Source organism: Falco rusticolus, chromosome 2, assembly GCF_015220075.1.
Source record: "Falco rusticolus isolate bFalRus1 chromosome 2, bFalRus1.pri, whole genome shotgun sequence".
Lineage (NCBI taxonomy): Eukaryota > Metazoa > Chordata > Aves > Falconiformes > Falconidae > Falco > Falco rusticolus.
In genome coordinates, this window is record NC_051188.1 from 83703213 (window position 1) to 83811017 (window position 107805).

Consider the following 107805-nt stretch of genomic DNA (forward strand, 5'->3'; position numbering starts at 1 on the left):
GTGATCATTGCTTTCTGAAACCTGTTTCACCATCAAAGAGGAACAGCTGAACAACAGGGCCAAAAGCACTGCATGTATTTAAAAACGCTCCAGAAAATACCCATTAAATCATTTAGGAACAAGTTTTTTTAAGCCTTGAAAATCAGAAATGGGAGTCTTGAAAACACAAAATCTCTTCTTTTTTGCATCACTGCACCATGAATTTGAAGATATGAAACAGCATGTTCAAAGCAGCTGAGCAATGTCTCACATGCCAGGTGCGGAACTTGGTTTGAAACCGTGCTTGTCATCCCCCTGCAGCTGGGGTGGGGGTGCCACTTGGAAATCCAGGTGGTTCCTTTGCAGTTCTCCACTTTCCTAGAGAGGAACAGCTGCTTTTCAGCTGCCTGTGTTATCTCTTGGACAAGATGTTTAGGCTTGTATTCGGAAACCTGAAAGATGCTGGTGCTCAAAGGAGATTCTCTCTTGTAAGGAACAACCTTTCCAAGTCACCCTTCCCCAACCCTGTCTTGTTCCAGGGACTCGCTGCAGCCAGGTTAAGCTGTCTCCTAATAGCAAGCATTACGCTAGAACGCTTTATTGTTTAATAGCATTAAGCTTTATCAGTGTGCATTGGTTCCCAAATGCATATGGCTGCCTAGACCTTTCAGCAGTCATTACAAATAACAGGAGGATAAAGGCAGTTAATTGAGGGGAAATCCCCTCACACAGACAAAGTAGATTTCTACTAAATTGCCAGCATACAGAGGGCAGTGCAAACTTCCCTAAGGTAAAACTTGACTCTTTTACTCTGCCACAGTGCCAAAATAATTCCCAAGAAGCAAAGGGATTTGCGTTAGTGTAGCTGAGATTAGAAGCTGGGCTGTCCTCAGATTCCAAATAGAAAAAGAGATCCAGTCTTTAGAAATTATATTGAATGAGTAACACATGCTTGGGAGTTAGAAATTTTCCTTGTTAAAAATGAAATGTACTCCTCGTGGGTCAGCTTCTGAGCTGCTGATGCTCTGCTTGTTGAGTGTGTCAGCTAGGCCCTCAGGTCCACAGAGGAAAACACCTATTCTGGAGCTGTGAAGAAAATGAAAATATGGTTAGGAACTAGGTATGGAGCAGTTGGATGTTCTTCATGTAAATCAATCTTATGTTCTGTAGGTGCAAGGTTTTTTTCTCAATTACAGGAACTGAAGTAGAACTTGATGTCTAGTCCTTAAAACTTATAACCCCTTAAAACTTGCAAGGCACTTACTACTGCCTTTAAAACAAACGGTGGGCTAAATCTAAGCTCAGCAGAAGTCAGTGAAGACAGGTTTATTGACCTCAGTGGAATCAAGGAAATAGAGCTTCGAAGAGCTTACGGCACTGATTCTTGAAAGGAACTCTTCTGGGTTTTTTCCTATTGATTTTGGGTGCTCAGCTAAAGGTCATCCATAGGCAGGTTTGGGGTTTTGAGGTACATAGTATTTTAGGAGGTATTCAGACATCACCTGATACTCCTGTCTAGCTGGAATGATGGGGTATGTTGTTTCTAAAACTATGGCTAATAATCAGACACTGCATGAGGTACCTCACCAAAAAGGAATGATTTTTTAAAAAAATATTGGTTAGAACAATTTGGTCAAGATCACATCCATGGCTGAAACAAGAATATAAAATACCTGGACAATGTTAGAAAAAAATTGTTCCTCAGACTTTATCAGCCAAAGGAACAAGAATATGCTATTATGGCATTTAGATAGAGGAAGTCCACGGACACTATCAATTTGTACAAGTTTACCCAGGATGCTGCCCTGCAATAGTTTTGAACTCATTTTCCCAGTTAGGTCTTCCATACAAGGTTTTCTGTTTAAGGCCTGTAATCACATCTTTCTCTTCTTCATGATGCACTACAAAGTGAGTGGCCTGTGGGAAATGAAACAAAGGACAGCGTAAAGACAGAGTTAGATATGGCAGTATTATGTCCTGTTAAAGAAGTAATGTCAATACACACTGAATTATTTCCAAACCAAGAATATGGAGTTTATGGTGTTTAGCAAGGATAGCTAACATTTGTGAAGTCCTGACTATCGGTGTCTGCCTCCTCCTTTTCCCCAGACTGGGCAATCTCAAGAGTTAAAGCTATGAAGCACTGAACACAGCAATTAATTACATTTCTTTTGCAATGAAGTGGTTTGGTCTACAAACTGTAAAATAAAGCTGTAAATTAAAACAGAACTTTCCCTTCAGGTACAATAATACAACTCCTTTGACCTTAATGAAGTCTTGCCAGTTTGATCTCGGGAAGCCTTGACCCATATGAGGAGGTCTTGTCCACTCTCCCTGTGTAACTTTCATCTAAAGCAGCTAAGCTAAGTAAAGCCAGGAAGAGAAGGTGGGGTTAAGAGCACAAGTTCAGGCCTTGCAGAGTTCTGCAGCACTTTTATATGAGGAAAAAGTTACAGGTAATGTTCTCCCCAAGCAAAAATTGTGGGACTTTTCCTTCTCCGCCCCTACCCCTCCCATGTGTGAGAACTTCCTATCTTGCTCCTGCCCCTCCCTGTCCATCTAGCTAGCTACAGGACTTTAGGCACATGGTGAATTTTGCAATGGTGAGACATAAGTTTTCACTAAAAGTAACAAAGAGAGCACCTTTCCTGACTCCATCACACACTCTGAAGTGGCTCAATGACGAGATGCTCCTTTCTATCCCCACAGCGACCTGCCTGCATGGGGCCAGACAGAGAACTCATGAGAGTCCTCAAACAAATGAGCTGCTGTTGCTCAGACTTTGTGCATTACCTTCCCTAGTCCCAAATGCTATTAATTATATTTTAAGCAATATTAGCTATCTTAGAGATACTTGCATGGTCAGCTGGGGTTGCTGCTGTGAGGACAGACTGCTTCCCAGAGTGCACAGCCGGAGCAGACCACAAAGTAAGTCAGAGTGCACATTAGCAGCTGATCCCGTGTAACTTCTGATGCGTAATACCTGTCTGCATGTAAAACCTCTGAGAGCCAGACAGAGGCCCATTTGGACATTCATCAAAACATAACAGACTTGCGAACATCGATCTCTGTGCATATGGAAGCAATATTTTCTACCATCTTGTTACCTGAGATTCATCCCAGCCTGTAAGGTAGATGTTATAGCTGAGAAACTCTGCGTTATTCCTCTCCTGCATTTGAGCCTCCAGAGATTGCAAGAGGTCAGCAAACCACTCAAAGGCATGAGTGTCCCTGCAAAGCCAGTAAAAATAAATCTGGAAGAGACAAGAGGAAGCTGTCAGGGGACATAGGAACTTACGGTTCCTAGTTTTATGTCTGCTAACAGAATGGGGATTGTAGAGTTCTTGTAGAAATTGCCCCAACTACTTCAGTAGATGGGTAGGCTCTTATGGAAGCTATTCAGGAGTTTTGATGCTGGGAGGGTTGTGAAGCAGAATGAGTGACAGCAAGAACAAGGAAATATCTTTCTATTTCTCTTCCACCAGTGGGTGACATTTTTAGTTCATGATATTTCCCCACATACATTATTGTAAAACAGTTTGTTAGGACATAAATAAATGATTTAGAGGTAGACTCTACCTCCCTTGGCAGGCAAGGTAAATTAAAATAGGTAACAAAACCAGTTCTGTTCTCTGAATATGACCATAAGAGCAAAGTGTGACCCCCACACCTCTGCACAGGGAGTTTCCAGAGGCAGGAGGGGAGAGGAGGATGCTAGCAGTGCTCTTCCACTGATGTATTGCTTTCTCTGTGCTTAGGGAAGGAATGCAATATTTGCATGGGCTGTGTCAGTGCCTTGGACTTCTTGTTTCTCATGCAGATTGAAAAGCATCTCCACTGGAAATCCCCAGGGCCACAGTGAGGATTTGTATGTGAGATTATGCTTGTAGGACATTTCTCCTTTAATTATGACCCTCCTACTTCTCTGCCTGCTAGTTTTGTGAGGTAGCTGGACTCTTCTCGTAGGACTCATGAGTGTCTGGAGCCACATCAGCTTTGCTGGGCCTGTTTTGATTTGGGCTGCCATCCCTTGAGCAATTCCATGGGTTCTGGGAAAGAGGACATGTACCTTCTTGAGTTTTAGGTTGGTCGCATCGTGGCAGTATTTGTACCAGACAGACTTGAGTACAGATGCAAAGGGGGTGACCCCTATTCCAGCTCCAACAAGCATAACAGTTTCGTAACTGAATACGTCCTCACTAGCTGTTCCAAAGGGGCCGTCCACAGCTATCCTGAAATTGAAAGTACTCTTAATAAATCAATAGTGAATATTTATCAGCACCATTTAAAATAACAGTAAAAAGGTAGGTATTTGTCTGCTACAACACACATTTGGGCTGAATACCAGTCAGCAAAAGAAGAGGTGGTGTTAATGGGAAGAAACTGTAAAGAGCCATCTAAGGCCCACATCTGTGTTGGAAGTAGTTAAAGATTGTATCACAGGTGCCACCAAACTGGTTGAGCAAAATTTAAACTGTCATAGGTGTTGGTTGACTTCACTGTGGAGACTTTTTGTACATACTTGGGCAACTTCCATGCCTCTTGGAATTCTTGTTTATCACATCCGCAGGCATTGAACAAACCCTCTGTCCAGTCTCCTACAATACGGACATGAATGCTGAAGTAATCCTCTTCTGGAGCAGAGGTTAATGTAAACGGATGCCATTCCAGTTTGGACACTGCTGGGCATTTGACAAAAATGTATTGCCCAACCTCCATCTTGAAGCCCTTCTTCATCATCTGGAGCTCAATTGTCTTGAAGGGATGAATGACCACCTACAGCGGGAGGGACAAGGGTAAAAAAGGGAAAAGGAAAAGGCTGTCTTCACTGTTCACTGGATGTATCTACATCCTCCATCACTAACAACATCCTCTGCTATGACAGCAAGGCAAGCAGGTGAAATTTTGTTCCCAGCAGAACTGGGAGTGAGGAACAGCACCTGACAGCCAGATGAAAGACTGCAGAAGATGCTGAATTTTTTTGGTTGAAGTATTTTTTCACACCATGTTTGCGGTCACTCCAAAAGGGACAGGTCAAACTGGCACGTCTTGTAACATATCACCAGATCTATGTATGCGCACTGTGAATTCCAGATGCACCTTACACAGTGGCACAGCGCACAGTATTAATAGATTTGACAGTGTATGTAGGGGCAAAAACACAGGGCTGTCATACAGATAGGGAATTGGGTAGATAGTGCCTCTGGAAACTTATGTTTTTGTGTGTGGGACCTATGGACATTTGGATTCTGCCTATCTTTAGCCAAGAATAAACAGAACAGTATTCTAGAAGCAAGGCTAGTATTTCCGTCACTACGATTTTTTAATCCTAAAGTTGTCTGCCAAGGTTATTTTCATTTTTCAGAAGAGATTTGCAAACGGGAGAATCAAGTCTATCTATTAATGTAGGTATTAATTATAGAGTTTAGCATCGTGGAAGAAATTTTCTGCCAACAAGACACTAAGCAGACACCATAGACATATGGTGTAGAAATGGCTCAGAGATATTTTAGTAAAATTATCAAAAAGCACACTAGGATCCTTCCAACATGTCAGCATTGTGCTAGGGCACAGTAGAGACACCGAATGTCATCCTTTAAAGCTTGCTATGATTTGAACAGGATACATCCACAAGATGTGTGGAATGTGAGGAAATTACACTGGGAAAGACCAGGGTAGTTCTTACATGTTTGAGCTTAGTGCTGTGCTAATTTGACTGTCAGACTTTCAGAACCAGTGTTTATATGTCTGCAATGCACAATGGGGAACAGAAGTTCATCATTTGCGTTGGCTGCACAAAATAGGCACCCCCTCACTCTCCTTTTCAGGAGTCATTTGTTCTGCTGAAAAATCAGAATTCTTAAATATCCATGTAGTTTTGAAAACAAAGATCTTAAATTATTCTTAAGGCTGTGGAATTTCTATATTATGATTTTTTCCACTCAATAAAAAGGAAACTAATTTCTCTTTCCTAAGATTCAGTTCTGCAGCATAGCTAACTTCCTCCTCTTGCTCTCTTTTAGAGGCAGGCTACATTTAGATGTTAGAGGTTAGCATCATGATAGCAGCCAGAACGTTCCTTTCACTGATGACATTGTAGGAGTTGCTGGCTTTGCTGCACCGTTTGGAAAAACTGATAAAGTTTTGCTGGGTGTTAAGCATAGCGTCACCACATACCTTTGTAATAACAACCTTCTGCTGTGACCTCCAAAACCGCACCAGCCTCTCACACAGGTACAAAACCATGGGACCTACTACCCACTTCCATGTCTGTAAGCAGAATAAAATGAGAAGTCAGGTAATGAAGATGGCAATTCAGATTGAGTCCTGGAAATGCTATGAGCAGACAAGTAATCTAGGTTCTGTATCAACCAGCGTAGGGACCCCTTAAGAGAGATGACACCTTCAAAATTACTTCTGGTCAGAGAGGGGGTTTCTTTGTTGAGAGTTGCAGCTGGCTTTTTAGTTGCCACTAGAGTTACAGCAAGGTATTTTCCTATGAGTGATATTGTCTTTGTCTAAAAATGAAGGTAACTAAGTCAAAGTTGTGGAGTAAAGCTCTGAATGTGTTGTTGACTCAGGTCTGTATTACTGTAGGAGATGTGGTTTCTGTTAACAGATCAGTCTGAAATGTGAACAAACAACCAGTCTGGTTAGTCAATAAAAGTTGAAGCTTCAATGTCACATTTCCAGACGCATTAATTTTCTGGTAATTATCATCAGTCCATTAATAATGTGAAACTATTTATTGCGTAGATTATAGCACTTTCTAGAAGTCCCCACGAGCCACAAAATACATTTTGGGTAAACAGATATGATTTGCGCTTTTGTTTTGCCTATTAATTTTGCTCATTTTATGGCACACTGGAAGGGGGTTGTCTGTCTGTCTGTCTGTCCATTTCTGCTTATAATCCATTTTGTCAAAATCTATTGCTTTATGTAAAGAAAGCAGCCACTGAAGAGTGCTGGGGGTTACACAGCAGCTTTTCCACAGCAAATGCATATGCTATTTAACAAAAAAAGAGTAAACTGTAAACATTTTTAATTGGATTTACACTCAAGACAACTGTTCTTACCATAGGAGGATTCCCTGAAAACTGGGGGATTGGGCAAGCCCCCTTCTTCCCCCATTGAGTGAAGTTCTTGTAGCAAACCTCTGGATTATGTTCAGCCAGGCTCTCATCTGTCTGCCCCCGTACAATACGCCTGGAAAAAAAACCCCAAGAATCATTAAGGCGATGAAATGAAAATGAAGGTATATGTCCCTTATTATTATTCTACAGCTTTGATATAGCTTGACTGCTCAAATCAAACCACAAAAATGTTATTGAAGTGATAAAAATGGAGAAGAAAGTTTGTGGGGAAAAATACTGACTACAAGATTAGGAAATGTAGAGGTATGTCCATTACCATTTTCAGGATGCAGTCACAATAGGAAAGCTTCATTCTTTCCAGAGTTAGCCTACTTTTTTCTTCAATAAAAACAAAACCTGGAGTGGGCAAGGTAGCCAGTTTCCTAGTGACTGGACAGAAATAATTTCTGTTGTTTATCTTAGAAATTTGGAGAGCTCTTTCCAACATACATTCTTCCTTTGACCCTTGCTCTCCCTCTAAAGCTGTGGAGTAGCTGTTCAGTCAGTGTGGATGAACACAGATGAACTTCTGATGCAAAGCAGCTATGCAAACTATATCAGCTTGTGTTAGCCTCCGGCCTCTATATTCTTGCTTGGTTAGGGTTTGTTGTTGTTGTTTGTTTTATTATAGAGAAGTCTGACTGCTCCAGTTCAGCTGTATTTCCAGTGGCAGAGCTAAAGCTGAAAGGCAGTTTCAGTTTTGAGGGGGAAAAGTATGTTCTGATCTTGTTAACTATTTCCTGCCTTTGTCTGGAGTTGTGCCAGCCTCAGGGGCATGTAAGAGTCCCCAGAATGATTGTAATTAGGATGAGGGTCATAGTAGAGAAATTTAGATTAAGATCTACTGATTTTCCTTAGAAACAGTCTGGTTCTGATCAGGCTGTTCAGTTTTATGCCAATATGATTCTGTTGTTATCTTCTTCCCATGACTTCTCTTTCTGCTTTTCTAGCTCGGTTTCCATGAAGTAGACTATGTTTCTCATGTTTCAAATAACATGTGGTATGTAAGTCATATATATGCCCAGCTTTAAGATTTATCAGAAGATTGTTAGAAAGCCTGTGCACCCTCTTAAAAGTTGCACTGCTCACAAATATTACTAACGAACCTCTTCCTCATTAAAGGTTTGATTAACATCCTGTCTGAAAAATAAAGGGAAGGAATGACACTGTCCTGGGAGTGTCATGAGTTGCAGTTTGCAGGAACATCACCAGCTGCAGTTTACTTCCCTACTAATGACAACGGGTTCATCTGAGCTGCCTGCCCTCTGGGATGAGTTGGGGGGCAGGAGGAGCCCATTTCCTGCCACTCCTCACCCTGTTGCTTAAGGGAAAGTGAACCTGAGGTTCTTGGCCTTGTCCTATGCTCCATTCAAGGTCTGACAATGCCAGTACCCTGTACAGGAGAAAAAAAAGACTTATTTTCCCTCATTACTCAGTGCAGATGCTCTTCCAGTACTGTAACTAAGCTTTCAGTAGTATAGCCTTATAGCTACTTCTTTTTCAGCTGAAAGTTTTACTTTAGCTTCCAAAGCAGGGTGATCTGCATCTCTGTGCTCTCTCCTCTTTACATTTACTGTGATGGGAAGTTTAGGATGTTTGTCCGTGACACATAGGTCATGCACAGAAAACATCAGTGCTACTAAAGTGCTGTAATGGCTTGTAACGGACAGGGATATGCCCCTTTGATTCTGTTAATTATCTTTCGTTCAGTTTTCTGTATATACATATCTGTATGTATGTATATATGCTTAAGTATGACACACAGCCTTCTGTCTCCTGAAATAAACTTGACATCTATGCCTCTCTCTAGCATGTTACTTTGAGACTGTCAGATCATACTTATTCCATAACATCCATCTTTGCACACGTAAGATGCCTTCCTTCAGTGTAAAAACCTGTCCAACTAGTGTATTAGTATTTTATCTAAACTCAAAATGTCCCTCTTGCCTCTAAGGCCAAATAAGTGAGGCCACTGAGTTCACAGCCAGAAAGCATCCTTCCCTCTACAGACAATAATATTCCTATGTTTATCTCCTTTGAAAGGACAGCTGAAGTTCTCTGACAACCACATTCAACCCCACTGCTGCCCAAACTCTTGTCTTTTCAGCATAGTGCAATTAAAACGGTGGAAGTATACTGAACATCCAAGTAAGCAAAAAGTCAACTTTTATGAAACACATACTCCTCACCAACCTCTAGGAAGAATTGCTTTCTGATAGCATTGTGTAGTTACTACTAGCAAGATTGTACATTTCGTCAGTAACTATACAGTCTTTGCTGCAGGAAACATGAACCACTTCTCCTTTTCTTTCAACAGGTTTTGCTCACACCTTCTCCTTCTTGTTTTGGAAGTTGGAATGGCCAAGTATGCTGGTGGTGATCCTCATCTGCCTTCTATTTTTGTTCTTCCTGTTGTGCTCTCATTTCTGTCTTTTTTCTAGCATTACTGGACTGAGAGGAAGTGTTTTTGAATAGTCATTTTTGCTGAGCATTTTTAAAGCATACTTTCTAGTGCACCTAAAATTTCCTTTAAAATGAACAACATTGTATAATTATGAACTATGAGATGTGGCTTGGATACTTTAGCCTTTTTTGTCTTTCTTTATGCGTCAGTTCTGTGGTTTTGAAAAATGTAACTAAAGTTCATTTTTCTAAGTGCTAAAATAGAGTTTGCATAGCACTAAAATTGTTTTGCTAGGCTTCTCAGCTATTTCAGAAGAAGCTACAGAATGAGCCAACAGTGGAAAAAGATGTTTGGCATTTGGAAGTTACAAAACCTTACAGTTGCCTATGGTTGAGCTGCAACAGCTAAAAATCTGTTCTGAAATGCTGCTGATATTAAAAAGTTCATCCAAGTCTGAAAGATAAATCTGTGTTACTAGAGTTTTCATTTACCCAACAAAATCCTAGGGTCTACATAATTTTTATGCTGAGATGTTCTTACATGCATGTATGTGATGGAATTCCTTTTAGAAGAGAAAGATAAATTAACAATTAGAAAAAAACTTGGGAAACAGCTTTCCCATTAGAATATCAGAAGAAATTGAGTATCAGTGAGCTTAAGTATGCCAGGTTCTCATGAAGCTTCATGCATGTGAATAGCTTGTTGTACATGTCAGTGAGAGCCACTGGCTCTCAAAGCCTGCATTGGCCCAGCATTGCTATCAAAAAATAACTGTTGCTTGGTAGCTTAAGTCCCTATACTTATGTGTGTAGAAGGCTTTACAATAAGATACAGTAGTTATTATGTACTGTGTGATAAATGTGAATACTCACCCAGCACCGTGGATGACAAGGCCAATGAAGAAGATGACAAAGAGATGGTGGGTGTACCAAAATACTTCGAAATACGACCTTCGGATGGTTTTGGTGGATGATGTGATGATTAGTATGAGGGCCAGTGTGATGATAACTCCGCTGAGACCAGCCAAGTACGTGAAAGCAACATATAGGCCTCCCACAGGATTCTGTGAAATAATTGCACACGTTGGTCTAAGGAAGGGGTCACACCAAAGCAGAGCCAGCTGAACCATCAGTATGTTTCGCTTGGCAAATCCTTTGCTTTGTTGTAAATCTTTAAGTCATCCTCTATCAATTTTGTATGCCGACAACGCCAAAATCCCACTCCATTTTTGTTGCACTGCAGATTTGCCTTTACTAAAGTAAGTGGAAGTAGAGGAAAAAGATTTCCCACCAATTCACACACCGAACATTGTTTCTTACTCTGCTGTTGCTCAGCAGTATGGGCTTGGGGAAGGTGAATATGTTTGCATAGCTCTGTTGTTGAAAGCTGGAGTTCTACATCCATTTTCAGGGAGCTAAATGACAGCTCTCCTTTCCAGTGGTGGCATGCAGCTGTGGGTCTCTTAACTCGTACAGACACTGGACACTTGGTGCTTCTGAGGAATGGGGAAGTTCCTTACTTTTGGTTTTTGTTAACCAGGGCTTAAGCAGCCCAAGTTCAAAACTTTTCCCCTGATTTCTGTGTACCTTTCTGTGTGCCATGTCTTCCTTAGTCACAAGACTGCTTTACAGAGTATTTGTTTTTACATAATATTTTAAAAAAACTACTTTGAAATCCTCAGGTGAAAAAGTTTAAATGCCAAAATTCAGCAACAATATTACTGATAAATATATGAGTGAATTATAAAAGGATTTGCTGCAAGATGGCCCAAACCCAGATTGTGCACACTAGAAATAGGTACTTTGCTCAAATAGTCTTATATGATCATCTAAATAAATGTAATAATGACTTTACACAGTCTGTTGTCACTTACTCCAATAGTTTTTCTAAAAAAGTTGACGTAGCTTTCATTTGGGTTATCACCAAGGCTAGAAAGCACAGCTGCCAGAGTGTGTTTCTCTTCAACACGGGCGTGCACACTCCACTCTACGTTGAATAAGTGTGCAATGGTGTGAATTGCTAGGAGTGACAGGAAAGAAATAATCACTGTTAAGCACAAGACAAGTACTGAGTGGTTTTGGCTACCATATGAAACTTTGGAACATTTGTCAACTGAAGCTTAAGACCTTTGCCACTTTCACCCTCTTCATCAAAATTTGAGATCACTGACATGTTCTACCTTACCAACTGAAGTTTACATCTTTTTGGGTGGGAGAAAGAAGTAAAGGTAAGTTTCCAGCACATCTTTGTTCAACAGAGGCTTTCAACAACTTGAGTAGTAGTATCCTAATACACGGGAAATGGAAGTATGGGATGGCTTAAATTATTTGTCAGGATTATCCAGGATTTATGTAGAAAAGCCAGAAAATGAATCTGGATCTCTTTGGTGTCACATTTGCTAGTGCTGCTTTGTTCTGCTGTATTGCTAATAATCACTAATAATGTTCATGATGAGCTGGATGTGTTCATAAACCTAGTACAGCTGAGGTGTTTCACACTACCTCCACTACACATCATTGTGGGGGCAAGCCGTATAATGCTTTTCAAAATTTCCTCCTTTTTGTACCACCAGATACCTATTCACCTTCAAAACAGGGCCTGATGGGTACAGATCTAACACCCCAGGCAATCCTCTGCTGCAGCCCTCCTCTGTGGCCTTACGTTAACTGCATCGCCCTGCTCCTTTTCTGTGAAGAGGTGGTGAGTTTTCAGCCACAGCTCAGAAAGGGAACTTGCTTAACTCAAGTAATCTACTGATATGAAGACTGTTCTAGGATATATCTTTGTAATTTACTTGCACTGAGAAGTGACAAATGTGATGGGGAAAAAAAAAAAAAAGAAACCCCTTAGTTTAGGAAATGAGATATAAAATATGAAAATATTCCCGTGGCCTGTCCAGGTTTTTATATACCCTTTTATCATTTTTATTATTTGTTTCAGACATGCCAGCAAAGAAAAAAGTCTAAACAAGAATTAAAGCCAGAGTACGTGGTTCTCAGGGCATTGCTAAACATCCTTTATTAACCAGTGTCATAAATGCTGCTGGTGGATCAAGGGAAAAGTATTATTTCTTATTTTTCTTTTGCTCTCTGCCAGTTGCAGAATAGTGTTTGAAAACTGATTTAAGCCTTGGCACATGCTGACTCCTTTAGGTTAATGAAATCACGTCTCTACACATATCCTTAAGAACTTGAATCCCAGCTGGGTTCTGTGTAAAACACATGACAAAGCAATAAACCAAGAAACATTTGAGTACCAACCAGTATGAAGAGCGATCATCCATGCCACCATTTTGTGAAAGGTGAGGTTCCTGTCCAGCTGTCGTCTGACGCGGGTAGAGCAGCACTTTGGGTTTGAAGAAAGAAAGTATTTGAAGACTCTTTGTGATTTCTATGCACACTTACTTAATTGTAGGAACAAAAACAGAGGGCCTGAGCACAACAATTGATGGCATTGCTAGTAAAAATCTAGAATTCCTAAATATAGACAAAAATATTTTCTCCCATACTTCAGACTACAGGAATAACAGATGATGTTTTAATGTGTTCCATTGAAACAAATCACTTGATAATGAGAAAAAACTTAACGTCCAGTATGACAAAGTATATATATTATCTGTGTTAAAGTACATGCTATAAACAGAAGGAGGGGTCACAGTCTGCCATGGCAGGGTGACTGCTTTGGTAGTGGCAAGTCGCCACCCAGCATCAGGATCCTGTTGTGGTTCATGCTGTAGAAATGGATTGCAAAGTCTGGGTATGACTGTCTCAGGGAGCTTCCACCCCAAATGTGTTAGTCACTTATGGTCAGTAATGCGAAGTGATTCCTTCCCCAAAATACTGGGTGTACTTGCCAGGCATTCACTTACAATTTGTTTCTGGAGTTACACAAAGAGAAACAGAAAGAGAAAATCTCTGCTGATACAAACTGAACAAGTTGGCTCTTAAGAAAAACAGAACGATACGTTCATGAAGAATGTTAAGTTCCTAAGAGGCCCCATCTAAATGGTGCTGCAGTCAGTGGGAGTTTTCCTATAACTTTAAGTTCCTGTAAGGCTAGATTTACTGTCTCCACACAGTAGAAAGCATGATTATCCTGTGTTGTATCTTTATATTGCTTTTGCTGATTGGCAAAGGGAAGAAAACACTGTGGAAACTAACACAAACATTTCCTCACAGGAGCCAGGTAAATGTTTCACACCATGAATAAAGAGAGACAAAAATATTCTCCCAGGTTTTGCTGGACATTAACTTTGTGGAGGCCAGGGTAAGGTAATGCATCTTCCCAGCTGAGAGGGTGGAGCTGATCGCCCCAGCTCCCATCCCGGAGTGAAACAGAAGGGGTGCTGAAACACCAGAACAATTTAATTTCTGATTTGTTCGTCACTTAGTGGAGATATAGCAGCAGTGGCCTTACTCTTCCATACCAGTCCATTTCTAAATGTCCCATGAGTGTTAACTGTACAGATAAACAGATGAGCAGGAAAGAGTTCTCTCCAGTTATTCCCCAGCTGTGCCATTGATTTAAAAAAACGCTCTGGGGCTACTGCAATGACTTCGGCAGACTATAACAACAGCCAGGAGAATTTTGTCCTTCCCTGTATCATGTATCTTGAGACACAATTAAGAAGACTGTAGAATAAACTGTAGCATAGTAAAGGAAGTGGAGCTCTGCTTGACTGCCTTGCAAAAAGCACTTGGTCTTTCTGTTCAAGAAGCAGAAGGCCAAGCAATGGCAAAAAAAGTATTGAGGCTCATTAACAACAGTGATGAATACGGCAATAAAGGGCATGCAAAGAAAACAAAGCTGTTCTTTCAATTAATCACAAATAAATTTGTAGTGTATGATTTCTGGATGGCAGGATGTAAAGGGCAAGAGTTTCCAGCACACTCCTATTGAACAGTGAGTTTCAACAATCCTCCCCTCTCCTTAACCCCAATGACATTGTTGTTGGAAAGGTCACTGCCCTTTCAGTAAGTTATTTGACATTTTAAAATCCTGATTTTTCTTAAGAGATCCTCACAGGTGTTACCTGCAGAGCACAGCTAATTACAGACAACAGAACAAGTATAAGCAGCTGTACTCCTGTGCCACCACAGTCCTGACACTACCACTGGCACACTGGGCTGTGCATGTTTGCCTAAGATATAAAATTACCTCCTTCCCGAGGTACAGACTAATTGCAAAAAGCAACTGAAGTTAAACAAGCACCATCTAACAGCCCTTATTTTATGGCCTTCCCTCCCCTCCTTGCTCATCCTCGGAGCCCTTTGCTTCATCACACAGCCCAGTGCCACCAGCAAGACAACGAGCTGCAGGCAGGAAGCAGAAAGGGAGCTGTAGCTCTCTGCATGGGTCTCACCTGCACACTGAGGTGTAGCCTGAGTGACTCTACCACAGTGCCCAAGGCAGAAGGCCTTACTCTGTAGCATGAACACGGAGATAAGAGGGACAGCTTCATCGAGATCCTGGTTAGAAAAGTTAAGCTATAGATGTTAGGAGATAAGTAATTCAGAACAAGTAGCATAAAGTCCTAGCTGGAGTACAATCCTCAACCCTTGGAATGAGTTTTTAGCCCTCCAGTAATGTTCCCAAAAGTGTCTTCAGCTCTTTTTTTGCTTTGACCTCAGAAGACCTCTGCCCAACCTGCTTTCAGCCTGACCTCCGTGAAATCTATTTTAGACCTCATGAAGGCCTTGTATGATCAAGAGCTCATCAATATTTTCCAGTTGTATTCATCCAACAGCAACATTAATTCTTAATAAATTTACGTTCATGATTGACTTCTGCAGCCTGGGGAGTCAGCTCTAAATCTTGACAGATACTAGTTGATCTTTCTTAGGGCAGGGAAGAACAGCTTTAACCCTACAGTTTTACTTATTGTTCTTTTTCCTTTTACATAGGTGGCAGGTATGGCTGTCTGCTTTTGTAGCATCTGAAGGGGTATAGCACAAGACTGAAAGCCTGGTCTGTGTAGTTACAACTCTCTATTCCTAAGTGTTATGCCTTAAAAAGGGCAGGGCACTGTCCTTACTCCTAAATGTAATTTAGGAGCTTAAGGAGGCAGACACATCTCATTTATTCAGCCTCACTGATTGTCAGGATATATCTACCAGATGGAGGTAAGCCGGGGTTGTCTCTGATTATTTTCTTATTACTTTGTATTCTGCTCTCTTCCCCTGTGAAGGACTCTTGAAATAGTGCATCTATTTTATTGCTTCCTCTTTTGCTCTGCTTTTTCAGCCCCCACAGGCTCTCTCATTTGTGTGTAAGAATTTATGCTAGATTTATAAATGAAAACCAACTTCTGTGAACTGGTTTTGTTGACTATGTGTATATTAAAGAGGCTAGAAAGAAAGGAGGAATCATTATATATTTGGAAGGACAGTTCATGAGCTTGAGGACACCACTGCTTCTTTCACTGCACCACGGCATGCATTTTCTGTGTTATTTCTGCTGTAATAGCCAGAAATCTAGATTTCAACAGTGTGATACAGTCAGTACTACCATAGGAAGATACTCCAGCTGTCACTGAGAATCAGTTGTCCTCTTCTTAGTGGTGGTTCCTCAGTGCTGTGTATAACATTTGCATTTGGGAGCTAGAAACGGTCAAAAGGTCTGAAAACTATTTCACCCTGAGATGGAAATGCACCTCGGACAAGAAAGACTACAATGAAACAGGTGGAAAAAGTCCCATTCTGAAAGTCTGTGAAAGCCTACATTTACTTTGAGAACTGAACATGCAAAGACAGAAGACATGGGCTAGTATCTCCCTCTGTAAATGGGTGTTGCATCAGTGACAAATGATGTGAACGTGTGCAAGCAGCACCAATGGCTCTGCCTGCCAGAAGAAGGGCTTTGCACCTGCAGCCAAGGCAGCACAATGCCCCGGAGGCAGGAAAAAATGCATTCGAGTTTAAAGACTTGAAGGAGGCTAATTCAAGGCTAAACCTCTCAACAGAGCTCTAGGTACACCACTGGCATACAGACCTCAGTCTTGCTCATCAGCCTTATCTGCTTCCTAAAAGAGGACATCCCCAAAGTACGGCATATTTGGGGAACTTGGATGGAGTTGCTTAGTATATTTGCAAGGCTGCTTAGGTTTTTATCTTTCATAAATTTTGAAATTCTTTCTTCATCTTACCGCACTTGATCCTCTGAGGAAGGAGAGCAAGTTTCGACATACTGGCAGCAGAATCAGCATGCAATTGAAATTCAAGCAAGCTGCCGGGGCCCTTGCCAGAGCCAAAGCACGCTGTAATTGGAAAGATAATGTTATTTAATGCATTAACCAAGGCATTATCCGGAACATGGGTAGACACAGATTTCATTTATGCATTATATCACAACTTTTCGTGAGTGTGAGATCTAGAGTTAATTAACAATGTCCACATTTCAGAGTAGTCATGCTCTGGCCAAGTCAGAGACACAGGTGGGGCAGAACACATTCCTCCAGATAGACAGCTTTTATTTCCAGTTTTGAAATAATAGGCTTGTACAAAAAGCTCCCTGTCATGTCTGACAATCAATGGCCAAGCACAGATGCAAGTTGAAGCCATTAGTAAATTTTCTATCCCAAGGCTGTAAAGAAAGTCTCACTGCTGGGGCTTCAGTTGGCTGGGGGGGTGTGGCAGACAGAAGGGCAGCTTATGAGGGAAGCGGTTTTATGTTCTCTGTTGTCAGTAAAGGGAGTCTAGGGAAATTTGTTGTCTCATCTTTTAGGATTATATTCCCTTAATGTTGCTCTTCACCCTGTACGATTTCAGATTTTTGAACAAAGGCTGTTTGAACAGAGGGAACAATGACCATATTAATCCAAACACAGTGAAGGGAAGCAAAAGATAATGTTTGCCCTCCTTGCGTTTGTTCGGACCCTTTCAGGTTTCAGATCACAGTTACTGACTTGGGGTTACACTGAGCTCTAGTTATCCAAGCACAGGTCTCTGTGACTTCAAAGGCAACTGCACCATGATTGCAAAGGACAGAATTTGATCCATAGATGTGAAGCCATATGCAGAATGGGATTTCATGCTTTGTTGAATTAAACCATAGCTTTGCAAGCCTTTTAAAAAGTGCTATGTTCTGTAATTTGAAGCTTAGCCTGCTTTTTTTGTTAGTGATCAGGCTTTTAAAATATGTGAACAAATTAGTTTTCTCTGTCAGTTGGTCATGACCCGTGGCAGCTTTGGAAGCAGTCAGACACACAATGCTGCATTAACCAGTGGGATTATACTGAGTAGCCCAGGGTCCAGGATCACTTCACTACCTGACTAGTATTCACAGGCTTGACGAATGTGTGAATGATGATTGCTTTTCAGAGCTAATAGCTTTGTAAACTATTCATGCTATGAAAAATAATTGCAAAGGGAAGTGATTGCACAATATTTCAATAGCAATATTTTATTCATCTTTTGCTTAATAAAGCAGCCAAAATTTAAGTTCACTTTAATTACCAGGAGCATAATAGTTACCTGAAAACATCTTCAGAGTGGGATCTGTCTATTTTATGTACCAACTTTCTATTCAGAAGCACTGGGCATCTGTCTGCATTCAGTTGTATGTCTGCATGTGACTTTTAACTCCTACAGGAACTTGCAGCTCCAGCCACTTGATCCTCCTTCAATCAAATAAAACTAGGGAAAAATGCTATGTGCTGTCTATGCCAATATAATACACGTTTTGTACTTACGCCAAGGAGTACTCTGGTGTAGAAGAATTTTGGTGGAATGTCATACACAAGATAGTACCACCAAAAGAGGAAGGCATTTAGCCCCAGCCACACAAGCTGAAATAGAAACAAACAGGAAGCTTTACAGTTTGTTGTTAGAGATCATACATCTGAATTTACACAGTTCAGATAATGGTCAGTTGGTTCATTGTGCTCCTGTTTGCAGAGAGGCGCACTGCAGGGTATAAAGGCTTCAGGACAGGCAACAGAAATCTTTCTGGTGGAAATAGGCTCTGATGTGTGCACACAGAAGTACGGGAGTGGCAAAAACCAAAATACAGCAATGGGTAGCTGAAACTTTTGCATAGCCCAAAGGGTTTAGGCATGATTATATAAGGACCATCATATTACAGGTGTTTAGCTAAGTCTGCAAGTCTAGTTGAATGTCCAAACATCATTAAGGTTTAGGGTCTCTTCCAAACGGCAGTTCTTCAGACATATTAACCTATGTAAGAGGAAGACTTAGGAACTGTGCCAAAGGACAAAGAAGCTTGAGATCTAAATATAGATGGCCTAAATTGCACGTAGGGCTCTGAAGGTCTGAAAGCAGTCAGCAGGAAATATTCAACACAGGCATTTTGGTAGTGTTTAGACTACCCAATACTGGGCTTCTTTGTAACTGTACTGCAGTATTCTCTCATTCTTGCATATCCTATGGTGCAGGTTTCTTCAGGGAAAGAGAAGTTATTAGCCCTTTCCAAAGCTATCTAAGGCAGCTACAAGCCCATCCATCCAAAGAGATGATAGTGAATCTGGGCATTTGCCCTCCTGATTTTACATCCCATAGTGAAACCAATCTGTATCAGGGTACCCTCAGTCTAAAGCAGATTTACTAGGTGGTGTGTGAAAACAAAGTCTAATAACTGATGAAAAACCCAGCCTCTGGTTATAAGTTAAGGATGCCAGAAACTTTGACATTACAGCCCCTCACCCCTCCTAACCCATACATTTTGCTAGTTCTTTGGCCCAACTGACACTGTAAAAAACTTGGGATTAGTTTAGATCTTGAAAATGTATTACCCTTGTGACATAAATACAGGGAACGAAGGGATTTCCATCAGGGTAAGGCAGTATATGGGAAATCCCCAAATCCTCATTAAAAAAACCAAACTCGTCTCAGGATTAAATGCTTAGGATACGTATTTAAAGTGAGAGTGTTTCTACTCCCACATGCCTGTCAGCATGCCCAGAAGACCAGGATGTTTGGCATGATCCTTGAAGGTCTCTCACAGTTCTTCCTGGTGTTAACCCATGTGGAACATGGACCTTCTGAAACACACTGTGACACCCTCTGGCAACTGGGGGTTGAGTTGAAGAGTTAGCAGCCATCTGTGCTCTTCAGCTAAGGGACAGTGGAGGCAGCACAGGCTGGGGTCAAGGCAGACATGTTTCTGTTTTGTTGAGGTACACCAACAGAAACTGTGGCTGTCCTGTTTCTTTCAAGCACTGGACAGCCCTGTACCCAGCCAGCATGCACTGAAGCTGTAGAGGACAAAGCCAAACACTTTGGTAAGGCTTCCAGTGAACTGTCCTTTTGGCTGGATTCTTTATCAGTGACTTCGTTAGTTTCCTTCCTTATTAGCTGACCTTGTTATAGCTTTGAGGCTCTAAATAGAAATTCCTTATTTGAATAAAATAAGGGCCTCCTAATTTTTTAATATTTCAGTTCTGGTGGGGGAAAAAAACCCACCCCAGAATTCACCTTTTGGCAGTTTCAACTTCCTCAAGTCACTGAAGGTGACAGCAAACACAGCTACTGCTTTGCAAAGCACTGAAGTTCCAAGGTTATCTTCCTAAATCAGAGCTACACATCTACAATGTAAGTATTGATTGTTCATAGCAGGAGGAATACCTTTTGGAGAAGAGATGTTCACATTTCAGTCACCACAAATGTATATGTTCTAGGTCTTCTTTTTCTTCCTTTCATTTTTTACGGCTAGTAACCACACTTGGCAACAATACCTTAACTGGTATTACATTTTGGTTTTGTATGTTTTACGTGTATCTATATGTGTGTATATATATATTGTATGCCTATAGCTTTTGTATCACACTGTGAAGTGAAAAAAATAAAACACAAATATTAAATTCTGTCTACATTTTCTCCAAGGAGGACTGTCCAGCTTTACTCTTCAGCACTTCTAAATGCAACTGGGATTTTCAATACTTTTAAACCTTGCTCAGAATTAACTTAACCTACTTTCACAGCCACTCTGTGCAAGCTGTATACAAACTCAACTCAAATACTTAGTTGTCTTAATGAAGAATTCATGAATCTCTGCTCTAAATTTTGGAATCTGACTACAACACAAATTTTATGCCATCAAGACGCTATGCTTCCAGTTACACTCACTTTTGTTTATAAAAGTGCAAGAAAGGGTGGTTGTAATTGCTTTCTCTGTTGAAGCACACATAGTTAAGTGACTAACCTCAGATACTTAAATATTTCTAACAAAGCAAACGAAAGTTAGCATATGATCATTGCTCAGCTGACAATGAAGCCTACAGCAACTGAGATACTGGACAGAGCTCCTTAAAATTTATTCTCTTGAAGTGTTTCACTGTGCTTGCTGCCCTGGTTTCAGCATAATCATTCACTGGCACAGTGAGAGCTGCTTAGTACAATTTTCTGCAGAACTTTTCACTAGACACAAATCACAATAAAACTTGTACTTACAACGACAAAGATGGACAGTCCTTCATTCTCCACCCAGTTACCCATGACTGCCTGAGACGAGTGTGCACAACGGCCCCGTTCTTTCTGGGAAAGCGCCTATGTCTTCTCTCACAAGGAAGTGAGAGCAGAAGCTTGCAGCAGCCTGTTTCCTTTCTCATTCATTTAGGAAATAAGTTAACCATTGAATCATGTCCATAGTTCGGTTTCAAACATGTTTCTACTATCTTTATGCATAACTTTTCATAACTGAACTACATATAAACTGTTGAAATAAGCTATTTTTTCCTTGTGATACAGAGGATAAAATAAATAACATAACTGGTCAGGTTTTCTGCTAAAAATGTATTGCTACTTTATATAACTTTCAATGCTGAAATGTAATACAGAATGCACAGAAGGGCTATCTCTTCCCAGTCTTGTCTTTTTCTAATCACCTCAGGTCTGAGTTGCTGTTCCTGCTGATCGTCTTTGATAAATAATCACTAGAATTATTTCTCTTCCAGTAATTCAATGTCCACAGAGGCTTCCAAATGTAATCTAATACTCCTGTTGTCTGGTACTTGGAAGCCTTGCTACTTCTTCTCTGCTCAGGACGAAACTGAAGATATGTCGCTAGATAAGCTATTTTTCATACTTTGCACTCTTGCAGAGACCTCAGCCCCAGGAACCATGTCACTATATGTAAGAAGGCTATTGAAATAAGCATTTTGCTTTTGTGATTAGAGAGAAAAATATGGGAAATTGCCCAAATGTATTTTAGAGCTTACAAGCCAGAGGATATTTATTCCAAGTGTATTTGCTTTAAAAAAATGTAAAGTTAAGGGAGTTGAATGATTTCTGATTTTTTTGCCTCTGTGGCATCACAATTCCTAAATCTGCAATAAAGAGTGCAAAATGGTAGTTTGGAGCTCAGGGATTAAGAGGTACCATCCTTTGGTGAGGTCCAGGCAGGTCCAGGAGGAGCAAGGCATCCAGACCTGTCTCCTGCTGGCTCATTCTCCAGTGTATTCCACCCACTGCACCGCAGAAATGCAGATCGCCTCCCAGAGCGACCGACACAAGGCTGCCTTCTTTCCACAGACGTGTGTATGTACCTATGGTGTTCTTCAAAGATCTCTTTAGGCTTTGGAAAGTAGCAGAATGGCAGTTTGAGCAGTGGTGTCTCTGCCAGACCTGTGACACCCTACTGGACCCTGCAGAATTTTCTGGCTCTGAAAGCCCGAGCGAGCCTGCAGCAGCCTGGTGTCGCACTAACGGCTCTAGATCACAGCGACATTTCCCCAGGCCTGATCCTGTGCCTACTGGAGCAAGCAGCAAGCCTCGCGCCGCATCTGTATGACTGACGTTTGCTCTCCAGAGTAAATGCTGATCTCATCTGCCACTGAGAGCATGACGAACCACTGAGCTGGCAAGAGTAAAACCTGCACGACTCACATCGATCAGAAAAGTGACTCGGCACAGCCTACCTTACTTTGGAGTCAGTTAGGAACTAGCCTCCTCAGGGCCTGATTCTGGCAGGGATGAGACATTTGGTTATGGTGTAAAAACGAGGATGAGGGGAGCCAGGGCAAATACCCGTGTTCTGGCTAGTGGCTCTCTTCTTGCCTCTACTTCCAACATACCACGATCTTTATTTAACTTTTCCTGGAATTTGGCCTCCATAAGGTGACATAACTGGGACTTGAAAAATCCATTATAGAAAAAAAATCTCATATGTTTCTACACTTTGCTAAAACAAATAGACAAATACAGCTGTCTGAATGATACAGGTCATCTGAATTATATTCTTCATTATTACTCACTCTTGAGACATATAGAAGTAACTGCTCAAATGTAGGCCAGGGACGAACAGCCGTCCTTCACCTCCCCATGTAGGCAGGACTGGCAGCATTTTAATCACCTTCCTCCACAGGAGCCTCCCAAGCTTCAGTAGCTGAAAACCAAAATGAAGTCTTCAAAACCTGTTAAATGGGGTTTGCAGCAACCTCATTTAACAGGCTCTCATGTGGTAACAGTCCCTTTAATGGCCATCCCAAATGGGTGTCAGCAGAGGGTCTGGTCCTCCGTAGTTTTGTTTATGGAGGTAGCCTTTGGGAGCTGAACAGCTAGAGAGGATGGGAAAGGAAAGGAAAGGAGGGGGGTAGTGCTGATTTGTGGATGCCCATTCTTGCTGTGAAGACTAGCGCGTTCTCCCTGCCCAGAAATGGCAATGTTCTCACTGCCTTTTTCTTCCCCTTAGTTCAGGCTAAGATACTTAAGGCTTCTCTGGGGTGAGCAAGTGCAGGCATCCAGGATGCTCTTAGCTTTGGCAGCCCTGCCTTGCCTGGAAGCTCCTCAGGCACCAGAGCCACTGAAACATGGATTTACTGGCTCAGGAGGTTTCTAGCAGGCCACAAACCCAGCAGGGGCTGATCTTAGATCAGTCACAGCAGTCGCAACGTATGATGTCCTCCTAACAGTCTGAATACAGAGCATGAAGCAGAATATATTTCAGCTGCTCCCAGCCTAGCACCTGTCAAACACACATAGCTGATCTCACTGCCTGAACTCCAAATAAAGGGTAGGGGTGCTGGGCCTTTCCATGGCTGGTGAGTTCTGGTGCTCCTTGATGTCTGTGCGTGTTCCCATTAATTTCAAAAGTGACGGGACAACACACAGAGAACTCTGACTAGTTGCTGCAGGTGACAGGTGTGAGCAGAACTGGTACCAAACCCACCCACGCATCACCCTTCACTTAATTCTGGTGCTTAAGCAAAACATCTTTGCTATAATATTACAAAGACTCGCATCCTTTGTACTTTGGTCTAATTTGAAAAATGCATCCTGTACAAGAAAAGGCAACATTGGCAGCTGTGTACTAATTACGTAGGAGTGTGTGAAACCAGAGTATGGAAAAAATTAAACACCACCTCATTCTGTTTTTAAAATTTCTTTCAACCTAGCTGATTACGCACAGCATTTTTCATTCTTTGCACTGAAGGTTCAGCGAACAGTGATCCTTTTGCAGTGGGATAATTTTGAAAAAGTATTCAGGTCTCAGGGTTCTTAATTTCCTTACAGTAATTTTAGCCCCTTGTTTAGAAATTAATTTAGTTCCTGTCCTGCTCTGTGCAATAGTATTCTGCATATTCCTGCACAAATTTAATGCCAGATAGTTGCAATAAGCCTAGGTGTTTCACACCTGCCTCCTAAAAGGGACAATGTAACATTCTGCACATACAAACCCTGAAAGAGAGTGATCGAAGAACAGAGTGAAAGAGACCCAGCTCCTGCATTGCTGAGGAAGTTGCTGAGCTGGGATCATGGAGCTCCTTCCCGTGCAGCAGGAGGAAAGCCAAGGAGAGACCTCAAATAGCTTCTTTTATTTTGTAGGCTGAAATTTTTATTTTGAATGCTGTGCAATCCTTGTTTACCAACCTTCCCTTGATTCCACACCAAAGAGGCAGAAATGGACAAGAGACTTGTCAAGCTGTCTTTCCTGAAGGGACTGCCTTCACACACAGCCTGAAGCTGTCACTCAAGGGAAGAACATAGTCTGAAACTTCTGCTCCTTCTGTTTTGTTTACAAAACAAATGATTCCATGCTGAGAGGAGGGCAGAAAAGCGGACAGATGTGAGCCGGGAAAAAAAGTGTCAGTGAGACTCCAGAAAGGACTGGCAGATCCTTCTATGTCTTTGCTTTACGCTGTAACCCTCAGTGCAGGTCCCTGCTCCAGTACTTCCTCACACTGCCTTTTGCAATGATCACGAGAGGCTCACGTGCTCCATGTATGATCCAGGCACTGTTTGCCGTATCAGTCTTGGCCTGAAGTCAAACAGCGCTATCACAGAACAGGTCAGAATGGCTGCGCACTGCTACGTTATTGGAAGGAAGGGCCACTACCAGCGACGTACCCTGAGTACAGATAGACGTTTTATTACATTAAGTTGGCAGTATTTTCCAGGTAGAACTGGAGTAAAGTTAGGACAGCATAACCACCCACGCCTAAAAGCAGAGGCCAAAATAACCTGGCTTTGCGTGGGACTGAGGGAGAGGGAGCCCAGCTTGCAGCTCTTTGGCAGAGTCCCAGGCTTTGTGATCTGCTAGTCTGGCTCTGGGACTGGAATACAACTATCATCTATTTGCTTCTCCCTGTGTATCTAGACCTCTCTTCCCATGGCTTCAGATCCACTACACGTCTGTGATAGGCCAGAGTAATGCTTCTCTGCCTGGAGAGGGACTTCACCAGCAATTTGCCATTCAGGAAAACATCTTGAAAGATGGGGGGCTGGGGGGGGGGGGCAGTTTTCCCCTATGCTATTATTGTGCATTGCCTAGAAGACTTTCAACCCAGACCTAACAAGCCAAGGTTTCAGCAGGAGAGCGGTGCCTCAGAGGCCAGTGTTCACCCGCCTGGCAGGATGTCTGCATGGCCGGGTGGCTGGGCAATGCCCCTGCTGGGCAGCACGCACCGGCCCGGGGCCAGCACCTTCATCCAGGACCCCACATCACTCATGGGGCAGAGCTCAGCTAGAGAAGATGTGCCCAATATGTCCCAGACCTTCCCACCATAAGCACCTGCCCTTCTGTCCCCTTTTCCATGGCATCCCTGTTCAAAATCTTTCCTACTTTTCCCTCTCTCCTCCAGGGCTGGGCTGTCAAAGCCCATTTCTAATCAGCAGCTCACAATCACAGTCTGGGAAAGGACCTCCAGAGATCCATTAGCCCACCTCTGTGCTTCCAAATAGGATCCACTGGAGCTGTGTCACTCCTGACACATTTGCATCACCACTTCCACAATGAGAAGCAAAGCAGCCTGCTAAAGCTCTGAATCAGTAGCTCATGACCAAGAGCGTGCTGTGCAAAGAGGAGTCCGTTTAAAGGCATGAGAGGAGAGGTCTGCTGGCGTTAGTGGGCTGGGCCAGGCACTGGGGAGTGAGATCTGTGGGGGTCTGCACCTATTGCCTTTTGCAGCAGTCCCTGGACTAATTCTGGCAGTGAATCTCCTGTCTGGGGAGAAACCTTGTTGTTTTGCTCCCCAAGGGATCCTGGCGTAGCGTGCAGGGCGGTGGGCAGTGGGAAGGGATGAGGCAGGTTTTCCTTAGGTGTCTGCTGGGGCACGTTCCCATTCGTTAGGCTACATGCAGTACTCCTACAGACACTGGGGAGTCTGTGATTTTTTTTCTAAAAAAATCTCTAAAAGCTGAGGAAGAAATCAAGCCCGCTGTCAGTAAATGCAAGTTTATATTTTGTATTAAATGTTAATTTGCCATTCAGGGATCAGCGCTTCCACAGGGAAACACCTGCACATGCCCTGATGTAGCTTCTTCTGTTGGCTGGCTGGGTGTCTTAGTGCCTATGTTACATCAGTGGCAGAAATGCCATCGATGTAACTACACAGCCACAGAAGTATTCCACTATCCTCCTTCACGCACAGGAACAGCTACCCAGGTGTCAACGCTGTAGCCGCACAGGTCCATATTACTTTACATTGCTGCAGTTTGTCTTATAAAATACAAAGGAGTGTTGTGATAGCTTTTGCTGATTTTTCTCTCTCCCAGTCCTCAGCATGCAGGTGACAGGTGACACAGTTCAGTTAGCAGATGCCTGTCCACAACCAGACACCTGACAGATAAAGCCTCCGACTCAGTCATGTTTTTACTGGGGGCTTTTAGTTTTGAGTAATAGCAACAGGGGAAACACTGGGGAATGTTGTCATGTTTAACGGACACATCTAAGCAAGATAACATAATATAATGAACTGAGGGACCAGGGAACAGGCTTCTGCTTAAAGCCTTTACTTAAAAACTATCCTTCAGATACGTTAAAACATAGCTCACCCCCACGCCAAGATTCAGCCTGAAGCCTATATGCTGCTAAATCATACTTAAAACTGCCTCTTAATATAGAATTACATCACTTCAGTCACACAATCACTAGATTTATGCGTTTCTCTTCACTCATTTGTCATGATAAAGCTTTTTTACTTCTAAATTTGCCCTGGTAACTCGGACACTTGTCTGTGAGTAGCCTGCAAAGCCCTAGCTGGCTTCAGTTACACTCAGGAGAAGCTTGAAGGCATCCATCCATCTCTTTGGAAAACTTAATGAAGATACAAATGACACATAACCTGGGCTTTGGACTGGGATGACTTTCTTCCAGGCTGAATTACCCTTGGATTAATAGCTACTGAAGCCTCCTGTTACAAGACTGGTTACAGCAGTTTATGCATACACACACACGCACCTCCCTCCTGTAATACATTTTGAGCACTTCTAGAGAAACCACTATTAAAAATGAAAGTAAAATGAATGGATTAGATTGGCGAATACAATTTCCACAATATTATTTATTCATTCTCTTTCCTGTTTTTATGACCTTTTAATATACGGTATGATGGCTTAATGATATTCTGCTATTTTCCTTGCTCAGGCTTTCATGGGAGTAGCAATAGGCTGGAGGTACCTTTCTCAGCTGGATTTAGGGATCTTTCTCACGTAGTTTCCTGCCAAAGCTAAGGGGGACTGCGTCCACCTTGATCAAAATCAGAACATTTGACTGCTAATTACAGTGACTGACAACACTTTCTTTTGTATTCAGAGACACAACCCCACCTCGCTGAGACTTTTGCTACCTGGCACGGAGGCTCTGCCACATCAGGCTCCAATCCTTTGTCAATTTTTTTCCGTACAAATATGCTCTTAAAAATGCTAAAATTGCATTTTGTTTTCTATCACACCAGAAGTTATTGTGAATGAGTGATATGCTTAAGACCACACACAGTTTGTATTTTTTAATTTTAGATCTCCCAGTAGTAAATTTTCCCTTTCCCTTGCCATTTTTTTCCCCCTTTTCTTCTCTTGCTTGGAGAGACAACTGCTCATTTGCTGTTGTACCCTGGGAAGAACAGTGATGTATGGTTTATTAAGATAGCTCAAACACATAAGCCCTTGACTGCTACAGGACAAGTGATTTATAGGTGTTTGCTAATGGACTCCTGCTCGGGGCCCTTGGGGGGCTTCCATTTAATTTTGTACCAAGGGCAAATTATGCTGAAGAGCCAGGTGTAATTGGCATATGAGTCATTTGATAAGTTAATGGTACAGCACTCTTTAGCCTTCCCTGAATTTGCCTTACCATCTATCTTCATGGCACAACATCAACATCATTACTGAGGTCTGTATTTCATGGCAAGGCAGAAGTAATTTTTCACTTATTACATTCCTTGCCTGCTCCCACCTGATAACCTGTCTCGCCTGCAATGCTTCCATTTCCCTCTTACTCTGAAGTAGTTTGGTTCATTTCTGATATACACAGCTGAATCGCCGTGACTAAAGCTTAGCATGTGCGATGTGTTGGGTTTCTCCAATCAATTATATTTTATCTGTCTGTAAAGAACAGATACTGCTTTTACAGGGCATCACATCTTGTCGGCTGATGAAAAAAAATATGATCCAAGCCGGAACTAGCCAGCTACCACATGGTGTTAAAAACACTGATATATTGCATGGGTCATTGCTTTACTTTACATGCATAAGGGAACTGGAATCAGCTAAGCAAACCTTACATATTATGTCAGTAGTAATATTTCTGTTCTGACCATTAGCATGGAAATTGCCTAGCTGTGCTGAGAAGCAGAGTCAAAACTAACGTGTGCACTGCAACACAAGGTATATAATTAAGACTATGCTGGTATTAAACCAGACAAACAACAAAGAATTTTTCTAAAAACGAGGCTATGTCTAGATCAGGGAGACCACCTCTGTTTCTGAGGCTGGAGTACACTGCCTGCACGGACCTGGACTCCTTGTGGGGGGTTGGACCATGCATCTCAGAGCACCAGTGGAAAGATCTAGGCACAGCCTCAATGCAACATGTTTCTGAGTTGTCCCACACATTTCTGAAGGCTTGCGGTGACATTTTTTTTTTTTTTCCATAAAATATTTTTTCTCATGTTTGGTCTTTTTTGTCCTTGTTGCTCAAAAAATAACTAGGGGGTGGGAAGGAAGCCTGCAATAATCCACAAGCACAATGGAAAAAAAATGTTTAATAAAGACCCAATTACTCTGCAGTTGTAAGGCTCCCTTGCTTTCCTTGTAGTTCCAAAGCTGATGCTACTCCTTTCTGAAATTTTCCTTTCCATTCTATTTTTTTTAAATGACACCTGCATGCTTTTGAGTTACTGTACTGCCCGTAATTACTAAATTTTTCAACGTGGCAATGAAGAACGGATGCACTCTATCAGTTCAGCCCTTTCCAACAGCCATGCAACTTTGGCTGTAAAGAGTAGCCCTACTGAAAAACACAGCAGAGTGTTTCAGTGTGCCTTGTTTCTTCATTTCTATTTAAAATGACCACAATGAAGCAGCAGAGAGGAAGGAGGAGTAGTGAGGACATGTATTCTAAAGAACATAACTGATGTTACGAGGGCCACCAACTGCAAGACTACAGCAATTGCAAGTACTTCTCGTTAGCTGCTGAGTTCAGTGCGTGTCTTACCACAACACAGATTTACAAGAACTGCAAATCCATGCATGAAAACAACAACATGCAACACTAGTACCTCGTCTGTAAGGTGTTGTGCTACTGTTTTGATATTTAGCTCCCACTCTAGAAGCCAGATATGAATTAATCTTCACCTTGACTACCTCTGGCATCACTCTCTATCTGAATCCATCCCTGATCATTTTCCTGAAAGTATCTGGCTGATTAAAGCTCTGTACTGACAGGGCACATTAATCAGATGGAAAGAATAGCTGATGAAAGAAACTTCTGAAGTTAAAATATGTAACATTTATTCCCTGTCACCCTGTTTGCTCTGTCAAAACAGGAACTTGAGCAATTATGAACATGAAGGCACACAAGGTGTTTAAGACAGGCTGTTTCTAGTTCATTAAATCAGGTCTCACCTTCAGAGCCAAAAAGTTACAACTGTGATGTTATTCCAGAAGGATCTCAGTAAGCAATATCCAACTAATTAGCAGCCATCCCTTGCTTAGATGCATTTAACCCATTAATGCTAGTCTGTGATTAGAAGCCTTTCACACAGCAGCATTCACAGCTGAATTTCACACCTGAAAGGCAGTATTTTCATACCTGACCGCAGACACTCCTCATTTCTGTAGAACTTAATTTCAGTGGCAAGAGATTTTCCTTATGACACTGAGAAATCCAAAAAAGGATAAAACTGGGGTTTTCTCCCAGGAGATGAAGTTGTTGTTCACTCAAGGGAGAAATTCAGTAAACTTTCATGTTGTCATTTCAAAGCACTTACCTTTCATTTTGGCCCCATTTGCTTTGGGGTAAACCCAAGACCTAACAGTTTTACTATACTTATTTTTCTTGGTCCATAAGAAATTATGCAACCTTTAACACCTCTTACTTTTCAAGTCTTCTGTCTCTGATGACTCAAACTCACCATCTCTGCCCAATTATCATGTATTCATGTTTCTGAGATGATTCCTGAGTGACTCGAGGCAGTCATCTCAACTGCATTTTAAAATACAGGATTATATATATCCACTATGGTGTTTGGCTTCTAAATCCCATTTTCTTTGGTACGTAAGTCCTTAATATAGGCAGGAAGTAATAGATGGTGTATGGTTTTAGACCAGATATTATCAGCTGCCCTGGGAAAAAATGTACTGGGGAATTAATAGAAGAAATCCCCACACCCCTTTTATTTTTTTGTTTTAAATTAGATTAAAGTTTACCTACCCCAGGTATTCACCAGTTCCTCTTTCCCTCTGTATCTCTTCATCCCCAGAACTTCTAGTCCTCTTTCATGCTAAGGGAAAGAGGTAGCAGTTATGTGGATTGCTGAGTGATATACAGTTTTATAACACCTACAGCATGCCAATTGCTTGGCTTGCTAAGTGGTCAGCAAGAAGTTCACGCTACAACCTTTCTCATCATCAGTAGGATTATTTTATCAGTTCACACCTTTTCCTCCTGGAAACTGACAGTCTTCACAAAGCTTGTATAAACCTGTTTTACTTCCTCAGATTTCTTCCCTCAGAAAAATTTAATTTTAATATGTCCAATGAGTTCGATATGTATTGGGGAGAACAGGACTGACAGAGAAACAGCGTAGTCACGTAACCTTTTCTTTAAGAAACCATGTTGGAAACAGAAGTTATCAACATTGTGCCTAAATCTGAAATTTCACATTGAAGTTTTAATATACATTTGATTAAAAAAAATATATGCTGGATACTAACTTACAAATCACACCTTGAGACTGAAAATAATGTCTAGAAGAAAGGATTAATCACTATGTGTTACGGAGCACAGCTCTTACTAGCAGATAGTAGTGCTCATCACCACCAGGACTTCTAAAATCCTCTCTCATTGCTCCTCATTTACACATATTACAATCTATCACAATGTATCTATATACTCCTGTATTTATAAAATACACATATTTTATGTCTACATATACATTTACAAACACTTAAATGTGTTACAAAGGTTTTATGCAGTCATGTTGCCTCCTCAGTCCTCCTCAGTGTGGATTTTGCTGGTTATTCCCAAGGTCAGAGACAAGCACCTGGTAAATCCAGATGAGCATGAAAAAAGTGTGCAGAAAAAAGTTAAAAGATCCTATATAAAGAAGTAATAATTTCTGATTCCCAATGCAAACCCACTGAATATTCTCATTATGCCAATAAGTAGCCTATACTGATCTTGTTCTGTCTCTTGAGCTGGTCTCAAACTGCCTGGCTCCTGCAAAATTTTTTGCTGAGACCCCAACCAGCTAAACAGCATTGGAAGCACTGCTGACTGGAGGTAAGGAACTCCCAAATCAATCACAGATTATCCTTCTGTCAGGTCTGCCTGAAAACATTTCTTCTGCTGCATGGTAACCGATGACAGCGTGCTCTATAACCTTTACCTTGGATTTCTGAAAGCAGCAGACTAAGAACTGATAGCAACACAAGAGAGTGTTTCAACATTTTAATTTGTGTTGTTTTACAAGTATAAAAGAAAACCTATGCATCAGATCTTGCATACTCTTAATACATGTGAATAATCCTCACTGAGCAATTCTTTGTGTGACTTGGGACTAATCAAATGAATACTTTTTTTAAGAGTAGTCCTATACCCTTCCGTTGAACACATATGCCTCTAACATTCATAGAGGAGAGCAAAACCACAGTAAACTTGCAGCAAGAGATCACTCATTCACACACATCCTCTAGCTAATACTGCCCTCTCAGTGCAGCCGCTGGGGTGTACTGGTAACAGCCTAGACTGTTGTCATCCTGAGAAAATCTCTTTCCTAGTATACAGTGCACTTTAGAAAAATAAGCTTGTCCATTAAAACACTGGTCTTAACAGAACATCACTGCCTCTGTGACTCCCTCTCATACCTTCTTTCTACCAGCACAGCTAGATCAGAGCATACGGAGCAACGACACTGTTAGTCAACCTGCACTCCATGATGTGGTGACATGAGGCACCACAAAAGCAACAGCCTTTACGTTGATGGAGTGTTTAAACTGTATTTGGTTAGTCTGCACAACTAAGGCAAAACCACATGACAATCATATAACCCATACAAATATTTCTTTTTTATTATTATTATTTTTCACTCTCATAACAGTGATTTAAATATTCAGTTCCCTATGCATGCACTTCAGGAGATTAGTATAAAAATAGGAAGTAATATGGGACACTCTCTAAAAATATGCATATACAGTAGTCTTCATCATTGGTACGTGAAGTTCAATGGTACCCACTATGCATACACACTGCACTCCTGGCTGTGGAACTCTCCTACTGTTGACTTCACTGTAGCACAAACGTTTTGCTGGCTGAGGTTTACGAAGCTTCCACTGTTTCCAAATGGCAAAATCACAACTGCACCATCACTTACAGTGTCCAATGTCTGCTTTGAGGACTTGAAAGCTCTCTCTTCAGATATGAAGTACTTCTATATATGACGCCACTTCCCCCCGCGCCCCCCAAAGACTAACATTTCAGACCTAGGTACACCTGCAGACAGGCAACAACCATAATTCCCTGATTACTGATGAGCATCCAGCTATGAAGTCTGATACTCAGTTTTAGCTAAGAAACCTGAAAATTTGGCCCTGTGCACTGAACTCTGCAGGTTTGGAAGCAAGGCTTACATTCTCAACTTGCTCCAAATAAGAAATCTGAAACATTCTCCTACATCTAGAAAATCACAGAGAAATACTATACTGTACTTCTACATACAGAAGTACAGAGAAATACAGTAGTGTCTTCAAGAAGTCACTTCGCTATTCTATGTTCCTCAGACAGAGAAATTAGAACGGAAGTGTTTAGTATCTTCGCAGATACACGAGGTACGTTCCCATGGCAAGCTCAGGCCAAAAATTCCAATTACCACCCATCAATAATTTAATAAGACCTACATACACATACCACACACAGACACATATTGAGCAAAATAAAAACTGTAACTCCATTATAAAACTGAAGTATGAAGACATTCATTTACAGTGCAGGAAAGAGCAAAATAAAACCAGCTTAGCTCTTTGCAGCACTGCATGCAACATATTTCATTATAAATGACCTCAGACCTGAGGTCATTTGTGTATTTCCAATAAACTTTTGCGTGTTAATCTGCTAAAGCTTTCCCAGCAACTTGCAAAATACAGAAACGCTTTTACTTGTGGTGATACAGTGCATAGAAGAAAAAGTCAATGACTTCCATTTCCTCTCTCAGATTTCAAGCCTGTGATATTTCTGAGGTAAAGCAGCCAGAGAGTTTTGAACTACTGATACTAAACAACCATAACATAGCACAGCCTCAAGAATAAGGACTCAGTGTCTTCTCTCCCCACATAAGTCACCGGGTTGCCTGCTTGGTGTATGGCCAACCCTCTGACAATCAGGATAGCGCTCGTCTCTAACTTCAGCCATTTAAAAGGGAGACAGACAGCCAAAACTAATTGCCAAGGCATCTGGTTAACACTGAGTAATTGGTCTCCAGAGAATGATTCATACCATCTGACTTGGAGGACATTTTTAAGATGGGTTGAATTACTCCTTGGAGATGAGCACCTACATGATTAGCTCACACTATCTGCCTAACCTCTAGATATTTAAAGTTCTATAAAGTTAACAGCACCCTAATACCAGAACAGCACAAAAAGTATTAGATAAACTATAATATCACAAAAAGGAGCTATTCCAGAACATCACAATGTGTTAAATTTAATTCCCTTACTAACAAGCAGGAAACACGAAGGGTAAGACAGTGCAAAGCCAATAACCCATCTGTCCATTCTCAGTAACAATCACATTTCAGTAGTAGTGCTGCCTAATTCACCGTTTCTTGGCAACCTAGACTACAGTGCATTGTAGGAGTCCAATTCTTATACCACAGAGAGAAGTATTATCTTATTACACTGATTAGAGTGTAAAAAAAGTGTGCAATTTGATCAAAGCAGACCACAACAGTCAATAAGATAGCCAAGGTCTATGCTGTGTTTCCATGCTAGGGTGACATGCCATAATGACATCCTGTCTGAAATAAAATGCCTTTCCTTCCATCCTCAGATTTCCTGAGTAAGATGAGCATCAGGCCAGTTTTTGAAGGATGCCTCCTCGAATGACTTCAAAATAAGAATGTGAAAATAAACCTATGTGCAGAACACTGAAATAGAAGTCTACAAACAGTGATTGCTCTCCATACACACGTGAGTTTTCCATAAAGGTAGGCTTGTCAGTCATCATGCAGTGCTACACTTGCAAGAAAGAGAACCCATCCACAAGACGCAATGTCCAAGATACACAATGTTCCCAGGAGGCGATCTACCACCTTCCAAAGGCACCTACTTGCTTCCAGTTGTACTAGGCATTGGAAGAAACACTTTGATGAGGATTCCCTTTTTGAGAATCTATTGACTTGCTGCTGCTCCGTGCTTCATCAGTAGTTTCAGGAGATTTCACCTCTGCCTTGTCTGTCAGTATGGTGGTTTTGGGAGGCTTGCAAATAAAGCAGAGGAACTTGAAACAGGACAGCAAACCTTCGGAAATGCTGGATGAGAAGAGCTTTTTGCAAGGGTGGCAGAACTGGTAGAACACCAACATGAAGAGGACAGCCATGCAGTAACCTATCAGAAGCTGCAAGACCAACAATGGGGCGCAGACATATAGGTAGATATCGGTTTTATAAATGTACCACATCAACAGGAGGAACGCATTCTCTATGAATCGCAGCATGTAATACACAGTCAGTCGGTACCAGTTTTGGGATTTGTTAATTAAGTCAGGATCGTTGAGCTTCACCTGCACTGCCGACCAGCAGAACATGTTAATGCCAGCATACAGGAAAGTAAGAAGGCACAAGACTATGGTAGTACCGACCCTGCTCAGTGCCTTCTCTATGTTCTCAGGAAATGGAGACTTGCTTTGCCAGAATAGAATCCATGGGTAGAAGAAAAAACCAAAGAAATTCACTAGTACAACGGGGAGAGTCCAGATTTGAAGGACTGAACTGAAAAGCACCAACACTGTAACCCGTGTAGCAATCTCAAAGCTTCTCCACATGAATATGCAGAGGTAGGCGGCTGGTTTCACGCTGACATCATAATCGTCATACTTAATCTTAATAGCCAGGATGTTGCAGCGTAGGGCACCGTATACAATTGACAGGAGAGAAAGGACCATAAAGATACCTACAAAGAGAAAAGACAAATCAGGACCTTGAGCTTAGCAGAAGTTGCAGACACAGAGTAGTGCAGATGCAGTTGTCTTCACAGCACTCCTGGGTAACGTAATGCCAAAGAAGTCATTCCTTGTATGCACTCCTGGGTTCTTACTCTAACTCTACTTCTTATTTTGGTCCCTATTTGTTACTTTTCCAAGTACTTTTCCAAGAAAAAAAGGCACTTAACAGTCACAAGTGTCTCCCTCCTCCCCTTGCCACAGGCTGTTCATACATGTATTTTCTCTGTCATTTTAGCTAACCTCTCTCCCACCCTGATCCTCAAACATCTGAATTATTTTGAAAAAGAATGAATTAAACCTTTATAACTAATTTTCCAAGAGCACTCAGTAAGCTGGAAAACATTTGCCATTTTAGGTAGTAATTTTGCACACGCCAGTTTGGTTGTGCATATATTCTCCGAAAATGGTTATTTATTTGCTTGTTTAACATAAGTCTTTAATAGCTGGTTTTGAACATCTTTCTTACAGCACTGTACTTGATCTGAGAACTTTTAAACATGTTTTAGAAAAACACTGGCTGAAAGCAGAAGAGCAAGCGAGTGCAGTCAAGAATACAGCTTGAGAATATCCTGTGGCTCTTCACAAAGGCTTTCCAGTAGTTTTGAGCCGGCTCTAGAACTGTGAAAGAACAAATAAATTCCTGCAGCTAGTGAAGCAGAAGAACATTCTCAAGAGTTAAATAAACAAGAAATCTACCCAGCTCGGACAGGGTGCTGCTGTCCTGGGACTCTGCTTGCTTTCTGCTTTCATAAGTCAAGACGTTAATCTTATTACCCATTTTTGGTTTAGGGATTCTATTTTAATCTCAAACTTGTCTTAAAAACTCAACCCTTCAAAAGAGGCGTTTCTCCATTGATAGAATCACGTCTTGCTAACTCTGGTTTAATGTAGCAGTCCAGTCCTGGTCCTTGCCCAAAGATCAGTACTGCCACCAAACCTTCAGCTCAAACATCACTTTTAAGTCTGTGAGAAAGATGGTTTGCATCAGCCACAAAGGGAAATGTGGGAGGGTGACATTATGGTTGCTTTTACTCATCCTGAGCAGGCAAAGAAGTGAAAATTTCATAAACAAAGTATCTTTCCCTGGAACAGTCCCAAATCCCCCATCAGTCCTTACAAAGGCAGTGTTTCGCTTCTTCCTTCCTACTGCCAGAAGGCTGTACTTTTCTTACAACTCAGAGGTGTACACTCACAAAGTCACTCAGGGAAGAACAGTTCTATTTTGTTGGGTTGTTTAATTAGGTGTTTTCAAGACTTGGTCCTTCCCACTTGAGAAATTGCTAAGAGTAAATTCTGCTTTAGATAAGCTACAACACAAATACCTATTACTGAAATCTTATATTCAGCTGAAGAATCTTGCTACTTATTATATATACTATAGTTTCTAAACTGATAATCAGAACCCTTGAAAAATAAGGGTATTTCTTTTGTTACTTATGGCAAGACACCTAAATACAGTATTTTTTTGGCTTTAAGACATAATTTCAACATAGAAAGAATTATTGACACTGAAAATATGTTGTTCAAACAATGAGAAAAGTATTCTGTGGTCAGAGCTTGATGAGTTGAGAAGAAGCAACTGTAGCAGCATCCTAAGGTATCTAGTAAGACCACCTACAAAGCCCAGTCATGAACATTAGGAAAATGACATTGCAAACATTAGTAAATTGAAAAAAAAAATCATAAACCCAAAAGTTCTGTTTTTGAAGATGGCAGTCACTGCTACAAATTTTCATTTTTAAAAAGTACCCTTTTCAGCAAATAATTTTATTTTTAAATGGTAGGAAATCTGCCTTTTGGGATTATTTTATCACAGTAAGTAACACGAGAAAGATAATTTGACTGTTGTTAATGGCACAAAAACTTTAAACTTACAAAAAGATTGCTCTTAACAGAAGCAGATCTTCCACATTCAATACTGCACACTGAGAACTGGACCTTTTCAAAAGAAAGAGGCCAAGTCACCACCCCCACCCCCAATCCCCAGCTAGCTGTTTTTGTAATTAATGCTAACTCAGGTCTTTTTGGCACCTTCTGCTTTTGCTCTTCTCCAGGTGGTACTACTTAAGAGGTCAGGATAGCTGCCCAACAGTGTGTAAGTGAACCTGAGCCTGATGTCTGCCACCTCTTTGAAGCAAGGTTACAGCAGGATGGAATAGATGACCTTTAAATGTCTCTTCCAACCCAAACTATTTTATGATTTAGTACAGGGTGAAGCCCAAATGCACAAGACACCTCAGCATCTCTTCTGGGAGTGGCCATTTCAAAGTCAGACTGGGCATTTCACACCCTAACAAGTTAGAAACCTCTTCCCAGTTACACTGTAACAAAAGAAAGAGCCAAGGGTCTAGAACTAGGACTCAGATTTGGCTATTGCACGTAGTTTCCAGTGTTGCATTTAATCAAACAACAGTTCCATAAATTTCACGCTCAACAGTCACTGAAGCTTTGTGTCTTTCATCACTAAACCTAGAGGCTTTGTGCTGCTTTTGCACCTCTCTTTAATTCTCTTCATTTTACATTCTTGGCAGACAGAATGCCAGACACTGGCAAGAACCTGATCATCCAGAAGAGGACCATAATGAATGCCATGAAATACGCAAGAGAGGAGCAGCACAGCTCCTGTTGACAAAGGGCTAGGAAGGATGCATGCTCTTTTCAGAACTGTTCAGTTCAACACTGAAAGCAATAATGAGCTTCACACAGATCTGAAAGAGACAAGCCATACTATACAGCATGATGGTAAACAGTTTTAGGTTCACAGGTGATACTGACCTCATTACCACTGACCAAGCAGAATTTACACAAGGTAATGGACAGGGTAGTGTAGGAATCCAGAAAAACAAGACACTGATGAGGAGGCAAGAAAAAAAATAATGTGGAAGTCAAGATACAAGACAACAGTGATAATTATAAACAGACAAATGGAAAAGTACATGCACTTCGGAGGATGAGAGTCAAAGAACATGGAAGGTGAAGGCATCTGAAGTGTGGAAGAGCTGGACTGGCTGTTAAACTACTTTGACGATGCTGCAAGGTCAGAAGGTTGAAGACATGTACCTATATATGAGAATCCCCATGTACACATAACAAACAACAGACTGAAACTGTGCTGCTATGCATCATTGCCCTTTACTCTGGAGACTGAATAATACTGCTGGACACAAGGTACTACAGCAGAAATAAGTTGGCTAAAGAGATTGCAGAGAGTTTCAATATTTCAGAAGGTAAAACACACACAAGAGGAATACAGTTAGGATTTTTCATTTTTCTGATGAATGAGCTTTAATAGACATTGCCATTGTTCCTAATTCACTGATTAAGAAAATTAAAAAGAAATTAAATTCTTTTGATTTCTGTATTTTAGAATTACATCTGCTATGGAGATGGCTCCTGGGAGACACAACGCGACTACTACATTTGCTATCGGATTCACCGAACTCCGTGGTGAACCAGCAATCTCTGGTTGTCTAACTTCACCCACAGAAGGTCACTTACCAGTCTAGGATTCAGAATTCATCTCAGCAGCAACTGATAAAAGTCAGAAGTAATAGGGTGTTACAAATCATTATTAAATATGCAATTCTCTAATCATCTGGAACACAGCATTTCTCCTTGCCAATCATGACCGGTAAGGTCAACATCGGTAATAGAAAAAATACAACAAAAAGGTATCTTTCAGAAACAAATGTCATCTGCAGCAAAGTGACTGGAAATCTTGCTAATTGCACTGCTCAGCAAAGGATTCAGTGTTTTGTTCTCATACCATGTCACAGATGCCACGGTTGTTCGAAAAGCTACCTTAGCTGTGAAGCACTTCAGAAACTGTCAGGAGCAATGTCTTTCAATTAATTACTGCTATGACCTTAAACAAGTACTTTTTTGATTAAGACCTTCACATGTTGTAATACCCTTATGTGCTGACTCGCCCTTTACTATACTCATGTTTTCTATTCCCCAAGTTGAGGGGAGAACCCTGATGTTATAAAGGCTTCTCCAAAAAATCTTAGTTCCTTACCTCGGTACACTGCCAACCAAGGCACCTGAACCGAAGAAAGCATTCGGGTTTGTAACGTGTCACCCTAGCTTCAGCCTCCCTAGCTGCAAAGCTAATAAAGATCCCCGGCCTCTTGGGGCCTCAGCGATGTAACAAGAGTGATTTTCTATTTCAGTGGAAACAACCTCCATAGTTCACATAGGTGCCACAGTCCTTTCTTACACCAAAAAGCTGGTTGTCCTACAACCAGCTAGAGTAGGTTCTTCATTTAGCAGCGAGTCAGCAAGTCAAGACTTTCCCCCCACCCCCCACCCCCACCCCCAAGGAACTGCAGCACATCATGGAACAAGATGCAGAGTCCCACAATAAGAAAGGTGTGTCCTGGTAAGTCCACGTGGTGCAGCACTGCTTGGTGAAGGCTTAACAGCTTGAGTCCAGAGACGAGATGGCCACATTTGCATACCAGCTTATTGAGTCCTGACTTCTGATTCCAAATTCAGAGTCTGGCACAAGTAAAGACAGTTCATGTCCTCAGTCCATATTTGAAACTGCACTCCTGAAAGTACAGCTTCCTTAATGCAGCATGGCAAAACATGCTCTGCACTGTACGCCAAGGAATTTTCCAGAGTTTTCCCAAAACCAAAATGGAACAGAGGTAATTTTTTTTTTCCTCTTCATGAAGACAGCTCAATTCCTCCAGCTGCCTCCCTCTCATGCCATAATGGCCACCTTATCAAATTAGTGTTTTTATAATAACCCAAGTATCCTACAGGGAGTGTCATAGTCTAAAATACAATGATATAAACTTGAGAGCAACATCACCATCAAAAGCTGTCAGGGAGATGAAACCCATTGCAATATGTTTGGTTCTTGTCCAGGGCAGCTACACTTGACTGCTGACCCTTTACCTCTCCCTCCCACCAAAATATGGAGGTGATAACAGCTCTACCTACTTCTGGCAGCCGTGATCTCCTGCTGCAGGACACAGATGTAGAGCTGGAGTGTGAGCTGGGGTGCTGAGCCGAGGAACGCCTGGATCACAGACGCCCTGCTGAATGCAGACCTGTGCGTACACAGCTTGCCTTCAGCCTGTCCCACTTCTTTTTCAATTTCTTCTGAGTACCCATCCTTGGGCATCTGCCTCTTCTTTGTGATGCTGACATAGGGCTCTTCAACTCTGCCAGCATGGAAGTAAATGTAAAAGACTTCCACACACCTACAAGAAAAGGAAAAAAGCATAAGCTTTCCCACTCCTCAGTATTTTAAGCCATGACATAACAAGTCCTAGGTCATTTGTTCATAGAGCAAAGCCTGTACATTGTCTCCTCCTGGTAAATTTGGAACATGACAAGATTTCACTCTTTTAAACATGAACTACTGTTGGAAGAAGGGTTCACCGGAGTCAAGAAGACGCTCAATATGAGTTATGCATCTTGCTCAGCTTTATTAGTTTCTAACACTACTTATATAGAACCGATACACATGCATATTCATAAAGCAGAAATATAATTGGTTAGTAGTCTCTAAACATGCACAGTTCTCACACCCCTAATTACCATGACTAAAATAAGCACTCTATCCATGTAGCTGATTGTGTTGCTGTGCTTCAGCCTTGTAGTTTGTTACTCCCTGTTTTCCCATACCAGTCCCTATCTTTCTTGGCCCTGCACCTGCTTTCCCAGCAGCTGTATCTCGTTACAGCCACGGCCTGTTGGCACAACATAATTACTTGGTCTCAGGATTCAAGAATAGCTGAAGGCTACCTTTCTCGTTATCTTCAGCACAGCAACTTCAGCACAATTCTGATTACAGGCCTATCCTAATACCAGGCCTGGATTGTGCAGATCTTCAGAGATTCTAAAGCCATGCTTCTGCAGCCGTTCTTCTACAAACTACATGCAACTAGTGGGCAAGAATCTGGCAGTGCCCTTTGGACTGCTTGTACTACTCAGACATGAGAGGAGGTTTAGTTGTTTCCTATGAGCTGTCCTTGATCTCTGCTGTCTTATTGAAGTCCTTGAACTACTCATCCACTACAATGTTCACAGGCTGCCAACCCAGGACCTATGTCTTCAGATTCTCTGCCTTTCTCTTCTTGTTATCCATACATCTGTGGCATGCTAATGGGACATGGAAATAAAATCACTTTTCATACCTTTGCCTTAAAATATCTCAAGACACTGGAGAGAAGCTGAGGGTATGAGCACGTGCACACACCTCACACAGCTGGACTCCAACACTTGCTTTACCAAGCAACGGTCCAAAACATGAGTAACAAGCCACAGCCGCAATAAAGAGAAGAAGGAGCTTAGAGCCTCACAACTCTGGAAATTAATTTTTTTTGAAGACACTGAAATAGGAGCTTTACTCCTTATGTTTGCTTACGTTTATTGCACTGTTTAAGGAATATTAAACACAATCTTGCAAAAATATTCTAAATAAGAAGACACAGTATTTCCAGTTGCTGCAGCTCTTCATACTTGAGACATGGGGGGAACCAAACCTTCTTGTTTATGTAGGTCTAACTTACCACAGACTAACTTCCAAGGAACAAAGTAGTGTCAGCGCATGCACTTCATAAATCACACCTGCTGACTCTACCTATACACAGACAATAATTCATACATTTGGGAGGGAATAGAAAAGAGCTGAAGGGCTTGGCAGCAGCAAATGCTGTAGCAAGGGCAATCTGGCTCCTCGAGTATTAAAGGAGATAACACAGCCTCAGATAGATTTCTGAAAGGACAGGAAAGTTTCTGCAACTTCCTTCCAATGACTAGTTTTAGATTGGCAAAAAAAAATTAGAAAAACTATTCTAAGAGAGTTGCTTGGATATGAAGGTATCAAGTGTGGCTTGGGCATCAAGCAGGTCCCAAAACAGACAGGGTAACAGTCAACTTTGGGAAGTAATAACAAGCAAGGATTTACTGAGATACAGGTGAAGTCACAAGCGGAAGGGGAAGGGAAAGGAAAGAAAACCCTCTATTTCTGTCACATTGCATAGGGTCCTAAAAATACAGGGCATGCTGTGGAGGAGTCCATGTACAGCAAGACTATAAAGGATAAATGGCATTGACCACTGAAAAATAAAAAACCCAAAAGCCCAAACCCCGTGCAAACATAACCTGTTTTCTGTTTTCTACCTAACACTGGTACAGGCTTCAAGAAGAAAAGCAACTGTAGTGTGAGCAGCAGAACTGATGAGGACTGGCTTCCAGCCCAGAGGGAAGCTTTGGGGAGAGAAACCCCCACCGCAAGGGCGACTTGTCGTGCCACCTCTGCTCTTTTCTCCTCCCAAGCCTGACATGCATAGCATCTTCTTGTGTAGGCATCAGCCTCTGATGATGACTGAGCTGCCTTCTTTCCTTCTGTTGTGTCTGCTGGGGTTTGTCTCCTCCGCCTGGCTGCCTCTGTAGGTAATACTTGCTGGAATGCAGCATCTCCAAGTCTCTGACAGGTCAGATTTGGCCAATTAGTTTTTGTAATGTAAAAATAAGGTTTATCATCTATTTAAAAGTATCTCATAATTAGAAATCATGGAGCTATGCTTGTCTGAGACTTTGAATTCCTGTTTCCTTCTCAGCCTGACTTTTTTTAACACTTGCAAAGTCAGAGTCTATCACAGTCTTTCAGGGGGAAGCTCACAGACTGAGCTGTAAAGCAGCACTGATAGCACTGATAAAAATTCAAATAAAAGCATACTGTTTTTTATTTTAATAAACTTGACTTCGTTTCCTCCCCCCCAAACTGGACCCCTAGCAAGTTTCAACTGCTCTAGATGGAGAGCAGTTTTAGGATTCTGTAGCAGTATCCTTGATTCACTAGACTTGAGCTACCATTATCACTAAAGCTATATGAAGTACCTGGTGTGCTGGAAGCTCCATTCACAGTGGTGACTTTCTATTTTTCCCCTGTTAATCTTTTCAGTCCCTGCCAGTCCTGTTCTGTGTGAAAGAATTCACACACCCAAAAATAAAGTGTGAAAAATTAATAAAGCACAACAGCTTATGAAGCCAACAGAGATTCTGAAACCAACAAACTGATTTTATTCCAAAAGAAGGATCCCAGAACATTTTTGTCTCGCTTAGTATTCACAGCTATCTATTCATCCTGAGCTGAGGGCAAGTCTGAGCTATTACGGAACATGAGATCTCAGCATCAGCCTCCTTCTAATCACATGGCCAGAGTTAAGTCAAAGGACCCACCTAACAAGTATGCATTAATCCCATAAAAGAGATAAGATTCATAAGACTACTGACTATAGCCAATGTTATAATCACAATGTTAGGTTTCAGAGCAAAGCATTCCATTTGTATTTATTAGCTAGGTATTAAGTATTAGTATATTGTTTGTAATGGGAAATTTGATGTCTGTATAGAAAAGCAAATGATGGCAAAATGATCTGATGAGCAAACCTGAGAGCTAAAGGGGACATTTACCAGTACAACAGAGTAATAAAAACTGTATGTGCAAGCACTCAGAATACAGCAGTAATGATGCCCATCTCCTCCCAAGCCCTCCCCATCCCACGCAAGAGAGTCTCTGGAGGTCATGCCTTCTGAGGCAAATAACAAACGCACTGAAGACTGTAGCTGGTGCCACTGCTCAAGCAGCTGCTGCAAACAGCAGACTGGCAGCCGATACACTAGAAAGAAACCACCGATCTAAATGTGTAAGTAACAGGGCGTAAGAGGGGCATAGGCACTTGAAGAACCATCCAGATGAGAAGTGACAAAGTAAGTACCAATTCAGATCATGAACCTGTGCCAGGTTACAACTTTGCCTATGAAGTACATTCTGAAGGGTTGGGCATCTTGTCTTTAAATGAACTGGCTTACTATTTTTTTAGTATGAAACACACTAAAGAGACAATGCAAGAAGGTGTTGCTTCATACCTGCCGCTTTTGAGAGATGGGACACAGCTCGATGCAAGCAAATGTCACTTTAATTAGCCTAATAGCATGATTATATACACATAAGCAATTGTTACATCTTATTCTGATTGGTCCAAAAACTTGTGATTTCTATAACTATGTGGCAACTCGCGTGAAGATCTCACGCTAGCTATTTAGCAATTCAACAACAGTTACAAGACAACAATGTCTGCAGTTCTTGCACCATGTCCTTCAGCAAGCTGACAAACAGACCGCCTTATTCCTTGTATAGTCTCAACTTGATACTTGGTCCCTGTTTCTATACCCTTCAGTAATTTCTCCTGTCCCTTTATCACCAGGGCTTGTGGCCCACAAGCTCGAGCGCATTCCTTTCAACTAACTGATTGTTACTTGTGGTCCTGCTTCCCAGGCCCCCTCCTGCACATACCAGTTTTCCTCCGTGGTTACAAACTGCTACAGAATGGAGAATTCCCCAGAAGCCCCAGCTGCTCACTGCTCATCGGTCCAGAGGAACAGGAGTGAGAGATCCCAACTTCTGCACAATCCATCTCCTGCAATGCAGTCATGTTTAGGGCCCTTTCAACAGGTCCACATGTGGCATCAACAGCAGAAGGCATGCAGCTGGCCATTTTCACTGCATGTAAAGCAATGACAGCTGCAGTAAAGTCTCTGAAGGAACTAAAATTACTCTGAAGAAAAAAAAAATGCCAGATCTACTCTCTACAGTGAAACCTAACAGGTAGGAAAAAGATGGTGCCACTTTCTCTCCTGCTGCCAAACCTTGGCAAGGAGAAGAGCTACACTTTTTCAAGGATCCTGATGGTGCCTACGAAGAGTGATTCAGCAGCAACACATTCGTCTTCTACACAGTCAGTAGGAGGAATAATCCTATCCTTATATGCCTGCTGAGAGCGAGCACCTCATTCTCTCTTTTAATCATGAATGTGTGGGATTTAAATACAGGCAAAATAACAGTGGTGGGAAGAGGGAGCAGGCAATGAAAACAGGGAATGATGGACAGCCAGCAAGCGTTCTAAGAACAAACGTCCATTTAAGACCTATCCAGAGGAACAGGAGTGAGAGATCCCAACTTCTGCACAATCCACCTCCTGCAATGCAGTCATGTTTAGGGCCCTTTCAACAGGTCCACACAAGGCATCAACAAGAGAAGGCATGCTCACGTGCCATGCTCACGGCAAACATACAGGCAGGTTTCTCTAATGACTCCGTTTTTAGTAATTCATCTTCTTTGGAGAAGTGTGCAAAAGACTTATCAGTCCTGTAGATTTACTTAGCTGTGTCAGGCAAAGATTTGTTCCTCACTCATCATTCTACCTTCCATCTGCGCTGACTTTCCGTTCATCGCATCATGGGTGCCTAACACATCTGCTCAAGAATAAAGATGAAAAGAAGAAAAAAAAAAAGAAAAAGAAAAAAAAAGCCTGAAGAGGATCTAGGCATATTCTTACATTCCTCCCATCTGGAAAAGAGGGAGATGCATCAACAGTTGTCAAGTTTAGAGCTAGCAGAATCTCCTACAGTAAAGTCTACCAATGGAAGTCCTCAAGAAGAGAGATTTTTAGACCTGTGCTATTCTGAACTATAAAGCAGGTCACTATCCACGAGAGACAATGCTTCTGTATAACGTGACTGAAGCATTATCTGCACCATTAGAGCTTACTGGATTTCAAACTGCAGATTTAGGTGCCTGAAACATTAATAACTCTGAAAGTTTCAGCCTATAGGTGTTTTGGTTTGGGTTTGGGTTTGAGTTTGTGGGTTTTTTTGGTGGGTTTTTTGTTTGGTTTGTTCTGTTTACTTCCTGCAGCTCACAGAATCTAACTTTGGCTGTAACACCAGCTCCTCTGGCAGTTTGATGCAAACTTCCTACTGCATCTGCTTTACTGCTGACTACACAGTACACAAACACATGTAATTGTTTCTCCTTATGCCTTGAGAAACAAAGCCTGATCCCATTTAAAAAAAGAAAAAAAAAAGCCTATTGTTTATATCCTTGTCCCATCAAAATTTGAGGAAAACAGTCATTACTGTTCTATATAGGGGCCTCTTACATTTGCTTTTGCTTTTTTTTTTTTTTTTTTTTTTTGCAAGAGTTCATCATTCTGCAGACAGAGCCATCTCCTAACTGCATATTCCTCGTAAAGGCAGAGCCTGCAGGCCCCCATTCAGCTAACAGAGCACTAGGGATGGTAATTTCAAAGACCAGCAGAGACTTAGCTTTCCTCTCCATGAAGTTAGTATCAGAAGGACGCACTGCCAAGTTTACACCAGTCCTTTCTGGATATGCCACTTAGTACTGTCTTCAGTAATCAGATGGTAGGGAACCATCACATCCAGCAGACTTATGGTACAATACCACCAACACCCCTGCTTGTGACTGTAAGCCCTCTCTGTTCAAGTCGGTTTGTTGGAAATTGTACTCCTCACTTCAGCTCCTGATCTATTAATTGTTTGCAGAATAGAAAAGGGGAAGCAAGTTAACAGAGGGTTCTCTGGCACCCTTCATGAAGAGTTATTTGCACTTTGAACAAATCCCTAAGTGTGGAGCAGTAAACAAAAATACATCCAGTTATTATATATTCAAATTGTCACAACACCTATAATCTCAAGATGATCTCAGCGCTACAGGTGCCATCCAAACGAACAGGGAACAAAGAGACAGTCCTTGGCTCACAAGTAGCCGATAATGAGCCAAAAAGCTCATCATGGTCTTCTCTAAAGCAAAATGTGTTTAAGCTCTCATTGACATTGGCTATCATTTTAAGTCATTTTTTGTGTTATAATTTACTTTATGTGGTAAAAGAATCTCCTTTTACAAAAAAAAAAAAGTATCCAAATATACTTTCTAAACATCCAGACAAATTAGTGCTCTTACAAGGAATGGCATTTATCTGAAATGTTGCAGGAATCCCCCACCGTGTCTAGAGACCTGCAGTCACTTTGTTCCAGCCAACTCTCTGCACAGTCTCCAGTGTGCCTCTATCCTGGGGACCGGAGCCAGGCGACTGAGGGAGGCAGAAATTTTACTCTACAAATTGCTCCGGATTTACAGAGACATTCTTGGGGAGTGGGAGAAGGAATTAAAAAAAGGGTGCGTTAACAGTCCTCTCCCAGTACAGCAAAAGTCCTCTCCAGGAAGAGGGATGCTTCCTAATTTTAGTGCTTCCAGTGGCAGCAGCAGGACAGCGAGTGCCTCCCGAACAGGTGGAGTGTGGGTGTTTTGGGAAGGTGGTGGTATGCAAGAAGGTTTTATATGGGAATGTACTTTTTCCCCCTGTCGCACAGGGGATTCAAAATAGGCTGGATCATTTGGCTTGCAAAGCTAAACACCCTCCTTCCCTGCCAGGATATTTCCAAACCGTTCCCCAAAATTTAAACTTAACTTTTTAAGGAAAAAAGGAAGGGGAGAAAAATGTCTAGCTTTTAAGATGATGAAAACTCACACAATGTACATGGGCTGTTTGTAAAGCAGTGCACTGATATTTGGGTATTTCAGTCTGAACAGAGCAATACTAACTATCCTGTATCATGTCACAAACCCCACAGAGGTGGCTAAAAAGTCAGCAATAGCTTTTTTAAAGCAGATGAAGCAGACTACCCTCTGTTGAAGCGTGCCATCTGAGGCAGCCTAAAGGCTCTTTAACATTTCATTCTGATGCTGCAAGCAGACAGGGCCTGGGATGGCTCTACTGTCTGTGTCCTGTTTGACCTGATTTGTCCCACTCTTCCCTAAAAAGCCCTGGGCCTGTGTGTCCTGGTTTCAGCTGGGACAGAGTTAATTTTCTTCTTAGTAGCTGGTGCAGTGCTGTGTTCTGGATTTGGTATAAGAACAATGTTGACAGGACGCTGATGTTTTTGGTTGTTGCTGGGTGATGTTTACACTAAGTCAGGGACTTCTGTTTCTCAGGCCCTGCCAGCCAGAGGGCTTGAGGGGCATGGGACATTGGGAGGGGGACACATGGACACAGCCAGGACAGGTGACCCAAACTAGCCAAAGAGGTATTCCATACCATGGGATGTCATGCTGAGTATATAAACTGAGGGAAGGAGGCATTACTTACAAACTTCAGCATTAAGGCATTTGTCTTCCCAAGTAACTGTTACGCATGATGGCTTTCCTGGGGATGGCTGAAAACCTGCTTGCTGATGGGAAGCAGCGAATAAATTCCTTGTTTTGCTTTGCTTGCATTCACAGCTTTTGCTTTACCTATTAAACTGCCTTTATCTCAACCCACAAGTTTTCTCACTTTTACTCTTCCAGTCCTCTCCCCATCCCACTACGGGGGGAGTGAGCGAGCAGCTGTGTGGGGCTTAGTCTCCCGCTGGGGTTAAACCCCAACACTGTGCCATTGAAACGTGAGAGAGACCGAACACAGGGGATGGAATAAGGCTTTGTACTGGAGAAGCAGGTGACAAACAAGAGCAGGACTCTCTGGTGCAAAGGAGCAAAGGTTTGCCTGAAAGGATGGGACAAAACTACTCCAGGGACAATGGTCCTTTTCAGCTTACAGTGGTTCAAGTCACAGTGAAGTGATGATACAGCCAAAAAGTATTTTGCCTTCTAGTAATCACCTCAGACTTGTGTGTATTCCAGTCCACACGGGACACAAAGCCTCCTGCACAAAGGAGGGAAAGGTAAGGCATTTCATGTGCTGAAATACTTCATCTTTTACAGTACAGACCTACACCTGATGGGAAGTGATTGGTCTCCTCTTCCGACAGATACAACAATAGGCTACGGATAGGAAGACAAAGAAGAGAAGAAAAAAAAAAAAAACCCAAAAAATTTTAATGTCTGTCTCTGACCAACCACTTCACCCTCCCACACTGCTGTACTGTATCCTACAGACCCATTTCCGTGAATCTAAAGAGAGGTTGTTTTCTATGAAACTTCTCCTCTTTGTTTGTAGAGTCTTTAGCAAGATCTAAGGTTTTCAGGTGGCACAAGCGTACTACCCTTTTTTTATTAGTAATTATAATTCCAGTTACCCTGGGTCTAGAGAGAGGTTAAAATGCATCACTTCGTACTGCCTAAACGATGCCACCGGGACTGTGGCACAGGCGTGCTGCAACACTTCCAGAACATCTCCAAACCTCCTGGAAACGTTAAGTTCATAAATCTTTGAGAAAGGCGGAGCTGTTGACACACTCATAGACTGCAGCACCACGGAGAGGAGAGGGCTTCTGTATGCCCACTAGTTTTATAGCAGTGACAGCAGCTGGGAGCTCACCAACACAGCAGACAGCACGTTCTGCTCAAGATGAGACTTGTGTTGCAAACAGATAAACTTGACTATCAGAAAGAAAGAGAAAGCGAAATCATGCCTGATAGTTAAGGTCAAGGAAAAAGTCTATATCTCTTTCAGATAATTAGAAAGAAAATCCTCTAATTTGTTCTCGTTGCTTACATCCTTTTTTTTTGCTTCTCCATGTCTCGCAGCTTGACGCGACATTCTCTCCTTGTCTGACCTCAAGAAATTGATTTAGAATGACAAAAGCCATGAACATAATTTTTGATAGTTGCTTTCTCTTTGGCCTCACTCTTCATTTCCAAAGAATGTGGCAGTATTTTGTTCTTAGCTTTTAGAAAATTGGAGCTCTTGAAGAACTTAACTGTTAATCAGTAACTCATATATCTTTAAAACATCGACAAAACAAACAAAAAAAATAATTCAGCCATAGTTATAGAGGAATTCACTGTTTTTGAAGTGTAAGATGTTTTGTAACATCCAAACTGTTCACCCTCATTAGCGTGAACAAATCTTTCTTTTCCACACTGTTCAGGAACTTCAGCAAGTTAGGGATACTTCTCCTAGCCTCTACTACAGAAACACTGTATTTCGTTCCTTTTCTTTTTGAAAAAGAGTCTTGAAGATACATTTAAAATGAAAGCCCCTGGCAAACAAGCCCTTTGCCATGGGGTTGCAGCACCTCTGTAACTTTTCACCTGTTTGTTTGTTGGGGTTTTTTCCCCCTAAGGACGCTTTCAGTGAGAATTTGAACCGAAGCTGAAAAATCTCCATAGCAATTTGGGGCAAGAAGCCCACTTTGGAAAGAAGAGCCGTAGTAAAACATTGCTAGCATTTCCAAGACGCACAGACGGGATGGGTACCGCCACGGCTTTGAACTAGCAACTGAGCGAGTCTCCTTTTCTCTCTTGGAAGAGTAACCTCAGAGTAAAGCGCTACGGATAAGCCAGCAGGCACAACCATTTGTAGAAAGCCACACGGACAGAAAACAAGCGCAGGACGCGGCAGCGGCGGGAGGGCGCGGGCTGCCCCCAGCCCCAGCGCAGCGCAGCCCCCGCCCGCGCCCGGCCCCTCCGGCGGGCTCAGCCCGCGGGCGCCCCGTGCCTACCGGGGGAGCGCCGCGCCCCTCCCGCCTGCGGCCGTTCGCGGGGAGAAGGTCCCCCCGCGGCTTCGGAAATAAGGCCGGCAAGGACCCGGCGGCGGCCGCCACCCGGCACAAAGGCCGGGGCGCCCCCGGGCCGGCCCGCTGAGGGCGAGGACGGGACTCACCGACCTGACGAGGGGCCCCAGCTGCAGGAGGTGCAGCAGCAGCACCAGCGGGCGGTCGCGGCTCACGTCGCGGTGGATGAAGACCAGGCTGAGCTGCACCAGCGCGCAGGGCAGGAGGGCGAACAGCAGCGTCAGCCACTGCCACATGCGGTCCCCCGCCGCGCGGTACGCCCCGCTCAGACACAGCGCGGCCGCCGTCTCGGCCACGAAGAGGACGAGGGAGACGAGGACGGAGCCCGGGAATTTCATCACCGCCGCCACCCGCCGGGCGCGTTTTCGCCGCGCCGCAGCCGCCCCACGCCCCGGCCCGCCCAGCCGCCGTTGCGGCGCCGCGCCCGCCAGGGGGCGCCCGCCAGGAGCCGCCGGCGCAGCCGCCGCCCTCTGCGCCCTCGGCGCCGGCCCGCGGCCCTCGCCCCGGGGGAGGCGCGGGGGTCCCCGGGGACCCCCCAGTGGCGGAGCCGGTGCGGGTGCGCTCGGCCCTATGGGGGCGTAAATGGAGGAACGCTCCCCAGTGGCGCGTTGGGGGGCACCCCCTCATCGCGTCCCCTCTGGCTGTGGGATGGGTAACCGCGCTCAGCGCCGGTGGGAGGGCGGGGCGGCCCTGGGCGGGCGCTCGGCAGGCTGGAGAGCACAGCCTGGCAGGAGGGGGCGAGGGCAGAGGCCTGCACCTGGCAGGAAATGACTATGTGTAACAGAAAAGGCTAAGGGACAGCTGATTAATAAAAAAAGCACCACCACCCCAACCACAAAACTGTGGAAAGGAGCAGTGAGCCCTAGCGAGCCCCCCGATACACCTGGTTCAGACCCCTGTCACCCCAGCGGGCGGGCTGGTGCAGTGCCCCTTCACCGCCTGCCAGGCCTCTTCCTTCACAGGTTCCTTGGGTCACAAACTCCTGTGACACCAGCTGCTGGCCAGCAGCATTTGCCTACTGTCTCCAGGCCTCTTGCCTTCGCCAGCAGACCACCCCATGCCCCTCTCCCTTGCCACCAGAACTCTGGAGACACTCTGAATATGCACAAGGCCACCCTGGCAGTATCACTTGATGCCCCCGTGGAAAAGCAGCAAAAGGTAATAGCCCAAGGGAAAGACAAGCCTTTGCAGTCTCTCCACAACATCCTGAATCTAAGCACCTGGCAAGAAACAAAGCTCCTGAGGTACCAAGGCAGGCTGGCAGATGGTGCTTGTATCCTGCACAGGAGTCTCCACTCATCACCGCTTCGCTCCTCTTGGTGCAGGTACTTGTTTCGTGCACAGCTGGCTCTGATGCCTGTCCCAATAGATCTCATTTCTCCTTGCCCAGTTCAGCAACTTGTTCTTGTTCCCAGTAACAGCAAATCAGCATGTGGAGGTTAGCTACCAACCTGAGACCTACGAGGAGCACAGCAAGAAGGCAAGGTACAGTTTGGGAAGCTATTAGACCATTCATGGGATAACACTAATGGCTACTTCTGTATGTGTCCTACTATTCTTTAATGCAACTTAGGCTGTCACCAGATTTATATACAAAAAATGCCAATAACGCCGTGGCCCATTTCTGGCAAGTGTACTGCTGCATTGGCAAGTTTGGAGTCCCATTGTTCAGCTCTAGTTGAGCTCAGCTCGTGGCAAAGATGAAAACCTTGTTATGGGCGGGCCTAGGTGAATTTAATGCTTTAGTGCCCTTCACTGGGAATGGAGGGGTCTTTCTGGAAAGAGAAGAGGCCACCTGTACTGAGATTTAAGCAGGCTGAAAATAAACACCTAAGTGGGAAACTTTAACCTACAGGCCAAAACCAACCTGTCTTCTCTTATGTTGTGGGCAACTACCATGAGTTAGTTTTACCTAATCGCTATGTGCAGCCTGGATGTTTTACCAAATTCCACGGTGAATGGTTTTACCTTTGATAACACACCACTGAAAAGCTTTTGGAGCCCTGAGCTGTGACTGCTCTGGAAGGGGAAGTTGCTAGCACTATGAAAGATTAGAAACAAGCAATCCAATGCAAAACCATACTGTTCAAGATTGGGCTTTTATTTAAGGCAAAATATACTCACAGCTTTAATATTCATAATATGGATATACACAGAGTTTCTTCTGCCACTATGAAGCTTAGTATTATCACTGCTTTTAAAAAGCTATAAAATCTAGTTTCTATCATAATCTACAATACAAAACTAATACAATAAACACATTCTGAAAGATCACAGTGTTTAAAACATTAGAAGAGCAGGGGTCCTGCTTTTAAACAATAAGGTGCATTTCTAAAGAATCAAATCTATCTTGATTCTAAGGGCCTGTACCATATTATGGCTGCAAATGGCTATTACACTGAGAAACCAATCTAGGGTGTAGCACGTAGTCAAGAGATGAACACTATATGTTGGAATATATTGAATAATCAAGTGTCACCAACACAAACTGGACATGAAATAATGCCATTTCAGTTCCCTGTACTTTTTGTTCATATTGGCATTCAGGTAAGTTGCAGACATGTTGAAGGAAAATGGGTATAAAACTGCTATTAAATTGAACCCTGCATATGCAGACACCTGTGCTTTCCTCTTACTGGACGAACAAGCCTTACTAATTTCATGGGACTTGTGTAAAGGAAAGTCTGTAAGCTTGGAGTCTGGAATTACGTAGTTTTTCCCCTATTTCACATGTGTGAAGGATCTAACCTTCCACAGGAAATCAAGTGGGAGATTCACCACTGACATCAGCAGGTGGCATATCAGGCCCTTAAAATGGGTGCAGGAGGCCAAATCAGTGACAAAATCAGACCGTTGTTAGAGAAATTCTTTCTTCTCTCACGCATGGTCATAGTAATGAAGACAGGAACAGAGTTCAGTTTCTGGTCGGACAGCCTTTCTCTTCTATATGAAGTAGAAGGAAATGAATAGGATTTGTTTTCTATTCACTATGGGATATAACTGACTTCAGGACTTCTACATAAAATTTTCAGGGGAGTATGCATGTATAGTCATGCAGCGCTGTTGCTGAGTATCACTGCATTATAAAGAATCTTTTATTCAAATATCATTATACCACTAGGCAAAATGAGTTTTTAATTAATTTTCTGCCATACTAGTTTGTATGGCTGTACTTGACCTAAATGCCTCCACCTTCTCCCTTGTAAGTATTAAAAATAAACATGGCCTTATGTATTTCGAAGCTGTTTGCTATTTAGAAATTGACTTTTTTCAGAGCATCATTTAAAATTTTAAATATACAGGGTACAGGACCAACAGTGACATCAGAGACAGTGCAGATTAGTTAGGAAGTTTAATAACTCAAAGGAGGTCAAAAAGTTGGTGCATGTTGGCTTCTCCAATCTATTTTTTTAAACTGCCTAAACATTGATAGTGTACATCGCTTCCATTCCGTTGAATGCTAGGAGTAGGCAGTAGGTTCAGCTACAGGCAACGCCTTCACAGGGAGGCTGTTTTCAGCATATGATGATTTTGCTGCAATGGCAATGAAGCTAAAACCTGTACGGTGCACACTGTACCGCTATCTGTGCAATGAAGCAAACTGTGCTATTCTCTTGGAAAATGCCTATTACATCCCTAAATTGCGGTATTGTTTTGTGGGCCCTGAGCATTTTTGGCTTATGGCTTTGAAGTATGTTGTTCCCTCAGTAGCGTAATTTTTGGTCATTTTCTTATTTCTTTTCAATTTAGCTTTCTGCTGCTTACTACTTAGTCCAGGACATATTGTTATAAACTGAAATGTCTTCTCAGAGCAATCCAGATTGTGCTGTAAGCCAGTAATTGGTATAGTTCTTCACAGGAAGATTACTTTTTTAAAATTCACAGGGCAATTCTTATTCCTGATATACACTAATCTTCCTACAGATTAGAATATGCACTCATGCCAGTGAAAATTCAAGGTATGTAGGAGAAATTACCACACCTGAGATTTACGTGGCAGACCTCAGAGATACACTCTGTCCATGGATCTTATAGGTCCAAGTAACAAGGACATATTCTCAAAATGCATGCATAGGCTAAAATAGGTCACTGTTTGCGTAAAACATGCAGTATGTTGGTAGATGCTATAACTGTATATGCAGATAACGATGTAGGTAGAAAAATCTGATTGCTTATGAAAGTTTCTATTTGCACATATTAAATATGTATGTTTCTGAATATATCCGATACCTACAATTTGTTTTTTTCCACAGTACTTTAAAAACTAATCAGTATTCTTATCATATTATGTACATGTCCATATAATTATTATTAGAACATCAAGAGGCATTACTTAATTTCACAGAGTAGCAAAAGGGGCGACCACTTTACTTGCATATGTTTGTGCATTTTTCCCAGAACTATTTAAATATGTATTTTGGAATGTTTAGCCATTTCACTTGGTTTTGATTATCTGCATAGACTGAGATACTAGAGAAGTTAACATGCTCCCTTGAAAGTCTCTCTTTGTTTTATTTAATGATGTAAAACATCAGTGACAGTTGTTACGCAGTATAATGATTTTTCCTTAGCAGGTGGGAAATGGCAGAGCCAGTGAGAAAACCTGGGAGAGTAAAATAATGTAATGCAAGTAAGTGGAACACCCCTCTTAAGTAAAATCTATCAATCGTATTTCAAAGAACAGAAGACCTGGGCTGCTTCTTCAGCCCTCTGAAGTTATTCATAGGTTGGGAAAGACAGGCAGGGAAACCGATGGAAACAACAATCCAAACAAAGCAGATATTAAAAGCAGTGGCACAAAATCAATACCTTATCATGCTGAGAAGTTGTGAGTAGCAGGAAAAAAATAGGGTGTATTTGTTAGAACGGTACTGCTGCTGAAACTTACTGCATCTGGCTCTACAAGTCCTGAAATCACAATATCTGGACATTAGAGATCTGGTTTCCCTCAAAATTATTCCATGACAATAATCTATGGATGACCTATCAAAACAAATGAATAGTATATAGCTCCTTAAACTGATTTGTAATCTACAGCTTTACTCACAAACAGCATCACACAAACACAGGTACATCACAATAAGCACCAATACCAATACAATGCATCCTCTTTGCTTTAACAGCATAACCAGAAATAACTATTATTTCACTTAAATTCCTATTGCCTACACTTTAGAAACTAAACGCGGTCAAGAAACTAATGTGCAAACATGATGTGGTAAGTTGTGTTTTACACTTTGAAAGAGGCTTCTCAAGTTTCCGGTAACACAGTCTTTTGTCACAGCACCATGGCAGAATCTGTTCAGGAACACGCTTTTTCAGTCTGTTAGGGCCTGAATCAGGAGCAGGAAGGAGACAGCATCTCACTCAGAATGTCTAGCAAAGGTTGCATGATCGATTCCTTGAAGCAGTAGGGAGGGAACACAAAGGACCTTATTTTTTTATTACACTGAAAAGTGCTGATGGCTCTGCTCAGGTTGCTTTCCTGTCAATGTCTTAAAAGCAACAAATAAAGGTTGCAACAGCATGTATGTAACAGCATATATAGTACAAAGGAAAAAATATTAGACAATTACGAGGAGGAAAAAGATGAAAAAAGACTGCTCATTTAATGACTGGCATTTTCAGAAGAGCCCTGGGGTATATTTACACTGTGCTCAGAAGCTGAGACTACAGCACATCTAGTAGCCACCTTGACCTAGCAAGGTCAGATGAGAAAAGCCACGAAGCTCTAAGAATGAGCTCAAACTGCCATGTGTAATAAAACAGATGAACGATTACATTCCAAGATTTTACAAGAGGTATCCCATGAGACTGGATGTTTATGTTACTGATCTTGTGTCGTAAACAAAGTCTGCATGCTGCCCTTGCTGATGCTAGTGCCGAATTTGCATAACTTGCAGAGAGATGTTTGGGATCTAGATTTTGAAAACTGGGCGGTTACATTGGTTTTTCTCCTTGTTGAATGGACTAAATCTTTCTAAAAATAACTATTCTTTCTCACAGGATGAGTATCAAATGAAGGCAAACACATGGCTTCGCACATGGAGAATGGCTGCGGAGACAAGATTTGTTTTGTGGGTACTGCTGAACACAACACAGAGCAGATCAGAGTCTCCTTTGAATGTAAGTCAGAAGGAATTAATTCTACAAAGAGACAGAGGGAAAACCCCTAGAAGCCTAACATGAGTTCTTAATGTGTATTTCCTGCCATTTATGAAGAATTACATTAAAAGATTAATGCAGACATGACAGTTGGAAGTTAAGCATGATAAAATGGAGTGATTTTATCTACCTCTATTATGGTAAATTTTAACATACATGTGGCATATGTTAGAATTCGTGACTTGGTCAGGTTACTGTACTGATCTATTGTGCTCTAGATTTATTGAGGTTTGGCAAACACGTTCTTCTTCAAGCATCTCCTGAGAAATAAATAACTGGAAACAATTAAACGTTGTGGTCCATTGGTAATGAAAAAGTAGGCTCTGGGGACAGAATCAAAAGGTCGTGATTACTATTCTGATACACATACTCTCATGAGGCTTAAGTTTGGAGCTGTTTGGGTTTTTGACAGTGTAGTTACCAAAACACTAGGTGGTTTTGTTCTGTGTTTGCATCTCTAAATAAAAGGATGGGAAATAACTGTAAGATGGCAACAGCTCGAGTCTACATGGCAGAACCTACTTCTCTGTCTTACAATAAGGTGGAATACAGTTACTGTAGCTACCTAAATGCTGTGGCACAAATGTTGTTACTTACGTGTTTTAGCTGAGTGACATCACCCTACAATAAAAATTGAGACTGAAAACTTACTGACCACAGGGGAAAAGTAGATAGGCCAAGTTCTACCTTCCTTAAGCATCTGTTTGAAAAGGTTCCAGTTATGAAAAATATGAGCCACTTTCATTACAGAAATGGACTTAGGATCTTCACTACTCACAGCTGGCTTTGCTCTGATCTAACAGGAACGTTTCAACATGTCTGGGCAGAGCACACACACATCTCCGTTATCTTTTTGATTTAGCCTCACATGTATACCTCCCGATGAAATACATCCTCGTACGTGTACACATCTCACTGCTCAGGGTAACAAAGTTACATTAATGGCTTTCTTAAAAGTCCTTTTATCCCACAAATAATAAACATGTAACAACTGTATATTGAATTTTAACATTTCCATTCACAAAAAAAATCCATAAATTCTTCACAAATTGATACAGAACTGCATTGCTTTATTCACTAATTAAAAATAGTTACTTCTGTGATTAAGTAATTAGAGCTGCACAGTGCAAGACAAAATAGCAGAAATCCTAATCTGCAGCTCATAATAATGCAAGCCATCTCATTAAAATAACAGTGGCAAGAGCACGAATGGGATTACTGTATTAATATGCAGAAGGACTGCAAGACCTGGCTCCAACTTATAGCCTGATCAAGGCCCACTGAAATTAAATGGGAACTTTAATCCATTAAAGGCATTAAAAATAAAGAAATTGTAATCTCCTCCAGCTGAGAATGCAGGAAGAGAGACTGCATTGTTTGGCAGTGCATGTATGTCAGCTTTTTCACACTTACTTCAATTTTTATGACATTCTGGTCTTCCCAATCTGTCTTTAAAGGTTATTGCACTACATTATTCCCATATAAATAAAAATAAATAAATAGTAAGTATTATTTTAAATACAGACATTGATTTTATATTTTTTTTAGTACAAATCTATGTTAGCATTTTCTTTAGCTTTCAAGTACCATGTCATATACATAATACATATAAACCAGCATATATTGCAACCTTAAGTGCTAGTGCAACTAATGTTCAGCAACTCATTTATTTCTATAGCTACAAATCATTTGGGCACATACATTATTTTGTTAACCAGGAAAAGAAGTAATTTGAGCTTTGTTATGAGGTTTTTCTTAAGATCAGTATGCCATCCAAGGTCCGCATTCAGTTTGCAGTGTTTGTAGTGAACAAATCATCAAGGAAAACAGATTTTCTGTTCTCTGAAATATGTACATTATTGTTCAGAAATGCTGCTATGAGCAATTAATTTTTAAAGGAAGCTTCTGTGTCAGCGAACAATACTTATCTAGTAATGCTGTATCGTGAAGAAAGCATCTGCCTGCTGTACCTTTGCTATAGAACTTTTTGATCCAAGTCTTTTCCATGGCTCCACTCATCTTCCCTGTGACAGGGAAAGTATTGACAGGAAGTGACAAAGTTACAGTAAATCAGTAAGGAGACCAGCTCCTTGCCACAGACTGAGTTCTGAAAGGAAGGGTCAAGTTCAGTTCTCAATTATGCACATGAAACCCCACTAGCTGAAATGAACTTGTGAAACTGCAGGCTGAATATAAAGCTATCTACCTAATTATCTTTATATGCATATGAAGATGAAAGAGCTCCAAGAGACAGGTACTACTAATACATGTTACTAAAAATAGTAGATGTGGGTTTAGGTAAAAAAATTCCAGATTTTGCCTTTGTGCGGTGTAGTGACACATCTACAACACCCTCCCCGATCAATGCATTGCTGCATGAAGAGTTGTTTTTGCAGGTCTCTTTAAAACCTAATGGATGTATCACTGTTTCCTCTTTTTGCATGCCCCTGTAATTCTAGCTTGCTTTTTTTCCCCCCCCCTGTGCAACCACCAAATTAAACATTTGATAATGCCCCTTTCTCTCTCATTTCAATAATTAGATTTTGCTTCTTATTACAGCTAAATAGCTATCATATCAGATTCAATCACTTCCCCCATTTTTTTTTCCACTGACACATTTTTTTTGACCACACACTTCCCTCCCAAAACCCCAGAGTATTTTCTTTTTCACCTGACTCCCAGCTACATTAAGGCTAGCATTAGTGGTACCAGTGGCTTGTTTCGTAAATAGCCTGTCTTGACAAATATGTGAAACCGCAGGTGCCCTTTCCCATAGCCACCAGGACGTGGCACTGGAGAATGATACTCTCTAGACGAAGACACTGAAGAGAGGAAACTCAGCTTGGTTGGGTTGCAGCAAGTCAGTCAGGAAACACACAGTTCCTGAGAAACCTTCATACAGACTATATACACTTTCTAATGCCCGGGAACCAGCCTTAAATTCTTCTGTAAATAAGAACTCTGCAAACCTAAGAGAGAGAAAAAAAATAAATGTTACTATTTGATGTCCCTCTATGTCTACTTGTTGTTTGAAAGCATTATTTCAATAACATTCAATGACTAAGAACAATAGAATGTTCATTATTATCTGCAAATTTTACACTAATTTCTACATGAAACTGAGGTCCATTGGGTCTCTAGAAGAGATCTAACAAATTTTTGCAATCTGTACGTGCATTATGCTTGTCTAAGAGCTATACATTTTTTCTGGTTTTTGTAGGATGCATCTTTAAACATACTTTTAAAAACCTTCTACCTTGGTTGTTCTTTCAGCAGGATGCAAGCAATGCTTGACATTGATGCAACAAATGCTGTAATGCTGAAGTAACTACACAAATAAAATATTCTCACTTCAAAGGAAACAGCTGAAAATGTCACCCTAATTACTATCCCACTTCCCCTCATTATTCTATGTAGTAAGGAAAACAGTAACAAACATTGAATACTGTATTTTTAAACATGTACACTAAATTACAGAAATATAATTAAAGATAATAGCAGCACCGGGACAGAATTTTCAGCAGACCATACTTGCCTGCATCAGGACAAATGGAATTAACCCCACTAGCTAAGCTGAACAGCACAATGCCAAACTGGCTAAAGCTGGGAATGATAAATTAAAAAAAACGTAAAATAACAGCAAAGCAGGTCCTATACTTATTTTCCACTTTTAATAGTAAGGTATAGTGTTAAATGCTGTGAAAAATCAGAACAAATCACATTTTAGTCTGCTCCTGGACTTGGGTACGCAACTTGGCTGGTTTCTGATCTCATGTCAGGATGAGACCTGGATGCACGCTGCTCCTCCCCACCCGCTCTGCTCCCTCCGAAGGAGCGCAGGCTTGCAGGCAGGGAGGGAGGGAGAGAGCCTGGGAGAACTCAGTGCTTCTCCCACCACAGGCAGCCTGGAAGCAGGACCGCAGGGCTCCCCACGCGACTGCGCCTGCCCCACAATTCACAGAACTGCACCTGAGGCTTAAACACTCAGTTTACATCCAAGGGCGGTGATCACAGACTGAGCAGCTTTACAAATGTTCCTGCAACTTTCCAATATGACCCTGAATCTAGAAAGGCAGGAATGCTAACCTTTGTGCCCTGTATATGTATTTTGAGTTTCCAGTGAGCCTATACAGCAGCAGGAACACATAAGCACTACCAGCCACTCCATGGCATATTCCAGGTCCCTTCTTCAACAGGCCCTTCTGCCAAGTTAGCTCTCCACAGCGGATACAAGTGTCCAGATATTGAGGCTTCTTGGAAACCAGGTAAGCTTTGGCAAACAAATATGCAATGCCTAGGAAAATAGCAGCGAGATTGTCTTTTGTAGTAAGCAGGGCAAGGGTTCTGTACAACACACACGAAAATTAAGATTAATACACTAAAAAAACTGCAGTCTCATGCACTACACATGTCAATGTTACATATCTATATATGCCACATGGAGGGGAGCGTATCCGATATGCTAAAAAGCATATGGTAAGATGTACTTATCCACTCCCTGTGACAACACCACTGTCAATCTTTTTCAACGCATTACTGAATTTCAGGGTTTACTCTAACATGCCCAGTCTTTTATCAATTTAAAACAGCAGTCACATTTTTGCCTTTAAAACAGTAAAGTCTTAGCAATGTCTTCTATTGTTTTCAAACCCCCCTTCACCTCACCCATTTACAGTGACAGAAACACAAGGATGGACAAGATCATTTCTTACACTGGCAACAGATACAATTTTTTACTGAATGAGAAAAAGAAACTTGCTCTTTTTTTTTTTTTCCTCAGTGGGGTCTAAGCTGCTTTATTCTATCTACAGATATGCATACTAACTTCTGTAAAAAAAACAAAAACAGCTGACATTTTTAGAGGGGATTCAGATAAAATAATCACAATCTTCAACAGAGCACTGCACAGCTCAGTTCACAGCAACCTTAAAAGAATGCATATGACAAAAAAGAAATCAAGTGCCTAAGGAAATGTTTAGAATAGCTCACTTGTGGTCTGAATATAACATACACTGAAATAACTGAAAAGTGTTCTTGTAAGCTACATGTGCGTTACTACCCAAGAACAGTGATGGAATACAGGACTTTCTGGGGAAGAACAATAGCAATTCATGAATTTGCATGTCTCTACATGTCCCCTAAAGTAACTTCTTTGGGATTTTGTCACTTTGGTTGAGTCTCACTGCATATGTCTTCACTAACAGTTAAAGCAAAGTCAAAGGCCACTCTGAAGATACTGAAACAAAGAGGGCATCTTCCCTGCGGGTTCCAGCCATACTGCAGAAGCAATCACAGAATCACGGAATGGCCAGGGTCAGAAGGGACCTCTGGAGATCATCTAGTCCAACCCCTGCTAAAGCAGGTTCATCTACAGCAGGTTGCACAGGATCACATCCAGGCGGGTTTTGAATATCTCCAGAGAAGGAGAATTTTTTCCCCTTAAATATAAAAAAGGTTGGTAAGCAAAAGCTGTTTTCCCCTCATTTCCCTAGTGTACAAGAGCAAGAAGGTTGTTCCTTAATCATACCAACAACAACAACAAAAAGAAAGTGCATTACCAGAAAGCACATTTAAAGGATGTTCATTATAATGTACTTTTTGTTACTTTAAATAGAACACCTTTAAAAGCAATGCATCAATGCTCATGGATGTTCTTTAATAAAAGGAAGTTTTTCTGCAAGCATCTAGGTTCATGTTACCAAGCCAATACTAGTCAGCAATAAAATTCTGTCTGGGGATAAAAACTCAATACACAGCACTACTTGCTGAAATTACTAAGGTATAGGATTAGATTTTGAACGGACAGACATCAGCCAGCTTTGCCTCATGAACCCAAACTAAGGATTAATTCTCTTTTTCTCTGAAAAGCAGTTTTGTATGGGTGACTTTCAGAAAAATGCCTCTTGCAAGTACATGAAAATACTTTGGTCAAATTTATGCATTATCCATGTAATAAGTGCAGCATAAACTTTGACTCTGATGTGCAGGGAAAAAAGGTATTCTGAAGGCCTTCCCAAAACTCACAGATACATCTATGCATACTATTTTTCTGTCCAGCCATATGCTGTCTTTTCACTCAGCTGTACCTTTCTTTGAGGTCTTGTCATGAAACAGAGCAAGACTGGCAAACATACAGTTCAGGATCACCAAAATTCTTTCAGCTATGATCACCCCTACTTTTAAGCAGAAAATAACCTATCATTCCAGCTGCTTCAGCAATAAGCCACTCTTTACTGAAACAAAAAGACTAAATAGTTTGCCTGCATCTCCTAAAATGCCAAAATTGGTCAAATTTAACTTGCGATCAATGGCAATCACATGGAGTCACCTAACATGGAAAAGCAATGTGATCAGCATCTGGCTAGTCATAGCATCAATGGGAAAAGAACCTGGAGCTCCATGACACCAGTGTACAAGCTCATTCTCCCGCTCGATTGTCTCTCCCAGCTCAGGAGGCCAGTTGCTGTTCTGTTCTTGGTCCATAAGAAAATCAACGCTCTGCCATACAAGCTCCTGATCTGCTGGCTGCAGGTACTCATAATAGGAAAGCAACATCTGAAGGATTGATGAAAGCCCATGTGCTGCACCTGTAAAGAACAGAAAGAGTCAAATCAGAGGGTGGGTTTAGGTCCTGCCTTCACCTCACAGCAGCTTTCCCTGGGAACCGATTTCCTTGTCAAGTGCATGGCTCTTCCATCTTCTTCATGCACACTACAGGTGCTTGGAATAAAAACTTCCTAGGTGCTTGACACTATGATTTGTTACTACTTCTGTCATTTCCAGTTCCCCTAATTATGCAAAAATATGTATGATTTTTTTCTACTTCCACTCTGATATGACTGAAAGTCAGTGTGTGGAGCTAAACTGAACCTAAACTGAATACTGTTTCAAGACATTACTCTTCACACACTACTGAATCTGGATTGGTATTCTGAAGTCTTTGTTAAACCCAAAATGTAACTGGACCATAAATAGTATTCCCAGTTACTGACTGACAGTATCAGTCATCTAAAACCTAAATTTCAGTGCAAGAACTGTCTGTACCTGCCAGGGTCTGTGGAGCAGCACCACTCAGAGATTTCTACCTCTGCTCCCCTGCCAGAGAACTCACTAACATCCACAAACCAATCTCACACTTTCTCCAGTGTGATATCGTGCCTTGAAGACCCCACTAGGGACCTACTCAGTGACCTTTCACCACTGCTTCAGAAGAGCTCCAGATAAGCCGCTCGTGATGGATAGGAGCTGACCATATGCTTGAGTTGTACTGCTACAGCAAAAAATGCTCTGCAAGTCCCTGTGTGGCAACAGCAGCTTACAAATAACATCCCCTGACTGTTCTCTCTGTGGACCTTCTCCACACAGTTGGATGGTCCCAACTCAGTCAGGAGAAATCCCACCCTGTGTTTTTTACATATTTTATTTCTGAAACATCTACAACACAGCATCACTTTCAACACAGCTGGTGTGTTTTACTCACCAAGATACTCTGTTCCATAGTAGGAATACATGAGTGGAAACGGTTTCCTCTTCTTCACTGCATACTGCTTTCCTGATTCTAGTATGGCCAGGCAAATTGATTTTATTTGTGCTGGGGTCAGCACCTAAACAGAAACATCAAACCAAACATCAAGTCTATTATAATAATTTTATTTTCTAGACATTTATCAGGACTCTGCATTTTTGCTGGTGCACAAGACAGAGTACTGCCTTTAATCTTATGAGCATGCCATAATAGACATCATTATTAAGAGCTCCTTACACAAAATAGTAAATGTACATAATGTTTCTCAAAACAAGAATTTCATCCTGTCTCAGGAAACTGTCAAATCTTTAGCTGCAAAAAAGAAGTGAAAAGAGGCCCACTAAGAACTCCTGCCTTTCCTTCCCAGGATGGCACCTGACAACAAGCAACCAGGCAAGCTGCAGAACATCAGCCTCCAGAGTAGCAGATAAGACAAAGAAAAACAGACCTAGAGAGGGAGTAAATGTTACAGGCTTTATCGGGGCATACCAAGCTAGGCAGATTTTTCTGCAAGCATGATAAAAAAAAAGAAGAAGAAAGGAAGAGGATCCTAAATTTTCTTGAAAAACCAATACTACATATGTAGGTCCGGAAGCGTTTTAGTAAAAGAATCAGACCTTCTTATTTCAAGACAATGCTAAGAAAAATGAAGCGCAAGACAGGTTTCTGTGAAGACAGGCTAGCTACGTTTACGGGACTTTATCATCATGAACAGGTCAACACTGCCTTTAATGCAGTCCAAAGAAATGACTAATGCCTTATTTACATCAAAACTAAGACTGAAAAAAACATACCTTTCACCAGATGTTCATTTTTCCAAGTCACTGACCTAAAGCACACAGTGAGGAGCTGGTTTTCCAGGTTTTAACTACAGCTCTAATTATATGCAATTCACTGCAATCATCAGCAATTTCCTCTGTGTCAGCCACACCTGTAGGTTATGGACCAGTACCTAGGTAATTTAAGTAACTTAGTTGAAGTAGTGTTTTGGCTTTAGGGGGAAACCTGTATGGCAGCTGTACTTTGCAAAAATATATTTCAACTTAGGAAAAGTGAACTGAGAAAGAAAACAGGCAAAATGAGGCAGAAAAAAGAAAAAGGCTGTAGAAATATCCCTGTCAAGATAAACAGCAATCCAAAACTAACTGGAATATCAAGGTAATGTTTTTAAAGTGTTTCTGAACACATTTGGTTTCGCCATAGTTTGTATTACCACAGGATTTACTCTTTAGATAATACTGTCAGTGTTAAGTATGGATGCAACATCTGTTATAAACTATATTCTCTCATTTGGCATGTATAAGATGGTATGGAAAATTAATGTCACTTAAAACTTCACTGAAAACTAATGGCTGAAATATCTTTTTTGTCTATCTTACCTTGCTCCCTGTTAACAAGGCATTTTATTACAGCTGCTCCAAATGACTATGCTATTTGTACAACCTGGAAAACAACCTACTTCTGATCGTGATTAGTGTTCTTTAATGTTACTGCAGTAGAAGTAAATAAGCCATTAACATCTGGAGACTTCACTCATTGCCAGTCATTTTTAAATTAATTGTTTTAATTTCACTGAATTTAAAGAAATAGTTTAAATCCTAAGCAAATGAGGACAGCGGAGACATGGTGAGACACACTGCATACTCTCCAGAGCTCTCATTTTACCATCTTGCAGTTTGGGACCTAATAATGGCTATTTTAAAATACTGATGGTGTATTTTGAATGGATTTAAATTTCTACCCAAATCCAGCCTTGCACAACACTGCACAAAGAAGTATCAGTTAGGAAGAAATGCATTGTTCACCTTTTTTTTATATAATGTAAGTATAAAAAGTCAAACACTTAAGCGCTATGATTACTTCAGTTATACATAGTATACTGTTTGGGCTGGCATAATGAAATATGCTAATGAATATCACCTCTTTTTCAGAATGCAAAAAAAGCTCACATGCAAAGCTAGATCAAAATGATTATTTAAAATCATAATTAGAATGGACGATAGAAATCAACTCTTCCTGACCCACTTCCACATTACTGAAGAAAATGTAAAAGAAAATAACCTGTATATCTTGAAAGCAACCTTCTGGCTACTCACTGACCTGTACGCTTTAAGACGGGTAGAAGATGTGTCCTAACTAATAGCTAGGTAAGAAAACTTCCATGCTGACTCCAAGTCTCTCTTACCAATTGCCTAAATCCACAGTAATTGCACTGTTACCTCTGTTTTCCAAAACACTTAAATATGAAGGTTTTGTATTTGCTCCTTATTCTAGGAAACGGTTTGCTGGAACAGAAACATTAATTTACCATCATTATTAATGGACTTCCACAGGTTGAATGATCAGAAATCACATTTAAGTTTTCCATTGGTTGCTACATTTTATTTCAACCAATTCTTTCACCTTACCAAGAAACAGATAATATGTGGCCAGTCTCTGTATGCTCCCTCACAACAGCTTTAATAAAACAGCTAAAAACTTTTGACCAAAACAACAATCATAAACCACATAAATCATAACCACAGACGTACGTGTAGCCATGGTTCTACAAAGTTAATTTTAATTTCAGTGTAGTCACAGTGCCTCCTTGACCCAGGAATTACTGAAAGAGTATGTTTCATTAGGGACGGCAAAGAAATAAACTGATCATCCCAAAGGCTTTGAAAGGATAAATTGCATGTTGATATCACATCCACTGTTGAAAGCTGTCAGATGCTTTGATGAAGAATAAAGCCAATATGAGAATATCCTATACTCAGAAAAAAATTTCATGCTTGAGATAGCTACATTTTTTGAGAAACTTCTTGAATGTCATTTAATATGAGCTGGCTACACAGCAGGTAAAATTATTCTTTATCATGTCAGTACTTACAAAGACTAGTGACATTAAGAGATATATTGCTGGTGGTTTAATATTTCAGCTAACACGTTTAGTATTTTTAAGGACACCACAACCTATCGTGTTACACTGGATGTGTCCATTTTAGTACCCTCACTAGATCAAAATTTAAAATACATGTGTTCCGCATTTTCCCTGGAATTTTTGTATCAATTGGTCAGTGGAGTTCCTTATTTTCTGTTTTAAATCATTGTTCAGTGATGTTGTATACTGTTAAACAACAGTTCCAATCACCTTGGTGACAGCTGTGTTCCCCTATAGCTCTTACTTTAAGTACGACACTTGAGCAGCACTGTAATATGTAGTATTTGTACTACTGCCTGTGCCTAGGAGCCCTACTTATAGTAAAAAGCCACTGTGATTGCCTCTGAAGTCTCTCCATTTTTCTGTTGTGCCACTGCAGACAATATGCCTTCTCCCATTAAGGCACTCCACAAATTTTTGAGTTATTTAAGGCAGGTACTTTATTCTGTAAATCCCTGTTAAAAGTCAGCAAAGGAGTGCTATGTCTACAGCAATTAGAGAACACTGTCCTTTTTTGTTGTTAGCAATCTTTCTCAACCTGAGATTGTTTAGTTGGAAGCAATTTCACAATCCTTTTAATCTGCTACGAGAGATTTTGTAATATATTGGTTATGGCAATGCTGGGTGCTAGATAATTGTTTCAAAAACTGCAGACAGATATCTTGACCTTGAGGATCAGGCAGAAAGAAGGACTAGCTCTTCTTTGCTTCTGATGACAGTACCAATTTCAGCGGTTCATTATTCTTCTGAATGTTTGCTACAAAGCCCCTTGGCTCATGATTTGCCTTTTGAAAACCACTGCTACCTGAAACTGCATACTGTATTGAGAATATTTGAGGACTGTAAGCTTTTAGTTCTTTTAACAGACCTGTGTTTATTTTCTTAGTGCTCTTTCCTGTATGTATCTTTGCTGAATGCCAAGTATCATTATCTTTTTTTAGATGCATCAGTACCTTTATGAAGTAACAGCGACATTTACATCACTGTGGAAAAAGCCACCTTCTATGCATGTAAAAAATATTAATATGCATCTAACACATCAGGCCTTTCTCTGTCATATTTCTAAAAATCCATTTACATGAATTTGATCATACCCTTTTTCTGATGCTGTAGAAAGTGTCAAAATAAGCTGAAAAAAAAATGGGTTGGTTTACAAATAACCTAACAGGAGCTTTGCCATTGGTCTCCTATCCTGGAAGCCCAGAAGAGGGAGCTTGTGAACTAGTTATAATACTCAAAAATGCTGCAAAAAGATACACATGCCCCTGTTCAGCAGGACAGCTGACTAAGCGGAAAGATGCTGTAGCCAACTTGGTAATACCTTACTGCACTGTGTGATGTTTAAGTTCGCTCCTTAAGTTTGACTTTTTTCTACCAAAGACGGGCTGGGATTTTTCAGGGACCTTGTGTGCAATGTCATGGCCAGCTGGGTTTTTTTCTTTCAGGTGATGCTAACACCCAAAGCCACAGAAATGTAACAGGCACAAAGTCAGAGGGGTCTGCCTCCCCTCAGTGTTATCCCAGTTTGCCTGAACTACCTCCTACAGCAGGGAACCCAGCTCCAAGTGCACAGCTGTCTGCTTTTCTTATAAGCAGTGTCGAGCACACCCTTCTTTTCAAAATCATAATATATTTTTTAAATGTCCTGAAAACTTTGTTCAAGGAATCAGATTAGTTCCTGAAGTACTACTGATACTGTTGCTACTGCAGTACGTTCACGCTGTAACAGCACCATGAATAGCAATTTCTAGAGAGCGTACTTTCCCAGTTTTCTCATATTAACACAACCACATGACAAGGTGTGTAGACTCAGCACAACTACTAGTACGATTGTTTCAGTTCATTGGAAAACCGTACTTGACTGCAATCTTGAGTAAAACAGACTTCCCTATAGATCCCGTTGGTATTGCTTGGTTTTAACATGTAAATTTTGGGGATTTTGAGGCTTGCTCTTTGCCTCACCAGCATGAAGGCAACAATGTCAGTCCTGTCCTGTTTTGTGGGTCACTAATCACAGGTCCAATCAGAAACTGAAGACTGCACTTATTCCTGATGAATCGGATTACTGGTAAAGATGACAATACAGCACTTTGGTTATTGCTAACGGAATACAAAATCTTCACAGGTCTCACCTGCCAAGACTGCGCAGCACTAAACCCGTCAAATTCTGCTGTTAAATCTTCAGAATGGGAAAATTTCAGACACAGCTGCAAGTGAAGTACTGCACAAAAGGATGGCGCACAACTGTGCCTGTAGCTAAGAGGCTGTCTGAGAGCAGCTGGTGCTGCTACACGGGTCAAATGCAATAAGCATCTCTATTCACTGTGTCTCAAACACTGGAGAGTTTCAAGGAAAAAATGGCAGCTGGCCTTTCTTCAAGCTTCCCTTGTCTGGGGTCAACGAAAAGAGAGGGAAAACATGAGATTCTCCAGTTACAGTCAGGCTCCAACACCTTTCATTCAACTGCACCAGGGTCTGGCTGGATACAGCCGTGTAGTTCTAATATAGTGGTTCTCCCAGGTCCTGGAAAGGAAACAAGAGGTTCCCATCACCCTCTTTACTTGAAGAAAGTATGGAAGCACAACCACCCCGCTCTCTGCTGCTGGAGAACTGAAGCAGGAAGGATATCAAGGAATGGATCTAAGAGCAGAGCTGTTCAGATAACCAACATCACTGAGGAGGTATTAGTCTGCCTGTTGAGAACTTGGGTGCTGTTCAGCTGAACGTGGCTGGTCAGCAGCACAGACAGCAGAGAATTTCTCAGGAGAACAAGTCCCATCACAGAAGAAGTGAGGTACCCTGGGATGTACTTCTGTGTTACAGCTTTGAAATGGAAGCTGTCTGCACCCCAGCTGCATGTTCTCTTCTGCCTAGTAAAGGGTTAGCGTTACCACACAGCACAGAGCACCAACAATTCAATTTCAAGCACCTCTCCCTAGAATTGCACCCAAATTCAAGACCATGAATTGAAAAGCATGTTTAAAAACAGTAAAAATATAAGACTTGCAAATTAACTGAGAAACAAACCTGATGCTGCTTGGAGAGGCTTTCTTCTATATTACAGATTTCTACCCCAAATTTTTCCAACAAAAAAGTAAAATTCTTCTTTTTTCCTTTATTATTATTATTATTATTATTATTATTCAACAACCCCATAATGCATGGTCAAGCCATTCTGTGGGCACAGACCCTGGGAACTGGCCAAAATGGATGTATCAGTGATCACCTTTCTGCAAACCAAATCCTTGTTGGGAGCTCCTGTGTGTCAACCACTCCTCCAACAGAAATCGGAGCTGCTTGTGACAGCTGCAAATAAGTCAGAGATCAGTGCTGCACAGATACTGCTTTCCTTCCGTCTATGCTCCCCGTATGGGCAGGAGGAAGATTATTCATGTAAAAACTTCTTCACCAGTGGGAAATCCTTTGACTCTGTTTAGTCTCAGTCAGAAAGTACATCAGTACACGAGCCCTGTAGTTACCTTATGCCAAAACTGCAGTGCGAAGCTGTCATTTCCTGAAGGGAGATCTATCCTTCTGCACTCTAGATACATGTCCCTGACAATTCTGCATTATGATGACAAACACCTTCCAAGCTGGGCACCTTGCACTCTTGTTTGGGTAACTGGCAGCTCAGTGTGTTGTAGCTGTGCTGTCCAAGGATCCCATCCCATTTTTTACACTAGTAAGCAAGGAACATCTGCCCTGCCTGTGTATTTTGGATCAGCTTACTTCCCCTTAACAGCGGGTCTGCCGGTTCACTGGGAGTGAATCCATGCCTTCATCTGTTTCACAGACATTTCTTGTTGTAGCAAAGCTGTCCCACTGCTTGAACTGGCTGATTGTATGCAAGCTATGCAAAGGCATAAGAAGTGCTATCCATTCTTCCAGCTCCAGCACAGCAGGAAACAGGGTTCATGAAACAGCCTTTGCAAAAAAAAAAAAAACAGCCTTTGGAAAAATGAATATATTAGTGTTTGTGCACTAATCTGCAGGTCAACATGAGATGGGCAGAACTTGATCTCGAGTCAACTGGTAAAGGCCAATGTTTTTCACAGGGAAGCTGACCTAGGCTTACAAGTTCTAGAAATGAAAATGGCAACTGTGTCTAAAACCCAAAGAAAGCTGATAGGCCATTATTTTAACATACCCTGAAGGTCTCCAGAAAGAACTGCACACTTCCATTCCTTCATTCCTTCAACTGGAAAGGCGAGCACTCAGCATCTGACAAGGCACTGATCTAACAAAATGTAATGATTTACTTCTGAGGAGTATAAATGTGCAAAGAGAAATAAATGTCCGTGCTAGGACCTTTTAAGATTATGAATTGTACTACTGCCAAGTTCATGAGGACATAGTTAATTTTAAGGTGCCACTAAATACTGAAGTGAAATCAGGCAGTGGAAAGCACTGCTGCAAGGGGTAAGAGAAAATGAGGACATCACTGCTTCATCTCCAAAATCTAAGCTCTGAGAAAATTAGTCAAGGTTTCTATGGGAAACTGCCAATACCTGTAAAATTCCTTTAAACTGATACTTGCTTAAAAAAGGCAAAAGGAGAAGAGCACTGTGTCTCACTTTATACACCTGACTTAACAAAATGTTACTGCAATAGTGATCTCTCCTGGTAGAGGCGGCTACGTGCTTGGTGGCTGCCCAGCTCTTGTACTCCTCGTCTGGGCTGGCAAGGGCCAGCTGGGTGCTGCATTGCAAAAGGTGCCACAAAACAGAGCTGGGGCTGGCGTACCTGGCCCTGGGAGAAAGGAAAAGGGGGTAAAGGGGTGGGGTGGCAGGGTGGGAGTGGTAAAAGAGTGAAATCGCTCCTGAGCCCCATAGGCTAAGTTAACTAGCTGTGTCTGAAGAGAAGAGTCTACATCCAAATTCAGTGTGGTACAGGCCTGGAGAAAAGTCAGCACACGGCATATTTGGATGATTAAATGTTTTTCTACCACATCCTTTGCTGAGGCGTGTCTCTGACCAAACTACTAAACAGAACCTATATGGTTGCACAACCTTTTACCAGCTTCCAGCTTATCATAAGTACTATTTTCATGCTGTAATTGTACATAACAAGAAAGCTTTACTTGTTTCAACAACGGTAATGATATAGTTCATGTGAGACCACCAAAAAAGATAAATAAAGCTAAAAGATTACACTGAAAGCAACTACGTAATGCAATAAATAAAAAGTATTGGATGGGGACTGAGGAAGATTGATTGCGAGTTCCTTGAGAATATTTCTAAAGATGTTCATAGTTCAATTTGTCTTAATAGTGTCAGCTTAATCACTTAGAGTGATGGAAAACAGCCTTTTCAGTTTCATGCAGTATTCATTTTTTTCAATTTGTCAAAGTTATTTCACCTGTCAGATCATTCATATAGCTTTTAATATCAAAGTCCTCACTGATCTGACTTGGGGGGTATTACTCCTGGCAAGTATTATATAAGAAACACGGAAAGTTTTACCATTTGGTGTAGCATCTAACACAGATATAAGAATACAGTAGTTTCATGACCGTCAGGAATGGAATCCGATAATTCATCTAGTAACCAGGCCGATACCCAGGGTTTCTATGCCATGCAATTATTCTTGTAAATTCCTGTTATTCCACATCTGGCTGATAACACTACAAGGCTGGCTCATAGTCTGTTGAGACTGATAATAATTCTATCTGAGGTAGCCTTTAAAGATCGAGACTACAGGAATATGGCTTACTTGACAGAGTAAAATGCTGACCTTGCTGGCAGAAGCCAAGTAGAAAAACCAAATGGATACAGCTGAGCAAACATCTAACTCTTCAAGGATTGACCCTACTCTCATTTTAGTCATTTTGGAGAGAAGTGACTAGCAGATGCCTTCTCATTCATTGCTCTACACCATTGTGGAGTGTGTGACTTACACACAATAAAAATATTTGGGTTTCTTCATCACTTTTTCTTTAGTTCAAGGCTGTGCACGCTCTCTGCCTCTATTGAATAAAGCTGCATTTATAGCAGTATCTCTCCCTGGAACTCCTGAGGAATTTTGCTTCATGTCAACAAATATTCTCAAGGAGATTGTTTCCTGTGACAAGCTGGGCAATATACCATCTTCCACATCTAAACTGAAAGAGGATTAAAAATTTCAGTTGAGGTTCGAGGCAGCACTCCCTTGAAGCTAGAATTCCAAATAATGGCTTATTTTTTGTGCTTAGGCAGAGCTTTACACTCCTGCTGTAAAGCTTCTTTGCTGCTGGAAATACCTTGTTTGAGGAACTAAAAACCTAGCAATAAAATGGAAGATCGCAGTTTATACACCCACCATCAAATAGTACTGGACAGAACTATCGTCACGATCTTGCTTGATACTCAGTTTAACAGGAATTCATTTGCCTTTCAAGCTGTTACACTGGGTCATGGTTCGCAGGTGCAGCTGTGATTGTCGGACACAGGTCCAATTTCCACTGCTTTCCAGGGGGTAGTTTTTTTCTGTCAGGACTACTGGATTGGGCCTGGAGTACACCTGTCAAAAACATTTTACCACTTTTCAACTAATCAAATATTGCAATGTAAACAATGGCACATCATTTACTTATACATATGAAGCAGGTTGCTGGGTATTGTAACTTATTTGTTCCTCCTTTTTTTGGCTGCTTCTGTGTTTTGTTTAGCTTTGTTCACCTGGCTGCAACTCACAAAATATGCCAGGTAGATGTGAAACACTGGAAGACAAAACACTTCATTCTATACATTATTAAGCAGCTTATGGCTTTTTTCCTCTTTATGTTAAAAAATACTTAATTCCTCATCTTCCATCACTAACCAGTCCTCTTATCTTCCCCATGCAACAATTCCCCATCTATCTGCAATGCCTTTAGGCTTGTGTTCTGTGTGTTCAGACCTCCTCCCTCTATACAAGTGAACATACTTCACTCACAGGCTTAGCAAACTAAAGAAAACAGATATGCCTCCTGAAAGCCTTATGGCAGAAGCGTCAGAACCAAAAAAAAAAATAATTATGGAGGAGGAGAGTGGCTAAGGCAGAGCACCCACTTCGCACTCTTCCACCCAACCCCACCAAATATTTCACTCCCAACTCAGAACCACTAGTACCAAATGCTAATGAATTCTGCTACAGAAAGCAGCATTTAGAAAACTAGCCATAAAAGATGTATAGCTTGTTACTGTGCTAAACTGGCAGAGATGAACTAGAGTTACACAGAAAAACAAAATACTATTATTTTCTTCATCTCTTTCAAATTAAGGTTCAAGAAAGAGAACATGGTTCCAGTGTTAGAGGCTCCCAACCACAATGCTTTCAGTGTTGTGGGGGTTTTCCCCACTTGAAAAAGTGGGGTTTTACATCTTAAGATAATACGTAGAGATGCATGGAATGCCTAGATAGTAGCTGTATAACACATGCATAGTTGTAACAGTTCACTACCTTAGAGGAGTCCTTGACCTTCTCAAAAACTTACACTCACGGAAAAGAAGGGCCTAAATTATTATGTGACAATTTGCATAGTGTTGTTGAACAGCTCAGTGAAAATCTCGGCTAAGTGTATTGCTGCACTGAAGAAAGCAAACAAAAAGTGTTAGGATGCACGACAGTAATACTGAAATGTTATTAAAAAGCTACTATAGCAGTCATTGCTTTGTTCTTCTGGTATTTCTCCAGGTCTGTTCTCCCATTATCAAAATAAAATAAAATTTAAGAAATCAAGCAGAGAGTGTGTGAAGTTAAACAGACTGCAACATTTATTTTCTGGACAGAAGATAATTGATGTGATAAAGCTCACAAGAAGTTATTTTATCTTGTAATGTAAGAACAAAATGATAGCTTATGAAAAGCAGCAAGTTTAAAGACAAAATATCTCTCTGCTCTCCCAAGACTCAAGTAAGCTAGGGAATTTATTTCTGCAAAATGCAGCTGAGCCCACTCACACTGTAGAATTTTAACAAACCAACCTCTCTATAATTAAATTGAGAATGATTTTAAAAAATTTTGGGTTAATCGCCAGAAGTGCCCCACAATTACAATTCTTCAGAGCCTGTGTAGTTTAAATAACTATTTTATCACCTTTAAACACATCAAATATTACAGTGTAAGAACATTTATTCCTGACAGATGTTGCAAGGCCAAGTCATACAATCAACACCAGGAACTCAGCCCACCAATTCTGGAAGAACGGTAAACCCTTGTGCTTCAGAGCATAAAGCCCATCCTTAAAAAGTGCATGTTAGGCACGTTACAGACAACACATTTCAAAATTACCTTCCACAGACATACATGCAGCTACTCTGAGTCATCTAGTGTACTGGTACAAGATATTAAACCAGATGGAATATTGAAAACAAATCCTGAAGAAGAAAGATTTGTTTGTATACACTACTGTGCTCCTCACTGCAAACAAGTGGAAGCGTTCAACACTTTGGACAGAGTCCATGTTGTGCTGTATGTAACAGAGCCTGCGAACAGTTACTCAAAGCTGTTCCGCAGTTAGTGCATTTCTGCCATGCTGGAACAGTTTCTTTCCATGCTTACACTTCAGGTGACAAAGAAACACAGCAACTTTGGAGCCTGGAGTTTGGGGCACCTCCTCCAGGCCCTGTTCTGAAGAACGTTTGAGTATTTTATGTAAGTAATTTCAATCACAGCTGCAATAAGGGAGACTTGCTTTATCCATCAGCACACAGCTTAGAGGCATCAGCTTAAATTCTTGCACTGTGTCAGAAAAAGAAGGGATGTGAATTTGAATTACCAGGTTAGCAATGAAGTCTCAAAGTTACTGCACATAAAAAGGAAGAAACTATGACCCCAGCTTGGACTGTAATTCGTTCAGAGACCAATTTAGTCTTAAAACCTGTAAGAGTGATGAGAGGTGAACACATTCTGCCCTGGCTAACAGGAATGCCTAGTTTACTTTTACTCCACGGCAGACAAGACCTTGCCTGGCGCTCTGCGAGAAGAGTACCTCCAGCAAACTGGGAGAGACTTGCAAAAGTGAGAGAGGGGCTACGTGGGACATGCTCCCCAACTTCAGCTTCACAGAGTCGCTGGGAAGAGGCAGAGATGAGTTACAGCAGGTGAGATGGAGTGCAAACGGCTACTACTGTGGGATGGCAACTGGAAGGAGTTGCATAAATACATGGCGAAAAGAGAGCACTGTAAATCTGTACCAGAGCTCCATGGATGGTGAGTGATGCAGCCACTGCCTTATGAATTTTGCTGTGGCTTTTGTGCCTCACAACACAGCACTCCCAGGATTTGCATGCCTATCAAAAGATGCCCAGAAGACTTCAAGGGCATAAACTAGATGCCTTGGACATTTAGGTATACCCAGCCTAAAGGCCTGAAGAATCATAGATGAATCCTTAATAGCTCTGTTGGGTGGTACAGCTGCATAGGCAGTCCAAAATTTCATTGACCTTCTGGATGCTGTGTTGTGTTAACCTCTATCAGCACTGGTTATGACTTTTCATTTATATTAACTGTTCATTTCCATGCAGAAAAAATGTAAAGAAACATAATGTTAATTTGCATTAAAGTAAGCGTAGAACTCGGATGTGCTATCATGTTACATCCAGATATAAAAGCAGTGAAGCAGCACACGTGCAGACAATATGCTAACACTCATGTGAGCTGAGTACACGAGTAACTTCGGCCCTGTCATGTTCAGCTTACTTGAGTCTCAGTTTCTTCCTAGCATACAAGGTCTTACAGATAATTGTCCCCAGCTATATGTGCTTGTACTGCTAAAAATAAACCTTGTTTTAGTTCATTTGTTAATCTCTTGAGCTTTTTTAATACTTCCCCTATGCCTGTGTATGGTATTTGGCATTTGCCTCGGTTTAAAAGCCAAAGCAATTCTTATCCAGTGAGCTGTCTTTACTGGATCATTAATAAAGACAATAAATAAGGCTGGTTCCTACATCAGTCCTTTATTAGTAGTTATGATTAGCTTTGCTTGTGGTCTTTCAGCCAATTCCAAATCCACAATGTCCCCATCCAAGCCAGCATGAATTAGGTTTTCAAGGAAGATTATCTTTGACACTGCATCAAAAGCCCTATTCAAATGTAGACAGGGTATTGGCTACTGCTCTTTCATCAGGCACTAATTTTATAATTCTGTTACTTACAACAAGTGATCTTGTTTGTTTCACAAGACTTCTTTATTCCTCCAAGTCATGCTGCTTTATATGCATAGTTCTATTATGCAGATATTTATGAGCCATGTGACATCTAGAAGTATGTCTAAATATTTGCTGCTGAGGAACAATGTGGCTACCTGCAAAATTAGTTAAACGATGTAAATGACACAGCAGCATAATTCACACAGGCTAACAGAAACATAATTAGTCACTTTAAAGTAGCACCAGCATTGCTTTCAAGCAAAGGTAATTCTAGAGAACTCCATGCTGGCATCATGCCACTTTTACTTTGTGTGATGATCTACAATTTGTGCCGTGCCAATAAACCACTGAATAGAAATATCAACTTAAGCTAGAAGAAGAATGCTGACAACGTAATGCAGGAAAACCAGATGAAGGTGATCGAGTCCTCTGAGTCATCTGAATTTTACCCTACCCTTAGACTGTGGTAGCAGTCTGATGTAGTAAAAATCCTGATGATCTGTATGTGGCTCCCAGATCCTCCTCCCAGACACACTGACAAAGACAGTCCTGAAGCAAAAGGACAGCAACAAGAGTTTCCAGTGGCATACACTGCCATTAGCCTTGCCTGGAAATATGCCCACAACTCCAAATACAATTCAAGTCATACTTCAGATAGTCAGTCACTTGTAATTCAATACTGCCCCATTTCAAGGGCAGAGTAAAGAGTCATGGGATTAATTTGAGGCAGTATGGGATACTGCACTCTTTAAAATGTAGCTTACTTGGTAAGCAATGGGATCACCATCTGTACTTTTCTCCTGATTAAAAGATTGCCATTTGGTACTATAATAAAAGTAGGAAAGTCATCAATCCTCCCTTTGTGCTACTTATTTTCAGTTGTGACTGTGTACAAACTAAGCATGCTTTGGGAAAAAGAGACTGCTGTGTCAGAAGGCACAGTACAGATTAAGAGTCAAAACCTCACACAGAAAAGAGGAAGAGGAATAAGAACTGTGAGAGAAATACCACCCCCACCACTAAAAAATGAACATCCACTGCACTTAGCCATTACCTTGCATTTGAAGATCTCAAAGTGCTGTATAATTATCTAACAGAAATTATCTCATGCTACAGATTACATTGTGTTGTCGCTGCCCTGGGTGCGCTCAATGCCACGCGTCTCTTTTGCTGGATTTGACTCGTTATATGACTGTTCTCTGCAGCCCTACAGGAGGGACTGTGCAAAGTGAGACAAGAGGGCCCAGCCAGCTATTTCTGGACCTACAGATGACAAAACATGTTTTCCAAATCAAGCTTGTTAAGTCAAAGTACATGTATTTAAAGTTCTTTGCCAGATGCCTTTCTGACCTATTCTGTATGCTTAATATTCTGATGCCCTTGGAGTAAAGCAGCTTCACTTTAAGGACCCAGATGGACACAGAAGTACTCTGATACGTGTCTTGCACAATTTGAGAAAGATTCTGTAAAAACAAAACAAAAGAACTTCCCTCATACCCCCTGTGCTTGAGGGGTGTCCTGGCTATCTGCAGACACAAGGAAGAATGTTTTATCACCCCTGGCCTGTAATTCAGCTTTCAGAAAAAGGTTTCATCTCCTTCCCCTGGTGCATCCTTGGCTCCTCACACATAATGTGGGACAGGTAACTCCCCTCCTCCAGTGGCAAATGAGGTGTTTGATTAATAGGGGCGCTTAGGAAATAATCTTCCTATAGCTCAGGGGGACAGGTACTTTTAGAGTGTATCTTGTCTTCCTTTAACTGTGGGGCATGGTCTGCCTCCTAGGATCATCCAGACATTTTCACTAACAGATGTTCAGTGCTGCAGGGGTACAAGGCACTAAGAAGCCCTTGGGCTGCAGCATGCTCTAAGACTGCTTTGTTTCTGTTAAAGAAAAAGAAGTATCTTGACACTACAGCTCTTCAGATCCAGAACTTCCCCAATCACCTGCAAGAGCCAGGTACAATTCTGTCAACCTTAATACTTAGCTACTGGGGGAAGATTTTGACCTTCCTTGATATGGCAAAGATTGACAAAGAGGGATGCAACTGGTGTTTAAGGCTTCATGGCAAAGCACAGTGCTGAATGGCTCCTTTCAATGCTTCTGGACTTCAGGCTCTTCCCTGCTTGCAGGTGCAGGGGAAAAAACTGCAATCCTTTGCCCATCCAAGGTACTAGGGGAAGTCAGAGGAGGTGGAATAGCATTGTTAGCCTGCTTTTGGAGAATGAGGCAAACTGAGCAGGAATGACTGAAATTTATGGGAGTCACATTTTTCTGGCCTTCCGTAAGTTCCTTCCACATATTAACTTCAGGGACTGTTCAGCCTGCAGAAGATAAGGCTCAGGGGAGATTTTATCAACATGGAAAAAACCTGATGGGAGAGAGTAGAGAAGATGTACCCAGGCTTTTCTCAGCAGTGCCCAGTGACAGAAAATTCTACTTAAATGTAGAGAGAAAGCTTTTTTACTGTGAGGGTGGCCAAACACAGGAACAGGTTGCCCAGGGAGGCTGTAGAGTGGAGATATTCAAAACCAAGCGGACACAGCCTTTCTCTTGTGGACCCTGCACTGAGCAGGGGGCTGGACCAGAAGACCTCCAGAGGTGCCTTCCAGCCTTGGCCATGCTTTGACTCTATGACTGATGCAAATCCAAATTTAAGTATGTTGATACACTGTGCAGACAGATGGTATGGATTTTAGTCTCCTGGAGATTTTTAGGCTCAACTCTGAGTTTGACTCAGCTTACCTGTGTGGTTTTTTGAAAAATTTACCTCACAATAATTGTTTTGCCAAAATAAGCTAGCAGTCCCACAGTGTTTAGAAAACAAAACCAAAATAGGACAAATGCATTCATACCACAACTCTGTCTACGTTTTGTCTTCTGGATGCGTTGCAGTTATATAAGCATTCTTCCCAGGTATTTTTGCTGGCATAATAAAAAATTGCGTATGTACGAAAACAGCAGCCTGGCATAAGAAAGCTCATGATTGATTCAACTCTGCAAGATCAAGAACAAACAAATCAATATTTATTTAAAGAGCCTAAAGAAGTTTGTTTCGCTGTTCTACTTAAGAATTTTCCCCAAGTTCATATTTGGCCAACTTACGTCTAATCAAATTTAAACAGCTACACATAGAATGTGTATCTTGGGATCCATTGATATTATAACTGTAATTTTCACTAATTAATCACTGGCTTAGCCTTAGAAAACTAAAACAATTAAGTATAACATTAGCCATTTCACATATGGCAAGTAGAAATATCTAGAGATCAGGAGTTTGCTTTACAAAGGGATGAAGAACCTTAGTGAAAATGGCATGTTCAGAGTCCTATGAACATCTACGACAAGGCTGATGCTTTCCAGCCTCTGCCTGTAGTATTACTTTACTGCAAGAAAATCTTTGCTTTTGTTAGGACAGTTCCAGTAAGCCAAAAACCCCCACATTTGGTGATGCTGGATGAAGCTGTAAGAAACTTTTATAAAAATACAAAGACAGATTTCCATTGACTCATGCTGCTGGTGAATCAAAGAATATATAAAATGGCCCTCACTGAAGATGACAGAACTAGGGAGAGAGACAACAATGAGCTTTATCTTCACATTAGCAGCAAAAGTAAATCACAAGAACAGATTAAATTTAACCTCCAGACACTTCTTCAGATTTTCTAATGTGTACAAAATAATTGACTTAATATGGTCCCCTCAGATATATTGTTCCAGCTATACTTCCACAAAGGAACTCTTACCACTTCACAGATGCCCTCTGAATAAATAATGGTGGCACATCAGGTGTTACAACAGAGAGTAACATATTCCCAGTTTTATTCAGGGAAAAGGGAAAGGAGATTCTCTAGCTGGAAATAATGAAACAAAGCTCCTTCAGCTGAAGAAGCTTCTCATTTTGTGTTATCACAGCACAGCTTCTATGGTTCAATGATTCCCTGTCTTTACATGACCCCTACCTACTTCACTTGTTCAGACGTTTTTCCTAATGAATACCTGTCCATGTAGCAGTGGCCCATTAAAAGACTGCTGGATAATAGCAGGTCATGAGCAGGATGTGAGTCAGTGTCACACTGGCGTGAGACGCAAACACCTTACTGAGCTGTATAAATAGAAACAAGACCTGGAAGAAACACAAAGTTACCTCTCTGCTCAATTGGAAAGGCCTGTGCCAGAGCCATGTGTCCAACTTCTGGCACTCTTCAGGAAAGGCTGGAAGGAGTCTGGCAGAATGCAATGGGAATGACTAGAGGTGTAGAAAATATGACACATGTGGGAAGATCAGAGGCATTAGGATTGCTTAGAGAAGAAAAGATTAAGTGTAGAAATTATAACAGTCTTGCTATATGAAGAGCTGGTGGAAAGAGGAACTGAATTTCTCGCTGTTTCTCAATGGACAGCACAGGGAACATCACGCTTAAACTACAGCAATATTCAGATTAGTCATTAGGCTACTTTCTAACAGGGAAGCTAACAAAACAGTGTCTCAGACAGGCAAGGCAGACTGCAGATCTTCCATCGCTGGTGGGTGTGAAGAGCAGGTTAAGAGAGAGGCTGCCAGGGATGACACAGGCACAGGCACCTGCCTGGGGGCTAGACGGCAGCCTGAATTACCTCTCAACGTGCCTATCAGTTCTTTGATTCTGGTAGGGATATCACTTGATTGTCAGGACTGAGTAGACAAACTGCAGGACACTGCCAGTATGGAATACGCAATGCCCACCATTTTCCAGCTCTGCACTGACCCACCAGCGAAGGGCTGCCTAGGCTTGTGCTGCTTCCAGCCCCAGGCCCACACACAGTTAACAGCAGCTTCCATTTCCTTCACAATGAAATCTAAACTTGACCAACTCACCCCAAACTTGCAATCCTCAATTACATTTACATTGTACCAATGAGGGAAAAGTAGTCTTCTGTGAGGAAAAAGATTAGCCACACAAAACAACTAAATGCCTTGGACAGCTAGAAGATTTATCTATCTGCCACATTTTTTCCCCCCAGGTCATTCAGTGCTATCTGACATCCATTCTGTCTCACTTATAATCCACTGTTATTCAGCAGGAGATATTAAGCCGTTAAAATGAGGAATTCAGGAATGCTGATCTGCTGCAAAAATAGATTTATGGCTCTACACTTAGACATCAAAATATACTGAGCTGAGAAACACCAAATGACTCAGCAACAGCTTGGACCGCTATTAAGATACTCCTTGATCATGTTTGCCTAAGATGAAATAGCTATTTCAATTACTTTGCCTTGCTATTCCTAGAAAAATTAATCAGCTCACTAACTATCACTTGAAAATAATCCTACAACATAGATAAGAAATAATTGTTTTTGACAGGGTATTTTCATTGAGCTCTATTGTAATGGAGTGGACAGAAGGTTACGCAACATCACTCGGTGCTTAATTTCATGCTTGTCAATGGTCAAGGAACCGCACGACAGACACAGACAATGAGCATTTAGACAGACTGTCATATCAAAAATGGTGACCTGATTGCATATATTGATTTCTCATTTTTTAAACAAGGGGTGTAATAGAGAAGTCGGCTGACAGACGAAACTCCCATTTATAGCAAATGCCTTACACCAGGCTGTGATGGGACGCTCCTGCAGCAGCAGAGCAGGACCACAGGACTTGCCCATTTTAGTTGCCTCCTTCATCCTCTCTACAGAACCCCTCTACTGGTTGGAGGCGAGGATGAAGACAACGGCTTACTGGCCGAGTAAACTGCTCTGCTATCTTTATACAATCTGTCAATAGGGTGGTAGGTTGATTAAAGACTGTCCAGCTAATTAACTGGAGAGAAGTAGAGTCTATTGATTTAGTGGAGGAGAGAGGAAAGAAGCGGATGGTTTCCGTATTTCAGCACTGCTAGTTGTGGCATAGCTGTGCTATGATTTATGTATAAGTCTAATGCTCTAATGATGTGTATTAAATGAGTACAAAGAAAACTTAAGGCTTAATTTTATCCTCCATTTCAGTGCTGTAAAGTGCTGAGGATGTTACGCTTTCATTGGCAATTGTTTGCCTCCTGCTCTTTTCTTCCTCTAAAGAGCAGCTCAGTCTTTCATATTTCTGCTTTTTTATCCTGGTACCCAAGTAAGATTTACTAATGGTGTTACCATTTAGGTTACATGCTAATTTACAGTATTATATGCAAGTAATAGGAAAACGTCAGAAGAAGTATGTATGGCAATGTTCATGAAAATGCCTGTATTTGTTTCCAGACATCAAGTAGTCATCTCAGTTATTCCTTAGAAAAAAAAAAATGAAATATAACACAATGTTGTGTTCTGAATTTGCAAGCACTGAATGTGACAACAGCTATTTTTGTTAAGTGTATGAGCCTATGCAGAGAATATGGTGACAGAAGAATGACAGACAAAAACCAAGCAGACAAAAATAGTAATTTTCCTCAATGAAATGTAGTTTACTCCTCTGCCTGTTCCCTGACCCATTTTATTTCTGTCTCTACTCTTCTGTTGAACTTTTATCTTCTTCCAAATCAAGCACATCAGCCATCAGATCCACACCAGTTTGCAAGTGAACTTGATTTTAGTTTTAAATCTCCCCTGCTCCTGGGACTACATTACTCCTTGCTTTTTTCCCTTAATCTTTGAATTCTGCTGCCTCTCTGCAGCTTTCAATTTTTATATTTTTGCCGGTAACTTATTCTTTTGCTTTTTTATCTTTTTTTTTATTGGCTCTTTCTTTCTCGTCTCTGTTCAGCCTCTCTCAAATGTCTTTTTCCCCCACGCCTTCCTGTTTCTCTGCCTTCACACACGCCACCATATACGCATGTTCTACACGTGCAGGCTTTCTTCTTCCCATGTCAACCAGTGTTAACTGCATGGCTTTTGGTCCTTTGTGAGAACCATGCCAAAAAATCACTATTAGCCTTTGTCATGGAGGAAATCGTAAATATCAAATATAGCTATCTGTAGAAACACAGCATCGTACTAAAATTATTTTGTAAAATACAACATACAAAAATCTAAAAACCTAAGGCAATAGATTTAAGAAACTTCCTGCACTGTGCCAGCAAACTGACCACAAGTAACTAATGCTGTGAAGAACAGTAGCTTCCACCCAATCCCTGTACCTCTGTTGGCAAGATCCCCTGCTTCTCTGCTTCAAACGCTCTGATGGTTCCAGATGTTTCTAAAGATTCAGTCACCAGATACACTCCACAGGTCCAAAGAACTGCTCAGCACCTCTTTCACAAAAATGCTCCTGTTCAGATTCCTGCATTTTATTCCACTGATCTCATCTTCAAGCCAGAGGCAGCACATTCTGCTCTGTGGAGGACAAAGGCACGGTGCTCAACACCCTTGCTTCTAGAACGCTAAGGACTAGTACCCACAAACTCCAAAGGGTGATGTAAAAGTTCTCCATGGTGATGACGAGGAAGATGACTGAACTGAAAAGGTTTAAGAGTTAAATTCCAGTACATGAAATTTAAAGGAGTTAGAAGGAGGATAGGAAAGTTGAGATTTGCTTTGGATACAAGAGATGCTCTGACTAAATATATTTATTTTTTTGTTAAAAACTGATATTATAACATCAGGATTACCACTTGGGCTGCTTTTTCAGCAAAAAGATGCTGCTGCATCGACAAACATTATTTCAACAGCACAAAGCAGTACAGAGATATGACACTGCTTTTGTGCAAAACTGTCTTTTTAGAAGACGATGACAGATTAATACCACTCTTCAGCTATAAGCGGTTGAAATGTGCAGCAGAATATATAATGTATGTAGCTAAACTTGTGTCAATCAAACATCCAATCCTGGAAGGATCCACAGTAAACCCTCTGTACTACAGTGCCTTTATACTGGCTGTTAAACAATACACTTGAAATTCAATATTTTCAACCCCAAATTTTCTGCTCTAACTACAACAGTGTCCACTGTGTTAAACTGCATCCAGGCGGCCATTATCAAGCTGTGCTCATCCCAGGATTTGAAGGCTGTTTAAAATAAAAATGATTTGTGATGCCCTCCTGAAGACAAACAGAGAAATTCTGAAAAGTAGACCCAAGCTATATCCAAATGCTTTAAAAAAAAATCCAGGTGTAAATAATTCCCTTTGTTTCACTTTTACTTTAGAAAACTCCTGTTTTCAACTCCCTGTTTAAATTCAACAATTTAAGCAAATTGATGCAAAATCTAGCCCGTGTGTGGTTTGGGAAACCATGGCTAGAAGAATGTACATTTAAAAGAGGCAGACTAGGATCAAAAGCTTTTTATCCTTACTGTTATCTCTTTTTAATCCTCTGTGGTAAAAAACAACATCCTGGCTGTGTAGTGGCCTGTGTAAAATGAAATAATGAAATCAGTACATCTCCAGCTAGCACCACAATATTTGACATTTCAAACACCACAATGTTTCAGATAAACTGGCAAATTCTTTCACAGAGAGAAAGGACTTAAATAGACACAGAAAGTGAATGAAATGAATGAATGTTCACCTCAAAGAACAACCCTTCCCTTTCAGGTGCAGGTGAGATTAAAAGGCTAATATGGACATTTGGCACTACAGCACTTGGAAATGCATCTCTTCTGTGGGTAGTCTGCAGGTCTCCCTTTCTATGATCAGTCCATTGAGTACCTTTCAAAAACACCATCTCCAGCATTAATACATTTACATTGTGCTTTAAAGAGTTGCAAATGAACATGTTCTAGGCAGGATTCAGCAATCCCCTTCCTCTCACACCTTCTGATTTTTTTTCTAAGAGACTAAAAAAACCACAACCAAAAATGTGGAGCAAACTAACCTACAATAGTCTTCTAACACTAGCTGGAGGGAAGACTCTAAGGAACAAGTGAAAAAAAAAAATAATGTTTATTAATTTGTATCTTCTTTCCCAGAACATTATGAAATACACTGGCTGCACCTGTCAGGACACATGCACTGCACATCAGTCTGTTCCACTGCTTTTTAAAGCCAGTCCTGCCTCCCACTTCCCTTGCTGTGGCATCCAGATCCCAGACACTGCACAGCAGCGCTACTTCTGTTTTTCATATACCAGGTGAAGGTGGTCAGCTTGATTTGCAATCTCATGAGATCCAAGAGAAAAGAGGCTCTGGTGACAGACAGCAGCCAGGCCCTACATTCAGTGGAGTCCTACTAGAAAGACCATTGCCCTTTCTGGACATCCCATAGCAGAGTAACATCAGGAGTAACACCAGAATTGTGCCCTTCCTGTAACAGGACAGCAACCTTGGAAACACACACCAAATCATAACATCGCACATACTGGAAAAGGAAATTGAGACGCCCCTCTGCCACAGAGACAAAAAGCTTAACCACATAGCGGCATGAAAGAGCTTAAGGTCTCTGCAGGCTCCCAAGACTCACTCCAGTGGCTCAGCCCCCGAGGGAACTGGTTTGGCTGCGTTGCTGGCATAGTGTGCTTGCTCAGCTTGTCACCACTGCAACCACAGGCAACGGTCTTTTACGGTGTCCCCAATGTCTTTCAAAACTACAGTCTCTAATGAAACCACAGCATCAGGCAGTCATGCAAAATGCTGCCTTGCCTCCTACGTGGTACGCTGCTGTCTGTAGCTGTCTCTTCTGCTGTAACCCAGAACCAGTGGAAGTCAGTCAAGCCCTTCGGTTCAGTTTCTAAATGAAAACCTGAGCTCTGCTAAAAGGCAGTAACATCTTAGCAGATGGTGATGTAGGAAGCCACTTGAACTCCTGTACCTTTTCCTTCCTCATCTGACAGTTACATTGCCCGAAGGAAATGCAACTACGGAGACACACACCATGCTCCATCAACCATGAAATGGGATAGAAACATGAGTGGGAAAAAATGCGGAGAGGATAAAATACCGTCCACATTGGGGGATGGGACCACCATTTTAACGGTGTCTTAGCACTGTTTGCACAAGCAAACAGAGGTGGAGTGGAGGCAATTAAAAACAGGACTGACAGATTTCCCTGAGAACACACAATGAACAAACACTACAAGCAGAAGAAAAAGAGCTACCCAAAGAAGACAGAACAGAAACAAAATTTCCCCTGGACAGTGAAAACACAGCAGTTAAGGTCAGCTAAAGAACATGCATCTTATTTATAAGTACCATATACAAATGACCCATTGTTTCTGCCAAAACAATATTTTACCCATCTCTCCCTCAGAAGCACCAACTACAATGTCAAGGAAATTAAAGAAAGGATGAAAACAAACATCCTTCCTAATGCATAGTGTCTCGTGAAAGTCAGATTCTGTTAAGCCTTGACTGCTGAAGTAATCCTTACTCATGCATAAACTCCCAATTAATTCATCAGGGAAAAATGCTGTATTAGCCTAAAACTCTGAAAACCAGCTGAACGCAAATGCCTTCTTCACATGCGGTCAATGTTATTCAACAGACTGGATCCTTCAGGACCGTCCATTAACTTTCTGAAGAACATGTGAAGCTTTAAAACACCGAGACTCTTCAGCAAGAAACTAAAGCATCAGGACACAGCAGCTGAGCTAAGTTGGTGTTCTCTAAAATAAAATAAACTCCTTCCTTCCCTGTCCAGAAAAGACCAAAAAGCAAACCCACAACATAAATTGTAAAATTTGCTCAAAAAGCCTTTCTTCAATGGCAAGCAATTTCTTGTATATAGGTCACCATTTGACTTCTTCAGAGGAAAAAACCAACCATACGGGCAGGAGCAGCTGTCTTTCAATGTAAGGAATGGATTTCACTTTGTGCTGAAATGTTTGCACAGCATTCTCAAAAAAAGCGTGTGGGAAACAAGACAACATGCTGCAATGAGCCATGTGAGACTGTGCACAATCAAATTACAGGAGGTAGCATTTTCCAGTGGTTCGAATCACAAGACATTGCTTCTATTCTGGGATGTACCTGGCTTACTGCTTGACCTTGGGTAATAAATGACATGCACTCTCTCTGGGCATCGTTTTCTTCATTTGTAAAGGGATGTAGGGTCTGGTCTAGCAATGTACTAATTAAAGTAATTCTGTATTAGGATGGGAACATTTATCAAAGGATGCAAATTTCGCTCAAGCATAGAGTACACACAGACCAGAAATCATGGTAATTTCTCTCATTAAGGAGCAAAATATTTTCATTAGAAGTTTTAATTTTTGTTAAAATTAAAAATTAAAGTTGGTTTTACTAACACTTAACAGTTTAGATTGTTTTATTTCTTGCACTACACATTTACAATGACAATGTGGTGACAGCATAAATAATACTATGGAAGGATGTTAGCTTACCAATTAAAACATCAGCAAGGGGCTACGTAGTATGTTTTTATTGGCAAAATAAACCCCTCTATGATTGTACTTAACCCACCTGCCAAATGGATTCCACAGTAAGTGCATACCTGTGCTCATCTGTGGGGGTGTTTAGCTCTTTACAGCTGCATAAAGTATGATTTTTCAACAAGCACGCAAGCAGAGAGGAGAGCTTTCCCCTTCCTTGCACTGCCTGTTGGAGGGGATTGTACCTCTCTCCAAACTGTTCAGCAATTGCTCTAAAGGACATAAGACAAAATGGATGAAGGAATTAAATGACGTAGTCGAGTCCAGGGTGCCACTTCATTCAGCTGGTATGTCATGACACTGTCATAAGCACTGACATGGGTACCAGACACACTCCCCCAGTGCAAACTGAACTAATAGGAACAGCTTATTCCTCTGTGAGGAACTATCCCCTCAGGATGGCAGTCACAGGACTGTGATGCTTCTACAAAACTTTCCTCTCATAGAAAATGCTGTCAGAATGAAAAGTTTGCTTATGTTATGGTTACATATGTTAACATAACCATTTTTATGGTTATAATTGTCAGACAATCCTATACAAAGAAAGAGCACGTATGTTTATGCTATTTTAAATGGTTAGTGCTGTGAGCATCTTTGTTCAAGGCAATCAAAATATTCAGCTGAACATTCTTCTTGCCCTCTCTGGATACCCTGGAGTCTCCCGAGTCCTCCATTAAATAAGCTTCCTTTGACTCTGACTGCAGTGACTGGTACTAGATGGGGCAGAGCCACTTGTTTTTACATCATTTATTTACTTGTAATAGCTGCTTCCCTTCCCAGGAGGAAAGCAAGCCAGAAGCATATGAACTTGCAAATCAGTGATTAACAGAGGAAACACAGATTGGACCTGACAAGAGGACAGGAACAAAAAACTAACAAATGCCTGCTCAGATACCAACTGACCACTTGGGAACAAACACCACAGCAAACAGAATCAGTTGCATTAATTATTATGCTGTCGGTGGAAGCTCTGAATTGTCAGCAACAACAATGACAATATCCTAGGGTAAAGTCCCAACTACTGAAACCAACAGCACGTTGTTGAGCCATACTCACATCTCACACTTCCGGAAAAAAACCAGCTCTCATTCACGAAAAGCACCTAAATACATGGTCAGACTTCCAAAAGACCACCAGCTTCTGTACGCTGGCGTTAATAAAACCAAGTGCCTCTGAATATCTGTTTTCTCGCTTGCAAATTACAGTACAGCACCGCTTATCATTACACGGTTCCTTACTCTGTTTAACCCAACGCTATTCCTCTCCTCACCTGCTTCATTTTACAGAAATATTCTTGGAAAGCCCGGGGTGGCTTTTGCCGAAGGATTCACCACCCGGCAACCAACCGCAGGTTCCCCGGGCGCGCCCGGCGAGCGACCGGCAGCGGGTGCGGAGCCGGGACCCCGCTCCCTCCCGCTTGCACAAGAGCCACCTCCCGCTTCAGGGGAGGCGCGCTGCGGAGAAACGGCTACTAGAGAAAGGCACCCCGGGGGGCCTCCCGAAGCGTGCCCCCACAGTGCGCTGGAAAAGCTGCTTTTTTTTTTTTTTTTCCTTTCCTCTCCTCCCGTTGCTGTCGAGGCCCCTGGCACCGGTGCGTCCCCCTGCACGGTAGCCCAGAGCCGAGCGGCAGCGCGGAGCGGGACGCCGCGGTGCCAGCCCGGGGCATCGCCGCCAGCGCCCAGAGGACACGGCAGCGGCCCCGACGGCTGGGCCGGTCCCGCCGGGGGTGACTCCGCCGTCCCCCGCCCTTACCTCCATGCCCAGCCGCTGCTTCAGCACCAGGGCGGCGCACAGGTAGCCGGCGCGGCCGACGAAGAGCTCGTCGGAGCCGCACTCGAGGAAGGAGAGCGGGGCGCAGACCTCGCTCAGCTCCCGGAACTTGCCCAGCGGCCGGGCGAAGTCGGGCAGCCCCAGGGCGCGGTAGACCAGCGCCGCTACCGCGTACACCCCGGCGCCGCCCAGCAGGAAGGCGGCGCGGGTGTCGGCGTCGGCCTCGCCGCCGCCCTCCTGGTAGCGGAGACAGGCGTCCACGACGCGGCGGGCAGCCCGCAGGTAGGCCTCCCGCGACGGCGCGAAGAGCGGACACTGCGCGACGTGGTAGAGCATGTAGGCCACGCCGGCCACGCCGCCGTACAGCCCCCCCTGGCAGCCGCGGGGGCCGCCCAGGGGCGGCAGCTCCCGCAGGATCCGCTCGATGGTAGCCGTCACCAGCGGCACCGCCACCTCGCTGTCCGGCGCCGCCGCCGGGCTGCCCGGGTAGTCATCGAAGCGGTTGGCGAAGCAGCGCTGGCTCTCCATGCCCCCGCCGGTGCGGCGCGGCGCTCTGCGCAGCGGGGAGCGGCGGGAGGGCGGGAGCGGGGAGCTGCCGGGGGAGGGGGCGGGGGAGCGGGGGGAGGGAGCGCAGGGAGGCGGGAGGAGCGGGAACGGGGCGCCCCCGCCGGCGCCCGCCGGCTCTCGGGGAGGATGCGAGGGGCGGCGGGCGAGGCGGCCGCTGCCGCACCGCCGAGAGCGGGACTGGCGGCCAGACCGGCCGGTCGCCCCGGCAGTGTCGGGGACGGGTCTGTCCCGGGGCGGCCGCCGCCTGCCTCAGCCCGCGGCGGAGCGGCCGGCGCTGCCCCGCTCAGCGCCCCTCGGCGCGGGTGCCGCAGGCCGCCGCCCCACCTGCCCCCCGGCAGCGCGGCCGAGGCGGCCGCTGAGGCGTGGAGGAGGCGGCCGTGGCTGACCCGGCTTTCCGGAGCGCGGAGCCGCGCCCCCGTTCTGGTGTCCAGCTCGTCCTGGCCGAGAGGCCGGGACGCCCTCCCGCATGGCAGGCCGAGCCGCCCGCGGGCCGCCAGGCAAAGGGCTTTGCTGGGTTTTCCACCCCCTCCCGCCCCGCTGCCGCCGGCGGGTTTGGCCCGGGGACGGGCGCCGGGCCCGCCCGAGATGCGGGGCAGAGGCTGCTGGGTTGTCCCTGGCGGCGGCAGCCAAGGCTGGGGGATGTCGCCAAACCCCAATGTGGGCAGCCCGAGGCCAATTAAGGTGGAAAGCTAAGCGAGTCCCCAGCAGACCAGCAGTGGCACAAGGCCATCTTTGTCTTCTTTCCTTCATGCACGAGTCAAGCAGAGCCTATGAAGAACTGAAAATCTAGGCCACCAAACAGATTCCGGATTTAAAGAAAGGTGGAAAAAAAAAGAGGTCAGTCTGGGAGCAGATACTAAGAGCAAACAAACACACAGTTGATACATCTTCCACTGACGATGTGAACTTGTGCAGCATGAGTGAATTTAGCATCAGAGGTCTGTAACTTGCGGTCACCTGGTGGTGTCTGATGCTTCCTCTTGGAGGTGCAGCCTCCGTAAGGGGGGACCTCCCTAAAGGAAGGTGGAAGGAGCAGCTTGCTGAAGGCTCCAGCTGGTAGCCAGCAGCTGGCACAAGTGGTAGCAAGAACTAAAGCACTGTCCTTTAGACTTTGAAAGACCTCCTGGAGCTGTGGCTGGCCTCTCTGCTTGATGGTGGCCGCTTGTTTCAGCCCTTTTCCTGCCTCAACATCAAAGTACCTTCAGCTGTGAAGCTCCTCACTTGCACTTTCACACCCACTTTTCATTTCAGCTAATCTGTCCTGTTCTTCCTTTTTTGGGGTTTATGATCTGCTCAGAGCCATTTGCTTCCATCCCTCTGGTTTTGGTTTCTATGCTTTCCTTCAGTGCATTTTTGCCATGTTTATGCCAAGCGCTAGTCTTTGTACAGCGTTACTTAAAGCCCCATTTTCTGGCTTATTCACAACTGTACCATATGTGGTTTCTACCACACAGATCTTGGCAATCTAGAGCACTGAAAATGTGAAAATGCCCTGCCAGTGGATAGGACATCTCATTCATATGTTATTTTCTGTCATAAACTGGCTTTGGCCCATTGATACGGCAGCTAAGGATTTTCCAGCATAATTTCTTTTTGTTGTGGAGAAGTGTATTCCCTAAGTGCTCTTTTAAGTGAAAATTTAGGAGTTTTATTTTTCATTCTGACACCATTTATTACACATTTTGGGGATGCTTGCTCCATCTTTTCAATCTTTTTTCCAAATTAAAGGGGCTGGTATTTTCCTGCAATCTTCTGGGGTGGGAAGTGTGTCAGATGTGGTCTTCCATTGATGTGAAGGAATCCTGTCACTGAAGGTGCTTGTCTCCCAGCACTGAAAGGAACTGAGCAAGTAACCTTGGCAGGGACAGCTCTTTTTGAGAACTTGAGCAAGGGGAAATGGATCTCTGCCAGTTTCAGCAGCAAAGGATTTAATAAAAATACAGGCTTTATAAGAAAATCAGTTGGGTTAGCAACACTTTTCTATATGAGGGTCGAATAAGACTGTTACAATATTTTTCAAAAAGGAGTCAGTAATGACATGCCGAAAAAGAACACCTTCTGTGCTCTGGAGAGTCTTTTGACAAAGTAAAGAGTGCTTAGCCACGGTAGGGTTAGCAGATGTCATACAGCAATCAAGCAAGAAATGATGATGACAGTTGCTGCTGTACTTTTGTATAAAAGTATTACACCACCAAAGCTGAAAGAAGAGCTACACATACGCTTCTTATAACTGTGAAAACCCCTAAGTCTTAAACTGCTCATGTTTTCATGTACAGAGGTTTCATGCTTTTGAACTGGATGCATTCTGTCTCTTTTTTCACTCAGCCAAGCACAGATGCAGTCCTGATACGAATGTCTGAGATGTAGATCATGCGTCTCTTACCAGGTCATCCTTTGCCCTCCTCTCGGGTCCCAGGGTACATGTGGGCCTCCAGTGTATGGCTTCAGAAAAATGTGAATTCCCTCCTCTTCCTTCTGTTCTAATAAATCCATCGTTACATAACACATGTTCTGGAGATGTGCTTGTTGCATATTGATAAAATGTAGAATCATGGAATAATTCAGGTTGGAAGGGATCTCAGGAGGTCATCTAGTCCAACTCATGGTCCAAGTAGGGCTAACTACTTATTGGTATATGTGTTCATGTACGCTCGTTTTCTACCTCTTTATTTACATATTCCTTCAGGGAATCTGTGCCATCTGATATTTCCAACAGAGCACAGTAGTCTCCTCAGTTGTAGTAAGGAGTTGGAGGCATCTTCTAATAAATGTTTTACAGGTTAGTCTGTCGTTTGTCTTGTATACTTTTTACTGAGGTAGCAATTTCATGTGCCTTCAGGAATTTTGGATACTCACATGGTTGCCAGTTTTGTTCTTACCCGGTATTCCATGTCTTTCCTGAGCCAAAGGTGATACACTGAGCTCCCATACACAGGCTGAGCTTCAGTAACAGAAGTGTATTTAGTGGTGTGAATGCATTAGCAGGGTTGTGCTAGAGGGTCTTCAGGCTCGTTTGAGCACACCAGCTATTAAATTCAAAATTAGTTCTCAGCCTACCTATTAAAATCAGGGTACTCCCTTCACTGCCCAGTGCTGCTCTTCCCTCCCCAGAGAACTTTGCCACTGCAGGTCAGCTTTGCAGCTAGCTCCTCTCCCTGCCTGTTTGGGCTTTGTTCTGGGAATCCACACTCCTAAAGAGTGGCTCAGTCAGGTGGCACAAGGGAATGAAGTAGGTGGAGCTGTTAGGAAAGAAGTACTTGTATTCCCCCATTGCTCTTCTACCTTCCTTGCTATAGGTTCTTGAAGAGGAAAGTCACTGTGCACTGCAGAGACCACCCTAGTACCCAAAATATGGAGGAGTCTGACAAGGAGTCATGCAGCGGAGGCAGCTCCAGGGATTTCATAGCATTGATGTTTGGTAGCCACATTGTCCTAGCAGTCCCTGGTTGCTCGGTATATTCTGTTTTCATACCATAACTGTTTTTTTAATTTCTCAGGTTGAGCTATCCTGTTCTGTTTGGACTCCACTTAAAAAGCTACATTAAAGCTTTTGTGGTTTTTTTTTTCCATGATGATCAGTTGACAGTGGTAGGAGGACCTGTTTTGAAAATGAAGTGCTTCTTGGCACTGCATGATGGAATCTGTTCCTAAGTCAACGTTTTATTCTGTTACTTGTGTATAGTTGATAATCCAATTTCTGTGTGACAGAAGTGATAAAAGTCTTAGTGCATGTATTGCCATTTAGTCACAAGAAAAATTAGAAGTATGTTATTTCACAGAGATTGTTAAATATTGTGTCAGATAGTTAAATTATCCTACCTCATTTGAATTCCAGTAGGTACACAGTGACTGCTCTTGTGCTTTTCTGCAGCCCACTTACACTCTGAGACTTGCGTGTATTGAGCAAGCTGGTCCATGAGCAGTGGAACTAGTAAGGTCTGGTGTCCAACTGATTTTTTTGCCTGCTTTCCATTATCACATCTTATTCCCAGGCCTGTCCTGTGTTGGTATTTCTCACCTTCGTCACTGCATCCCAGCCATGCTCTTGTGTGTGCTGTGAATGGCTTGGGGGAGTTGGGAGGTATCTGTGGCTGGTGAGCGGAGCTGAGTTACAATTGGCCCATGGTAGGGGGCTGCGCTGAATTACTTTTTGCTCCAAGGGCACACTGAATTTCTGTCCACTGCTCCGTTTCATGAAATTTAGGAATTGAACAGGAGTTTAATTTTTTTTGAGACTCTTGTCTTATTACCAAATTTGGTTGAAATTGGCCAACAGATGCGAAATTATGGGGATAGTGTGAAATGCTGAATAGTATTTGGACAGTCACGCATAACCATGCAAACCTTGTTTCCTTAAGAAACTGGGCTAAAAAGTTTTGGTGGGTTTTTTTGTTTTCTTTTTTTGTTGTTGTTGGTTGGGTTTTATTTTTTGTGAGAATATACCTTGAACAACTTAAAGGTTCTTGTAACAAGATACTGAAAGTGTGGATTGAGGTTCTCATTGCTTACAGAATTGATTCTGCTTGCCAAATATCACATTCTTAATTTGGAGAAGTGGGCTGATTTCAGTAAGGGTTTCAGCTTAGATAAAAGCATAGAAGTTGTTATGAAGTCTCTGAAGAGAGTATTAACATTATTCAGCATCTCTGCGTAGACTTACTTGTGATGGGTGAGTCACCATTCAGCTGTTGACAAATGCCAGGGCTTTCTGCAGAACAAGAGGTTTGAAATTCTGAGTTTTGGCTTAACTGGTAAAAGCCTAACTTCAAAATAGCTTTACCTTGACTCCATCCTGAGCATTTTCTACAGACATTGTTAGTCCTAACATTTCTTCCCTTGACTTGAACCTACTCAGACTAGAAGGATAGTGGAGCTCTTTTCTTCAGGCTTGTCTGTCACATCCCACAGTTTCTTTGTCCAGCAGGTTATGGCTTTTTTTTTTTTTTTTTTGCGTTCAGGGTAATTTCTAATGAACCATAACCATGAGTACTCTTACATGCTTCGAGAGCAGTAGTTCACCTGCAATTCTCTGCATGGTTCTGACATTGTCTAATGGAATAAGGAAGCAAAATTTAAAAAATCCCACTGTGCACTCCACGGTTAATATTAAAACAAAATAGTTGGTTTTGTCTTCCTAATTAGTCTGTCAGTACAACATATATTGTAAATTTTAAATTTCCTTAAGGACATCTTTTCTACAATCGATGTCAGTGTAATATCCAAGATTTGAATTGTAACGTTTTTGTCAGAGCTGAAATTTGGAAACATTTCAAAGTACAGGAACAAAAAAAATCAATATCTGAATCAAGTGGTGTTTTTACCTGAAAGCAGCTAACATTTTTATCTGTGATGTCTTACTTGAATTTCCTTCTCTGTACATTTTGCAATTGCCTTTGTGCTAGCTTGTCTTAGTAATTGCTGTGGTGGAAATGTTAGACTTTCATTAATGAGTCATGCTTCTGTTTGCCAGGGCAGGGACCTAACACCACAGGCCTCACCCTACAGCACCGGCAGGTGATGAAGAGAGCTGGGGACAGTGACTGGGCCCATTGCAGCCCTGGGACGGGGCACAGCTGCAGGCACTGAGTAGTAACGCACATTGTTGGAATTTCAGGCTGTAAGGCTAAGTCTGATAGGAAATATCCTGGGGTCTTAAACGCAACTAATGATGATAATAATAATGGGTGTATGTCCTTGAGGAAAGATAGCACCTCCAGAAACAAGTTACCCTTTAATTATATGCTAGGAAGTTAGGTATATGCTAATGTGGGTGCAAGATTCCCAAGTTCTGAATCATCAAAACTAGTGCAGCGTTTGACCTTTTTTAAAATTTCTATCTTGGCTATGCATGTTGACGAGGTCTAAATCTCTTAGCTTGACGTATTTGAGACAGTCATAGTGCCAGGTGATGTGCTCTGTGTTACAAGATGTGTACACATGCATGGTCTCACACACACAGAAATACAATATTGTCCAGAAACAAAACCTCATCCAGGTGGTTTATTGGGGTTTTTTTAGGGGTTTGGGATGTTTTTCAGTCAAACTAACAAAGCCAGAAGACAAGGCTAAGTTTACAAAAATGAAAACTTTAATATGAGACTTTTCCTGAGAACTTTCTAGCCCAGCTATTTTCAGCGTAACCTAAGGAGTAAAGTAGCCTAGGTTGGGGAACACTGAGTCATGGAAGACTCCACAGGTCCAGCTTTGTGCAAGTGAGGGTAGCCTGGTTTCATGAATCTGCAGAATACTGGCTCCTCTCCATGGGATGCTGATGAATTATCCCTTACAGCCTGCAGACCTCGGAAAACATAAAATAACCTGACTTTGCATGTATAGTTATTGTCCACTCAATGAAACAGATGGCTTAATATAAGACATTGAAAATGAACGAGGTTGATGCTCAAGAAAACTGCAGTCTCCTCAGGAATTCTTTTTGACTGACACATTTTAAAACACAATTCTTAATGTATTCACAGGATGACAGAATGGCTGAGGTTGGAAGGAACCTCTGGAGGTCATCTGGTCCAAGCCCCTTGCACAAGCAGGGCCACCGAGAGTCAGTTACCCAAGACCATGTCCAGGTGACTTTTACAGTATCTGAGCATGGAGACTCCACAACCTCCCTGGGCATCCTGTGGCAGTGCTCCGTCACCCTCACAGTAAAAAAGCATTTGCTGATGTTCAGGCAGAGCCTGCTGTGTTTCAGTTTGTGCCCTTTGTCTCTTGTCCTGTCACTGGGCACTACTGAGAAGATCCAGGCTCTTTCTGCTTTGCGGTATCCCTTCAGGTATTTCTGTACACTAATGAGGTCCCTCCCTGAGCCTTCTCTTCTCCAGGCCAAGCAGTCCCAGCTCTCTTAGCCTTTACTCGTATGAGAGATGCTCAAGTCCCTTTAAAATCTTAGTGGCCTTTCACTGGACTCTCTCCAGTAGCTTCGTATCTGTCTTGTACTGAGGAGTCCAGAACTAGACACAGTACTCGAGTACTATTCCTGGTCTACTAAATTTTAAGAATCCACAAAAGTTTGTGTATCTTTTTGGAGGTTTTGCAACTGAACTGCAAATAGTTCTCAGAAGAGAAAATAACGAAGAATGCCAGAGTTTTTAATTCTTCGGAATCCTGAAACAATGCATGGAGCACCTTTTTTTTTTAAATACAGTGGTAATGTTTTCTTGGGAAACTGCCAAGAACATTTCAAAATCAATTTTATTCACATTCATTTACAGCTCTTGCACTTGGTACACAGTCTGTCTTCATTTCGTTGCTATATGTTAGTCTGATAGGATGCATAAATGCTGTGCTAGACTGTGCTAGATGAAGATTCATCTGTAGCAGTTTATGCTATTTTCCTTGTTCAGCATCCAAAGGGGAGGTCACAGAAATGTGAAATATATTATACTCTGTTTGGGTTTTGATTTGGTTGTGGGTTTTTTGGTTTGGTTTTTTTTTGGTTTTTTTTTTTTAGTAGGAGCTGGCTTTATTAGTGGTTTGAAGTTATAAATTAACATAATATGAGGTATTGTTATTGGACTTAGCATAAAAGTATTTTGCTTTATTTTTGCACCCTCAAAGGTGTCAGCTACGATCCAGGAAATGTTTCCACCTGGGATTTACCTTACATGTGTGAATGGTCCCTCACTGCTCTCAGTAAATACTGTTTGCAAGATCATGGTCTAAGATTGTTTCAGAATGCCATTAAGTATTTTTGTTTTTCTAGTCTCCAGTTTGCAAATACTTAAAAAAAAAAAAAAAGCTAGAGAATATATAAATATAATAATTTACATAGCTTCATGAATTATGCAGGGAGACATTCCAGTTCCTTGTTGATAAGGCAAAATGTTCAGGTACTAAGATAAGTTTGGGTGGGATGTTACAAAATTAGGCTCTGACTCAGTATACCATATGGGTCAGAAGTATTGCTCGTGTACTTGATATAAAGCACATGCTCAAATTGATCAGACCTGTAGTGCTATGGTGCAGGATTTGCCCCTTCCAGCTTTCTGTAAGTTGAGGTCTCTCTGAAGTAGGCAGTATTAAGACTGTTTAAAGGGTATTTTAAACCACCGAAGACTTCACAAAGTGACACTAGTGAATGACAGAAAAAAACCCATTGCCTTTCCACACAAACATTGTTATTTTAAGTTCTCTATATAAGCCAGATGATTCAACTTCTTTGATGAAAAAGGCAATGTATATAAAGGAAAGTATAAATATGTAATATTTATACAGAAACTTACATTTTATATATATATGTATGTATGTATAAGCTCATGTTTCAGATTTGAAAAATAAACTTGCTCTGGTGAGTCTGAAAATATTTTTAAAATTAAATAATTCCTTTCTCTGAATATCATCTTTATTATTGCACCTCATTAAAAACAAATGAATCCAGTTATACCTACTCATTTACCGCTTGGTTTATTTGCTGGTTTCCACACTGTTGGTAGATCCAGCCTTTTTTGTGTCACCTCATTGCTTTCAGCACTTGTGCAGTGAAGAACCTTGACACTACTTTAGAGTCACACTAGTTTAGAAGAATTTACCTGCATTTGCTGCCTTCTCTTGCTGCCTTTCCTTCCCTGTTCACCTGTCTCAGAGTCAAGTTATGAAACAAAGCCGTCAGCGCTGCAGAACTGGGTATTAATGCACAGTTTGATGAGAAGCCTTTGCTTTGGAAAGGATGCTGGGCTCAGTTGTCAGAAGTCACTGCAATAAAAGCTTTGTCTTTGTGTTTGCAAGTGCAGCTGCTGATGCTGGCAGGGCTGGACTGGCTTTCTGGGTGCCCCACATTTGGATGCTTGTTCTTCAGTACACAGTGACTTTCATGGGTATCAGTGTTTGCTACCTTCTGTGGAGAAATTAAACCTCCGCATGGTAGTACAAACTGTTCCCTCTTTTTAATGTCACTTTGCCTTACAGCACATGAAGGCTCAGAGGCACACACTGGGGTACTTAGTCACATTTTCCCATATTCATCTTTAGATTTAGGTATTGTGCTCAGGAGATGGATTTAAGTTTCAACTATTTCTTCTGATCAGAGCAACCCTATTGCAGCAGGAGATCAGACTGATGTTTTCAATGGGCTTGACTCCCATTTGCATTAAGATCCCGGACTCCCATTTACGTCAGGGTCCTACTCTTGCATGTTTCCTGGATCAGCCTTGGCTGTCACTCCAGTTGGTTTTCACTGTTTGGACATTTAAAAAAGGTGGAAAACCAGTATATCCAACCTTGTTATGCACAGGAATTTTCTACTGGCATCTTCCTCACCATTGCCACAGAGGGAGTTTCTGGGTGAGAGAGGGCATATTCCAGGCATTTTATGGCCCATTGATGACCCCTTCCTAAAATAGCACCTAAAGCCCATGAGCTTCTGGAACAAGGTAATGAATCGGCTACTGTCCCACCCACACTGGCACACACGTCCTGAAGAGCATGGGCCCTCCCTGCTTATTGACAGGCAGCAAGTGGCCCATGAAGGGAGCTCTGTGGCCTCGGGCAGCAGGTTGCTGCCAACATGTTACATCCTTAGATCCCTGTTCTTCACTTCATGGCTCACAGCCTTGACTGTTGAACATATGAGGCTAGGAACAGAGTTGTGTTGTCTGTAAAATTACTAGTTTTATTTTATTTTAAAATTATTACATTTCTTCCATCACCAAAAACTCTCCTTGCCTTGCTTTGTTAAAAGTTTACCCTCCTTACCCTCCACCTTTACCCTTGCAGGCCCAGAAAGCTCAGGTTTTTCTTCTCCCAAAGAGTAAGATCCCATGCACAGGGTGGGGATTGCAGGGCAGAGGAGGTGGTACGGGAGCCAGGAAAGCATGCTGTGAAGTGATGCTTCCTCAGTTTGTTTTCTCCTCCCTTGTGCTACAGAATGGAGGAATAAAGGATGGCAGCTGGAGCAGCTGGCTGCTTCTGGGGGGTAGGTTTCATCTAATAAGAAGGAAAATGTGGTAAAGCATGGCAAATAAATGAGATGTAGCCATAGCCAGAGGAAGTGTGACATGGACCAAGCGTATTAGTGTCACTTTCAGTGTGTGAGAGTTGATATCTTTAATATCAGAGGCACAATGGCGTTGTGTGGTTTTGGAGCCTGTCCTTAGGGCAGCATAAGCAGGATTAAAAACCTGAAATTAACTCCATTTAGTTTAAATAAATTCAAAAGATGCTTCCTTCTTCTGGCACTTTCTCTTCTGTGTAAGTTGGGTGTTTATGATGTTGGGAATTAGTAAGAGTAATATCACTTCCAGCGTGTGGCGTAACCGAGATAAGAATTCATAAATGCATTTGGAACAAACAACTCCATGTTACGGAAAATAAGATCAGTTATGTGATTAAAATGAATGCAATCAAATTTGAAGCTTCAGGCACTGCAGCTAAACAAACTGGTACCTCTAATCAGCAAATGATGTTCTTTTAAGGAATATTATAATTTTAAATGGAGAAACTACTTTAAAACTGTCCTCTCTAGTGAACAAATAACTATGCAGCAATATTTACATAGTCACATATAGCATCTTTTAAATGGAATTCATGAATATTTTCTAATTGGACCTCAATAAGAACTTTGCACCTAAGAATTTGATACAAGGGAGACATCTGGTGAGACATCCCCGTAAATGCCATGCCTCCGCACTGTCAGGCTCGCAGCGACTGGAGCTGGGCTTACTCGGTACAGAGCTTCTCTGTGGGCCTCAAATATATCTGTGTATCCTGGCAAAAAACTGACTTCTCTAATTGTCAGTTGAAATATTTATAATATTGGCCTCAGGGACTTAAAAAACTGGGGAGGGGAAGGGAAGGGAAGGGAAAAAGAAGAAAAGAAAGAGAAAAAAAGCAACAAAGAGAAAGAAATATTTCTGTTATATTTTATACTTGTCTTTGACATCTGAATACACAAGCAATTTCTTACAATTCTTACGATTTCCCTGTTATTCTTTCCTTTGAGGCATTTTGATTAAAATGCTAATGATGTTCTAGGACAGTGATGCTCTCCCAGAATTGAAGATTCATATTATATTTTGTTCAAAGGCTAACATGTCAGGTGCTCTCGATTGTACATACAGACTCTGCTTGTCTTGAAATTTTCTGTGTTTAATGGGGACAGAAATGAAAGACTTTTCATTTATTCTATAATAATGGGTTTTCATTCTAGAAATTAATAATCATGGAATGAGGTAAAATATCCACATGATGGGCCAGGCTAATCCTATGACTGAGAAGAACCAGGAACACAGACTGCCTCTCAGGCCTGTCCTGTGGTGGACCCTGCTTTTGGAAAGAGTGGTCATGCTGGTGACATCACTGAATGTGACTCCAAGGAGCCTTGGTCCTGCTCCCAGCCCTTCTTTTCACTTGCAGCATGAACAGAGAGGTGAATTGATCCTCTGCGGGAGAGCAGCTTAACCTATTCGATACAGCACAGAGAACTGGTATGCCTGTTTTCAGAGCTGACATCCCTGAAGTTGTCCATGAGATCATACTCAGGTCTCTTGATACATGAGACTATAAAAGTGTAAAACTTTAATAAAGATAAGAAAAACTGATAATACTTGATTACTGTAGCAGTTTAAGCATTTATTTGAAAGTGACATCTTGCTGTTGTAACACTCTGCCTGGTTTAGCACATATTTTTGAATCCGCATCTTTGGCTGTATGCCCCTATACAAACAGAAAGGTGGAGTGAAAAAATAAACCCAATTCTAAGTTTACTGTGACATTTGTGTAAAATACTTGGATAACTAGTTTCCCTTTTGTTGCATTTTCTCCTTTTGAATTGTTGAAAACATTTTTGGTAACCAGACATAAGAAATACTGCAGGCACTGTATTTTTTTGCACCCACAATTAGAAATGGAGCAACTCAATGGAAATCCATCAGAACGACTTATCCTGTGCTGTAGACATATCTGTTGTGAGATCTGATGTCTATATTCTGTCATTTATCAGCAGTCCTGGCTAACCGGGGAGGTCCCAGCTGACTGGAAGTTAGCCAATGTGACACCCATCTACAAGAAGGGCTGGAAGGAGGATCCAGGGAACTACAGCCCTGTCAGCCTGACCTCGGTGCTGGGGAAGGTTATGGAGCAGGTCATCCTGAGTGCCATCATGCAGCACATGCAGGACAACCAGATGATCAGGCCCAGCCAGCAGGGGTTTATGAAAGGCAGGTCCTGCTTGATGAACCTGATCTCCTTCTATGACAAGGTGACCCACTTAGTGGATGACAGAAAGGCTGCAGATGTTGTCTACTTAGACTTTAGTAAAGCCTTTGCCACCATTTCCCACAGCATTCTGCTGGAGAAACTGGCTGCTTATGGCTTGGATGGTCATACTCTTCACTGGATAAGAAACTGGCTGGATGGCCGAGCCCGAAGCATGGTGGTGAATGGAGGTTTTCAAATGAAATATAAATCGCCCACTTTCAGTTGCATATTTAGCCTTTGTGACTTCATTGAGTAATGACTGAAGCAACCAAAAAATGGTATGTCATACTTATTTGCAAACTATCTTTTATGTGTTTCTTGCAAGGAATGCAAAGATTGAGAATTAGATCTACAAATAAATATCTATTTATCTTGTTTGTCAAGCACACACACACACACACACACACACACACATACACACACTGGTCTTTTTAAATTTCTGGTGTTTTGAATAACCACGAGCAACAATCACTTTGGAAAATTAGAAAAAGGTAAACATAAAAGCCAAGATAAAATTGTAATTATTGCATCTTTTATAATTATTTTACCATACCAGAATAATTCCTTTAGACATATCTCAACCTCAGAGTGCAACACAGGTTTTCTGCTCACAGGCCCAACAATCCTTGTTCTTTTTTTTCTGTATAAGGGAGATGAGTTAATATATCTTCCAGAAGCAGAATTCTGCATCATATGTGGAAAGTTGTCAAGAATGATGAAATCAAACAGCAGTATAAAATACATAACATAAACCATCTGAGAAATAGAGAAGAATTTTTTTCGTATATTCCTATTCTCTTCTAATCGAAAGCTAGTTCAGAGTTTCTAACCACTCATGTTTTTTCAAATCATTGATTTCTCACTGAAGTGGCCAAACAATGAAAATATTGCAGATCAACCCAACCTCCCCAGTATTTTATGCCACTGAAAAATGAAATGTGATTTGCTTTCAGGCACTTTTCATGACTTGATTAATAGAGCTGATTCAGATTTGGATCAATAGTTGCTCTCTCTCAAAGGACTGTTTACTCCCCATTTTTGATTGTGTGACCTTATGAAACAAGGGCAAGCAGCATCATTGATGCCTATTCCTGGTGAAGTAAATCCTTTCACCTTTATCACTGGCCAGAGTTGGGGACTAAGAATACTTATAGCATGGTCATTGCAGCACTGACCTGCTGATAGAACAAACGGGTTTGAGTCATTGCGTCCATATATCTGCTATACTAGTTCAGAGAACCAGAGAATGCTGAGATACACAACTTTAAGCACAGAGAAGCTTAATGCATGGGGGAGTATTTCAGGACACATTTGAGAAATTTTGCCTGTATTACTCTTGGGTTTTCTTTCTCCTTTTGATTTACAGACAAGCATTAATGCATATCCTTACACTTACAGAGATTAAAATACTCACATCCCCAAACACTGTTAACATATTTTGAAACATATTTAAAATACAGCTTTTCAGTGGAAGATAATATACACATGTATCTCTCTGTACTAGGTGTGTTTATGTGCATGTAAATTAGATAGTGCCATGACATAATGCATAGGTTTACTTGCAAGATTTGGGATGAATGTGTCATCTTTACAGAGTCCATACATCTGCTACTAAAATGCTCAAATACCTTCTTCTAAGGAAACTTAGAAGAACTGGGACAAGTTTGCCTTGTGGCCCCAGTGTTGTGACATGAACAAGAATGACACAATGACAAACACTGCCATTTGAGTTGGAACTGTACCCATCACTTTTAAAGAGAAAGAACACAGTGTGCTTTGTGAGGTGCTAAACTTTATTGTTTGGTCTTTATTGGCATCTGATTTACACAGTTCAGCAACTTTCCGTTTGTCTTTAAATCAGAATAAGGTCCCACTCTAGATGAATCCACTACTCACCGCATGAGTGATAACAGGGGTACTTAACATGCTGCTTTAAAAATCGTGTTATATAGTCTACTGGTGTTACATTTGGATCATCTCAAATACAAGCTGCTTGCTACTGTAATTATCATACGATCTCTCTGTGTTGGATATGAAGAACTGAGGAAGGGCTGTATCCTGACTGAATAAAATAAAAAAAAAATACCCCCATGTTTAACAACTACTCTGTGTTGTGTTGCCTCTGTTGCTGATAAATGCTATTTTAGTCACAACCATAGAAGAATGATTCTTTTTTTTAATTAGGTAGGAATGAGAACTGGTTTGATTAAGAACTTTGGATTTATCTGAAATGCAACATGTCATAGAAAATCTTATACAAGGAGTAGTAGTCATGAGAGGCTGAATCTCTCCAACTTTTTGATCTGAAATGACAAAAGAGAAAGGTCAGGGCAGCTACTGGACATGCTGAGTTCAAATGTATGGCTCACTGTTGTTGCAAGAACCAAATTTAGGTCTCGGTCAAAGAGCAGATGCCTACGTGGCTGAGAAACTCTGAAAAGTTGTAACAGTTGGGAAAAAAGCACTTTTCTGTGGGAAAGGGCAGGGTGGCTACAGTTTCTTAGTTTCTTATTCTTAGTTTCAGTAAGTACTGTAGGATCACGCTTAAAGAATCCCCCTACATGTCACAGGCACATTTATACATGTCAACCCCCCAGTCCACTGGCCTTCATTCAGATCCAGTAGACACCTTTGTGTTCTTTATAAGGATTTTTCATCCTAGGCAAGATCAGTCATGCTCTCACTCCAAGAGTCTTCCAGCCACAGTGCTGTGAAATACAGGGATTTGGGGTTTAGATGAAGCCACTCTTCCCAAAGTCCCTTTACTGTAAGTTCAGGACTTTCTACCTTTCCACTTTGTAAGAAAATTGACCATGGGACATCCCTGATCATAGAAAATTTTGTGAAGATACTGTCTTGAATTGTTTGCACTGACTTGGGCATACAGAATGGTAATGTGACCTGTAATTTGAGTGGTAGAGGGGTAGACTACGAAAAACTGGACTGCAACATCACCCTCCAGATAACAGAGGTTTGCTGCTTCTCAACAATGGGGAAATTCCTGGTACTTTCCTTCTTGCTTGTAGAATTAGCATTGGCCATCATTGCCTTGATGTGAAAGGAAGGGCTGGCACACTTTCCAGACACTCCACATCTCCACAGCACGGGTACATAAACAAGCACTGCAGTGGACAGGAAATCCAGTTTTACAGGAGTGAACAAATCCGTGCACTGTATTCAATCCCTGAGACATCTGTTAGATTGCCTCAGTCAGAGTTTTGTTTTGAAAGCACGCTTCCTCCAGCTACTTCAAAGTTCTTGCTACTACAAGAGGGAATACAGTCAGGCAGGAGACTGTCAAAATTGTTAACACTTGAGAGTTTGCTGGTAGGTAGCCCAAAGGGAATCCATTTTCTGAGGGAAAAGAGTCATTGATGTGAGTTTCCTTCTTTCTGAGGTGAGGAGGGGTGGTTGTCTAGCCCTTACACTAGAAGAGAAGCCTGTTGCTGCAGAAGCTGGAGCTAGTAAGAAGGTGAATGAATAGCACCAAAGGAACCAGACTGCAGTCTGTCTCTATGAGTTGCATTGTCCAACACTTCAGCCTCTGAAATGGTTGATTCCAACATAAAAAGATAACCGGCTAATTAGTTGTTGAAAGGGATTGATACTGAAGATTGATTGTATGGGGAGAAAGAAAGACTGTATCCTTCAATATGCCTCCATAGCTATTCTGTAGAATATGAAGGTGCAAGAGGCTGGTGGGTACAAACAAGGGGTCTCCAGTAGCAGTGATGACCAGCTGAACCTTGGTTATCTCAAGATTGTGTGGATATGCTGTCATGGAGGATGACTGGCTTCTGGACTGACCACACCAAAATATAAACATAGTGTGTGGTGTTGCTTATGCTTAGTGGTTCTAGATACCCTTAGAGATCAAACGGTAGCCTTTGAATTCTTGAACCACTCAGTCCCATCTTTTCTGGGACTGAAGATCTCCAGGCTCTCAAGAAGATGCCCTGCTGCCTGCTGCTTTTCCCTTGACAATCCCTATGCATACATTTTACCAAGGCTGAAGAGGCAAAGCCCTGAATGGCAGTGACCATGGCATCAAGTTTCACTTCTGAAGGCAACAGCTGGAATAAGGAATTCAGATTAAGAGCTTTACCTTAAGATCGATCATCAATAACTGCTGTCATTTAGAGGAAGAAGAGATGTGTGTAAAGGGTAAAAAGAACTCTGTACCTGATGATTATAAATAAAAATGTTTGCTATGTACAACCTTTTACTTATTGTATCCTCTCTCTCCAGACATCTCATATAAGTATTAGTGGGCA

The 107805-nt window shown here is 41.9% G+C and overlaps 3 protein-coding genes across 5 annotated transcripts in view; all 3 read right to left on the reverse strand.

Annotated features, from left to right (window-relative positions):
• Window positions 1–21029, reverse strand: part of LOC119143366 (cytochrome b-245 heavy chain) — a 21169-nt gene extending 140 nt beyond the window's left edge. The window contains exons 1-13 of the mRNA XM_037377570.1: window positions 20922–21029; window positions 18206–18301; window positions 16661–16771; window positions 12777–12861; window positions 11390–11535; window positions 10389–10579; window positions 7056–7185; window positions 6157–6249; window positions 4502–4755; window positions 4049–4211; window positions 3087–3233; window positions 1772–1896; window positions 1–1065 (exon numbers count right to left, since the gene is read on the reverse strand). The exon at window positions 1–1065 is cut by the window's left edge and continues 140 nt beyond it. Of these exons, the coding sequence (XP_037233467.1) occupies window positions 939–1065; window positions 1772–1896; window positions 3087–3233; window positions 4049–4211; window positions 4502–4755; window positions 6157–6249; window positions 7056–7185; window positions 10389–10579; window positions 11390–11535; window positions 12777–12861; window positions 16661–16771; window positions 18206–18301; window positions 20922–20966 (1713 nt within the window). The 5' untranslated portion in view covers window positions 20967–21029 and the 3' untranslated portion in view covers window positions 1–938. The remainder of the gene's footprint in view (window positions 1066–1771; window positions 1897–3086; window positions 3234–4048; window positions 4212–4501; window positions 4756–6156; window positions 6250–7055; window positions 7186–10388; window positions 10580–11389; window positions 11536–12776; window positions 12862–16660; window positions 16772–18205; window positions 18302–20921) is intronic.
• Window positions 21030–32452: 11423 nt separating this feature from the next.
• Window positions 32453–51353, reverse strand: XK (X-linked Kx blood group). The gene is made up of 3 exons (XM_037378404.1): window positions 51061–51353; window positions 40576–40838; window positions 32453–35573 (listed from the first exon to the last, which is right to left on the reverse strand). The coding sequence occupies exons 1-3, from the start codon at window positions 51303–51305 to the stop codon at window positions 34747–34749; spliced, it is 1335 nt and encodes a 444-aa protein (XP_037234301.1). The 5' UTR covers window positions 51306–51353; the 3' UTR covers window positions 32453–34746.
• Window positions 51354–53047: 1694 nt separating this feature from the next.
• On the reverse strand, window positions 53048–91475 carry LANCL3 (LanC like 3). Of its 3 annotated transcripts, XR_005102715.1 has the most exons (6): window positions 90740–91475; window positions 64613–64736; window positions 63522–63719; window positions 61219–61426; window positions 57289–57455; window positions 53048–56368 (listed from the first exon to the last, which is right to left on the reverse strand). XR_005102715.1 is itself a non-coding variant. In XM_037377756.1 (5 exons), the coding sequence occupies exons 1-5, from the start codon at window positions 91283–91285 to the stop codon at window positions 57353–57355; spliced, it is 1179 nt and encodes a 392-aa protein (XP_037233653.1). In that variant the 5' UTR covers window positions 91286–91357; the 3' UTR covers window positions 53048–57352. The 3 variants fall into 3 exon arrangements, 2 of the variants coding, with proteins under 2 accessions (XP_037233653.1, XP_037233652.1); XM_037377756.1 differs by having other exon boundaries at window positions 53048–57455; window positions 90740–91357; XM_037377755.1 differs by lacking the exon at window positions 53048–56368 and having other exon boundaries at window positions 57338–60101; window positions 90740–91352.
• Between the last annotated feature and the right edge of the window lie 16330 nt (window positions 91476–107805).

Excerpts from the sequence above, each read along its gene's own strand:
- XK (XM_037378404.1), bottom strand. The coding sequence starts at position 51,305 with ATGAAATTCCCGGGCTCCGTCCTCGTCTCCCTCGTCCTCTTCGTGGCC. Across the intron at positions 40,839-51,060 it reads CAGCTGGGGCCCCTCGTCAG|GTGTGTGGAAGTCTTTTACA; the intron begins GTCGGTGAGTCC and ends CTTTTCTTGTAG. Across the intron at positions 35,574-40,575 it reads GGAGATCACGGCTGCCAGAA|GTATCTTTATGGTCCTTTCT; the intron begins GTAGGTAGAGCT and ends TTCTCTTTGTAG.
- LANCL3 (XM_037377755.1), bottom strand. The coding sequence starts at position 91,285 with ATGGAGAGCCAGCGCTGCTTCGCCAACCGCTTCGATGACTACCCGGGC. Across the intron at positions 61,427-63,521 it reads CTGGTGTCATGGAGCTCCAG|GCATTGCATATTTGTTTGCC; the intron begins GTTCTTTTCCCA and ends CTATTTTCCTAG. Across the intron at positions 60,102-61,218 it reads TACATATACAGGGCACAAAG|GTTTGCAGAGTTCTTATTTA; the intron begins GTTAGCATTCCT and ends TCTCTCTCTTAG.